This window comes from Felis catus, chromosome F1, assembly GCF_018350175.1.
Source record: "Felis catus isolate Fca126 chromosome F1, F.catus_Fca126_mat1.0, whole genome shotgun sequence".
NCBI classification, from domain to species: domain Eukaryota; kingdom Metazoa; phylum Chordata; class Mammalia; order Carnivora; family Felidae; genus Felis; species Felis catus.
In genome coordinates, this window is record NC_058384.1 from 2485217 (window position 1) to 2623854 (window position 138638).

The 138638-nt window shown below is 57.5% G+C and overlaps 1 protein-coding gene across 1 annotated transcript; it reads right to left on the reverse strand.

The window, feature by feature from the left end:
* Window positions 1-9135: 9135 nt before the first annotated feature.
* On the reverse strand, window positions 9136-98580 carry ITPKB (inositol-trisphosphate 3-kinase B). Its single transcript, XM_023247925.2, is given in 9 exon segments — window positions 9136-11744; window positions 13153-13224; window positions 14683-14784; window positions 16679-16883; window positions 21290-21503; window positions 22747-22846; window positions 95067-96427; window positions 96430-97153; window positions 98441-98580. Coding segments are annotated over 8 exon segments (2802 nt in total). The 5' UTR covers window positions 96962-97153; window positions 98441-98580; the 3' UTR covers window positions 9136-11528.
* Between the last annotated feature and the right edge of the window lie 40058 nt (window positions 98581-138638).

Sequence of the window (138638 nt, forward strand, 5' to 3'; positions counted from 1 at the left end):
CCGGGATTGCCAGGAATAAGGTACAGACGGGATTCATCCCTATAGACGCCTGGTGGGGGAAATGTGTGTGACGTAGACGTTCGGGGGTGGGTTCGGAAGCGGTTAGGAGCACTTCTAATGAGCTGTTCAGCCCTAACAAGGGACCGGTTGAACTACTTGGGAGGAAGGGCAGGGCACGGTCCAGGGCCCCGCCAGCATTTTCTTCACCGACGGGGTCAAGGCCTGGAGAGCTTATCGAGTTTGTGGACGAAGAGGAGCAAGTGGACGAACAAACCGGGATTCAGAAAGCCCCTGACGGGCAGGCCCCAGATCTGCGAGCTGATGCTAAGGGCTCAGCGACAGAGCTGTCCTGGGGAGCGAGCGCCCCTCGCCGTCCCTCACGCCGTGAGTCAGGTGCACTAGGAGCAGGAGGGGGTTCTGGAATGCCTCGTCTGTAGAGTCGCAGGCAGCGCCCGGCACCGGGGAAGGCGAGTCTCCAGGTGTCGCGTGCTGGGGCTTCTCTGGCCTGTCGGCCGCAGTGCCCTTGAGTGTTTAGGACGGGACTGTTTCAAAGTCCCATCAGTCCGTGAGACTCCGGGCTCGAGCGGGGCGACCCTCCAAGGCCCCAGAAATAGGCCTCGGGTTGGCTCAGTCTCTGCTAAACCTGGTCCTAAGGCTGGCGATGACCCGAGATACACCCCAGGGAGCCTTTCCTGATCAGGTGCATCTTCCAAATACTCACTGGGCTCAGATCACGCCGGGAAGGCCCCGCGGAGCAGTGCAGCGTCAGAGGGACCCCCTTCCGGGCGTGGGGGGCACGTTAGGCCGCGTGAAGGCGTCTGTGCCCCAGAATGCCCCACATCCCCAGCCCCCAGGCTCTGGGAGAGGCCCGTCACAGAGAGGGACACACAGGGCCCGGGCACGAGAAGGGCCGCGCCGGGGTTTGTGGACCGGGCCTGGCCAGCCGGGTCGCTGAGACCTCACACAGTGACAGAAACCAGGAATTACTGAGGAGAAGGGGGGACGGGGCAGTGGCTGCTTGTTGAATGGGGCACACTTTGAGAGCCTCACGGGCAGCGGGACCTCCGGGGCCTGGGGGAGCTTGGGTGACCCGGTCCCGTCAAGACGCCGCGGCTCCGGGGTCCGTGTCCTTGCGGAGACGGGCGGCGTGAATGGCCCCTGGGTGGGCCATTCCTCTTCCCACTGACTAGGTTTGGGCCCCCAGAAGGGATCAGGCTCTGAGACGAGCGGTCAGAGCGGCACACGTTTTTCTTTTCACCAAAAATAGCCACGTTTAACACACACACACACGCACACACACCCCTCTAGAAAGCGAAGAAACTTTTAAAACTGGGGATGTCGTTGGCGGAGGAGGCAAGCACTTTGCAAACACTCAGAAGCTTCCCTCCACCCCCATCCAAATCCTCCCTGGCGCCCCAGGCCCAGCTCCAGAACTGTAACCACCGGGCGAGACCAGACTGGTCCTGTGGCCCTGCCCTCCACCCCTCTGCTCCCGGGCCAGCTGTCCCCCCCCCCCCACCACCCACGTGATGCAGGGGGAGACCGCCTGTCCCTCCACTCAGCCCACCCAGCCCTCCAGCTCAGCTAACCTGCAATGATCTAGGGTCTTTCCTGAGATCCTTGGGATCTTTCCTCCTTGGTCCTGAGGCTGTGTTTGCAAGCCTGAAGCCACATCGGGCCCGAGGCCGGACAAGACACCGGCACGCAGCGAGACGGAGGAGGGGGTCCCCAAGGCCGGTGCTAGCCTCGCCCCTCCCACCACGGCCACGGTGCTCCCGGCCCTTCCTGCCTCCCTCGGCGCTCCTTCCTTCCTGTCTGTGAACCGGCTCAAGTTGAGCTTCTCTCACTAATAACAAAAGGAGCCTTGGCCTTCACCGACCGCGCACGCATGTTCGCATGCACACGCTCCAGGCCCGGGCAGGTGATCGGCGAAGCCTTTGGCGCTGATGTAACACGGGCTTCCGTCCCCGCCGGCACCACCCACCTCCCGCTCCACCGTCCCCTCCTGTAAAGGGCACAATACATAAAGAAAAAGTTGGGGCGCCTGGGTGGCTCAGTCCGTTGAGCGACTTCGGCTCAGGTCATAATCTCACAGCTCGTGCGTTCGAGCCCCGCGTCGGGCTCTGTGCTGACAGCTCGGAGCCTGGAGCCTGCTTGGGATTCTGGGTCTCTGTCTCTCTCTCTCTCTGCCCGCCCCCCCCCGACTCAAGCTTTCTCTGTCTCTCTCCAAGTAAATAAACAAAAGCTCCAGAAAATGTTAAGCCACATGTACAAATCCTTTCTTTTCCCATCGAGCTGACGGCACGTGTGGATGCCCAGGCGGGTGAGGGCCAGGCAGGACATCTCAGCGGGCTGGGGGCACCGCCTGGTTAATGAGGGTCAGTTACAGCGTACAAAACCAGGGCTGGGGTCCCAGGACCAAGATCAGTGTCTCCTTTCTGAGCCCACGTGAAAAACCGCACCCAGAGGTTGGCGGTCTGAAGTCCTTGCATGAATTCTCCGCGATCCGGGATCCTCGGGGCGTCCAGCCGCCCAGACCTGCCGGACCGGCCGCACAGCAAGGCCCAAGTCCCTTGACAGAGGGAACCAGGTTTCTCAGACACGAGACGCCTCCCCCACATCGTGCGGGTCCTATTCTTTCTCTTGTGCCACCCGGGTCCCGTTCCAGGCAAACCTCTTCGCGCAGGAAGCGTGGAATTCGACGTGGTAAGCGGCTAACGGAGTGCACCTGCCCCCTCCTACCTAAAATGGAAACCGTTTTATGCAGTGAGTCCTCCGCACCCAGTGCAAGGCAGGATTTGTTTCCGTTGGCTTCCGGCCCGTCTGGAGGGTTGGTTGCTTAGCCGCGCAAAGAAGCCTGAGCCGACAGGCCTGCGGGCTCGAAGGATTTCAGATCGGAGAGAAGCCAGCCGGGCAGAAAGAGAGCAACGCTTGGAAAGATGAGCATCAAACCTCGGCAGGGGTGGCGGGACTTCGGAGGCTCGACGGGGTTCCAGAGCGCCTCGCGAGTTCCGTGAAAGCTTTTCACTTCCCGCTCAGCTCTGACTTCAAGAGGCGTTGTTTGGTGTGGCCACGCGGTGGCCCCCGAGTCCCGGGGCCCCACGTGGTTGGGGGGGGCAGGGCTGTGCCCGAGCCGCACCCCGCAGAGATGCCAGGACCATGAGGCGGGCCTCCCTGCCTCCTCGGCCTCCAGGTCCGGCCTGCAAAGGTTCCTCCCTCAACCGTGGTGAGGGACTCTGGCTGGCCTGCCCCGGCGGGGACCCCTGCCCCGAGCGTGCGGTCAATCTCAGGTTCTCTCTCCAGCCCACAGTAGTCTGGTCTGACGCGGTGGGGAGGGTCGCTGCCCTCCAGCCCCCCAGCTCGCTTTCCAGGCTCACTTCCCGCCAGTTCTGCGGCCGGTCTCCCCTGCTCAAGACCCCGGCGGCCCGTCTGGTTTTGTAGAATCTGATACAGTAAACTTGGGCTCCTTTTCACCGTGGGAGCCACATGTGTCCATTAAAACATTCTGGAAGATTCTGGGGCGCCCGGGGGGCTCAGTCAGTTAAGCGTCCGACTTGGGTTCAGGTCACGATCTCGCGGTTCATGGGTTCGAGCCCCGCATCGGGCTCTGCGCTGACAGCTCGGAGCCTGGGGCCTGCTCTGGATTCTGGGTCTCCCTCTCTTCTCTGCCCCTGCCCCCCCCCTCAAAAATAAAAATCATTTAAAATTTTTGAAAAACAAGTGTGTGTGTGGACTGAAAATCTCTTCCTAAACGGCTCTCCAGAGGAACCATGAAATCTCAAGGGCATGACGCCCTTCTCCGTGACCACCTCCACCGTCTCGCAGGTAAGTGGTCAGGAAGCTTCCATGTAACTCCTCCAGCGACCAGGACTCGCCGCCTCCTTCCTCTGCGGGACGCGAAGACCTGCTAGAGACGGGTTGGCTGGCGCGTGTGGAGGGGTGGGGTGTGGAGGGGTGCGATGTAGAGGGGTGGGGTGTGGAGGGGTGCGATGTAGAGGGGTGGGATGTGAAGGGGCACGTGTGGAGGGGTGCAGGGTGGAGGGGTGTGCGTGGAGGGGTGTGTATAGAGGGGTGTGTGTGGAGGGGCATGTGTGGAGGGGTGGGATGTAGAAGGTCGTGTGTGGAAGGGTGCAGCGTGGAGGGGTGGGATGTGGAGGGGTGTGTGTGGAGGGGCATTTGTGTAGGGGTGGGATGTGGAGGGGCACATGTGGAGGGGGTGCGATGTGGAGGGGTGTGTGTGTAGGGGGGTGTGGAGGTGTGGGATGTGGAAGGGGGTGTGTGGAGGGGTTCGGGGTGGAGGGGTGTGTGTGGAGGGGTGTGCATGGAGGGGTATGTGTGGAGGGGTGGGATGTGGAAGGTCGTGTGTGGAAGGTTGCAGCGTGGAGGGGTGGGATGTAGAGGGGTGTGTGTTGAGGGGCATGTGTGGAGGGGTGGGATGTGGAGGGGCGTGTGTGGAGGGGTGCCTGGTGGAGGGGTGTGTGTGGAAGGGTGTGCATGGAAGGGTGCAGCGTGGAGGGCTGGGATGTGGAGGGGTGTGGAGGGGTGCAGCGTGGAAGGGTGTGCATGGAGGGGTGTGTGTGGAGGGGCCTGTGTGGGGGAACATGTGTGGAGGGGTGTGGCCACAGGCCAGCCTGTTTCAGCAGGAAGGTTCTGGAAGCCAGAAGATGCTCAGGATGAGCAGGGGGCCTGAGAGGGCTCCCCGAGCGGACTTTGGAGGGGGCAGGAGGGGAGGAGCGCATCTCCGATCCCGACAACGCGCATGTGCGGAACGTGGTCAGACCGCGCTGGATAAACAGGAAACTGTCAGGAAGGAAAACAAACGGCTCGCGTGAACTCGGCTTTTGTCAGCGAGTGGGATCCCGCGAGCAGCGCCCTACTCCGGGCTCTGGGGGACTCGCTGGGGGACTCCAGGCCGTGTTCCCATGGGGGTGTCCCCCCTCCCCCGGCACCTCTCACTCGGGGCCCAGGGAGGGGAACGGAGCTGCTCTGCATCCCATCCCCCACCAGCCCACAGCTGCTCAGCGGGGCACCCCGTGTGTCCCCCCCACCCCCACACAGCCACAGCCACCACGGAGGGGCGCCCAGCTCGCCAGTCCCACCCCCACCTGGGCCCCACACGGAGCTCCCCCCGCCGCCTGGAGCCACCGTATCCCCAGCCTGATCCCGGGCCTCAGTGTCTTTGCACGTGCTTCCCTCCCCGCCCCGCCCCCCTCAGACCCTCTGGAGAATTCTGGATGACCTGACCCCTGACCTCGGGTGGCACCGCCTCTGCAGAGCCCCCCTCAAGCGACCTCGTCACCCTCCCGGGTCAGGCGCCCTGCTCTGTGCCCCCTCCGACCCCCACAGGACATTCGCACGGTGCACTGCCCTTGCCCGCTTACCTGTCCGCCCCCACGCCCGCCTTGCCCCTGGGTTCCGGTCCTGACTTCGGTCCTGCCCTCACTTTTCCTAACCTACACAGCACAGGTGATCCACGGACATGCCTGCCCCCCCCATCCCCCCGTTTGGTTGTTGCAGGGGTAAGGTGGTGCGGGCCACCAACCCAAATGGACGGCCGCCACGGCCCCTGCGTCCCCTCAGGACGGAGATGCAGCGAGCTGGGGCGCCTGCGTGGCTCATGGGACGCCTGGGTGGCTCCGTGAGCGTCCGACCCCTGATTTGGGCTCAGGTCGTGATCTCAGTTTGTAAGATCGAGCCCCGGGTCCAGCTCTGCACTGACAGTGTGGAGCCTGCTTGGGATTCTCTCTTTCCCCGTCTCTGCAACCCCCCTTCACCGTGCTCTCTCTCTCTCTAAATAAATAAATAAGTAAACTTAAAAAAAAAAAAGATGCAGCTAGGCTGGGAGAAGCCAGGAGGGGAAGGGATCTGAGGCACGGGCATTTGGGGGCGCCTGTCCTGCCCAGCACCGGCCAGAGGGGGGCGGCCTCCCCTGCGGGCGGGCAGCAGGCGTGGGCGGCGGTAGCAGGACTAAAATTGGGCGCCTCTTTTCCACCGCAGGTAAACAGGGCTGCTGTGTCGCCAGCAGGTTGCCCCGGTGAGACACTGATTGCCCAGGACTTGCAGAAACTATTTTTAAAAGCACCCAAATGCGTGTTGCCTCATCGAAACCCACAGAACTTAGCGTGGCCCTCCCCCCCCCCTCCGCCCCCCCGCGCCGCACCCCAAAACCGCTCTAACTCATTCAGGAGTTTGGGAGGTGCAGGACGGGAGGTGGAGCGGGAAACAGCCTGTGATGTTAGCAACGGGGCTGGGGACCGACGTGTGTGTCCCCCAAAATCACACGTGGGAGCCCCAACCCTCCTCGCGACTGTATTTGGAGCAGCGCGGGCAAGAACCCCTCGCAGGCTAAGGGGGCAGGGGGCACGGCGGCGGGCCCCGCGCGGGCAGGTGGTGGCCCTGCCTGAGCGCCACGTGAGGCCAGTGAGGTCGGCGAGGTCGGCCCGGGGCTCTCCCCGGAGACCAACCCGCGGGCACCTTGATCTTGGGCCGTCCAGCCTCCGGAACCACGAGAAAATAAACGTCTACTGGGGAAGCAATTCCGGTGCTTGTATTTTGTTAGTATGTCTTGCTTGAAAAAAAAAAAAAAAAAAAGAAAAGCCCCCAGACAGCCGCCAGCGCTCACACCCAGCCGAGGTGCGACAGCTCCCACCTCGCTGCTCAGGGCTGTCTGTGCCCCGTGCACTCACGGCCGGGGGTGGGGGCGGGGCACAGCTGTCCCCGTAAAGGGAGAAGGATGACGCACACATGTGTCTTGGTGCCTGTGAAAACGAGGATGCGTTTTCTGTCTTTGTGGAGGCGCGTGTGAGCCAGCGTGTGAGCCAGCCCGTGACCTGCCAGGTCAATGGGGACGATGACGTCTGTCTGTCTGACGTCTGGGTCTCTGGGGGAAGGAGGCTGCAGGGGCGCGTGGAGCCCAGCACACGGTGCCTCCCCGACTGATCCAGGCTGATCCAGGCTGCCCAGCTCCCCCTGGGCTCGCGGGGTTCTGCGGCCCAGCCGGCACCCCCAGGAGAGGGCCACGCTTGGGACCGACACCTGCAGCGCCTAATCCACACGCCCAGCGAACCCCCCCGGCTCGGAAGGTAGACTGAGTCGCGCAGCGTCACGGAAATAGCTTGAGCTGTGGTTCAAAGCCGGGGTCCGAGTTGCTTACCAGCTGCGCGATCTCGAATAAGTCGCTCACCCCCTCTGCGCCCCTGCTTTCTCAGGTACAAAATGGGGGTGAACGGAGCTCATCCCGCAGGGTTTTCGTAAGGATTGTCCTGCTTAGTCGTCAACCACCTTGCATGGTGCCTGGCAGGTGGTAACTCTTCCTCAGTGGCCCCTGTTCCTTTGAGGCAGGGACTGGCGGACTTTTCTGTAAAGGGACAGATAGTATTTTAGGCTTTGCAGCCCCTGCAGCACAAAGGGCTGTGATCGGAGGAGGGACGGCCGCAGAGGGCGCAGGACCCAGGGGCCAGGGAGCCCACGCCACCTGTGAGTCATTCTCCTGCCTGAGGACGAGCGTTCGTGCACCCGACGGCCGTGGTCACCGAGGGCGCTCGGGGACCGTCGGCACATGTCCGCTAAGCACCTGTCACGTGCCTGGCGCCGCTAGGGGGTGAGGAAACAGCAATGAACAGGGTCAAGCCCCCGCCTTCGAGGTGACATCCCAATGGAGCGGACAGAGCCCAAGTCCTAACCCTAAACCCCGTCGGTGGCCGCGAACACGGAGGCGGTGTGGTTAGGACGGTCGCTGGGAGACGGGGCCTGGGGGAGCCTCGCCTTCACCCAGCGTCCACACACCTTTCCGAGGGGCCGACCCTGGAGCCAACTCGGCTGGCGGTTCTTCTGTTCAGACTCTCTGGGAAACAGCCTGACGTTCTGGGAGACGGTGCAGCCCCAGCCTGCGGAAGCGGGGGGCCGAGGCCAGGAAGCGCCAGGCCCCCTGTTTCCGGCAGGGGACCCCGGGAAGACAGGACAAGGCCCTCCGCCCGCAGGTGCTCCCCGGGGAGGAGGAGGACCACACTGGATCTGAAACCGGGCAAAGCCTGCTCTCCGAATCTCTGCTCCCCATTTCCCAGGTCACAATGGATCCAAGCCTCAACTTCTCCGTCTCTAAAACGGAGACCACAGAGCCCTGTTTGTGGAGGCGTCTGGGGACAAATGGGGGGCACAGAGGCGAGCAGCCCGCACCCGACCTTGCACAGAGCTGCGCTCCATACGTGAGGACCTCACGGAGCTGCCCCAGATCCAGGGGTGTGGGACAAGCACTTTGTGGCTGGTCTACACTCCTGAACTGCTACGTAAACATTTTGTGGAGAAGGTTGAAAGGCTTGGTGTTTGTTTGTTTGTTTTAATTTTTAAATGTTTATTTTTGAGAGAGAGAGAGAGACAGAATCGGAAGCAGGCTCCAGGCTCCGAGCTGTCAGCACAGAGCCCCGATGCAGGGCTCGAACCCACAAACAGTGAGATCATGACCTGAGCCGAAGTCGGACGCTTCACCGACTGAGAGCCCCCAGGCGGCTCTGAAGTGCCTAGTTTTGAAGGGTGTCTTCAGTCCTTTGCAGATCGAAACATTATCCAATCTGACCCCCACCCCGGGGACCCCCGCAGTCCCAGCGCAACGCCCCGGTTCCCAAAGAGCGCCAGGACCACCCACCCCGAGGCGGAAGGACCACACTGCAGACGGCACGGTGGTCTCCAGGGCCTTTATTCGGGAAGGTACAGAGCATTGCAGTCTGTTCGACAGGCACTGTGCAAGGGGGGGGGGGGAGTCTGTAACAGTTCAGTTTCCTCCAAGGTGTCGCGGCGAAAGGGGTGCAGAGAGAGGGGGAGCCCTCTGGGGGGGGGTCCTGTCCTCCGGAGGAAAGGCAACAGCAGAGAGCCTCTTCCCGAGCCAGGGGCCTGGGTTGTATACACACGGGGGTGGACGGGATGCAGGAGAAACTCAAAGCTCGATACAGCTCACAGAGGCAAGAGTCCGTGGGGGGGGGGGGGGGGGGGGGCAGGGGGGCGGGGAGGGGGGGCAGGGCTGTGTCCAGGCTCTTTCCGCCAAGTGGGAAAGGGAATTCAGAAAGAAGGCACAGCTTTTAAGGACACACAGAATCCCCAGCCTCCCAGTCTTAGTGTTTTGTGCAATTAAAAAACCGGAAAAAATAAATATAACTTAAAAACTTCTTACATGGCGCTAAAGGCAAGTCTTTGGGCAAGCAGTTGAGCAACTTGCCTTGAACGCTAAGCACGCTGACCACCGAGGAACCCACCCCCCCCCCCCGGGGGGCCCGGCAAGGACGGGGCGGGAAAGGACGTGGCTTGTCCCGCCGTCCCGGCACCTGCAGCCCGAGGAGTCCCTCAGAAGGGTTCCGGTTCGGGATCCACCTAGCCCTCCAGGATGGGGGGGAGGGGACAGGGAAGAGGGGAGGGAAGGTTGCGAGAGCAGGTGCAGGAGAGGAGAGCTAGCGAGTAAATACAACCCCCCCCCCAACCCCTAAGAAAAAAATGACACTTTATACCACCTTCGCAGACAGAATGTCACCCCAAGCAACCGGTCGCCAGGAAGAGGCCCCACGGACCTCCTCTAATAAACACGTCGCTTTGCCTTTTTTTTAGCACGCTGTCTGCAGACAACGGGTGCCTGTTTAAAGTGCTTGGAAAATGTGTTCTCTTAGGAGACCAAGCTGGTCCCCTGCACTTTCTTGTTCAGAGCGTTCATTTGCTTTAGCAAATTTCCTTCATCGATGGAGTGAGGGTGACCTGTGGTCCACCCACGGCGGTGGAATCGGGACGTCCAACTGAGCAACGTCCCCTCCCCGCGGACTGCTGATGCCCCGGTCCCTCCTGAGCCACCCAGCGCTGGCTTTGGTGCTCCCGCCTTTACAGGGTCACATGCCGTCACGAGGTCTCTCGCGCTCGGCCGGGACGGGGTGTGACCTTTGGCGAGAGCCCCCCACACAAGCTCCCCACTGTTTTGAACCAGAGCCAGGAAGTTTCAGACTGCTTTCCTCTTCTAAAATCTGTACTCAGATAGCCTCATGCGTCCCACCCTCCGCCCCCACCGACTGTCACTCACCCAGCACGAAAGGGGAAATGCCGGGGTCACGTGCTGGGGTCGGAGGTCTCCCAGAGTCCCCGGGGCGATGGGGGGGGAAGGAAGGGGGGAGCCCCGGAAACCCTGCTTCTTGGATCGGCCCCTCTGGGCTCACGCTCCGGGGTACACGGACCTCCACCATGTCCCCGACCCGGCTGTCTGCGGATCGCTACCCCGTCAGAGCTCGGCTCTGGGCACCCGTGCGCCTCTAACAGCCCCAAAGGGCCACGGAGCCGAGAGGTTTGTTCTCGAAAAGTCATGCTGGTTTCACATTCTTCCCCATAATATAGACTTGCCTTGCTTTAAAATGAGAACACGCCCTACTTGGTTCCCCAGCCATCTTCGAGCAACTTAGAGGCCCCAGGACTCTTCCCCCTGCCGGGAGCACCCCTCCTCACACCCGGCACCCACCCCCCGCCCTGGGAGCTGCCCACACCGCATCCGGGGAATGTGGGTCCAAGCCCTTTGGGCTGGAAGAGTTACTTCCGGGGAGAAAAATGAGGCCAGGAAGGCCAGCAATCTGCTTCATCCCTGCCCAGCGCTGCCCCCCCGAACGTGCTGGGGACTTGACCTCGTGAAACAAGCCCAGGGATGTGGGGGGTGGGGGTGAAGGGACGTGAGACAACCGATCTTCCTCCGGGGGCCGGCTGTGCCCCGGGCCGCCCCACCCAGGGCCGCGGACCTGGTCCCAACAGGGTTGGCAGCCGGAGGCACAGGTGGTTCTGGGGGTGGGGGTGGGGGCGGGGCCTCCCCCAAGGTCAGGTTTGCAGAGCGTCCCTCTGAATTCCTGGGTGATAATCAGATGGAAGAGGGGGGCTCCCGCCTGCCCCCTCCCGGGAAGGTCGAGGTCAGAGAGCACAGCCAGTGGACTCCAGCATTCTCCTGGCTCCTGGGTCCGGCCCCCAGCTGGAGGGTCTCACTGCCAGCTGGGTGGGGTCCCTGCTTTCGCAGGCCACCACACGTCTGTGGGAGCCCCCGGGCCGCTAGGCGGAGAATGCTTTACTCGTGGCCAGCGTGCACTTGCCAGTGGCTTTGTGCCCCAACCCGGAGATGCTCCAGGCCGGAAGGATGGGGCCAAGGCAGGCTGAGCTCGGTGGCGGCCACCAGGGGGCAGCAGGCCCCCACTGGAAGGCTGGGGCCGGCTCCCGCGTTGGGGACCTCCCTGCCACCTGAGCCTGGCTCCCCCCCCCCCACCACTCCTCTTCTGCCAGCAGATCCTATTTATAAAGAGAAGTGGAAGCCCGGCAAGCTCTCCTCTTCTCTCCTCTCCCTCCCCTCCCCTCCCCTCCTCTCCTCTCCTCTCCTCTCCTCTCCTCTCCGATCTCCACCTGGTCTCTTACAAAGTGTCTCATAGTGCAGTTCGGGAGGGTCGGCTCTGGGGCGGCACCAAGGGGAAATTCAGAAGGAGAAAGGGAGGGGGCGGCAGGGAGGAGGTGGGGGGGGCGAGGCGGGCCGGCCCTCAGGCCAGCGGGGCGGCCTGGCACATCTCCGTCAGGATGTCGATGAGGTTGTTCAGGCCCGAGAGGTAGCCGTCCTCCCGGTTCCCCTCCTGCCAGGGGACGTTGTGCTGCAGGGTCTGGCCCTCGGGCAGGGGCGTGGTTTTCCCAAAGTCGATCATCCACACCTTGGCCTGCTCCTTCTGGTCGTGGATGAAGAGAAGAGAGCTGCCGATGACCTGAAGGGGAGGGGGCAGCTGAGGAGGGGGACTGCCGGGGGGTGGGGGGTGGGGTAGGCCCGTCCCAGGGCGGCCACCCAGGGGACAGAGGACACCGGCCACCAGGGCAGCAACTGCCTTCGGGGAGGGAGGCTTGACCTCCCCGAGGCCGACCCCTGGCCGCTGCGGCTGCACACTGTCTTCTAGTTCGGGCCACGGCTGAACCTCAGGGCCTCTCCCTCCACCCTCCTCCCCTCCCCCCTCCCCCCCACCACACTCCACCCTGACTTCTCCTGTCCAGGAGCCCACACTGTACCCGTGGGGCAGAGGAAAGGACCTCCCCAAATGCGCACACGGCACCCCAGCGGGGTGGCAGCGAGGCCCAGACCGGCCTCGTTCCAGCAGCAGGACCCTGGGCAGACATCCCAGGCAGGACAGGAAAGACCCTGGAAATTACCCCTGGGAAACACGGAGCCCACACAGGGGCTCCCTCTGCCCGGGCGGAAAATACCAGAAGCCCCAGCTAATCTGGCCTCTTTCTAGGCCTGAAGCTTCTTGAGCGAGACTCCAGAAAGAGTATGGCAAAACCAATTTTCCAGAAATAACAGCAAAGCCTGGGTGCTGACGGGGGTGATGGGGTCCTTCCGCCTGGTGCGGCAGGTCCTGGGGCTCGAGGCCCCCAGCCCTTCCGGGCTCGGCCTGCAGGATCACAGCCCCGTCCTCTGGAGCAAGGAGGCTGGGGGGGAAGGGAGGCTCCAGCAGGCTGCACCAAGACCTTTTATCAAGCTGAGAACACACCCTGGGCCTGCACACCCTGGGCCCCACGGAGGTGACCGAGGAAAGAACATCCTGAGAGACCTGGGTGCCACTGCTCAGGGCAGAGACCACCCAGTCTGCCCTCTGGGCACCCCAGTCCCTCCTCATGGGCGGTCCTGGGGTCAGAGCCACCACGTGTGGTGGGACAGGTGCCCCCGGGCCGAGGGGCAAGTCGGGGAGAAAATCCAAGGGCAAGCTGGGCTGCCTGCCTGGAGGAAGGGCCAGCCAGGTCACCTGCACAAAGATGCTGTGAGGTTCAGCAGGGCCTGGCCCACCTCCCTTTTGGGGCACTCCCTCTGCCCGGAGCCCCGGGACCACCTGTCTCCTGTTCCTCGCGCTGGACCCCCAGTCCTCTCTGTGGGCAGGGCTCGGGCTGAGGCTCCCTCCACACAAGACCTCGAGAGGGGCTGCCTTCGGGACAGAGCTTCAGGCTTGCAGGGGGCGGGGTCCTGATCGGAGGGGTCTGCCCCCCGGCTGCACCATGCTAAAAACGCCGCTCCGGCTTCCAGAACAGGCAGGTCTACCGGCGTGGGAGGCCAGCAGGCCCGAGGGTCACGGCTGACCACACAGAGCGTGGCTCTCTGCCCCAAGAGGACAAAAGCCCAGTATGTACCTCGTGGCATTTGAAGAAGGGAGAAACTTCCAGGGTGGCCCGAATGTCCTTCAGCCGGTCCCGGTAGGCGATCTGGGAACAGAAAAAGACCAGAGCTGTAAAGACGTGGGGGGCGAGGTGGTCTTTAAGCCCCGTGTGGCCCAGACTCTTCAGGTGTCAGAGCGGAAGGGAGGCTACACCCTGGGCATATATTCCAACCTCCTCCTCTCGACACGAAGGAGCGGAGAGGCCCAGACGGGGCTGTGCGCACCTGCCCTCCTTCGAGAGCGGGAGGCGCCGGAGGGCAGCCCCTCGGGGCTCCCCCCGAGGGTGGCGGGGCTTCTGGGACGCCGGCGCAAGTGCGGGGATAGCAGCGGAGCGGGCCCGTTGCCACGGTGGCCTCCGGAACACAAACCTCCGTGCCCCTGACCTTGCGACGGGCAGAGTAAGCGGGGGAGCCGCCAGCATCTCTCCAGAGGCCTCTCCGCGGACCAGGGGTGAGCTGTGCCGGCTCTGGGGGTGCCTGCCGTCCCCAGGGGCCCCGGGGTCGCTCGACACCATCCCGCGGCCACACGGTGGCCTGGGGCTCAGCACCTCGAACAGGCCCGTGCCGGCACGGGTGTGCGAACTCCGTGGCGGGCCCGGCTAAGGAGCAGGTGACCGGAAAGCAGAGGGCTCGGGCCGTGGAGAACTCGGGTGTGCGCCCCACGACCAAAGCCTCCTTGCCAGGGGCTAAGGGAAGCCCAGCCCAGCCTGAAAAGGAGGGAGGGAGACTCAGGGCCAGCGAGGAGTCTGCCCAGAGAAAAGGCGGTCCGGGTCCACCCTTCCCTGCTCCACACGCCGGGAGGCTGTTCGCAAGGCACCTTTCCCTTGGGCTCCAGGACCCATGTCCCCAGGGCCCCTGGGTCCGTCCCAGGGTGCCTTTCCCTAGGGACCTAGAGGCTCAGCACACCCTACCTCCGCCTGGGGGTGGGGGGGCCCTCAAGGTCCTGACCCCACAGGTCAGGTGTCTGTCCAACCTGTCTACCGTCGCAGTGGCAAACGTGAAGTCACTTTGTCACCAACTTGTGACACTCACAGCCCCGGGCTCGGAGAGGCTCCGACCCCCGCCCCAGGCACTTCCCTCGGGAGGCCTCAGCGCCTGGGAGAGGCCCGGGAGGCCTGCGTGTGAGGTCCGGCTCTGTCCCTGCTGTGTCCTTGACCCCTCAGTGTCTCACCTGGAAAGTGGCACCAAGAGCCTACCCACCCCAGAGGGCTGCCTGCGGATCTGATGAGCACACCATTCTCGACGGGCAGCGAGGCTACAGAAATCCACCGAGGGAACCGTCCTCAGTGTGGAGAGGCAGGTGGCCAGGGAGAGGGAGGGCAAGCCCACCGAGTGTCCCCACATATCCAGTTGGAGGCTGGCCACCAACTCCCGCTTCATCTTTTGGGGCCGGCGTTTTCCGTGCGGGCAGCGTGGCCCAGCGTGGTCCCGGGCTGGACAAGAATGTCTGCAGGGCACAGGTGTCCCTGCGCGGCCGGCCCCTTCCAGGGGGCGCCCTGACTCACCAGGATGTTGCGGTTTCCTTTAGTGAACTCTCTGAAGGCCTCGGTGACCTGCTCCCTCGTTTTGGTCTTCTTGAAGTCTCGGTTCACGGAGCCGTCTTCTTTCTGAGAACGATATGCGCCCCGGAGGGGTCAGGCACGGACCCCGCCCGCCAGCAGCTCTCGGGGGCAGCGGAGGCACCACGGTGCCCGCGGGCAGTCCGAGGAGACCCGCGTCTGCACCGCCAGGCACAGGGTGTAGTCGGGGGGGGGGGGGCACCGTGGAGCCCGTCCTGAGCCCCGACTGAGAACAAGGAGGGTGGCCTCAGTGTACCAGGCAGAGGAAGGTGGTCAGGGAAGGCCTGGGGGGTGCGGGCCAGGACTGGAGGAGGGGGCTTCGGGCAGCAGGGGCTGGAGGAGACACATATGTCTCGGCTTCCCTCGGGGCCTGGCCCTGGGAACCCCCGTGAGTGCCCCACGGGTCCCTGCCATCTGGGGGCGACCTCCCTCGTCAGACAGAAGAGAGGTGCTCCCACCGCAAGTTCAATGAGGTTCCTTTTGTAGCTTAAGATCTTTTACCGTATGTTCCCTGAACATAGCCAAGATGTCACTGCCTGCCCATCTCTGCTCCCTGGCCCGCCTGGTGCAAGAGACTACTCATCTTCTTAGCCTGGCGCTGTGTCTGTTCCAGGCTGTTCCCGGAAAGCACATAGAGCTTAGCTCCCCCAGGAGGACATCTGTTCTTTTTTTTTGATTTTTTTTTCAAGTTTTATTTATTTTCAAGAGAGAGAGCATGAGTTGGGGAGAGGCAGAGAGAGAGAGGGAGGCAGAGAATCCGAAGCAGGCTCCAGGCTCTGAGCTGTCGGCCCAGAGCCCGATGCGGGGCTCGAACTCACGGACCGTGAGATCATGACCTGAGCTGAAGTCGGATGCTTAACCGACTGAGCCACCCAGGCGCCCCGAGATCTGTTCTTCGTTAAGGACAAAGGGTGAGGAAGCAGGGCTCCACGAGGAGCCCCCAGACTTGGGTCTGTGCATCACCAGGCCGGAGACGAGGTAACGCAATGTGGCTGCCTCTTGAGGACGGACCCCGGGGCGGAGGGGGAACTTGCCCACGGGGGCTCGTCGCGCGGCGTTTGCCCAGAGCAGGGGAGGGGGGACGGGCTGCTGGCTGTTCCTGCAGCCGGGCAACGAACGGAGGCTAGGGCACCCAGCCTGAGAGGGAGAGGTAAGGGGAAAGCGGACTGTTTCGGAGACATGAAGGAAAACGAGCATTATGAGAGGGAAGCGTGAAACTTGCAACCCGCACGAGGGCTGGACGCAAAAAAGGAAGAAAAACTGGTTTCAGATGACAGGGGAGGGACACGTGGCTTTCTCAGCCCAGAGCTCACAAAGCAGTGCTGGGGAGGGGCGGATGCCCGGAGCGCCACCCTCTGCTCAAACCCAGACGCTAGGGCTGTTCGGTGACGGCCCGGAGCAGGCAGAGGACAGAAACCCAGGAAGGCCGCAGGGACCGCTGTCTGCCCGGCCGGCCGGCACCTCGCGGGCCGCTCCCCGGGGTGAAGTGCGAGCCCGCACCTGCTCATCATATCCAGGGCGGGGACACTCGGGGACGCGGAGGAGGGGCGTTTGGTCCGGCTGCCCGGGCAGAGGGAGGGTCACCGCAGCCGGCTCGTCCCCACCCCTGCATCTCGTGGCCCATCCCCAGCTCTCAGGCCACGGGCAGAGTGAGCGGCCCCTGCACTGGCACACGGGCTCCTAGGTGGGCTCCCGGTCAGGGCTGGGCACGGTCAGGGCTAAGCGTAGGGTCCTCGGCAGAGGGCTGACCCTGGGGCCGGCTAGAAGCCACCCTGCTCCGGGGCCCCGGCCCTGAATGAGGAGCAGGCGGATTTCCCCAAACACGCTGGGCCTGTGAGGAAGGAGGCTCGCGGCCTCGGAAGGCCCTGCGGGCCGCCGCCACCCCCGGGGCGGATATGGGAGCCTCCGTCCCTTCCTTCCCCAGGCACCTGGCGGGCCTCACCTTGATGCCCTCGATCCTGAAGCCGAGGGTGGCGGTGGAACTGATGGTCTCCCTCCACTGCATGTACCGAGGCTTGGTCACAGCCCGCTGGGCTTTCTCCTCCTCGGTCGGGGCCTCGGGGTCCACCTCGATCATCTTCTGGTACATGTCCTTCCGGAGGCTGGGCTTCTTCCGGGCCTTGGTGAGCTCCTCCTCCAGGTAGGTCCTGCGTGGGAAGGGGGGCGGTGATGAGGGCCGCAGGCCGCTTACGCGGGATGCGCACACGCTCTGCTGGGGGGGGGGCGGCCCTGCGCATGGGGCGACCTCGTGCCAACACCAAGCACCAAGGCTGAGCCAGAAGGTGGCCTTGGAAGGGGAAGCCTGTGCCTGGGGTGGGGGGGAAGCCCGAGGGGGGCCACACGGCCTGCCCCGCCCAGCCCGTGCCTCCTCACACCTGCCCCCCAGCCCAAAGGCCCGAGAAGGCACAGCCAGTGGAAGTAGCTCACTGTCCCGCCGTGGAACCGGCAGGGGTCCCCCGGAAACCGGAGCAGGGGCGGCACGGGACTTCAGCAGCCCGGGGCTGAATCCCCGGGCCCGCGATGCCTCCCCCACCCCCATCGCCAAACAGAGATGGGGCGTCACCGCTGCCACACACACGGGCATCCTGCACGTTGCAGACGCACCCCTGCTCCCCAGTGAACCCCCCTCTTCTCCCCTGACCCCGGGCCCCACCGCTGCCCCGGACCGTTCCTGAAACAAATCACAGGACAGAGCTGTAGTGGGAGGAAGATTTCTGCGCTGGCCCATCGTGGGTGGTGGCCGTGACGGCGGCCCGGCCCCACCCTCCCCTCACACCTGCTGCTTGGGGACCCAGGACAGACTGCGCGTCAACTCATGACGCCTTCAGAGGCCGAGTTTTCACAAACCACCGTGTCAAATATAAGGAAACGACAAGTCCTGGGTTGTGAACGTGGGCCTGGTCATTTAGAACCTCCCGCAGCCCTCGCCTGTACCAGTGCACACCTCCTCCACGGGCGTGCGCACCTCCCACGCACATGTGCACGCACACAGCCATGCACACACCCACACACACGCACGTGCAGGTACACCCCCATGCACGTGTGCACACAGCCATGTACACCCCCACCCCCCACGTGCACACCCCCACACAAGTGCGTGCACACAGCCATGTACACCCACATACCTACACGTGCACACACACATGCACGTGTGTGCACACAGAGCCATGCACACCCCTAAGCACAACTATTCACACCCACAACGGGCACTCATGCACACGCGTGCACTTATGCACATGCGCAGTGCACGCAAACCATGCATGCACACGTTCATACCCCATGCACACGTACACCCACACACCCATGCACACCCCATGCACACACTCATGCACATACACCCCACACGCACGCACATCCATGCACCCCCCACACAACATGCACACACAGCCATGTACACCCCCACACGTGCACACCCCCACATGCACGTGCACACCCCCATGCACGTGCATGCACACACAGCTATGCACACTGCTACGCACACACATTCACACCCACACTGTGCACTCATGCACACGCGTGCACTCATGCACGTACGCAGTGTATGCGAGCCATGCACGCACACGTGCACACCCGTGCACACGTACACCCACACCCATGCACACCCCATGGACACACTCATGCACACACCCCACACGCACGCACACCCATGCACCCCCACACACACATGCACACACAGCCATGTACACCCCCACACATGCACACTTGCACACCCCCACGCGCACACACACGCACGTGCACCCACACCCCCACGCACACCCCCATGCACACACCCCACACGCACACACCCCCACGCACACGTGCACGCACACTCATGCATGCACACAGCCACGCACACACCCTCCCACACACACGCGCACACACCACGGTGCCCGCCGAGCCAGGTCAGGGGTGGCAGGAGCTTCAAGGCAGAGGCCGAGGGGCAGGATGCTTGTGCGTGGAGTCGCGTCGGGCCGGCCCGGGTGCGGCTGTGTGTGCGTGCCACGTGGCCGGGGGTGGGCTGGCCGCCCCACATGCTCCGGGGCCCACTGTGGGGGCCTGCGGGGCGGGTGGGCGGCCGCACTTCCGCAGAGAGCTTTCAGTTGCTCCTTAAACAGGAAGCAGGCCTGGGGCTTTTTCCAGGAAGGGCCCCCGCAGCCAGTCTGGGTGGGGTCGCTCACCCTCCGCCCGGGGCACCGGTCAGCGGCGACACGGTGGGGCCTGAGCTCCCCAGTGCTGGCCTGGCCGGGCTCCCCGCCTCCGTCCGACAGCGGGATGGGGGAGCAGAGGCCTCTGCGGGGGACGGGGGTGGGGGGACGGCCACTCGGGGCGAAGGGTGGGTAGGCGGCAAGCCTGTGGGCGCCCACAGCTCGCGCGCCAAAGCTGGGGACGGTCCTTGTCTCCACCCCCAGCCCCGACATCAGGAAGACTCGTGTGACACACAGCACACAGGCTTACGGGGGAGAATCTAAGAAAAGTCCCTGGGACCTGAGCATACATCCACGTGGAAACGCCGTCCCCGATGCCCCCGACTTAGGACACTACAGGTGCCCACGTCACCTTTTCCTGAGCGCCCCCCACCCCTCCCCCCAGCTTGTGGCCGAAGCTGGCTTGGCTGGTCAGCCCGTCTACTGCTTCCCCGTGACAGGTCTCAACCCCTCATGCCTGGGACTCAGTGATGGTGGTGGCCCTGGGCTCCGGCCTCCTCCCTCTGGCAAGCGCTGGGCGTGGCCATGGACTGCTGGTCTTAGGACGGGTTCTGTCTGGGGTTAAGGATTCCGGATCGACGCAGCATGGACCCGGGGCCCCACGGAGCCCCCTCGGGGCATGGTCCGCGGCTGGAAGCCCGGCACGGACCCGGGGCCCTGCCGAGTCCGAGTCCCCGCACCTCTGTGTTTGATGTCCCCCTGCTCGGACTGGACCACGCAGGACCCATGTCTCCCGGTGGCAGTGAGGAGCGGAGGAGGGCCCATCCCTTGCGTTGTGAAGCGGAGGAGAAACTGAGCAGGACCAGTTCTGGGGAGACCTCCCCTCCCCTCCACACAGACCTCGCTCTCACCCCACAGCCTCGGCCTCGAGGCCCCGCTCCCAAGCGAGCTAACGCTGTCCCAGCCTCGCCGGTCACTCCGGGGCGCAGTGGGACAGAAGCTGAGGACACAGGCAGGGCCCAGGGGGCGCCAGTCCCCACAAGCCTCCCAGGGAACAGACAGCTACACGGGGCGGCCTCGTGGGACGGACTTTCCACACATCCCTCCCGCAGCGCGTGCTTTTTTGGGCCACGGTCTGAGTGAACGCTAATCGGAATATTTCTGTGTCTTCCCTTGAGAGGGCCCATCCTGGTGCACCGGGGAGGGCCTTCCGGGGACAGAAATAAGACTCTGGGGAAGGGCAGCGGCCAAGCGGTGGCTGGAGGGACATTCTGTTTCCTCCCTGTGGGCTGGAGCGGAGGGAGGGAGGAAGGGTGCGGGGGAGGGAGGTCAAGGACAGCCAGAGAGCAAATAGAAGGGCCTGTACTTCCCCATCTCCGGTCCCTGCCTGGGGGCCTCGCGACGAACACGGCCTGCAGGGTCTGACTTGAGGACACAGTCCCAGGAGTGAGGAGGGAAGGAAGGGGGCTGTCGGGCCCTCTTCTCTCCTGGCCCCTGCCTGTCTTGCACACGTGTAAGCATGCACACACACACACACACATATACACACTTCTTTCTCATTCTCGTAAGAATAAAAACCATCCAAAGCAAACCCAGGCCCCAGCTCTGAGCCGCTCCCTGGAGCCCGGTCTCCCCAGCGAGCCGCGGGCGGATGGACGAGCCGGGCGTCTGGCTGTGCAGCCTGGGGGGCTTCCCCCCGAGGGGAGCACGGCACCCCTACACCACGTGGCCAACAGCCCGGGAGGACTTCACGAGCGCAGCAGGAGAGAGGGAGCCGCTCGGTGACTCCTTGGGACGGAGCGGCCCAAGGCCGAGAGGGAGGAGAAAACCACGCCGCCAGAGCAGGGCCCAGAGCTGCGGACGGAGGGGTCCCGGGTCCCCTCGGCTCTGCGCATCACCCGGTCTCCTCCCCTCCGAGTCCTCTCCAAGCTCGGGCTTCTCTCCCGGGGCAGGCGCCAGGGGTCGGATCCGAGTCCGTGCACAGGCCCGAGCACCCCCTTCCGGCCTCTGTGCCCTCTCCGGGGCCCCTGGAGCACCCCGACCCGTCCCCCGGGAAAGCAGCTCCCGGGCTCCCCCTCCACCGCACTCGTAGGGCAGGGGCGAACCTTCGTGGGCACCCCAACATATTCCACTGACCAGCTCCCCCTTCCCACGGGTGGGGGCGCGGGGGGGCGCTAAGACCCTCTACCCCCGTCTCCCCACGCGGCCACCACCTTGCTGCCCGGCAATCCCACCCGCCCAGAAAGGCAGTTCTCTCTGCCCCACCCCTCCCAGGGAGGCTCAGCACGGAGCCCCTCTTCCGGCCCCACAGCTACTGGCTATGGAAAAGCGGGGAGGCCGTGAGGGGCAACGCCGGGGTCCCGTCCCCTCTGCGGGATGGCGTCCCCCACGCCCCGAGCCCGCCCCGCCGCACCCCAGGCCCAGCTCACCTGACGCCCATTTTGCAGTCCATCACGCAGGGCGAGTCGAAGGCGGCCAGCAGGTCGTCCATCTGGTTGTAGCGCTCGCCGTCTTTCACCACGTCGCCGTGGTAGGCGGGGACAAAGGGCTTCAGCACGTCGGCCATCAGCCGGTCGAGGCAGCGCTGCTCCGACTCACAGTGCTTCTTCAGGATCCTGCCGTTGGCAGCCGCCTTGAAACTCCCTGCAGAGCAAGGTCGGGGGAGACCCTGGGTCCGTGTCCGAGACCCTCCCTGCTCTCACCTCCCCCCACCTGCCCGCCAGCCCCCGCGGTAGGTCTCCCGGGACCGCTCGCCCAATAAGCATTGGGGCTGAAGGTGCCCCGGGTCCCCACTCGTGGACCGAGCCCTGTAAGGGGAGTGGAGGCAAGTCCTGGCTGCAAACCGGGCTGGGTCCCCAGCTTCCCTGACCCCGGGCTCTTCTTCTGCAGATGGAGGGGCACCAGCGCTCACGGCAGGGTTCACACACGCGAGACCCAGCCACTCCTCTTCCTGTGTCACTGTCACCACCCCCACCCCCTCATCAGTCCAGTCCTCGGGCAGTGACGGTGCCTCCGGTCTCAGGGCAGAAGCTCTGATGGGACAGGTTCAGTCCCAGGGCAGGGACGCTGGCTGAGAAGCGGGGGTCCGAGGCCCGGCACAGGCCACCCGCGACGTGACCCTGAGTCACGCCGTCGGGGACGTATTTATTTAGGAAGAGTGTCCACCCAAGTGCCTTGGGCCCACGTGCGGGGGATATAAAAGAGGTGTCGGACCCTGGGCCGGTCTGTGGTCGTGAAGGTCAAGTCCGGGGCAGCCACGGAAACCTCCCAGGGGATGAGGCCCACCAAGGGGCCCCCGCACGTGGACCAGCCAGCGCTCAGGCTCTGGCTACAGATGTCCCCTCGTCCCCCGCGGGCGACGGGCGCCCTGGCCGCCTGCACCCAGGACTCTACACTGTCCTTCGCTTGTGGGGTGATCTGCCTGCACCTTCTACCTCCTACAAGCTCCGTCGGGGTAGACCCCTGCATCTCCACGAATGCCGTGACCCCTAAGACCGTGGTGATGGGGGGATACAGTGGGCGCCCAATGGCACGCTGAGCCTTGCCTCTTTATCCAAGATGGCAGATGGCGGGCGAGCTGGAAGATGATGATTTCGCGTATTTTGCTGAGGTGAGGTGGGAGAGAGACAGAAGGGGGAGACGGAGACACCGAAAGAGACAGAGACGAGGAAGGGGGGCTGCGTGTGCGTCTGGGGACGGGACAGGCTCCGGAGGGGGTGCTGTCCTCCCGTGTTCTCAGGGCAGTGCTCGGGCCGCATCTGGGGAGCACGCCGCTGTCTCCGAGAGATCCCGTTCCAGATGCTTCCACCTCCGGGAGCATCGGGGGCCAGGCCCTCCCCGGAGAGCAGAGGGTCCCGGGGGAACTTCCGCGAGGGCCTGCAGCTACCTGCGTGTCCTGCCAGCTGGATCCAGGGGTATTTCTTCTTGAAGGACATGACGAAGGGAGACCAGTGCACCATGTTTTTTATTTTCCGCCATGATTTGCTCTAGAAACAAGCGAATGAGAAAACTCTCCGTTAGCAAGGAAACCACGGGGCGCCCGGGCGGCTCAGTCGGTTGAGCGTCCGACTCTTGGTTTCGGCTCAGATCACGATCTCGCGGTTTGTGGGATCGAGCCCCGGGTCGGGCTCCGCGCTGACAGGGCGGAGCCTGCTTGAGATTCTCTCTCTTCCTGTCTCTCCACCCCTCCCCCACTCACATGCCCAATTTTCTCCCCACCCCCCCACATAAATAAATACACATTTTAAGAAAGGGAACGACTGCTTTCTGGTTAGGACAAATCCACAGCCAACAGACTCGCTGCCTGTGGCCCCAGGATGACAAGTGTCAAGCCCACGGGGCTCCAAGGACGTCACCTCCGTCATCTACGCAGCAGACGGCCAGCGAGAGCTCGACAAAGCGCCCAGATGCAAGGGGACCTTCGGGGGGACGAGGGTCTGGCAGGTGCACGTGACCCCATCCCGGGCCACTGCCCCGTCAGGGAACAACAAACGCACGCTCCCCTTCTACACGCCCCTCTCGGGCCTCAGTTTCCTCCTCTGCCTCGTGAGGGAGGGACAGCTGGGCCACCGGGCTCCTCGGACTGACTGCTGGACCCTCAGGGGCCCGGGGACACGCATCCCAACTGCAAAGCCCCTCGGAGGAAGACTAGAGCTGTCACCCGGCTGCGGTGTGTCACCTCACGCTGTGTCTGCAGACGTTGCTGCACAGAGGCCCTTTTGCCTGCGGGCGGTTTGAAGAGAGACCTTGCAGGGAGTTCCCCGGGGACAGCACCCTCCACCCCGCGGCTCGGGTGCACACAGAAAGGAGAACAGACACTTATTTCGCACCCGACTTTATCGTCCCAACAGGCACACGGGACAGTCGCCGTCCCGTCGGCGGGGAGAGCCCGAGCCTCAGGGACACGAGCGACGGAGACGGTTCTGGAACCTTCACCCACACCGCTGCTTTACAAAAATCCCCTCCTCCCCCGGCAGTCAACGTTTCTGCAGAAGCACACAGGCCCGAGAACCCGAGCTGCAAGTCAGAGCCAGGGGACCACCACCGGTTCCTGAGAAGGCGGGTCCCTGGCTGGCAAAACACAGAGCAAAGCCACGAGGCTCGGCGCCGGGAGAAGGGGCTAGAAGCTGTGCGGGGGGGGGGGGGGGGGGGGGGGGGCGTGAGGAGGGACCCGCTTCGACCGGGGACCCCGAAGATCCGGGGGGCTCGCTCCCTGCCCCACGGCCGCGTCGCTGCGGAGGCTGCGGGTGCCCAAGGTGAAACCAAGGTCACATCAGCCGCCGCTGTCACCCGGCTCTCAAGTGAAAATCTGTTTAAGGAGAAGCATCTGCTGGAACCTGGCAATCCTCCTCCGGTGCCAGAAACCCTCACCCCGCCACCGAGACCTGGTCTATTCTCGCACGAGGCCAGCCCTCGCCAGCCCACGTGACGGGAGGGCCGGGCCTCTGCTGGCAAGGTTGTTTTTCTAGATCCTTCCGATGGAGATCACCAAAGAAGGCTAAGGAAGGCCGAGGAGTTTCTTATCTAAGCCCCCAGAAGGGCGCACAAACAATGCAGGGGGAGGCACAACGGGAAAACCTCACTGCACGAGATGAGCCGGGAGGGGGGAGTGGGGAGACGTCAAGGTGGGTCCAGAGGAAACGTGCACAGCTGGCCACCACTTGCCAGCCACGTCCCGCCAGCAGAGCTCGGGGTGGGGGGGGACAAGGGTCTGGCAGGTGCACGTGACCCCATCCCGGGCCACTCCCTGTCAGGGAACAATAAACCCACGCTCCCCTTCTACACGCCCCTCTCGGGCCTCAGTTTCCTCCTCTGCCTCATGAGGGAGGGACAGCTGGGCCACCGGGCTCCTCGGACTGACTGCTGGACCCTCAGGGGCCCGGGGACACACATCCCAACTGCAAAGCCCCTCGGAGGAAGACTAGAGCTGTCACCCGGCTGCGGTGTGTGACCTCACACTGTGTCTGCAGACGCGGTGGTCCCTCGGCCAGGGAGGGGCGTGCAAAGACAGGGGAATGCTGGGAAGGAAGGCCTTCGTGTTGGCTGCGTCCGGCAGAGGCAGGGTGGGGGCAGGGGGAAGACTGTCACAGGCAGGGGCCTGTGTGACAGAGCCCCGGCCTGCGTCTGGAACGGCTGGGTCCAGGCCTGCTGGGAAGGGCAGCTGGAGGCGGTGGGGGACGAGGGTGAGCAGGTGAGGCCAGGAGGCCCGGGGCAGGGCAGCAAACGCAGTGGGGAAGAGGCGGGTCGGCCTGGGCTGGAGTCCTGGCTCCGGCCCCTCCTCGCCGACTGACCCTGGACAGGCTCCTGACCCTCCCTTGGTCCCCCCCGCCCCGATCCCAGGAGGTAAAGCCATTCAGCGATCACGGGGTACGTGGGGGAGGGTCTCAGCTCTGCGTTCAGGGAAGGGGTGTCTCTGAAGTTACCCCGGGGAGCAGCCCGTCTGGAGCTAAGCGCAGGCGTTGCCGTGGTTACTGAGGAGTAAAGACCACCGAGCCCGGGGCTGGTCAGACCCACTCGGTGTGGTCGCTGCCCCCAGTTATCCCATTCTCCGCTCCCGCCCACAGGCGCCGGCAGGTCCCGGCTCACCCCGGGGACCGGGGCCCAATCCTACAGCGGCTGCGCCTGACGCCGGGCGAGGGCCCTGACCCACGGTCTCCGCCAGCCCTGAGGACGCCACGCCAGGTAACGGCAGACGGGCTGGGAAGGCCAACAAGAGGTTTCTTCGAGGCGGGTCCCTTGGGCAGTGGGGCTGGCAGCCTGCTCTGGGGAGTCTCCTGAATGCCCCTTTAGCAGCAGGGTCCTGAGCCCTTGGGAGACGCTCCGAGGCCGGCCACCAAAACCCCGAAAGGTCCCACCTTGGGGCTGGGCAGGGGCAACTACAGGATCACACAGGCCTCTCCCAGCAGGCAGATCTGCCCGTGGCTGGAGTCGTGCACTTGGGATGTTCTCGGGAGCACGTCAAGGGGAAGGAAAGGACCAGAAGCCAGCAGGATGGACAGGTGAGCGGCCTGGAGATGCCGGATGTTTGGAAACCGCTCCAGGCAGCCCCCGCCCCTGACCTGACAGGAGCGGAGAGAATGTGGGCAGGGCTGTAGGGGGAGAACACCACCTGGCCACAAGCCCCGACCCTCCTCGAGGGGACAGAAGAATCTCGGTGGGACGGGCAAACCCCAGACTGGGCTTCTCCGGCCTCGGCCAGCCAGTGACGCTCCCGAACCTGCCAGCAGGGACCGGAGGCTCAGGACACAGCACCTTCTGGCTCCCCTTTGCCTCTTCAGTCTAGAGGTGCCCGGCCTCACAGCAGAAGCGACTCTGGGGGGCCAGGACCCGTGTAGGGCGGACGCCTTCACTCAACGCCCGGAACCTCGGAGCGCACGGCTCCGGCCTGTGGTTCTCGGCCGCATCTCTCATCTTGGGCTCAGAGATGCCAGAGCCCCTGAGAGCCCGGGTGGAAAGTATTCACTGGCCAGCGGGCTGCAGGGCCCAGGCTGAGCCCCAGGGAGGGGGCCCGGGGGGTGTCCGATTCTGTGTGTGTGTGTGTGTGTGTGTGTGTGTGTGTGTGTTTTAAAGGTTTTATTTATTTTTGAGAGAGAGAGAGAATAAGCAGGGGAGGGGCAGAGAGAGGGAGACACAGAATCCCAAGCAGGCTCCAGGCTCCGAGCTGTCAGCACAGAGCCCGACGCGGGGCTCGAACTCATGAACCGTGAGACCCTGACCTGAGCTGAAGTCTGACGCTCAACCGACTGAGCCCCCCGGGCCCCCATCTGTGTGTTTTTCTAAACCAGACCCCAAGCCTCCCCGTGATGCTTGTGGCTCCTGGGAAAACGCCACCCTCCGCCTGGGTCCCCCAGACACCCCACGTCTGTTGCAGGGAAACCCCGCCTCCAACGAATGAAAGGGCTAATGACTAGGATCACCTCAGTTTTCCATAAACAGACAAGGAGAGTGGCGCGGGAAGGAGGGGGAGGAGGAGGAGGGGGAGGAGGGAATGGCGCAGGGAAGAGGGGAGGATGGTCACGAGTCAGCCCTCCCCTCGTTCACCTTCTGCCTGTTCCTTGGGTCTGGACTTGCTCTGTCTTCCCTGGTGGCCTCCTTCTTGCACACGGAGAGGACACCAGACCCCCAGGGGGGTGTCAGAGCCTAGTGCCCAGTCCCCGCCCCTGCAGGAGCTGCCCAGGGCCGGCACTCTCTCTCCTCAGCTCAGCCCTCAGGGCCCTCTGGGGTCTGCCTCCTGCCTTCTTTCCAGCCATCACCTGCCCCTCGCAGCCAATAAAAAGGGTAGTGATGCCGGGGACAGAGACCCCTCTGGTTCCGGGGCTGCCTCACGCACTATGGGACGTTTAGCCGCCTGGTGCCCCCCACCCGCATCCACAGGCGGCCGCGCGGCCGTTCACCAAACACGGTGTCCCGGGCCCGTGAGCCTGGCCCCACACACCTCCCCGCACCCACCCTGAGACACCTGCCAGGTGCCTGTCTCTGCCGTCAGGGATCTCTCCCCAGAACGGCTGCAGAGGACTTCGCTAACCCTGTGCGGCCCGGTGCCCCTTTCCCTGGAAGCCCTTCCTCTGTTTCAGCTGCCCCCTTCCCCCCGGGTGTTTCTAGAATGCTCTGGGCACAATACACCTGCATGCCAGTTCCTACCCGGGCAAGCGTGAGCCCCCTGAGAGCCGGGCCCCCAGGACCTGGCCCCACCGCGCACTCCCTTGCAGGGGGTCCCCGAGAGGCCACCACGGCCCTCCAGGCCTGCAGGCTGAGCACAGCCCCAGCGGTTCAGGAAGAGGGAGACCAAAGCCAAGAGGCATGCGAGGGAGGCTGCCTCTGCCCATTGGGACCCACTGGGAGCCTCCTGGCACAGGCTGAGGTTTCCGGACAGGTGCGGGCTCTTCGGGGCCCTGCACCCCCCCCCCCCTCCCATCGGCCACGGCACTGCCTGGACCGTCTGGAGAAGCAGGCCTCCTGAAGACAGCTACTCACGGCCCCGTGTTTACCCCAGCGCGGCCAGCCCCTTCCTCCAGCCTCCCTTCCCTCGACGTCGCCAGGCCTGGGCTGGAAAGGCTGGCCTTCATGCTGCACTTCGCTTCCGGAAGGCAGCACGATGAAACAGAGCGCGATCATGTTTGGGAGGCAGAGGGACCCCTTGGTCTACCTCCTCTCGGCTGCAGCTGCGAGCAAGCCTTTGCACCTGTCGGTCAGCGTTCGCATCTGTAAACTGGGCTCAAGAACATCGCACATGCCCGGCCCAGCCCATAGGGTCGTGGGGAGGACTGCGGAGGAAAGAATACCTATATACAGGGGCTCCGTACACGGTCACGGGGCAGGCGAACCTTAGGTGTTCAGTTTGCTCTAACTTCTGTGTCTTTTTTTTTTTTTTTTTCCTTTTTAGTTGCAACAGTTTTCACCTCCAACGCACGGGAGCCTGGCAAGGATCCATCTGGGCACTTCCAGAGGATCGGATCGTGGCTAAGTGGCAAGCAGATGAGCTCATTGTGTGGTCAGCCGCTTGCAAAGCCTCCCCGTGGGTGCTCATGCGGTGGGAGCCCGCGCAGCCCCTCCCGAGGCCCCAGATGCGGGGAGAGTCCGAGCCGGCCGGGCCAGGCCAGGCCAGGCACTGGCACCATTTTCGGGTTCAGAGAATCCGTAAAGCTGCCCAAGAGAGAAAAGTTTCCCAAATAGCCCCATCTGCCAGGCACCGCGGAACACGGCTATTTTGGGGGGCAAAGAGATTACGGAGCAGGTTTCATTTTATAAAGGGGATTTTACATCCTTTCCTTAACTTCTCCCCACCTAACTTTCCCCCCAATTTTCCACTTTTCCCTCCAGCACGTCCCTTTTCATCGAAATAGTCTGACCCTTGGCGACCTGGTCTTTGCAGAGAATCACAAGTCTCCTTTTTTTTTTCCTTTAAGTCTGAAAGAGACGAGGGCAAATCTCGAAGACATCAGAAAAGGGGAATTTTCTCTGGACCCCGCGACTCTCGGAAACACGCTGGGAGCCTGGGCTCCGCTGCTCCCGTGCGCGTACGCACGAGCGTGTGCGCGCGCTGGTGAGGGGCGGTGACTGGCTAGCGGGGGAGACGGGCGAAGACATCGCCCGTCGCACGTCTGGCGTGTTGCCGGGCATATCAGTAACACCTCACGGTCACCCTCACGCACGACGCTGCTTCTGCGAATGATGACACGCGTTCGGAGAGGTTAAGTCACTTGCCCGAGGTCACACAGCTTCCTGGTTCACACCATTTAACTCCGAGGATGTTGTTGTATTTCAGCCAACAGGGTAACTAGGCCCCCCCCACCCCATCCTCTCTCCCCGTGCTGGGGCGACCGGCCTCGCCCCCAGTTAAAAAACAGCCTCAGGCCAACAGCAAGGGCTTTGTCCAAAGAGTGACCTTTCAGATGGGGGAGGCCTCAGTAGAGGCCTGCCCTGCCTCCTTCCAAGTCCGCTCCCAGCATTGCCTCCCCAACACACCCTTAACAAAGCCCTGCAAGTCGATGGAAAAGGTCCCGGCCCCGCGGATGGCCCGCGCCGCGTCAGCGCCTTTGTTCCGATCTTGCAAAAGTCTGAACGCGACTCCTTGACTTGTCCATGTTTGGAAAAAACGCTTTTTTTCTTCCTTCTTCTTTCGGTCTAAAACAGCAGCAAGGGTTTCCCCGGTGATGGTTCTGTCTCCGGCGCTGGGGGAAAGCCTGCGTTTCTCTGAGGCCCGGCCCGGCCAACTTTGTTCATTGTGTTCCCCCTGGCAGAGCGCTCCCGTGGGGCCAGCTAGGCGAGCCCAGGCAGGTAGGGCTCCCCACCCACCCCCCCCAGGCCCAGCGGTTCCCTCCTGCAACCCCGGTTAGAAACCTGGCTGGGGCCAAAATCGAAACCCACCCCTGCCAACAGTGAGCTGTGAGCTTGGAGGTGGAGGGGGCGGGGGGGGGGGCGCGGGTGGGGAGGTGAGGGAAGGCCTTTCAAAACCGAGACCCCGAGGATCGGAAAAATTAAGCCCGAGGACTTGGCAGGGCAGGTGGCTGCGGCTAAGAACAAGAGCCTGGCTTTGGAGACTAACTGTCCTCCCCCCTGCTTTAACAAACAAGAACAGTCCCCTGAAAACCAAATGCAGAAACACTTTTTTTCAAGAAAGACCCGAGGAAGGTTTTTCTGTCATTCCCGCCTCCCCCGCGTGACGGCCCCAAAGCTGGAGGGGGTGGGGGGTTCAGAACACTTTCCACAGAGGTTAGGGCTGGGCGCGGGTCCCCCGCGTCGCCCCGCACCTGTCCTTTGGAGAGCCCAGCGACGGAGGGAGCTCCACTCTGGATCAACGGCTGGGCTAGGCCAGTGCGGCAAGGATGGGCCTTCCTCTCGAGCCTCTTGGCCACTGCGGGTGCGAGAGGCGGGCACTGCCCGGGGTCCTGGGCTTGGCGCTCTGTCCTCTCTCTCCGAAGAGGGCTGCTGCGCCCCAGGTCCCTGCTCACACAGGTGCAGGCGCCCTGCCTGCAGTGCCCCCTTCCTCCCTCCCGCTGATCTGAGTCCTATCTGCCTCCGAAGCTGGGACCCGCGAGCCGGCCCTTCTGCTCCGAGGGGTCTCGACACCAATCCAGCCACGCGCCCGGTTCCGGGGCCCTCCGCGAGGCAGGGGAAGGTGCGAGTGCTTCCTGACTGTGTGTTCGGTGCGTGTCTGCCCACGAAGGGTGAGCTCCTCCCGGCACCGCCGTGGGCCCCCCAGCTGCACACACAGTGGAGGACCGCCCGCCGGCCGTCCCAGGCCCCGCATACAGCAAGGGCTCGGGCCCTGCCACATCCCTCCTCCTGCACGACGAAATCCACCCAAGCTGGCTCACGCCTCCGTGGACTCACCTGCCGGGGCCCGGACTTTTCCAGAGACCTCTCCAGGGAGGCGGGGGGCAGTGGGGGGTGGCATATTCGCAGGAACTTCCTGCTCAGTCTGCCTGGTTCTCTACACCCACTAACCACCCACTGTGGTTCCTGGACAGTGGACAGCCTGGCTGGCCCCAGGGGTCTTTGACACACACGCGCGAGGGCTTGGCGGCCGCCCCCCCTCAGATTGGTCAACCGAGCAAAGAAAGCTCTCCTAGTCCTGCATACTCCAGACCTCCCCCCGCCCCAATTCCTAGCTTCACAGGAGCTGGCATCCGTGGACCCACAGTCTTGCCAAATCAGCCTTTGTTTGGCTCCCCAGGAACGGAGGGAGCCTTCACTCATGGAGATGTTCCCAACCCTCCCTACCAGGCGGGGCCCCACAAAGCTCGTCTCTGGTCTAGAAGGTCCCCAACTTGGCTCCTCCTTCCTCCTCCCTCCTGGGTTCCATCCTCTTAAGAACTAAAAATAATGGAAGGCTGGAGGAAACACAGAGGGGTGGGGGGAGGAGGGAGGGAGGGGGAGGGCAAGGAAAGCCAGAAAGAGGGGCACAGAGAGGGAGGGAGGGAGGGAGGGAAAAGCTGGTACAGGCAGAGGCCCAGTGTCTCTCCTTCCAGGAGCCACGGGGCCTCCAGGCTGTGCCCTGCAGGCTGGAATCAACAATAGGAGGAAACCGGGGAGAGGCCGGAGGCGGGAAGAGCTGGGGCTGGGGGAGGGCAGTCTCCAGCAGCTGACTTCCCAGTGGACAAAGCTCACGGGACAGAAGGGCCCGGCTCTTCCTCTGGGAAAGGGCACCCGGGGCTCTGCCCAGCTGGAGGGGGTGGTGGGAGGGGGGTCCACCCCTGCAACGCACACCAGGTCCCTTCCCACCCTTCCCCAGAGATCTTCTTTTCACTTTGGTAAGATGCAAAAAAAAAAAAAAAAAAAACCCAAAGCCGAGTTACAGAGGGTGGAAATTTACTGAAGGTCCTCACTGGTCAGCGGACACGGGTGCCAAAGGGCTGGGGCCACTCGGTGCCCCCAGCGCTCCCCACCCTGGCCAGTTCCTCAGGGGGCCAGCCCCGCCCCACACACCTGCTCCCCTAGCTTGGGGGAGGGGGCCGGAGGCGCTGGACCCCTCCTTCCCAGCTCCCGGACACTAAGGGTGAGGCCGCGCAGGCAGTGTGGTGACGCCGACAGCCCGTGGGCCGTGCCAGTCACAGAAGCACCTAACCCGTATGGACGACTAGAGCCAGACACGGTGCTTGGCTAAGTACTACGTGTCATGTAGGTGCCGCACGAGTGTCTCAGCCTACCCCGCGGGGGCTCTCACTGTCGCGCGTGGCAGATGGGGACACAGAGGCACAGAAGACTGGATCGCCGGCCCAAGGTTCGATAGCTGGTAAGTGGCAAAGGCAGGATTCGAACCCGGGCCGTTTGGCTCCAGGGGTGCAGACGCTTCGTCGCTCTGCTGGGCTGCCCCATTGTCATCTGTGGCAAATAAGCTCACGGCCAGATAAAAGCGGGTTTCGATCCTGTTACTCCTGGCTGGCGGTGTAGTCAAGTTAGCAGCCTGTCCGAGCCCCACCTTACTTGCATAAGGTGAATGCCACCCCACCGCCTACCCGGCAGGGACTGAATCCCCTTCCCGCAGCGCCTGCTGGCGGACAGAAGCATCCAGTGCGGTGAACACTGCATACCTCCTAGGGGTCCTGTCTTGCTCTGAGCCCCGAAGGGGGTGCCTCTTTGGGGGGTGAAACAATGGCAGAGGTTCCGCCTGTGTGGGCTCAGCAGATGTGAGCCGCAGGGTCTGGGGGCCCCCTCCTCTATCCCCGGGGCGCTGGCCTTGGGATCCCTCCTCCCGCTGAGGCAAGTGCAGGGGGTGAAGCCCACAGCCGTCAGGAAGCGTGTCCCCACGAGGGTCCCATTCCTCGCCATGAAATGAACCCCGGTGGAGCCTGGGCTCACCTTACAGAGTCTTTCTGGAAATCCAGAAGGCCCTGGAGCCGCGTTCAAGCGCAAGAGACAGCAGGTGAGAGGCAGAGGCAGCCTGGCACTCGGGCCACCGGCCCGTGTCACCAGCTGCCCGCACGACCTCCCTCCCACCCCCGTCCCGTCCTCCCCTGGGGACCTACGGTCTGAAAGGAGCCGTTCCCGGAGGCTCGACCAGGTGACGGGGCCGGGCCGGGCCGCGCACCTTGGCCCCACGCAGGGCCGTGACATTGACACCACCAGGAAAACGGAAGGCAGTTTTCTGCAAAACGGCTGAAGGATCTAAAACGTCACGGCAGAGCACAGCCCTGCTACCCAAACAAACTTCCGTGTTAGAGTTTTCACACCACCCCCCCCCCCCGCCCCATGTATTTCTCCCAAGATAGCCCGGGATGGAGAGTCTTGGGGTTGGTTATAAATCAGGAAGCTTAAGGACACGACTGCACACGGCAAAGGCTTCCTCGACCTCTAGCTTGCTGAAAGTTTACTTCTCCAGGCCAAGAGCGTCCACGGACACAGCCCCGCCTCCTAAGTGGCTTCTGAGAACCCAGAAAGTGCTCTTAAGACATTGGCCAAGGGGGTTGCTCTGGGCGAACTCCACAGCCAGATTTTTGGGAACTCCCACGTAAGGAATTTCCAACAAGGAAACTTTTCAGGAAGAGCCTTGCATACCCGCATGAGAACTTACAAGCAGGATCGACCACGGAGCTATATTTAGAAAATTATTTCCCAGCAAGATACGTTGGTGCAATTCGGACTTCTGACAGATTCCTCGGGCTCGCCCCTGGCTAGCTGGCACCGAGCAGAGGGCAGAGACGGTCAGAAACCCCAAGTTCGTTTCCAAAGAAGCGCCACAGCCCTGCCCCCGAGAGGCTGCCGATGCCCGGCTCTGGGTTTCGCCCGTGAGTCACCCGGCCTCCCTGTCCCAACCAGAGCCGCCCGGGACAGAGCCCGTCTCTGCTCACGTGCAGACGGCCGGGGGCACAGGAAACGGGCCGCTAAGAAGACACACCCGTGGTCCCCCAAGTAGGAGCGAGACTCGGCAGCTGTCCCCCGGGTCATCCTGACGTCTGCCTCCTCGGTAACGTGTGATTTTCATAAACAGATTGACTCATCGAGCTTCCCCCAAGCATCTCTGTCAACTGGGCCCTGAGTGCTTACTTAGCACTTTCCCACAGCTCACGAGCCTCTAGGCCAGGAGGCAGGCTCGCCTCGCCTCCCAGGGGAGCGAACAGGGGCGAAGGGACTCCCCATCAGAGGACAGGCGTGGGGGCCGCACCTCCACGTACCCCTGGCATCTGTGGGGGGGGGGGGAGGGAGGGGGCGTCCCCACCCACCGCAAGCAGAAACACCACACCTGTTGGCTTCACTTTTCGCTTTAGGCTACAATGAGTTCACACTCCGTTCATCCGGAGACCCCTTCCAGAGGCTCCCGGGATGGCTCCAGGCGGGGTGGGCTTCGACAAAGCAGCACCGGCCGTCCTTCCTTAGACGGGGCGCACAGGGGGCTCCACCCAGCCCCGCCCGTCTGCTCCCTCAGAATCACCGAGAAGCCGGCCAACGGACACGCATCTCCGTACGGCAGCCGGGCTTTCTGTCCACCTGAGACACAACGCCCTCTGCCCCGAAGCCTGAGCCCCACAAAAGTCCCCTGTCGCCTTCGCGGCCTGCCCACTTGTTCTCTCCGACTCCGTTCGCCTCCTTCCCACTGAGTGAAGGGAAATAAAACGCTAGTAAGAGACATGAGCGGGTTATCTGAAACATGGCAGAGGCTGAGGACCGGGCTTGATGACCTCGGGAAGTCCTCCCCGCCAAGGGCTTGGACCCTGGACGGAAGGAACTAGAGAGACACTGGGAGGTCGGGGCTGCTCCAGGCCGGCGGGCTCTCCCCACGCTCCAGCCTGCCTCCGGGCACAGGGAAGAGGCGATGACCGTCCACATGCCTCGAGCCGGGCAGTACACGTGTCCTGGAGGAAGTCACCCAGAGAGAGCCCCGAGGACGCGGTCCCGCAGAGAGGGATGCGGGATCTCACAGCGGCAGCAGCCCCCTCGCAGGCTCAGCCCCTCTGAGGCCTCTGGGGACGGCCCACATGTAGGAACTTTCTGACATCGCTTCTCGGGAACAGAAACAGCTGGCTGATTTATTCCCCTTAACTTTCAATGCTATTAGGGCACATCTGTCTCCGAGTGAAGTCACCAAAGAAAAACCCAACTGAAGAAAACATCTTCTTTTTTTTTTTACGTTTATTTTTGATAGAGAAAGACAGAGCACAAGCGGGGGAGGGGCAGACAGAGAAGGAGACACAGAATCGGGAGCGGGCTCCAGGCTCCGAGCTGTCAGCCCAGAGCCCGACGCGGGGCTCGAACCCACGACCCGCGAGATCGTGACCTGAGCCGAAGTCAGACGCTTAACCGACCGAGCCACCCAGGCGCCCCCGAAGAAAACATTTTCAAGCCGCTGTCATTTCAATTTTTCGAAAAGGAAGCAAGGCGATAAACCTCCAGGGACCCCCAGATTCCAGGCTGATGGAGGGAGATGGGAGCGTATTTGCCCCGGAACGCAGGCGGCCGACCGACTCACACAGCGCTTGGCCCCCAGGTCGTGACCCGACCGGCAGCTTCTCAGAGTTTCCTCTTCTCTGCCTCGAAGTAGGCTCTCTCCTTCCCCCTCCCAGCAAAGTCTGGTAAAGGTCCCCCTCGACGCTAAATCAGGCCCAGAGGAGGGCCACTTCGTGACAAGCGACCAGATAATTCAACGCACACACACGCCAGCCGGTGGCCAGCTGACTTGATTTTCTTTGTCAGAATGTTTTCTTTTTCTAAACCAGCGGCTGACGTTTACAAATCAGGACATTTACAAATCAGGGCCTCAGGACCTCTACTGGTCTTAAGTAGTCTACTCAACTGGCCACGTGAGCGTGGACAGACTTGTCACCCTTTTCTCGCAGATTCTCCATCTGCGCGTGGACGGCCCCGGCCCCGCCTCGAAGACCGGAGGAAAGATTACACGGGGAGACGAGGGGTGCTCTGAACACCTGACCGGATCACATGCCGCGCGCGACACCGGCCCTTCAGGTCTAAAGGAAAAAAATCTAATGCCCCAAGAAAGCTGGCCTCTCTGGTTAGATTCGCAGCCGGGCAGGGGGGCGCGGCGGGGGGGGGGCACAGCCGGGCATAGAACCTGAAATAGAACCTGGGACTTCTGAACCGCCCAACCGTGCGGCCGCGGCTGGCGCTCTGTTGTCTGCGCACCGGAGACGTGGGACAAGGCTCGGTCACGGCCGAGCAGACAGAGCTCAGCAGATTCTAGAACCGGGGCACCTGCTATGGGGCCGCTGCCAGCGGCGGCCCAGCCTGGGGGAGGGGACACGACGGCATCCGAGGTGGGCCCGGAGGAGGCCCGACACGGGTGCTAGGGGAAAGCCAGGGGACTTCAGAGCACAGCGGCCAAGTGCACCCTGGGTGCTGACCCACACCAGACCCAGAGGCCCCGGGCCGTCCCCTCCCCCCACAGCCTGCTGGGAATGAGAAAGGGATGGCAGGAACAGGCACAGAGGGTTCCTCACGGACAGGGACCCGCACAGGCCAGCAGGTCCTCCGGGGGAAACGCGGGAGGCACGGGCTCTGTGCGGGGCAGGCTGCAGGGAGGGGGCACTGGTGACGGCCTGGCACCCATGACCCCGGGGCTGGCGGGCAGGACGACTCAGGGTGGGGGGCTGCGAGTTACCAGCTGCCTCCCCCCCCCACCAGTCCCTCGGCCCAGCATCTCGGGTGGCGGGGGCCCCAGCGCTGGTCACCGCCCCCAGTCGCAGCCTCCCGGTGGCCCGAGGGCACCCACACCTGCGATCTGACGCCCTGCGGAGCTAATGCGGGTCACTGAGATCTCCCCGGGAGGGTGGGGGGGTGGGCGGGGGGCTCACTACCCATCAGCCTTTGCTCTTCCCTCTCCCGGGTGATGACAACCTTCCCCGCCTCCAGGCATGTCCTCGGCAGCCCCTCTACACCTCAGCCCGAGAACTTTCTAGAACGTAAATCTCAGCACGCCAACTCCAGGCACCTCCTTGCTTTCAAGTTTCGCAGACTTCCTGAAAGGCTTGGTGTGCTTTGTTTGTTTGTTTTTAATTTTAGAGAGAGTGAGTGTGAGCGGGGTACAGGCAGAGAGAGAATCCCAAGCGGGCTCCGCACTCAGCACGAAGATCAGGGCTCCCCACACACAGCCCCACGCTGGTCCCACCAAGAGGCCACCTCCTTTCATGAGCCCTCCCCTTCCAGAAGGGTCAGCCTTCGTGACAGTGCTCCCCCCCCATCCCCCTGGGTTTTCCGGGAAGAAACAGCCCCCACTGCTCCCTCTCCTGTCTACGAACCCGAAATCTAGTGGCAATGCTGACTATTTCCCCGTCCTCCTGGCCTTCCCCGGCTGGGACGATCGGTACCCCATCAAATCCAGCAACACGTACGGGTCTCCGTGCTGCCTCCTGGGGAGCCCACGGTCCATTAAGGAGGACGAGCATGGGGCGAAATAACATAAAAGGCGGCCGGAAACGTCAGCGAGTTTACGGAGGCACAGATACCGGGACACGGCGAGTTAGTTTCTACGGGAGGCGGGAAATAAATTCAGGGAGCCTCATGGCAAAGGTGCGTTTAAGCTACCCTGTGAAAAATGAGGAAGATGAGCTGTGTGTGCGTGCGTGTCTGTGCATGTGTGTGTGAACTGGGTAGGATTTCGGGCCTGGGGCGAAAGCGTGAGCAAACGCAGAGAAAAAAGGGCACAGATAGCTCAGCGCGGCACCCGGTGCTGGACAGTTTGTCTCAGAGGCAAGCGATTCAGAGGGCAAACTGAGGGGAGTTTAACGCAGTAGAAAAGGGATCAGCTTTCTCGTGGTGAGTCGGCAATTCTGATCGCACGCACACGCCCACCAGCTTCTGTCCAGGCCGCCGAGCCTCCTGCCTTTCTCTCTACACCTGCTGCCCTACGGCTTCCTTTTATCAATACGTGGAAGCTTCCAATTCCCGGATGTGTTAGCTATCTTTGATACGTAGCGCACCCCACACAGAAGGTGCTTCAGAGAACTCTCGGGTAGAAAGTCAGCCCTCCGAGATTCAGACCCAGGGGGGCCCGTGTCCCCAAGTCCTGTCCTTGAACTTCAAGAGCGGGCCAGAAACAAACGGTGGGAACGCAGAAAAAAGACAGAAGCCGGGCTGGGGCTGCTAACCTCCATCCGGTTCTAGGAGACTCCTTGCAGTTTTATTTCCGTTTAATCAATCCCGAAGAAATACAGGGAAAGACAGAGTTACAATTTTTGGATTTCCTGTGAAAGGGGAAATTTGTGAATTTCTGCCAAATTTATCTTTAAGATTTTTTTTTCCTGTTCGCATTTCTGTTGCTTTGGTTGAAAGAGACTTTTCGGGGCGCCTGGGTGGCTCAGTCGGGTAAGCGTTCGACTTCGGCTCAGGTCACGATCTCACCGTTCGTGGGGTCAAGCCCCGCGTCAGGCTCTGTGCTGACAGCTGGGAGCTTGGAGCCTGCTTCGGATTCTGTGTCTCCCTCTCTCTCTGCGCACCCCCCACCCCCAGGTGCGCTCTGTCTCTATCAAAAATGAATAAATACGAAAAAGATTTTAAAAAAGAGACTTCTCAAAATTAAAATAAGAAATACTCTGCAGGCCAACCAAAAAGGAAGAGAGCCAGCCAAATCTGGCTCAGCCCACGAATGTGAATAGGCAGGGACCAGTTTTTATGAAGTCTGACAAATTCATACAAGACTCAAAATAGAAACTATGATGTTATAATTCATTACCACCACCGGCAGATAGAGAAGTGTAATTTCCCCCCTTTCCCAAGCATGCATTAATGTATCCACAAGCATGACACTGGGTGACGTACAGAAGTGTTGAATCATTATATTTCATGCCAGAAAATAATATAACGCTGTGTGTTAAGTATACTGAAATTAAAATTGAGTTAAAAAAATACAAAGTATTAAATCCTTTACTAACCGCCCCCGCCCCCCCCCCGCGCACACACACACACACACACACACACACACACACCGTTTTTTTAAAAAAAAATTTTTTTCAACGTTTATTTATTTTTGGGACAGAGAGAGACAGAGCATGAACGGGGGAGGGGCAGAGAGAGAGGGAGACACAGAATCGGAAACAGGCTCCAGGCTCCGAGCCATCAGCCCAGAGCCTGACGCGGGGCTCGAACCCCCGGACCGCGAGATCGTGACCTGGCTGAAGTCGGACGCTTAACCGACTGCGCCACCCAGGCGCCCCAACACACACCGTTTTTTTATTGGCATGATCACATACACGAAGTTCAACAGGAGAAACTAAGTTTCACCATCTGCGATGATTTTCTGGCCATTTTCATTATTTGTTTTATTTCTTGATCATTACTGAAAATAATTTTTTCATACAGGAGAGAGGAGTGCTAGAAAAATCATCCACACCCAGTGCCTAGTTCGGCTTCCTGACGAGGGTTCAAGCGGGGAACAGAAGGTGAGGTTTCTGGAAAGGAGAACCAGGCAATGTCCCACGCTGACAGCAGGGCTAATGCCCTGGGGCCAGATCTCTAGGTAGGTGGGCAGACAGGGAGGACAGCACCAGAACTTTCTTGGACCCTCTAAAATGCAACACTATAAGGATCAAAGGCAAAGAAATCCCCAAACCCAAGGCTGGAGAAAGTATTTTATAAAATACATTATTGTGGAAGGGTTAATGAATTTAGTGCATAAAGAACTCAACAAACAGGTAAAAAAAACAAAACAAAAGAAAACTCTAAGCGTCTGACTCTTAATTTTGGCTCAGCTCATGATCTCATAAGATCGAGCCCCACAGAGGGCTCTGCTTAGGATTCTCTCTCTCTCTCTCTCTCTCTGCCCCTCTCCGACTCGCTCACGTGCTCTTTCTCTCCTCTCTCTCAAAATAAATAAATTAACATTAAAAAAAAAAAAAAAACCTCTCAGATGCCAACAGATAAACTTGGCACCGGGCATATAATTCAACGTACACGTAGTGAAAACAACAATGTGCTATTTCCCTGTGAAATTAGCGAAAAACCAGAAAGCCAGAAAAATACGAGCACAAGGGCTCATGGCGGGGAGGACCCAGAGGAACACCCAGCGACGTGGGCCTGGCGGTGCCCCAAAAGCACCCAACCCGTGGGGTGAGCAGCCCAGGGATATGTGTCAAGGGCCGTAAAAAACGTCTGAAACTTTCCTTAGTTACTTTACCTCTGGAAATCTACTTAAGGAAATATGGAAAAAGTTACCAGCCCAAAGATGTTAATGATGCCATTGTTTACTTAACAATAGCATTGAAAATAGCCTAACATCCAACAATAGAGGAATGATCAAGTAAATCAGAGGCACATCCTTAGGACTGATCATTAAGTCCTCAGCGGCAGAAAGACACATGGAACTTTCTGGATACTATGAAGTGGGGGGCGGGGGCGGGGAGGAAGCAGGATAGGCTGTAAAACACGTACATACTTTATTATCTTTTTTAATGTTTACTTTTGAGAGGGGGGTAGGGGCAGAGAAAGAGAGAGAGAAGGACAAATCCAAAGTGGGCTCTGGGCTGTCAGCACAGAGCCCGACGTGGGGCTCAAACTCACAAACCTGAGATCATGACCTGAGCCGAAGTCGGATGCTCAACGGACTGAACCACCCAGGCGCCCTGCCCTCCTCTTAGCTAGTTCTTACACTGCCCCGTACTGCGTGTCAGTTTCTAAGCACTCTCGAGTCCTTTCTGAAATCAGATGGAATGTCATTAGCCAGTTAACAACCAACAGAATCGTTAGGTTTAGTGACGATGACAGGGTTACGATGACATGCATCCTTGTCCTTTATTTTCAAAAGGTCTCTCATGTGGTCAGTTTGCCATTACAATTTAAAAAGTGTCCAGCTCTTGGGGAGCCTGGGTGGCGCAGTCGGTTGAGCGTCCGACTTCAGCCAGGTCACGATCTCGCGGTCCGGGAGTTCGAGCCCCGCGTCGGGCTCTGGGCTGATGGCTCGGAGCCTGGAGCCTGTTTCCGATTCTGTGTCTCCCTCTCTCTCTGCCCCTCCCCCATTCATGCTCTGTCTCTCTCTGTCCCAAAAATAAATAAATGTTGAAAAAAAAAATTTTAAAAAGTGTCCAGCTCCCCGCCACGCCAGGGAACGTGAATCCACCGCGGCCGTCTTTCACCCAGCACCTTCTCCCTACTTTTGATCTGAGAACACAGCCCCCTCCCTCCAAGATGTCCCCTCATCCGAGGGAGGAACAGGGCTTCCTTCCCCTTTGTGCACGTTCCGTGAGGTCAGGACTGGACACTGGTCCCTGAAGGGGGCCCCGTAGATGTCTAGGAGCCCGAGTAACAATCGGCTAGAATCTTCCGGTGCCGGGCCTCCCGCTATTTGAAAAGCACCCGCAGAACAGGAGCGATGAACGGGATGGGCAGAACCCTTCCGCCGAGAAGACAAAACCGAGCGCCCCCGGGACGGGGACTGTGGGATTCCTCTTTGTACCCTTGCTGCAAACACGACGCCCAAGCACAAGGTCTAGAAGCCCCCTGTGCTAACGGATTCCCGTATCCCTTCACTGCTGGACCGATGCTTCCGGGGCACCCACCGTGCGCCACTGTCCTGGGCTCAGAGGACGGAGCAGCGGACACAGCAAAGCCCCCGACGGTTCTACGCGGAGAGACGCGGACGATGAACAAACATACGGTCCATCCGGAGGCAGCAAGTGCTTCGAAGAAGCCTCCGCTCTTGCCTCGCAAGGAACCTTCCTGAACTCTCTGCGTGTGTGGACATCTCTGACGGGGCCTTCCAGAAGCTCCACACAGAGACACAGGGTGACACCTCATACACATCACATACATTAGGCACGGTGTATATTTCTATTTCTCGTTCTTTCGGCTGCGTTATCTCTCTCGGCACAAAGCAGGAGCCATGACGGGCCCGTGCAGAATTTTCGTTCCCGTCTCTGGGCTAGACAACTGTGCCAGAGTTTTACCTTTCGATTTCTTTAGGATCCCCGTTCGCTCCCTTTCCCTCCAGTCCCGCCCACCAAGCCGTGCTCTGCTCCCCCCCCCCCCCCGCCGCTTCCGGAACAACTGCAGGGTCTGCTGCTCATCGCTCCGGGTGACCCACCCAGTCCATGACTCTGCTGCTCACCCACACGCCTCTGGCTGACCCTGTGGTCCCCCCCACACTGAACGGCCTCGACAGTCCTACTGTGTGGACCCCAATCCAGTTGTCCCCAAAACGAAGCAGGAGACAGCATCTCAGTTTAAACTGCACCTGACCTAGGTGGGGGTTTTCTGTTCCCAGGGGAAAAGTAAACCGGAGGGACAGGAGACGGGTCCTTCAGAACCAGGCGTGTGTGTGTGTGTGTGTGTGTGTGTGTGTGTAGATGCGCGCAGAATTCAAGACAAAAAAAGAAAGAAAAAGAAAAAGGAACCCAGCGCGGCTCTCAGAAGGGAATACTCTGCTGTCACCGGTGTTTACCATGCGCCACTGGGTGCTGAGGAGGAAGTGGTTACTCTAACCCCAGGGGGGAAATGCTCGCTTGAAACAGGAAAATGGAACTCTTACAATTTTCCACTAGCGACGCGCACCGAGCCGCCACGCTTGGAAACCCTTGCACAAGCACTCTCCAGAGCTGAGTGGCTCAGACCCGGCGCTATTGCCCCAAACCCTATAAAAGCACAGATGGGGACCTAGATACAGGTCCGCTCGTGCCCAGGGGCATCTCAGCCCTGGAAAAATTCTCGTGGTTGCTTCCCTTACCCTGAGCAGGTGGACCGGCTGGGAGCCCCTGGGAGCTCGGGGGAGGGGGAAGGAAGGGTCCGCAGACCTCGGCTGGGGTCCCAGCCCCGCCATTTACTAGCTGTGGAAATTTGGGCAAATTACTCAACCTTCCTGCTTCTCGGTTTCTACTTCCTCTCTACGAACCGGCGATATTATTAACTGCTCTGCTCACATCCTTGCTTGTTGAGAGACTCGGGCGCCAGAAGGCCTCAGGCCGGAGGCTCCCGGGGAGCCCTAAAGCGCGTGCAAATGCAGGGGGTCACCCTCAAAGGTTGAAGTTCAGCAAGCTTTCTGCAGCGTCGACCCCCAGCGCTCCACCTGAGCACCCGAGGACGTACGTCCCCGCGCCACCCTTCTGAGCCTCAGTTATAACGCCGCCCCCAGTTCTGCAGAATCGTCCAATATCCCACGGGGTGTGCGGTCGGACCGGCTAGAAGCGGGGAGGAGTCCACGCCACGGGCTTCCCGCTCCCTCAGCGCCCGACCATCCAAAGACCCAGCCTTCGCCCTCGCTGACTAATTTGCCTGCTTGGAGGGCCAGGCTGGCTCCAGTTCTGAGTCATATTTTCCATGTATTAAAATGAACATCTGGCCGCCGCCTGACGCCTCCCGTGCACGGTCTCAACGCTCGCTCACTGAGGCCTACGGCAAGGCGGACGGAATCATCTCGGCCACCCCGTGCGTGCTGATCCGTGCCGCGTGGCCCGGCGCAGGAACCTCCAGGCAGCCACCTGGGTTGCAATCCCACGGGCCCATCCTAACGAAGAGAAGCCACGGCCTGCAGGAGCAGGCACACGCGTGGAGAACCGGAGAACCGCTCTCACCCCAGCGTTCCACGGGGGCTCGGGTCTCAGGAGTCACGTGCTGCGTCAGCTCAGGGCCGCACAGCACCCTCTCCGTCCCTGCTCCCGTCCCCGTGTGACCTTGAACCGCCCACCCACCCTTCCGGAACCCTGGCTTCCTCATCTGTGAAACCGGGATGAGAGCGGGACAGGCCCTGCCCAGCTCCCAAGGTCACTGTGACAAGCGCGAGTGGAGACGGCTGGGAAAGTGCTCTGGGAACCACCGACGTGGTCTGAGTGCAGGGTACCCGCCAGAGTGCCTTGAGAATAACCCTGAACCCGGAGATGTTTTATTCGAATCCATGAAGGGACGTAGGTCCTCCCTAGATTTGGAAAGAATTTCAGCTAGCCGCCCCGAGGCATTCACAAACGATTTCTAAGTTTATCCAAGCGAGTCGCAAAAACAACTCGCTGGAGTGGTAAGCCGGCTTTAGGTTTTGTGTGGTGGTTGTTTTACACGGGAGAACCACAATTCTCCCACTCTTCTTCCCTGGCTCTGACTTCAGCTGGAGAGCCGCGGAAAGGACAATCTTAGTGTATTGTGTTGCCTTGTGGCTACAGCTGGAACGAGGTCCCCTTGGACTCCACCCTCCGCCCTCTCTGTTCCAACCTCTTTGCCTGGAACACCTTGGCCGCTCCTGAGCCAAACCTACAAGCCCTCCCAGCCCGCCCCCCCCCCCACCCCCCAGGCTGGGTTGGAAGCCCAGAGCTAAGTTTTCCTAAGGTCTCCAGGCCAAAGGCAACCCCATCAGCCTTCCAGGAGGGTGTTAACCCGGGGGGGGGGGGGGGGCGGAGAACAGAAGTTTCCAGGACGCACAAAAGCTTATTCTGCTCACAAAGGATATTTACCAAGTCAGCCCCACTAGAGTTTGCCAGGATCCCGGCGAAAGAGCAGAACTGGGTCGGCCTTCTGATTCACTGCCTAGCAGAGCCACCCTAGTCTATTATTAGCACCCCAGGCAAGATGCCATGGGGCTGGGGAGACCTTTGTGTCAAGGTAGAGAAGGCAGGAAGAGGTGCGTGTGCAGGAGGCAAGCAGGAGTAGCTAGCTGTTTGAGGTTTCCTCCAGAGGGAGGAGGAGGGGGAGGAGGAGGGAGGGGGGAGAGAGAGCCAGAGAGAGGGAGGGGGGGAGAGGTGGGGCTTCAAACAGTCTCTCCTTCCTCCTTCCTTCTCTAACCTCATTTGACCCTCAGGCAAGCCCAGCCCCAGGATCAGAAGCCCTGGACCTCAGACCCACCTTGGCTGGGGCCCCAGGTGGCCGAGGCGTGTTCCCCCTGTGCCTTCGGGGCCTGGCCCGTCACCCAGCAGCGGGCCCGCTCACCCTGCTGGGCTCTGGGCTGTCCCCGAGTCTGCAAAATGGAGGCGCTCGGAGAAACGGAGCGGGAAAGTTCGAGAACCCCTCCGTCCAGAGCAAAACCTAACGTACTGCGGCCCCGACGCACAGGTGGCCTCCACGGAGCCACTGCCGTTTAAAGAGCAGCTCACAGGGGCGCCTGGGTGGCTCAGTCGGTTAAGCGTCCGACTTCAGCCCGGGTCACGATCTCGCAGTCCGTGAGTTCGAGCCCCGCGTCGGGCTCTGGGCTGATGGCTCAGAGCCTGGAGCCTGCTTCCGATTCTGTGTCTCCCTCTCTCTCTGTCCCTCCCCCATTCATGCTCTGCCTCTGTCTCAAAAATAAATAAATGTTAAAAAAAAAATTTAAAGAGCAGCTTACAGGTACACCGCCCTTGGTCCTTCATACAGGGGGGCATCATCCTTGCATTACAGATGAGACACCGGCCTTGGGGACGCTCAGCTGCCCAGGAGAGGAATGGAGCTAACGCAGGCTGAGAGGGGACAGGGCTGAGGCGATGGCGAGCGTCACCCTCATACATCCACGAATGCATCATTCCACGCGTGCAGGCATTTACTTGAAATGCTAGACCAAGCCTGTGCAGGCATTACTTCTTAAACACTTTGAAGAACATGAAAAATAATAATAATAATAATAATAATAATATGCGCTGCCAGTCACTGGTGGTGTCTGTGTTTGATCAGAGGGCTCCAATTCCAGAAGAGGCTCTCTGGCCACACCTCTACACTTGTCCCAACCCAAAGCGGGGCATGGAAGCTGACAAAGATGACTTTCCTCACATGACTCACACGAAAAATCCTTGCAAGAGCACCGACCGCTAAATGCCAGTTATTAAGAATGACATGGGGCGCCTGGGTGGCGCAGTCGGTTAAGCATCCGACTTCAGCCAGGTCACGATCTCGCGGTCCGTGAGTTCGAGCCCCGCGTCGGGCTCTGGGCTGATGGCTCAGAGCCTGGAGCCTGTTTCCGATTCTGTGTCTCCCTCTCTCTCTGCCCCTCCCCCGTTCATGCTCTGTCTCTCTCTGTCCCAAAAATAAAAAAAGAATGACAACGATGGCCAACGGAAAACAAAATGAAACGCCAGGCAGGGGCGCCGGAGTGGCTCTGTCGGTTAAGTGTCCTACTTCGGCTCAGGGCATGATCTCGCGGTCCGTGAGTTCGAGCTGACCGCACAGAGCCCGGAGCCTGTTTCGGATTCTGTGTCTCCCTTTCTCTCTCTGACCCTCCCCCATTCATGCTCTGTCTCTCTCTGTCTCAAAAATAAATAAACATTAAAAAAATAATAATAATAAAAATAAATGTCATCCAGACTTAGGGCAGCGCAGAGAAACCAACCCGGTGTTGTTGCAAGACCTCAGAACTCTCACTCAGAAGGGGAGAAAGGACAAGGCCGATGCGGATGGCTGGGGATGTCACAGCCCGCTGCCACAGGGCAAGGGCCGGGTCCCCGCGGGGAACCAGCTAGCCTCGCCGCCGCCTGGTTAGAAACACGGCGACTTCAGGTGATCTGGTCTGTGCCCCGTATGTCTCCCCATCTGTAAAGCGAGATGGGGACACATGCTTTCTAGATGTGCCTTTTTTTTTTTTAAATCAATTATCTGTCCCGGGCAGGGAGAAAAAGGAGGAGTTACCTATTCCAAAAGGAGCAAGGCTGGGCCGAGGCTTCGGTCAGGTTTTTACAAGGTCTGGACACCATAGATTTATTCCAGAAGGAGACGTCCCTGTGTGACGAGGGAGGCCTCCCGGGAAGTGACAACAAAGGAGTCAATGCTCCCAGCAAGAGAGAGAGGGCAGGTTCAGAGTGGGTGCTGGAAGGAGGCGCCTCCTCGGGGGCAGGTCCCAGGCAGGTGCCATTGACAGACCAAAAGCGAAAGGTGGCTGGCCAGACGGACAGGGCACGCAGCTGTCAGGACCCGGGGCTCCCAGAGTGTCTGGGCCCACCTCTGCAAGGGCTGCTCCATGCGTCCCAGAGAAGTGGGCGCCTCTCCAAGAGGCGCCTTGCTTTCTCCCAACGAGGGCAGCGTCCATTTAGAATTTTACAAGATGACGCTTTGTTTCCATTTGTAAGAAGAAAACAGAAGGAAATGCTCCCTTTCTAATGTAACTGCCTGTATCCTCTGCCCTCCTCGGCCTTTCTTATCAGAAGCCTCCACCCAGAAAGGCCTGTCCTAGTCAGCACTCCCGGAGTTTGGGGAGGAGCCCGACTCTGGACACAGAGCGCCGAGGGGCCTGCTGGGTCCCAGGTCCACGGCTAATTCCACCACCCTTGGCGGGTCAGGCCACTTCTGAGTGTCAGTCCACAAAACGGAAGGATTAACCACATAAGGGCAAAAATAATGGCTGGCCCTGACATCCCGTGGTTGGGGACAGTCTCAGAAAAGGCAGAATTGTGAGGACTGACCGGCCTGAACATTGTGCTTCCCTTTTGAAGTGGTTTTTAAGGGAGAAAGCACCTAAGAGAATGGAAGTTTTCTTCCTTCTCAGAACAACACAGAAGGGCATACTGAAAATTGCATTTTGACAACACGAAACAATTTTCGTCGGTGTTCAGGAAGGAGTGTCACAGGGTGCGAACAGGTGACTTTCTTGCCTTTGCAGTCTTCTGGGCGTATCCAACGGACGCACAACGGGCGTTAAATAATCAAGGGTTACTGTCTGCAGTTCTGTGTCGCGGGGCAGACGTTGAAGGGTCTCACTTCTGAAGTCCGGGTCTTCCCCAGTGTGACGCGACGCGGGAGGGGAGGAGGGAGGAGGGAGGAGGGAGGATGCGGGAAGCACCCCCCCCCCCCCCCCCCGACCCAGATGGATGCTTCCCACTCAGATTTGACACCTGGGCCCCGGGTCTGCGCCTGGGACGTGCTGGCGGGAACCAACCCCCTCCGGGCTCACACAGATGGCCGGGGCCGCAGGGACCGAGCCCCAGGCCGGGTCCCCAACAGCCAGCGCGGGCGCTGGGACCGAGCCTAGCGCAGGAGGGCGGAGGCGGAACCCAAGGGGGCGGGGAAATGGGCGCGGCTCAGGGCAAGGGGGCGGGGCAGGGGCGGGGCGGAGCGCAGGGGGCGGGGCGGAAGACTGGCCTAAAGGCGAAGGGCGGGGGACCCTGGGATCCTCGCACCCTTGCTCCGCCGTTTGGGCCCAGATCAGCTGAGACCCCCTGAGAGGCCGCTCCGCTTCTTGAGATCTAATTCGCATTTCTTATTTTTTTAATTAAAAAAATTTTTTTCAATGTTTATTTTTGAGACAGAGAGAGAGACAGCGTAAGCAGGGGAGGGGCAGAGAGAGAGGGAGACACAGAATCCGAAGCAGGCTCCGGTCCCCGAGCTGTCAGCACAGAGGCCGACGCGGGGCTCGAGCCCACAAAGTGTGAGATCAGGACCTGAGCCGAAGTCGGACGCTTAACCGACTGAGCCGCTCAGGGGCCCCAGCAGGCTCGGCTTTGTTGAGACGCAAGTCAGGCCCAAGAAAAGGCAGATGGAGGGAAGTACCGCCCAAGAGGCATCTTCCATGCCTTCCCTCACCTGAGGATTCATGCTGCCCTCTCACCTTGAAACCCACTGGGCACGAGAGCTAGCCTGTCCCTGGGAGAAACAATGTCGGGTGAATGCAAGGCCTCACCTCACCCCCAGCAGACAGAGAGACCGACACCCCTTGGGAGTAAGCCAAGTGCGCGTGCTCCTTCCTATCGCTACGAAAAAGTCCCCAAATAGAAAGTGTCTACCTGTGATTGAAGTCACGGCACCTGAGAGGCACGGCCCTCCGAAACCCAAATTCACCCAGGGTGGCCCAAACGACTCACGCCACGCCCACCCGACCCCCGGCAGCCTTTCAGATGAGCACCTTGGTCAGACAACTGACCATGGGCCTCCTGTCACCGTGTCACACGCAGTGGTCCAGCGAGAAGGTCTAATACCGGGCACGGCCCAGCCCAGTGGGCCATTGTCACTTCCCCCAGGGGGGAAGCCACATGGCTTTCTTTCCAGCCCGAGGATCACACTCTGGCCCAGACCCGCCCTGATGCTCTTTGGCAGTGTCAGCGTAGTCTCCCCGGGGCTGGCTGGCAAGGGGACCGTCACAGAGCAGACATGCCCATCTGTGAAATGGGGCAGAGAAGGAAGGGGAAAGAATTCACGAGTGCCAGGTGCACACGGGGTGCCGGCACGCTGCCGGAGCCCGTATCCGTCCTGGGTCCTCACCAGCCTTGCTGGCAAGAACGCGGAGTGGAAGTGGAGAAACTGATCCCAGCGAGGCCCAGAGACATCAGAGACATCAGGCGGCCGTCCCCTGACTGCCTGCGGGCGCACAGAGGACCGCCTACCTCAAGGTCAAAGAGTTGATTTCAAAATTACAGTCTTTTCTTTTAAAGGCCAATTTGCATAGTTTTGCATCGTGCAGATGTGGATCCGGGTTTTTATCCCTTGCCACCTGCAGCAATATTAAAGTGCCTCAATCCGGGCCCCCGAAAGGGGCAGACCATCCTCCTGGCGTCCCCCCCCCCAGAACACAGCTCTCCTGACCACACCTCACTTCCCCCTTCAAAACAAGCGTCTGTAGTCTAGCGTCTGTCCCCGAGAGGCCCGGGCTGGGAGTCCAGGTGCCGCTCGTGAGCCTCGAAGAATTTTAGGAAGGACGACACCATTATATAAACAGTTGGTAACCGATGTATCGGGGGGCCACCCAGAAGGCTGGCTGAAGAATTTCTCGGCCTCCTGAAGGATCCCGGCAGGTGCACGTAGCGGTCCTTGACCTCACTGTGAGCTTTGCCTGGGTTCCCCCCCCCCAGGGATGCTGACTTAATCGGCTTGGAGTGCACTCTAGCACAGGCCTGGCTACGACCCCCACGTTTCCACCCTCCCAAAGTTCCCACACGTTTCCTGGGCGAGCACCACGGGGCCGGTGCTGGGTCACGGTGGCCCGAAAGAACCAGGAAGAAGTGAGTAGCCACACTGAGCAAGCCACGCGGGGCTCGTGAGGACAGAGAAAGCCCCGAGGGACTTCTGTGTACTGGCGGTGACGGTGAAGGCGCGGTGACAAGGTAGAGCACAGGCTGGGATCCTGGCTCTGGCACTCAGGGTGTGACTGTGACTGAGGCCGAGCCACTCAGGGGTTCCGAGACGTAGTCTGCGGATCTGTACAATGGGGGCATTCAGACTTCCCTCACCGGACTGTCTTAAGAACTAGCCGTACTAGGACACGGCCTGGCCCACAGTAGCTCCTCAGCGGATGATGTCAATGACCATGAGCCACCCAACAGCACCGGGGCTTAGCCTGTTTGGTATGAAGAGAAGAGATGCCGTGGCCGACAGCACCCTTCGGAGGTCACCCCTGGCGAGAGTGACATTCACGCCTCCTCGGGGAGGCCCGGCACCAACAAGAAGACGCTGAACGCGGTGGTGTGGGAGACAGGCAGGACAGCGACAGTCTGCCCAACACTCCAGCGGTCATTCCCCACCTCCAGCCCGCTTCCTCCACCTTCTCCGCTTCCCAGTTCAGCCTCAGGGGGCAGGGCTATTTTCCGGGGAGAGCCTGGGCCGCAGGTCCGCCTCCCACAGTGGGTGGTAGTGAGACTGGATTGTGTCACCCCGGATTGTGTCACCCCAAGCAGCTCTGCCCGAGACAGGTCGGTCCGCTCCAGGACCCACGCCCGTGCGCTCCCTCCTCTGCGCCTGTCACCTGTTCTTTACAAACTTGGGCCAGCCTGGTGGGAGGGCTACACCGTGGGAATCTGTGTGACAGGTGTCCCCGGGCACAGAGCACGGGGGAGCCCAGCTCTGGAGCGACAGTCCCCCGGTTGTGCTCCAAGGAGCCCCTGGAGCCCAATTTCTCCTTTTTCCTTTCACATACAGTATTCTCACGATGCTCAAAACAGCCCGGTGAGGCAGGGGACAGCAGGGGCTGAGATGGCCCTGACTCACCAACGAGAAGACAGAGGCTCAGCAGATCCTAGGACTCGCTCAGAGTCCCAGAAGTCCTCAGAAGCAAGCCCAGGACTTGAATCCAGGTCTGGGCATCTTGCTCTCTGGGTGGTATCCAAACGGGAAATGGGGGCGTGGGGCTGGCTTCTCAGTTCTAAGACCGTGCACTTGGGCCACACATCACCCCCGTTTTTCTACGCCTCTCTTATCCTCATCTGAGAAGCGGCAGAGCCACCTGCCCGGGGCCACGGTAAAGAAAATCCCACCGTCACACACCCTGCAAAGTCTCTATCCCAGAGGACAGAGCTCCTCTTACATTCGTGCCGAGGCGTCTCTAAGTTGCTGGTCCAAAGTGGAAAATGTCCGATTCCAGCCAAAGAAGGCAGGTCTACCCTGCTAACGCCCTGGGGCACGGCCCGGGTGACTTGGGAGATTGCCCCGCCAGCCTGGGGACCCCACTGTCCTCTCTCCAAAACCTGCGTGGCCTCTGCCTACATTTGGACTCACAAAACAGTCTTTCTGTCCGCACGCAGGGGAGGGGAGAACAAGAGAGAGCTGGTTTGGGGTGGTTGTTTTGTTTTTTTTTTTTTCCTGAGCGGGGCACCCTGATTCGGCCCATACGAATCCAAAATCATTCCGGTCCCGGGACCGGGATCTCAAAGATCAAAGAGCCCACGTCCTTGGGCAGAAAGTCCCTCCCACCATGGAGGAGGCTGGCCAGCAAGCCCCTGGGAACATGTGAGGCTATCAGGCCTCCTGCTCTTCAAGTGACATCCACGGGCCCTTCGTGGGGACTCCCCACGGCAGGCGGTCGCGCACGTGTAACCAGGGATAAGAAGACCCAGGCACAGGGGGTCTAAAGGACTTGCGTGGGGACGCACAGGTGGGCTCAGAGTCCAGAGGCACCAGGGCCATCGCGCTGCCCAGCAGGGCACCCTGCCCCCCTCCCCCAACCCCAACCCTCCACAGGCAAAGGCCGGCATTGGTGGGGGCAGAAGACGGAGCTCAGGATCGGGCCGGTACGACAGGGTCAGGAAAAACTGATTTGTTTCCCTCTTGAAGCCTGAGCGGATACCGACACCGAGGCAGAGGATGAAGGGGGCTGCCTTCCACGCGGCAGGGGGGAAGCAGTCCCTGGATGGCACAACGCAGCTCGAGGCGTCCCCAGGTCCCCGTGCTCAGAGGTCCTACCTCTCTCCACCTGGCTTCGTTGATGCCCCTTTCGGAACCGGACGTGTCCTCCGGTCACCCCCGGGGTCTTTTTGTTCCCTGAGGGCGCGCACCCCCAAACCCAGCCCGCGCCGTGCTCCATATCCAGGACGCTCGGGACACGGGCCCCAGCGCCTCACCCCCTGCTCCCCGGGGGATCCCACTCACCATCTCCCGGTCCCGCCACATCGTCTCGGGTTTGGGCTGCGGGATCTTTCAACCCAGAATCTTTCCTCCCTCCCCGTCCCGCCACGGGAGCTCAACTGGGCGCTGACGATCTGGCCTGACCGTCCCCGCTTCTGGGAAGCCTTCCCAGCTCGTGCTGGGGAGCCTCCCCGCACGCCCAGGGCAGAGGACACCCCTCCCTGGCTGTGCCCCACTGCCCTGCCCCTGGCGCTCCCGGGCCCCGCCATCGGACGGCACGTCCCTGTGACCAGCTACCCCTCCTGCGGGGCAGGTCCTGGACGGTACCAAGCATCTGGTTCAGCGTCTCCAACACGAACTATGTAGCAGACGGAAAAAAAAAAAAAAATCCCTTTCTGGTCATGAGACTGCGGATCCGGGGAAGCCAGGGGCTCGCTTCGGAGCGTGAGGAGTGGGGGGAGAGGTTCTCCCCTGGGGCGCCAGGGAGCCGAGGACCGTGTGGGCAGCAGGCGCGGGGGGAAGATTAACCAGGCGGCTGCCGTGGGCGAGAGAACAGCCTGTCCGGCCTGCCGGGGAGGCCCACGCGCAGGGCCCAGCAGAGAACCTTGGGAGGACCCATGGGGAAGCCAAGCGAGCAGGCCTCCTAACCGGTCTGTCTGCCACGACAGGAGGCGGGGGAGGTGGGCGGGCAGGGGCCGGATCAGCAGCAAGGCTCTGACGGTGCCCCAACCTCCTAGGGAGCCTAATTTCATTTCTGGCCCGGACGGAAAGGAGGTGATGGTTAGTTACCAAAGGACGTGGAAAAATTCCTTTCGGTTCACGGAGACCCCACGTCCGGCCTCGGATCCCCCAGAGAGAGCATCTCCTAGGCCGGAGCCGGGGATCCGCTTCGGGCTTGGGGGAAATGAGGACACATTCTCAAGGATCGGGCCGTTGAAGCCTCCCGAGCTCCCGCCCTGCCCCTCCTTACCCTGAGAGGCCCGAAGCCCGTCCAGCTTGCCGTGTGATGTGCCCTCCACCCCAGCACTGACCGACACCAGCAGGAAACCTCATTAAAGCCACGGGCCGGTGTGCTCTCCAAACCCATTCGAGGCTGACGGGGGATCTCTAAGCGCGTACCTCCTAACTGGGATTCCTTTCCGGAAGGTACTATGTAGCTGTGCGCGGTGTTGGACAAGAGCTTGGGTGTGTGTCCGGCCCTCCTAAGGCTTGTCCTGGGTGAGAAGTGTGCACCTGCCAGGGTGTCCTGGGGGCTCCGGGCGGGGATGGTGACCGGAGGGGCACATAGGGCGACGCTTGGCTACTCCCCGAGGCCTGGCTGTGTGCAACAACCCAGCCCCCTGGGGCAGCCAGCCTCGGCCGGGGGGGCCCGGGTCCGAGCCTCCGGGGAGCCGCGACGGCCTGGACCGCACCTGCCTCGCCGATGTGAGGCGCGGGACACTTATCGCCTTGGGTTCCTAGCACTGCAGCCAGTGAGCAAACAGAATTAGCTAAAGAAGGGATCTCTCCACGGCGTCACTTACACCGGGGCTGAAGGGAGTTCAGCGCAGAGCAAACTGCCCTCTGGTCAAGCCGACAGGGCAGAAACGGGGCGGAATGCTGCCGAACCACAGGCCGTCTGCTCTTTCAGGGGCACGAGGCTACGGCTCCCATCCTTGGATGAAAACGAAAAATCTCACCCACCGCCCACACCGGGCTGTCCACGACGGGTCTAAAAGAGGGGGGCCGGCGGGGCCCGATGTCTCCTCTGCGGGATGCCACGGCCGCGTCGCCCCCAGACGCCGGGTGTCTGTTCTCCAGCTCAGGGGCCGGCCCGGGGTGCAGACCGCGTTGCGTTCCGGGAACGGCGTTCTGCACGGAGACAGGTGCACGAGGCGAGCTCAGATCTGCTCAGCGGGGGCCCGGCCTGGTGCAGAGATGGGGCCACAGTGGCCGCTCTGCTTCAAGGGCCCCCTGCGTGCGGCCCTCTGCTCAAGGCAACGCAGGCCGAGGTCACAAGACACCATCCTCCAGGACCTCACCAACTGCCACAGGCCTTTGGGGAGAGGGCAGAGCTGGTCCCGCGGGCCAGGAGTCTGCGGGGCCAGCAGGCGAGTTCCTGCAGCAACTTCTCCTCCCACAACAAGAAACAGGACAGAGCCCCCAAGCTCCCTCAGCCTTCCGTAAGTGGAAGCCGATACCAAGTCTGGCCCAAGTCCAAGTCTCAATGCTTCCGACGGTCTTAACCCTCCTGACAGGGCCGAGCTAGGATTCTGAGTCCGTCTGAGAATGACACATCGGGCTGGGGACGTTCCTATAAAAGAGATCCCTGCAGGCCTCCAGGGTCCCGGGAAAGACAAACACCCCTTTGGAAGCCACGAGGGGAAGAGAGGACGGTCTCCATGACAGGAGCAAGCCCTAGAGCGTCTCACTCAGCCCGTCCAACCCAGGGCAGAGCTTTTACGCAGGAACCTGTGTTTCTCCACCGGACGTGCGGAAACCCACCCACCACCCCTGTATCGGTCCTTCTCCCTGCCCGAGCCACAAACTACCCACGGAGGCTGCCTGGTAGGATTCACCGACCAGACCAAAGACGCACGCCCTCGGGTGGGGTGGGCATGGGGTCCAGAAGGAATGGCTCGAACGCTCTCTGCTCCCATGAGCAGCCCTTTGGTCCCCCCCCCCCACCACCACCCGATACACAAGTGCTCCCCACTCCACTGACAACCACATGCCAGGCCACCGGCTTGGGACCGGGTGAGTTCGCGCTCCGACCCCCTCGGGGTATTGTTTGGTGACTCGACCAAAACAGCCCTCTCTGAGATGTTCAGCTTTATGAAAATTCCTCAAGACATCGGGATATGCCTTCCTGCCAAGACAGCTGACAACTGGCCTATTTCTGAAGTCCCAACCAATAATCTTTTTAAAAGCACTCAACGCGCGGCCAAGGAGGCGATGACCAAAAAAGTAATGGGGCCGAAAATTAGGTTTGTGTTTCTCAAACAAGCCAGGGTCTACCCCTCCAAATAAATAATGGTCCCTTTAGAAGGTCCTGCTCTCAGTCCACGGTGCTGTGTTTGCTCAGAACGTTTCTAGAAAGTCCTGCTGTGGGACAGCCTTCGTTTCAGAGCGTTGAGGACAACGTTCGTAAGCATTCAGGTGGAAGCCTTACTGTGTGTGGGGTTCTGTTGAGGCCCTGGGGGCCCTCGAGGTAAGTCAAGCAAGATCCTTCCCGGCAAGGGGCTCAGGGTAGAGAAGGGAGGAGAATGGAAACCAAAGATTTTCTGAACACGCACCACAAGGCAGTACTGGGCCCACTGCATCGGAGAGATTGTCTTTATTTTTTAATGTTTATTTATTTTTGAGAGGCAGGGACAGTGTGCGAGCCGGGGAGGGGCAGGGAGAGAGGGAGACACAGAATCCGAACCCGGTTCCAGGCTACTAGCTGTCAGCACAGAGCCCGACACGGGGCTCGAACTCACGAACCGTGAGATCATGCCATGAGCCGAAGTCAGACGCTCAACTGACTGAGCCACCCAGGCGGCCCTGGGTTGTTGCCCTTAACACGCACAGAGAAATTCTTTAATTTTTTTAACATTTATTTTTGAGAGAGAGCGAGCAAGTGAGCACGAGTGGGGGAGGGGAGAGAGAGGGAGACACAGAATCCGAAGCAGGCTCCAGGCTCCGAGCTGTCAGCACGGAGCCCGAGGTGGGGCTCGAACTCACGGACCGCGAGATCATGACCCGAGCTGAAGCCCGACGCTTAACCGACTGAGCCACCCAGGGGCTCGGAGAAATTCTCTTAAACGCAAAGGGTGAGATTGAGGGAAGCCAGGTCCTAAGCCAATGTCAGCCAACCCCCGGCTGCCTGCGGGGAACGGCTCATCGCCGTGCAGAAGGCACTGGCTGAGGCTGGGGGGAGCAGCTGCCCCCAGTGGGGGAACTCCACCTGCGTCATCCGGGACCCGGGGCAGGAGCCCGCCACGCGTCTCTGAGACACCGAGTCCGGCCTCCGAGCACCTCTTGTTTACCCTTTCATCTAGAGTCTGTCACAAGCCAGGTGGCGGGGAGAGCTCGTCCAGATAGAAAACAGGACTTGTTCTGCCCCGTTTACGCAAACACAGACAGGCACTCAAACGCGCCCGCGCATACCACACTTAGTCATACGGAGGACGGGCAGTTCAACCTGTCGACCTCACGGGGAGGCAGGGGAAGCAGGACTTCATCTCAGCACGTCAAAACGAGCTTCTCAGGGGCGCCTGGGTGGCTGAGTCGCTGAGCGTCCAACTCTCGATTCCAGCTCAGGGCGAGGTCTTCCGGTTCATGAGTTCGAGCCCCGCGACGGGCTCTGCACTAATAGGAAGGAGCCTGCTTGGGTCTCTCTCTCTCTCTCTCTCTCTCTCTCTCTCAAAATAAACAAACTTAAAAAAATATGAGCTTCTTATAAGAGCTACAAGGTAGAAACAACCCAAGTGCCCGTGGATGGATGAACAGGTGAACAAAGATAGTGTATACACAGAGCGGAATATTACTCAGCCTTAAAAAGGAGGGACACAGGGACGCCTGCTACGTCACGGCCGAACCTTGCGGGCGCTGCGCTAGAAGACTCCGTGAAGAGGCGGGGGCTGTACGATTCCACCCACGGGAAGCGCGTCGAGCAGTCAGGGTCGTAGGGACAGGAAGCAGAACGGTGGCTACCAGGGCTGGGGGACGGCGGGGGCTCACGGGGACAGGGTTTCGGTTGGGGAAGATGAAACGAGGGTCACCCAACAGCGGTGCACAGAAACGCGGTTTCTAATGGTTACGGTGGTCAACTTTAGATTATGTGTATTTTACCACAAACTCAACACGAGCTTGCTCTCTTTCGGGGCCAGGACGCACGTTTTTTGCCCCACACTAACTGTAGACGCTTGGCTGAGATCAGCGTGTTCTCATCTCTTCCCGATCTCCGGCTGTAAGGCCTCGCACGCCAGTGGGGGGCCAGGCCGTAGTGCCGAGCAGGCCCGGGGAGGGCTCTGTGCTGACGGCTCCGAGCCTGGAGCCTGTTTCCGATTCTGTGTCTCCCTCTCTCTCTGCCCCTCCCCCGCTCGTGCTCTGTCTCTGTCAAAAATAAACATTAAAAAAAAAGAAAAGAAAAGAAAACTTGGTTCTCTGACCCGTTTCAGCCTTCCCGACACGTAATAATGTTGTAAGGCCAAGCATCCGTGGACGTTGCCTCCCTCTCTCCCCTCACGTCATTGTACTGGACAGGTTCAAGTTTAAAGGCCCCCAAACCAAAACCCAAGCCCTGGAGAGTGCTGGAATAGCACTAGATTTAACGGACCCTCATCCTGAAGGCTGGCGTGCCCAGGTCCCTGGAGGCCTCCCCGCCCCCTCCGGGCCCACCTGGCGTGCACAGCACCCTTTGTTCTGGGCTCCCGGGTACCTGTCGAAATCCCGATGGGTGATCTACCAAGAGCCAGTGATGGAAAACAAGTCTCAGGAAGACAAAGATACAAGGCCTGGGAGCATCTGTCAAGGGCCTACTGTGCACAAGGGGCTAAGGGCCTACTATGCGCAAGGGGCCATGCCTTCGTTTTTCACTGAGCTTTCGCAATCCTGTAATTATCGTGTTTTTTAAAGAATTTTTTAATGTTTATTTTATTTCTGAGAGAGAGAGAGAGAGACAGAGCATAAGCAGGGGAGGGGCAGAGAGAGAGGGAGACACGATCCGAAGCAGGCTCCAGGCTCTGGAGCTGTCAGCACAGAGCACGACATGGGGCTCGAACCCACAAACTGTGAGATCATGCCCTGAGCCGATGTCGGATACCTAACTGAGGCACCCAGGCAGCCCTGTCACGGTTTTAAGAAGAAATTCAGCAATATGACCAAGGAGAGAGCTATAATCCCATCATGAGTCACCTGACCCAAAGTTTACACTCTTTCTATCACACTGGACTGCCTCTCAGAATGAGGTGTGTTGTGTTTTTGTTTTGTTGTTTTGTTTGTTTGGGTTTTCTGGTGGGGGGAGGGGAATCCCGCCTGCCTGGCTTCCAAAGTTCTTCGTGTTTTCCGTAGGCCCTGGCCCAGCCCAATTTTCCATTTGGGTAAAAAGAGCCTCGTCCCAGTGCTCGTCCCAAGTCACGTGAAGTGGCGGGAAGAGACTTGATAAACACAAGCCCCAAAGCCTCTTTAAATAAATAAGAAAGTGGAAATCACTTTTACAGGGTGAGCTTCCCCAGAAAGCACTCCTGTTCTGCAGCCCTGGAATCCTTAACATAAACCAGGGCCGCTCCTCCCCCGCCCTGCACAGAGCAGCTGAGGCTGAACTTGGCCTCCTAGGCCTCCTTCCTCCTTCAGAGAGCCTGGGGGTCCGGGCAGTACCTGGGCAGGCCCCGGTCAGGCAGAGCCACATCAAACCACCATGGGCCCTGCTGTCGGGAAGAGAGCCTGAGGGTGCGTGTCCTTTGAGGGATTTACCCTTCGAATGCAGAATTAGTAACGCCCAAAGTAGAAATATTGATCATCGAGCTTGAGGAGGATGCCAACTTCTTTAACATGAAAGGGGAGGGAGGGAGGGAGGAAGGGAGGAGAGAGAGGGAGGGAGGAGGGAGGCAGGAGTGAGGGAGGGAGGAAGGGAGGAGAGAGAGAGGGAGGGAGGAAGGGAGGAGAGACAGAGGGAGGGAGGGAGGAAGGGAGGAGGAGAAGGAGAGGAAGGAGGGAGGAAGGAAGGGAGGAAGGAGGGAAGGAGGAAGAAGGGAGGTAGGGAGGAGGGGAGGAGGGAGGGAGGGAAGGAGAGAGGGAGAAGGGGTGGAAGGGAGGAAGGAGGGAGGGAGGGAGGGAGAAAGAAGAAGAAAGAAAGAAAGAAAGAAAGAAAGAAAGAAAGAAAGAGAAAGAAAGAAAGAAAAAAGAAAGAAAGAAAGAAAGAAAGAAAGAAAGAAAGAAAGAAAGAAAGAAAGAAAGAAAGCGAAACAGAGAGGGAGGGAGGAAGAAAGGAAGGAGAAATGGAGGAGGAAGGAAGGAGGAAGGGAGGAGGGAGGAAGGGAGAAGGGAGGGAGGAGGGAAGGGGGGTGGGAGGGAGGGGGGAAGGGAGGTGGGAGGGAGACAGTCCCCACACAACACTGTTCCATGTAAGTATTTTTACCAAGGCGAACACTCGTTCATTCCTCCTTTTCCTCTTTTCCTGACAAGCACCAACAACAAGCAGACGACACAATCTCAACATGTGGCTCCTGAGTCCTTGGCCGTGGCCCAGTCCTGGACCTGAGGGCGCGGGCCTCGGCTGAAATCCCTGACAAGCAGACGTCTGGTCCCCGTGTGCGCGCCGCTCTCGTCCAGGGACCCAGGAGCCCCCCGAGGCAGCAGCACAGGGACAGACTCTTCTGGTGAACTCCTGCGAGCAGACGGCACCGGGCCGGCTTCTCAGAAGGATGGAGGCGGCTGCTGGGAGGGGGAGGGGGGAGGGCAGGAGCCTCTCCCCTCCCCCCAGCAGAGCTGGGGAGCCCCCGAGCCTCTGGAGGTGCGCAGGCCCCTGCAACAACCCCTCCCTGGCTGGTCTAAGCTGACCACCTGCCAGGCAAGGCCGACAGCCCGTCACACGCAGAGATCACACAGGCTGACAGGGTGGCGGGAGAGCTTATTCTAGACCCTAGACTCACTTCCTACGTGGGTCCAGAGACCACCGCCGGCTCCCACCCAGCCTTGTCCTGTGACCCCTTGGAAGCAATCACATTTGCAGCGTGCCCCGTACATTCCTCTCTCTCTCTCTCTCACGCACCACTGGTAACAGAACTTACACTGCTTTGAGCGATGCCCTCGGAGAGGTGTTTTCTCCTCTAACTCATTAAAACTGACTGGCTGTGACCTCGACCCCCACTGGAGGTGGTTGTAAAACCACCGTGACTCCCGCAGCCAGCATCCTACCTTCCCGGGCGAACATCGTGGGCTGACGTCATAGGTCAGGCAGAAATTCTACACCAGGGGCTTGGTTTCTGTCTCATTGCCCTTTTCTGGAAATTTCCCCGTAGAGCCCCGAGCCGGTGCTCTGAACAGAATTCAGATAAGCCCACGGCCCCGCCCCCGAGGGTTCTCAAGGCACACCTTGCTTGCTTTCCTGGCCTTTCCAAGGAGAATCCTGTAAGACCCCCACTCCACCTTTAAGACAGCACGGAGAATGGGAGAAGGGTCAGAAGACTAAAGACGGGTAAATATTTGTCTAACGTTTTTGCCAAATTGGACTCTGGAGGCTTCTGACTGGCCGGGGGACAGAACAAGTGATTTGTGAACATTTACAGGGAAAAGCAGAAATCACTAACCGTCTAACTGGGTTCAGTAAGAAAAAAAATCTCAACAAACCAACCTCATTTCTTCTTCTGGCGTGGGCTATAAAACCCAAAAGAGTGCCACAGAGAATACGTTTGGATCTCCTTGAGTGGCATGAAAAAAAAAACCCACAAAAAACAAACAGAAATAAATCTGCTTCGGGGAGGGGGTGGACAGTTTTGGAGGCTACCGATAACAGACCCTAGGAACGCTGAGGAATGCTTCCAGGAAGACCCAAGTCTCCAGAGTCTGGGGACTCAGACTGGTCGAGCTGGCCGTCAACGACTTCTCTAATCTGCGAACCAACGGTAATAGCATGGCATGCCTTTGATCGTAACTGATAAATGCATGAACCGGCCCCACACCTAGAACTTCACAGTTTTACCAAGTACGTTCACATGCCTTACCTCATTCAGGCCTCTCAAGGCAGAGGGCCAGGCATCATCAGGCTCGGCCGTCGGGGTTTCTCAAGCCCGGCCGTGCGGACACTTTGGGCGGATGGCCTCCCTGCAAGGATGCCAGGAGCACTCCCCCTACAGTGGTGATGGAAAAACGTCTCCAGACCTTGTCACACGTCTCCCGGGGACCGAAATCACCCTGGTTGAAGCCCACTGGCTTAAGTGGCTCGATCACGGTCCAGAATTAAGAGGGTGCTGGGTCGGCATTTGCCTTCAAGTCTCCTCAATTCAATTCCTCCTACGCTCTCCGAAAGCTGGGAGGGAGAGCGGAGATGATGGATGGTGGAGACCAAGAACCAGAACTATCCTGACTGGAGTGCTAGGCCGAAATCAATACTAGAGGAGCCCAAAGGTCCGTAATCTGGCTTTAAAGGGGTCCGTCTTTGTTCCTCCTCTGCTCCTCCCGCTCCTCACCCAGGGCGCCTGCCGACCCCCAATACCCACCCACGAACGCCCCCATCTGGGAGTCTTGGGGATCCAGTACATTTGGTTAAAATCCTGGCTCTACCCATTAGTGTGATTGGGGGCCAATTACTCAATGTCTCGGAGCCCCCCGGTTTCCGTCGCTAGGAAAGGATTACTAATATCAGCCTCCTGGTTTTGCTTCTGGGATTCAGAGAGAATCCACTCGGCACACGGCAAGTTCGCTGGGAGCCGCCGTCAGTGATGGCCGGTCAACAGGCAAACAGCGAGCATGTCTTATACCCCGAACGTCAGCCCCCACCTCGGACAAGGTGAAGGTCAGAGAAGAAACGACAGCAGGCCTGGGCCTGGACTTTCTCTCCCATTTCCTGAGAACACCGTCTTGTCCTCGGAGCGTCAACGGCTACCGTTTCTCAGGGTCCCTCTGGTGACAAAGTGACCACGAAGAGGACGGACTCTCTCCAGAGAGTCCAGAGAATTCTCCAGAGAATTCGCTGCTGGCTTCGGCAACGAGAAAGGCCAACAACGCAAAGGTTAACATGCGGTGAGGGCTCTGGATAGTTTCTAAGTGTTTCATCACACTTACTAAGGTCACAGGCTCTCAGAGCTGAGATACGGCAGAGGTGGTGTGGTCCGGGCCTCCCCGGCGAGGCCGGAGTGCCGCCTGCAGCCCCCTACCAGCTTCAGGGGGGCCGGTCACCACCCGTCCCCCACTCCCAGGAAAATATCTGGGCCCAGATCACCCTCAGGGATGCCAGCTCCCTACAGGGAGGACAGGCACAATATCCCGCATTAAAAAGAGGGCATATCCTGATGTTCACTCGTCCAGGCCTCCCGGGAACAAACCATACCAGCACCCACTGAGCAAACTGGCTCAATCGAATTTGGAGGTGTTATCATCTGAGAGTAACAAAATACAGTTCATTGAACCAGAACACGTGCGCAAGCATCAACGAAAAGCCGGTAGGTCCAGGAAGAAATCCACGGATTCAGGCTACGTGCCTGTCACAACTCGGTTAACCTTCTGGAATCTGTTTCCTCGTCTGAAAGGTGACGGAAATGGACGTGAGGCGTGATGCGTTCAAGGGCACGGTACAGCGTTTGGCTAACAGTCAACAAACGTTAAGTTCCTTTCCCCTTCCTGCGCCAACAGGCGGATCTGAGACTATCACAAACACGCAGTGCAGAAAGTACAAGAAACAGAATTTCCCCCTTTCAGACAAGCAAGCGTCGCCAAGTCGAGCCTGGGCACAAGCAATGGGGTGGGGGGTGGGGGCCTTGTTTCCTCCTCTCGTCACCCCTGTCGTCTGAAGTCACGTGAGGGAATCTCTCTGCATCCGAGTCTCCAACTCAGCAAACTGTGGCTGGAGCACTCTGAGGGAGAAGCTGAGATCGAACACTGGGTTTGCGGGGGGAGAGCTGGGCTTTCTGCAGTGGCCAGTGCGCGGATCGGCGCGTCACAGAGACAGAGTCAGAGAGGGGAGGCGGCGGGAGTCAGAGAGGGGAGGCGGCGGGAGTCAGAGAGGGGAGGCGGCGGGAGTCAGAGAGGGGAGGCGGTGGGAGTCAGGGAGCGGAGATGGCGGGAGTCAGGGGAGTGGTGGGTGTCTCCTGGGAGACCTCGCACACATGGGTGCAGGTCTGTGGGGCAACAGGCTCCGGAGCCTTCCCTCCCCACGCTGAGCGCACAACGGGGAGAGTAACGGCCAAAGCCCAGTCCTAAAGGGAAGGCGGAATTTGGCAATGCGGCCAGTCCCCTGCTACACAGTACCCCCCCAAAGGGCTTTTTGCACACCCATGAGAGCCAAATCGTCTCTTCAGAGATCACTCCGGGAGGGTGAACAAGAACAGCAGGCAAAACGGGTGCCTTCACCCCTGCGCGGGAAGGGGTCTCAGAGAGGAGCTCACACCCTCTTGGGGCAGCCCCGGTCACAGCCACCAGACCCGAAGGCAGGGTCTCGTGCAGACACGGGGAGCACGATGCCACCCCCGGGCAGGCCAGCACTGTGGGCTGGAAGGCGGCTCCGGGTTTGCCTGTCTGCCCGACCGGTTCAAACCTTGTTTTCTGTCCCCTAAATGTCACGGGTGTAACTGTCAAGGAGCCAGAGGGCTCGCCCACATTGGACAGTTCCTTTAAGGGCAGAAGCTTGGCTGGATTTCTGTTTCCACAGCACGCAGCGAGGTGCCTGGCATAGGGCGGATGCCTGGGAAATAAATGTCGCATGAAAATTTCCTCCGGGGCCCTCAAGGGGCAGGTGCAGGGCACGGGGCTCCAGGGCGGGCCTGGATGCTGAGGCACAGGGGACAGGTGCCCATGACCGCCAGGCTGGAAAGCGTGTACCCTTCCCCTTCCTTTTGCCTCTCCTGGACGCAGAGTGGGGCCTAGCTCAACCACACCTGGAAAAGACAGAGAGGCCCAGGGGACAGGCAGTGTTCACTCACAAGTGAACGGGTCACGACCCAACCCACCAGCAGCTGGAGGATGGAAAGGAAACTCTTCTCCTGGGCGGCCAATCCCGAAGCGAAGGCGCTGACGACTGAGATCAGAGCAGGAAGAGGGAAGGCATCATCCGCAGGAGGTTCTGGAAGGCAGCAACCCCCCCCCCCCCCCCCCCCCGACGAGGTAACCTCTCCCCGCTCAGCTCGGGCCCTGGCTTCTCCTCCTGCTGACTCAGGACTCACTCAGATGCCGACGGGTCTCCAGCGAGAGCCCTGAGAGGCGCCGGCTCTGTCACCCTGCTCGGATCTCAGGCTGCGGCACGGATGCGCTTAAAATTAAGAAGTCCGACCTTGGCGCCAATCTGGAGTCGGCTGCACCCTGTGACAACCGCCGGGGAGGGCTCAGGGAAGAGCTGAAGGAAAGGAAGAGTGCCCTCAATCCTCCTCGAGCTTCTCTCCCTCCTCCCCCCCCCCCACCGTGAAGACCGGCCTTGACTTTCTAACAAGCAGATGATAAGGGCCCATCAGGCCTGGAGGGCGGGAAGGTCTCAGCCGAAAGGAAAGCACTCGGCCCATCTGCCCAGAAGGAAATCTAACAGCTTGCACGGAGAGGGCCCAGATGCCCGCCGGGCTGCCTGCATCCACGTCCTGGAATTTTCTCTGACGCCTGAGAAGTTACGCAGCCGCTCGGGGCCTCAGTTGACCCGCCTGCAGAAGAGCCACATTAACGGAGCTTCCCTCAGAGCCAGCCCGTAACAGAGTTCAACAGTTAGCCATTAACATCGTCACTGCCGGGGGGTGGGGGGGCTCTCGGAGTGCCGCCCTTGCTGGGATCCTCCCCCCCGCAGCCCCCCGCCACCGCCCAGCCTCAGTAACTGAAAATCAAAACAATCGGTAGCACTTACTGTGCAGAACGGGGGGGGGGGGGGGGGCCCAGACGACAGTCAAGCGAGGAGAGGAAGAGAGCGACAGAGGGAAAAACTGGAGATGTCAGAAGCCATTCACTATCTTGTAGAGATCCGTGTCTCGTCTCCTGGATCTCGGTTGGCCATCACCTAACGGCTTTTCCTTGGCCTCTGGGTGTTTAGATTACACGGGGCATTCATTGCACGGTAGCACATAGCGCCTTGGGGTAAGAAACCGAGGCGGGCAGTGTGGAAACAGGCTGTGTGGACGCAGATGGGGACAAGAGCTCTCGACAAGACCCAGCTGCTCAATCACACGGATTCTCCATGGAAATGCGGATCCTGCACGAATTTCACGTGCTCCTAATAACCCTCTTGCTCCGAAGCCAGTCACGCGGGGTCTGGGAGCTGCAGGCGAGGCGCCCTGTTAGATAAGCCCGAGCTCCTGCTTTTGGAGGAACAGAACAGAATGCACAGACCCAAGAGGAGAATTCCTACAGGAACTATGCAGTCTCACACGTCTTACTGACAACGGCTCTGCTTCAAGAAGTTGATTTTCGGGGCGCCTGGGTGGCTCAGTCGGTTAAGCGGCCGACTTCGGCTCAGGTCATGACCTCGCGGTCTGTGAGTTCGAGCCCCGCTTCGGGCTCTGTGCTGACAGCTCGGAGCCTGGAGCCTGCTTCGGATTCTGTGTCTCCCTCTCTCTCTCTCTCTCTCTCTCTCTCTCTCTCTCTCTCTCTCTCTCTCTCTCTCTTCCCCTCCCCCACCTGCACCCTGTCTCTTTCTCAAGAAAAGTAAATAAAGAAAAATTTTAAATAGGAGGTAGGGGGAGCCTTCCCCAAGCCTGCTGCTGATTGGGCCCGGAATGAACACACCTCAGGGGGGTCCTCCTAACCCACCCGTCGGGATGACAGGGCTCAGTGTCACCACCACCCACTGAACAGCTTCGGCACCGAAACACTCCCCAGTTCTGCAGACCGGTCAGTACCAAGAGCCATTGCGCTCACCGACTGCTCCTTTATCAGAAACCCTCCTCTACCACTCCCTGCACACAGGGAGAGTCAGAAAAGGCAGCAAATGCTTCCCCAAACCCAGAGGACACGGACAGACAAGAACGGTGCATCAGGTATGCGGGACAGCGCAACTCCTTCCCCCACAGAAAGATCCACGCACCGCCCCGCTGTTTCACCCTGGCGAGGCCCCTCCAAGGACCACCTTCTGCTGGCCGCCCGTGTGCTTCCCGGGGCCTCGCTGGATCCGCCTGTCCGGGTCCCGGAGCCCAGCGGCGCTGGCTACACTCGCACCGAGAACACAAGACACTCATGAACCCACGCGCGCGCCCGGCAGGCGGTTGCAAAGACCCCGGAGCCGGGCCCCGCTCTCTGAGCCTGGACGAGACGGGCCCGGACGGGGAAGGTCGGTCCCAGCGGCCGCTGCGGCACTTTGCTGGGACTGTCCCTGACCCCAGCCAGCCTCAAGGAATGCTTTTACTCCTTCCGAATCTCACACCTCCCCCTCCGGTGCACGATCCACACGGATGCTGTCGAGGGAAACACCTCAGCTGGTGCCCCTGCGGGAGGTGACTTATTTTTACAGCAGTTAAGATACCGCAGCCAAACATGCCCTGTGTTTCTGCGAGAAGAGACAGAGAGAGGTCCGGGCAAGGGAGGGAGGCAGGTGCGCGCACTGCGCGAGGACGCGCTGCGCGCGGAGCCTGAACTGTGCGCCGGGTCCCCAGCCCCACAGCGGCGGCCCTCAGCCCTCCCGGTGGCCGGGAACTGCAGGTCCGGGACCGCCGGCGCCCAGAAGGGCCTCTTCCCCGCGGGGCCACCGCCCGCGCCCACGCGTCTTAGACCCGCGCGCGGGGGGCCGCCTCCCGGCATGCTCGGCGGCGGAGCGCGCGCCCGCGCGGTCACGTGACGCGCGGCGGGGGCGGGGCGGTCACGTGACGGGGCGGGCCGCCACCGCCCGCCCGGAGGGGTCCCCGCGCCTCAGCCCCGGGCTGTGCACCCGGCGGCGCGGCTCCCCGCCGGGGGCTCACCGAGGGCGCGCGACGGGGGTGGTGGCCGGCGGCGAGCGGCCCCGCGTGTCACCCCGCCACGTGGGCTGCCCGCCTGGGGCCCAGGGCTGACTTCTCAACCCGTCAGCTTCGGGGTCTTTCTCGGACCCCGCGGCTGCAGGCGCTGCCGCACCCTCGCGTACGGCCCGATGCGCGCGCGAACCCCAGTGCCTGGTCCCTTCGGCTCGCACTGCCCTGCAGAGGGAGCCGGGTCTGCGCCCCAGTGTCAGGCTGCAGACCCGGAGGGGCCCAGGCCCCATGCTGTCTGTCCAGATCCCAGGCTGCAGACGGTCTGTCCAGACCCCAGACTGCAGACCATGGAAGGGCCAGGCCCCATACTGTCTGTCCAGACCCCAGGCTGCAAAACTGCGGGAGGGCCAAGCCCTAGGCTGTCTGTCCAGACTCAGTGCTGCACTCTGTCCGTCTAGATCCCAGACTGCAGACCACGGGAGGCCCAGGCCCGCAGGCGGTCTGTCCAGACCCCAGGCTGCAGACCCAGGGAGGGCTAGGCCACATGCTGTCTGTCCAGACCCTGCTGTCTGTCCAGACTCCTGGCTGCAGACTGTGGGAAGGCCAGACTCCAGTGCTGTCTGTCCAGATCCCTGGGAACCCGAATGTCTGATAATTCAGGCTTAGCCTGAAGTCAGCATTGTTTGCAGTATAATAAAAAGGGCGTGTTCAATGAATGAGTAGAAAAAACATGAACAGGGGCACCTGGGTGCCTCAGTTGGCTGAGTGTCTGACTCTTGATTTCAGCTCAGGTTACGATCTCAGTTGGTGGGACTGAACCCCAAGTTGGGCTCTGGGCTCACAGCATGGAGCCCGCTTGGGATTCTCTCTTCCTCTCTCTCTCGGTGCCCTTCCCCTGCTCACGTGTGCCCGTGCACACGTGTGCACTCTCTCTCTCTGAAAATAAACATTTTTAAAAAGCGTCTCATGTTGTGAGAAACAGAACAGCTCCAGTGACTCCGGTAAAATCAGACCCAGAGGTTCCCTGCGCTCAGGTCACTGTCCACACAGCAGAATCATCCCAGAATCTCATAGAAGATTGAGGAGCTAATTCATTGATCGCTCACTCACCTCACATTTTCCAGAAACACTCTGGCGGCGAGAAGGAGGGAAGAGATTGGGGAGACATAAAACTGGGGTTCACAACGCTGGTTCTCTCCCTCCCGCCTCCCATGTCCTGTCAACTTCCTGGGTCACGTCGCTATTCAGAAGCACCTGAGTGCACATGGGCACCCATTCCTTCAGCCGCCAACTAGAAGGACTTGGGTCTGTGACGGCCTCCACCCCATCCCACGAGGCTGGGCTGTACTTGACGCTCGAGGCTGCGGGCATCTCCCCACCAGCTACCGTGAAACCACGCCGGGAGCGTTCTCCTGCCCCTGAGAACAGATCTTGGAGCAGCTCCCTCTCAAACAGGTCACTTGAGGCTTTGAGGCACACCTGGGGGGCTCAGTCGAGCGTCTGACTCTTGATTTCGGCTCAGGACGTGATCTCGCAGTTCATGGGATCGAGTCCCGCGTCGGGCTCTGCACTGATGGCACAGAGACTGCTTGGGATTCGCTCTCTCTCTTCACTCTCTGCCCCTCCCCAGCTTGTGCACACATGCTCTCTATCTCTCTCTCTCTCAGAATAAATAAACATTAAAAAACAAAACAAAACACTGGGTCATTTGAGGAATTTGAAAAGTCCCTGGGACTGAAGCAAATCATCTTAAGCAAGCGCAGAGGTGCTGGGAAGGCACTGTGATCAAGCAGAAGAGATCTTCCGCCCTGTCTCCCAACCCCAGGAGCCCACCGACTTGCAAAACATCACCCCACCAGCCCACTCTCTCTCCTTCGAAGCTGCAGAGGGCTAAGGGTGCCACCCGCGGGGAGTTGCCGGGAACATCTGGGCAGATGGTCCCCCTTGCCCTTCCTGGGCTGTGAAGGTCAAATGCATTCAGAAGCCCCCCACCCCACCAACCAGAAAGATTTCAAGAGTTTCAGGTAGAGGCAAGTACAAATATTTTTTAGCTTTATTTCCAGAGAGAGAGAGAGAGACAGAATCCCAAGCAGGCTCTGTGCCACCAGCCCAGAGCCTGATGCGGGGCTCGAACTCATGAACCGTGAGATCATGACCTGAGCCCCGAAGCTGGATGGTCAACCAGCTGAGCCCCCCAGGTGCCCCAAGGCAGTATAAAATTTCTACCGAGTCAGGTGAAGGGGACGAACAGGGTGTCCGGAAGTTGAACTCAACCCCGCAAAATAACAAATAATAGAAAACAAGTAACAAATACCTGACAGTGAACCATTTGGGGCTGGACAGCTGTTTCCTCCGAGTAACTACACACGCAGCTTCCTTTCGCAGCTCCCTTTCGCCTACTTCCATCCCCAGCTTCCTTGACGGGGAACTTTCTAGAACTTGCTGAAAGGGAGCTCAGGAGATCAACAAGTCTTTGGGTTCTAAACCTCCAGACTGAAGCTGAGGCTGGCTTCCAGCCATGGATGTCCTAAAGAGGCGTGCACGAGGGTTTGGGAAGTATGCATTTCCCCAGCGGGGAAGGAACACCGCTTTCGACCGCTTTCCAAAATGACACGAGACCCCAAAGGGGTGAAAATCCACCCATCTGGCCTAGCTCACAGAGGAGCCCCAGAAAACTCAACTGAGTGCTCCAGGTGACAGAGCAAATTATATGTCACCTTCTAAAGCTGGTTGGGGTCCGTGGGAGGAGGAAGGCACCACATGAGCTAACAGGCCTTTTCCCTTACTAATTACAAGGATTCCGTGAAGTTTCCAGCCGCCACTCTGTCTGGCTTTCTGGGTCTGGGTGTGTCGGTCGCCACTCTGTTGCCAAGGTGAGCAGATGGCCAGGAGACTGGGGGTGGCTGGGTCTGGCCAGGGGCCAGCTAGCTAACACCCAGGCACCTGCTCTCAGCCGAATGCTATCTGGGAATTCAAAAATGGGTTTAAAAAAAACCCCTTCTGGGGCGCCTGGGTGGCTCAGTCGGTTGAGCATCTGACTTCAGCTCAGGTCACAATCTCGCGGTCCGTGAGTTCGAGCCCCACGTCGGGCTCTGGGCTGATGGCTCGGAGCCTGGAGCCTGCTTCCGATTCTGTGTCTCCCTCTCTCTCTGCCCCTCCCCCGTTCATGCTCTGTCTCTCTCTGTCTCAAAAATAAATAAACGTTAAAAAAAAAAAAACACCCCTTCTTAGGGCGAGGCACAGTTCAGTCCTCTAAGAACCCATCACAAAGGTCGGCCGCATAAGAAAAATTAGTGAAAAACCATCTCCCGCGAGGACCGGCTTGTCCCCGTGTTCCGGCCAGGATGATTACGAACAATCTCAAAAAGGGGAAAAGGAAAATTCTACCAGGATACGTCAGAAGGGCAGCATGGCTGCAAATAAAGTCGGATTTGAAGAGCAAACCACAGAAGAGAAAAATATTTGTAAATAGCCACTGAGAGCTCACCATATAAAAACGCTATCAACACGGGCCATCACTTCTGCAGGGCATTTATACACTTGCTCCGTGGGGATAAAGCAGGAGTTTACAGAGGAGTAATTAAAGGCCATCATCACAAGGAAACACGGAGAGCCCCACTTGAAAACTAAAGGATCACAAATTTCAAACTTTAAGGCACGAGCCGTACCAAAAACAAAGCAAACCCAGTGGCGGCGGAGACACCAAAGCACTCAGACTTTGCGGGTGGCTCTGTAATGGGTTCTGCACACGCTCCTGGACCCCCGTCCGCCTCATCTGAAGAGGGATTGCTCAGCCCGAAGAGAAATCATTCCCAGAAAACACCCAGAGCTGTGCCCGGTTCAGTGAGCGGCTATTACTATCACGTAATACTGTACCCACTGAAAATCACAAGCAGAGGACCTAGGTCAACGCACGAAACAGAATATGTGAGAGGTCATTACCACGATAAAATCAAAAGATAAAAACGAGCACGATCGGATTGCAGTTAATACGAAACAAAATGACGCAGCTTATCAAAGACCCGAGTACACTTGGAATGAGTTAAATCGTCCCCTTGGCCGCGGGTATCGTTAGATTCTTTCTCAGTAATATTTAAGTTTACGTTAAAAAAAAAAATCACAAAGAACAGGGGCGCCTGGGAGGCTCAGTCGGTTAAGCGTCCGACTCCGGCTCAGGTCGTGATCTCACGGTTCGTGAGTTCGAGCCCCGCGTGGGGCTGTGGGTCGACGGCGCGAGCCTGCTTGGGATTCTCTCTCAGTTTCCCATTTTGTGCAGCCGAGGGCTCCTTAACTAACGAGGCAAGGGTCCCAGGCAGGCCCCTCGGGTCTCTGAGCCTTATGGGTTGTGCCAGGACGTGTCACCGTGTCCCAGCCGTGGAGAGAGCCCAGGGGCGGGGGCACAGGCCTAAGGACGGCTCCAGGTGACACGGCGAGCCGGTGACAGCACTGGGCAGCAGGGCGCCAGACGTCTGGCCCCTTAATAGGGGACCTCCTGGCCACCAGCACTCCCATTTCCAGAGTGCCACGTCTCACAAAGGCTGTGACAGAACTGCCCTCTGGAGCAGGCTTCCAGAAGAGGTACAGGACAGCAGGCTCAGTTTGAGTTGCAGATAAACAACGAGTCACGTTTTGGTATAAACATATCCCATACGGGAGGCTTTCTGTGCTTCTGGTCCAGCTGTCTCTCCTCTCTGCCAGGTACCAGACCAGGGACAAGGGCCTCTCTGCCCCCTCGGCATCTGGGCTGCCCTGGGTGTGTCTGGCTCCACGAGGTCTCCGAGGATTCTGGAAAGGTCTAGCAAGAGTTTTACAGCCATAAACAGGACGTGGCCGATACTGGAAATGCAGAGGGGGAGTGGGCATCCCTGGGGCCCTGGGAGGGTTGGGAACGATTCACGGTGGCCCTGACATCCAACGTCCCCCAAGGAATGTCTCAGATGAAGCAGAGGATATGATGTCTACCCTGTCTCGGAATGAAACCCCCAAGACCGTCAACAAGCCACAGAAAGCAGCAGTGAGGGAGGGGCCCTAGCCCTCGTCTGTCCACCGTCTACAGCCACCTTATGTGAGGCCACGCTGGGCTCAGTCTTCCTCCAGCAGGCCACGCGTGGTCCCCCAGACCGAGACCAAGGCCAAGGCCAAGTCCAAGGCCAAGGTCTGTTGAAGATGCTTGGTGTGGCACCATCCACCTGCTCACAAACAACCCCTTAGTGAGCTTGGCCCGTGATACGGGTCTCATTTCCTGGAAATGTCCCCGTCTGCTGTCCCTCCAGTGTCCTGCCCAGAACTGGTCCCTGTGAAGAAACAGCTCACCGACCGTGGAAGATTCATGACCGACCGGCCACAACCTTCAGCCAAGTCCCAGCGAAAGACAGACTTCCCTCCCCTGGCCCCCTCTCACCCCCCGTCTGCTGCCTCCTGTCAAAGGTGCTGTGCTAACAGGTGATGCTTGGGTTGGGTGGGGGTAGGGGGGTGGGCTGGCGACCTCGACCCCTGGGAGGACCGCAGGGAGGGGACACGCAGAACCTCCGATGGCGGCTGTGATCCCTTTTGGTCAGTTGCCTTTGTTCTTTGCAGAGACGCGGAGAAAACTAACCAGAAGCGGCAGGAAAGAAAGAAGCCAGCAGAGCCCACGACACGCTCCACGGGGCTTTGTGTGAAAGCGACACAGTGCGGCACCCCAGAAAGGAGGGGGAAAACAAGGCGAGAGGGCCACGAAAGGTAATGAAATATAAATCTCTCTTCTGCAGTCGCTCTCCCGACCTGATCTACTCGCTTCTTTACTCTCTGATGTCTCCGGGGGAATCAGACCCTCCGGGGGACCCAGGGGCCTCCTCCCCGCGACTCTGGCCAGGGGCGGACTCTGGCCAGGGGCGGGGCGTCTCCCCTTTCCCTCTCAGAACCGGCTCATTGTGTGGCTCCGCCAGCCTGGGGTGTGGACGGAAGTCACATCCCGGCTGGGGACACCAGCACACCAGCAGCAGGGACTCTGGGCCCACGTGAGTAGTTGCTGGGGGGCAGGGAGAGGGAGGCCGGCTGGGGCCTGAGCCCCCGGGGGACTCAGGCTCCCTTGTGTCACTGGGCTTCATCTACAAAACACACACTCAAAGAGAGAATGATTAAGAATTTCAAGAGGGGAGGGTGGGGGGAGCCTGGGTGGCTCAGTAGGTTAAGCATCTGACTTGGGCTCAGGTCATGATCTCCTGGCTCATGAGTTCGAGCCCCGCACGGGTCTCAGTGCTGACAGCTCAGAGCCTGGAGCCTGCCTCCGATCCGCTGTCCCCCTCTCTCACTGCCCCTCCTCTGCTCATTCAATCTCTCTCTCTCTCTCTCTCTCTCTCTCAAAAATAAACATTAAAAAAAGAATTTCAAGACCATGGTTTCAGAGCATTAAATCCCAAGGGCACGACTGTGGGAGCGAAGGGCCCCGGGCTGTGCTGGTCACACGCCCAGGACACAGTCCTGAGGTAACTAACAGTGCTCATTAAGAGAGAAGGAGGAATGAAAAGAAAAAAAAAACGCACAAAAGTTCCTCCTGTTAAGTGAGGGTGCCCGGGGGCTCATTAACATAGGATGAAATATTTAACTTTTGTCACTTAAAAAAATTAGGCCCAGGGGCGCCTGGGTGGCTCAGTCGGTTAAAGCGTCCGACTTCAGCTCAGGTCACAATCTCTTGCGGTCCGTGAGTTCGAGCCCCGCGTCGGGCTCTGGGCTGATGGCTCAGAGCCTGGAGCCTGCTTCCGATTCTGTGTCTCCCTCTCTCTCTCTGCCCCTGCCCCGTTCATGCTCTGTCTCTCTCTGTCTCAAAAATAAATAAAACGTTAAAAAAAAATTTAAAAAAAAAATTAGGCCCACACTCTCTCCGAGCTGACAAGACAGTTCCCAGTTGGACATCCACCGTCTGCCCCCCCAGTACCCCCCCCCCAGAATCCCTGAACTCGACTTGACATCCTCTCGAGATTCTGCCAAAGTAAAACATTTCTCGCAGCGGTTCCCCAACCGGAAACAGTCACCTGCTCGGACCCTGGAGTGTGTCTGGAAGTGGGGGGAGGGGGCACACAGTGGCGGCGGGGGGGTGGGGTGGGGGGAGGGGTTCCCACTGGCAAAGGGCACCCCGGGGCCAGAGAGGCTGAATGATCTGAGGGCACTGGGCAGCCCCAAATAAAGAAGGTAAAGCCCCAAATGCCAATCATGCCCCACTTGGAAAAACTGCACAGCGAAGTTACCAGTAACGAGATTAAATGGAAACCTACCATCTAGACCCACTCTCACTTGTCACGTCCCCGAACAACAGAAATCCCTCGTGACTGCTGTCCGTGGTCCCTTCGAGGTCTGAGCCGAACCTACTAGAGTGTCTGCCCCACCACCATTTCCCCCTCACCCAGAGGCGAGAAGGGGAAGGAGGGGCTTTCCCTGCAGTCTGGGACCCCGCTGTTCCCCCCACCGTCAGTTAGGGGGACCCCACTTGTGGGAGGGCGATGTCTGTCGAGACATCCTTATTTCTCCTCCCTCTGCCCAAGCAGGCCCACAACAGGCCTTCCTGCGGGGGGGGGGGGGGGGGGGGGGAGGGGATGTTCAGTCTCCCACAGAGAGGCGTCGTCTCCCCCCCCCCCCCCCCGGCCTGGCCCCAGGGGTCTGGGAGGAGGGCTCCAGGAAATCTCACGGTGGCATGCAGTGAAGCCACCAGGGTGGAAACTTAGCAAGAGTGAGATAATGGCCTTGGTTTTATATATAGCACCTGTGTCTTCCGGAGACCTCAGAGCACAGGGTAAGAGCAGGGTGAACCTTCTACCGCCCCAGAGGGGTAGGCCGCCCTTCTCGGAGCCCGGGGCCTCTTGCGGGGAACTGTCCGGTCGCGGTGAGGTCCACACCAGACCGGAGTCCCGCCCTCCCGGCCACCGTGGGCACGGACCCGAAGCCGGGGCGAGCGAGGGGGAAGCAGGTGTTTAGGGCAGCCCCACGCTCGGGGTGCGGTGGGGAAAGGCAGTGGAGAGGGCCCAGCCACAATGCCACCGCTGGGGCCTCCTTTACCGAAACAAATTCCCAGAGCGGGCACATGTGCGAGGCCTCCCGCTCAGCTGAATGCAGCATGCCCATTCTGCAGCTGAGACAGTAAAGGTGTTGCCGGCACCGGGGTCACGGTCGACGGAGCGCTGGGCTGGGGGGAAGGGCAGCTGGCCCTGCCCTGGCCCCGCGTCCAGCAGCCTGACCTTCAGGTCCAGCCCTCCGTTCAGGCTCCCCTTCCGGTCTTACGTGCGCTGGTCCTGCACGGCCTGCCGAAGCTTCTAGAAGGACTACATCGCTTTGCTGCCCTCAGAGTGAGAAGAGAACAATGGAACGGGCTGGGGGGGTGGCGGTGAAAAATGTTAGAGAGCCACCGGTGCATCACAGGTGCCCCTGAGAACCCGACGGAGGAGGCGGACATACACACAACCGGCTGAGGCACCCGGCAGCAAACCGCGGGCTGCTGGTGACACTCCCCTGTCTGCACACCCTTCGGCGGCAGCCCCCCCCGGGGGGGGGGCACATGCGTGCACACTCCACCCACCACACGTATGCACACACTCACACACGTGCATGCACACTCATGCACATGACCACGCACACACCCATGCACACCTACACCCACACCTGTGCACACTCATACACACGCACGTGCACACACGAATGCACACGCCCACACCCATACACACATGCACACACTCATACACATGTGTGCACACCCCATACACATGCGGATGCACACACCTATACCCACCCACCCATGTGCACATATTCATACATCTGTGCATGCACACACATGTGTGCACGTACACACACCCACACATGCACATGCACACTCACACACATGGGCGCACACATCTACACCCACTCATACATGCACACACACAAATGCACACCATGCACACACTCATACACACATACACCCATGCACACGCACACACCTACACCCACACACATGCATACGTTCATACACACGTGCATGCACACACACATGAACGCACACACCTGCACACCCTCATACACATGCGGATACACACACCTACACCCACCCATCCCATGTGCACACATTCATACACATGTACATGTACACACACACATACACACCCACACATGCATGCACACTCATACACACGTGTGCACACACGCATGAGTGCGGACATGTGCACGCTCACACCCACATCTACACCCATACACAGACCCACACACACCCACACCCACGTGTGCACACACTCATACACATGTGCGCACACACTTACACCCACGTACATGCAGGCATACGCCTACACCCACACCCATACACACGCGTGTGTGCTCCAGCAAGACCCCAGGGGTGATGGGACTCTGGACTTAGCCGGCTGTCCTGGGCTCTTCCCGTCTCTGGAATGCCCCCTACCTCCCCGTTCCCAGACGGTGACTAATCTCGTCTCCCTTTGAGTCCACCTGTACCCTCCCCCCGACACACACTTCTCTCCACCTCACTTGCCCCGGCTCCCTACACACCAGGGTGAAAAACAATTCAGAAATAGAGTGGAAACCAGGTTTGGAGAGAGCACGTCACCGGGGAGGGACGTGGCCACCGGCTGCTATTTTTATTTCTATTTTTCCAAGACCTCTGTGCCCCCTGTCGAGGGGTGACAAGGGCTGAATCCTCCCCACAGGTTTCCGGTTTTCTCCCAGTTTAGAGTCACCGCAGCCAGGCTCTGTCTCTATCTCCCCGCTCCAGGGCCTGGGACACAGTCGCGGTCTGAATGAGTTCCTAACAAGGAAAACACTCCTGGTTTTATAGAGAATTTGTTCAGGCTTTTGGAGAGCATCCGGGATGCCCTCGGTCAGGACTGCTCACACCCAGCGTGATCACACTCTTCCATCTCAAAAATCTATGGTTCGCAAAGGCTGCCACCTTGCTCGACACTTGACTTGGGCTCTAAAGCTGTTCTGTTTCCTCCAGTAACGGTGGGAGAAAGCCTCCCGGGGTCCAGATAAACACCCGTATCCTGATCAACCACTCCCCCCTCATGGACGCTAGCCCCTGGATCCAGGTCGTGTCGACACGAACGCTTTCTCCCACGCCCAACATTGTAACTCTAAAAATGAGGGCCCGGGACCCAATCCTAACCCGATGAGGGCCTCTTTGACTTTTTCGGGGAACTAACATTTTGTGGAATCCCGATGGTCTAATTCTCTCTTTTCGTTCAGTCGCTCACTGAGCTTGGCAATAGGCCATTCCCTGAAGCCAAGCTAGGAGGCCGTCAGAGACACGGCAAGGTGCCCACGCTCACACGGCCCAGGTACCCGCCTTGGACATCAGCGCCGTCCCCCAGGTCTTTCCAGTTCTTGTCCTGGACACGTGGTAGGACTCGATGCCCTGCCCCCTTCACATTACGGGAGGACACCACACTTGCTTGGCCAACGAAGTATGAGCAGAAGTGACGCGTGCTACTGCTCTGAGCCAGAACGTCACTCGCCATAGTCTCGTTCTCTCCGCCGCGGTGACCGGCCACGCTCCGGAGAGTGGCTGCGCCATCGGCCTGGGGCTCAGAGTGAGGACACCACGCAGCAGAGCCCACGGCTGACCCAGACCGGGTGTGCAGGAGGCACAAGAAAGAAACCTTGGCGGTTTCACGCTGCAGCTTGTGGGGCTCTTTGTTACGCCCGCAGAGCCTCACCCGTCCTGACCGATGCAAACCGGTGCTTGAGAACGTTCCATAGCTGCTGTGAACCTGCTTGCTGCTTGAAAGGAAGGAACGAGAAAACAGCAAGAGGGACGGAAGCGGAGGGTCCACAGCAAACTAACTGTCTGTCTGTCATTCCTTAAATCTGCATTGTCTTCTCACGCTCTCCTGCTTGTAAGCCTGTGTCCTTCTGCTCTGGAGATGGTTGCCTTTCTCTGCCTGGGTGAACTCCCTCAAACTGCCACCAAATCCCAGAGCACCGTCTCTGGGGGTTCTCCTCCCGACAACCTCTGCTTCCAGCAGGACTGTGGATGGACTCGCCCTCCGCGCACAAGGACACAGTAAGGCAGCACGTAGCGTCGGGAAGGCGGCTCGGAGGACAACCTCCAGGGCACCGACTTTCCCCCCCGATGGAGCACATCCGTCAGATGCGCAGAACAGCTCCCCCCAAACCAAAACTTATCGGGCCCCAGACAGCAGGGGTGCCGCATCTGAGACACCCTTTTCCACAGCTCGAAGGCCTGGCTTCACGTCCTGAGGCTTCCGTGACTGTGATCTGGGGCACGTCACGTGACCCCTCGTTCAATGCGTAGCCGTAGCAAATACAGGCCCCAGCCGCTGCCACTTAACTAAGGTTCCCAGAAGGTAGGATCTACGCTTGACGTACACACAGATCCCTACCTGTCAGCACAACGTGGATGCACTCAGCACCCAGTAAATGTCTGTGGGCTGTGTCAGGAAAGAGCGGACCCTTTCCGGAAACCACCAGTTTGTAAGTAGTGGACACAGCCCTCTGCCTGGTCCCCCAAGGACCGGGGTCTGTGCGTGTAGCCGACCTTCGCGGGTTTGTGCGTCGGGTATCCTATCACTTCCAGTTGACCTCAAAGTACGAGCGCCATTACGGTAACTCTCAGTTAACCAGACTATTTCAGCAACGAGACCAACGCGCAGCACCCTGGAAGAATGCGGGTTCACGGGAAATAAATGTTATGACCGCGACGCTATCTGGAGAAGCGACTTGAAGCCGAATGAACCAGTCACCGATGGCCATAACACATTTTATTTATTCAACCTCAACCCGAGCACAGATAGCAAGTTTTAACTGGAACCAGGAATGTAACAAGAGGGTTCCCCCCCCTCTTTCCTCGCCTCTATTGAACAAGTTTCAAACGGGAATCAAACCTATTGGTTTATTTTAAGTTTATTTATTTAATTTTGAAAGAGAGAGAGGCGAGGAGGGGCAGAGAGAGAGGGGGAGAGAGAAGCCCAAGCAGGCTCTGCACCGTCAGCGCAGAGCCCTCCGCGGGGCTCGAACTCACGAACCGTGAGATCGTGACCCGGGCCGAAATCCAGAGGTGGGCGCTCGACCAACTGAGCCACCCGGGAGCCCACCCCCACCCCCCTCAAACGGAGGCTTTGAAAAAGTACCAAACCAGAAAAATATTCTGAACCAAACCGTCATGTGATTCAGCGACCTCTTTGATCTTGGGCCCCATCAAATGACGGCTGAGAGGGGCCGGAATATTCTAGTAGGGCCACAGGGACTGTGTGGAAAGCCTGCAATCGTCTACCCCCATGACACTATGTCCACTAGCCGGCTCAGGGGACTCCCGTCAAAATGCTCCGTTCATTCTCCGAGAACCCCCTGAGCCACACAGAAAACAATCCCTTCTTTGTGGGAGACTGTTTGTACAAATTCACCAAAGGAGGTTTGGCAAATATTATACTTCATTCTACCGAGGAAGAAACAGTCACGCCTTTTCATTTCTTATGACTCACTGAAACAGACGAAGGATGCGTACTTCACACGCACTGTGAAGTCCCAGGTACATCACGAGGCGGAGAAACAAAAGTAAACACATTCTTAAGCGGAGGACATCCGCGGGACCTCACCCCATTAACACCCAAGGCCACTTCCTGCTGCCCCTCCTGGGACAGGAGGCAAGAGGCAAAAAGCCATCAACAACGCTGCCCACCGGCCCGCCATGCGAGGTGCGACCTCAGTGCTGGTTTTCGAGAGAAACAAAGGACCCCGGTCACCACTGCTTCGAGCAGTTTTAAATGCTACACCCGCTTTTTCTTTCGTGTGTAATCAACACAAAAAGGGAAGCGTTTCTGGGACCTTCAGCACGACCCTGTTGCAAAACTAAACCCCAGAGCGCAGGCCGGGCTGAAGAGGTGCAAAGGGAAGCCAGCTGGGGGGCCTGCTCCTTAGCCGGGGTCCTCAGGGAGGCCCGGAGGGAGGCCCACTGAGGGGCCAAGGAGACAATCCGGGCTCGTGCCTTCGGTTTTCTCCTTATTTCCGGGCCCAACAATCAATAGACAACTTGCCTTAACTACAGCCCCCCCCCCCCCCACCGTGTGAGTCAGCCTCGATGGGATCCCGCGGCCACAGACGGGTGGGTGATGGTGTGGGTGGGGGCCACGTCAGCGGGGAGGCTGCTCTGGGTCATGGTCACCACTCTATTTGGGAGTCAGAGAAGGTAGGGGCAGGACGGGACCTCAGGGGTGACCAAGTACCCCCCCCGGAGCGCAGAGAGGCACAGCCCCGCGATGGGACACACGGCGGGTGGGGGGACCAATGCACAAGGCTTTTGACACCCTGCCCGCATCTTCCAGCACCCCTGGGGAATGTTTTTTTAAAGCCAGATCAGGGGCGCCTGGGTGGCCCAGTGGGTTAAGCGTCCAACTTCGGCTCAGGTCATGATCTCACTGTCTGTGAGTTCAAGCCCCGTGTTGGGCTCTGTGCTGACGGCTCAGAGCCTGGAGCCTGCTTCGGAGTCTGTGTCCCCTCTCTCTCTTCTCCTCCCTGCCCGTGCTCTGTCTCTCTCTCTCTCTCTCTCTCTCTCTCTCTCTGTGTCTCTCAAAAAATAAACATTACAAAAAAATTTTAAGCCAGATCACTTCACCAAAAAGGATATACCGATGGCCAAGAAGCACGTGAAAAGATGTCGAACGCCATGAGCCATTCGGGAAAAAGAGATTCGAACCGCAGTGAGCCAACCCCGCACAGCTAGAGAGTGGCCAACGTAAAAAACAGTATCCACGCCACAGGCTGGCAAGGATGCGGAAAAACCGGACCACTCACACACCGCTGGTGCGGTCACTCTGGAAGACGGCGTGGCAACTTCTCAAAAACCGACACGAGCGTGGGCCTCCCCTAGGACCCGGCACGGGCCCGGGGCGCTTCTCACAGACAAGGGAAAGCTCCCGGGCACACAGCAAAAACCTGTACTTGAGTGTTCACGGCAGCTTCCTTCGTCACGGCCTAACGCTGCCCACGCGGATGTCCCCTTCCTCGAGGGACAGTGCAGTCGCATCTCAGAGGGAGGCGAGGCCAGGCCGAGGAGGCCCTCGTCCTCGCGTGGAACGAACCCTCTCCCTTGACCGTGCGTGGTCTCCTAACTCAACCCAAGTCTGCAGGAGGCAGTGCGATACGATGCGTGCGATTCTGGCTTCGGCCCACCCTGTACGTCTGAAAACACAGACGCACGACAGGTTTCCACCCGTGTCACCGGACAGGATCCGCAACGTCTGGGTGCTGCGCCCGACAGCCAGCGAGCCCCGGGACACGCGTGGACGCGATCTCCGAACGGGTGAAGTGGTCCCTGCAGGAGGCGGCGGGCTGGGTCCCTGGGGAGCAGGCCCGTCGGGGATGCGTTCCCCGTCCTCACAGTCCGGGGCTCACTGCCCGGCCCCGTGGGCGGCGGCGAGGGGCTCCGACTTCTCTGCTTCCCTCCTCACCGGGCCTGGGAGCTTCGACGCCGCGCTGACAGCTCCCTTTTTGCTGCGGCTGTACCGACTGAGTCTGTGCGTTCGTACAAAGGCCCATTCGTTTCCAGGGGAAAGAATCCTCTCCCGGGTGCACCTCGGAGAGTCGAAAATTGATCTCGAACCAGACTGAAGCGTGACTCCAGGGCAAGTAGAGGATAGGCGACTCTCCGGCCCCCCACCCCGACCCCCAGATGATAGAGTACGTCCAAGGCACGGCGACCCGGATGCCCTCGGCCATCTGTCTCCACGGCTTCTGCTCAGACCCCTTGGCCAGCAAACCCCTTTCTCACCGCCCTCAGTACAGCCAGCCCCCAGCCCCCTGAAGCCCAGGGCCCAGAACTGAAGCCAGCGCTCCCTGCGCACAGAGGACCACCTTCCTCCCAGGTGACATGCTGCGGACGGCCGTTTACAGGCTGTGCGGCTGGACGACACCCCCGTCCATCAGATCCTCAGTCCGTTTGCTGTGGAAGCAGGAAACTACACACCTCGCAAAAGTTAAAACGAAGTCGTTCAGAGAACGCGCCTGGCACACAACAGACACGCCAGAAATCGTAGCTGCTTTTGTTTCGTTATTGCTGTTTATTGTTTATTGCTATTGCTGCACCCCACGGTTAACTCGTGCTGAATTTTTAGGCACGTAACCCCCGGGGAATGTCAGAAGAAGCACTGATGAGCCAGGTCCTCTCCATCCTATCCTCCGTGCCCCTGCGTGTTCGAAACCTCTATTTAGGACTCACGTTCTTTTCTAGAATACCGGGTCGTGCGGTCACAGTGAACTGTTTCCTTTTTTTTTTTTTTTATCATTTTTTTTTTAACTTATTTTGAGAGAGAAGGCGTGCACGCGATCGGGGGAGAAGCAGAGAGAGGGAGAGAGAGAATCCCAAGCAGGCTCCGTGCTGTCAGCGCAGAACCCGACGCGGGGCTCAAACTCACGAACCGTGAGATCCTGACCCGAGCTGAAACCAAGACTCGAGACGCGCAGGCCGACTGAGCCACCCGGGGCCCCGCACGGTGAACTGTTTCCTGAAGTTCTTGAAATCTTCTTTCCGAAGTCGGTGTCACATGTCCCCAAAGTACAGTGGGGGGCCAGGCTGACAGTCCCCAGTGACGCGCCATCTGGGACGCTCAGGTCCCTTCCCATCGGCCCCAGGGCTCCCGGCCGCTGCAGCTCCTGGGTGACACTCTCCTGGGGATGTGGTATCTGAGGCCCGTGGCTGAAAATGGGAAACCCAGGCCAGGCCAGAAGGGACGCCACGGGGAGCCCCGGGACCTGCAGGACGGTGTTCAGCTTCTCCATGCGGACCGGCAGCCTTCAGTGAGGCGGGAGCGGCTCTCCCCGGGGAGCAGGATGATTTTTGAATGTATAGTGTGATACCGCAAGGCAAACAGGGTCCCAGACGCTGCTCCTATGGCTTTGGCCTGGGCTCGAAATTAATTACGGCGCTGTGTGTATTTCCAGACTGGGGCAAAATAAGGCAGCCTCTGTCCAGCTCGGCCTCTCACACCGCCCCTGAGGTCAAGGCTGCCACAGACTAACGAGCTCTTTTAGTGGTTTCGTTCCTCCCAGACGCCAGCCTCTGGGTCCCTGCAAAGGGCAGGAGTCTGGGGCTCGGGGAAGACGTACCCCCCAGGCCGGGCCGGGGACACATCTCTCCGGAAAGGGGCACGGCCCACAAATGTCAGGCGAAGGAGCCGACCGTTCAGGGCCTGGACACTCTGCCCAGAGGTCTCGCCGCCGTCCTGGGACACACATGGGCTCATGTGGACCAGCCGCAGGCAGGAAAGGTGGGGAGCCCGAGGGTTAAGGCAGCAGGCCGCCCGCCCCACTTTACAGCCAGGAGGAAAGAAGGGTTTCTACACCCGTGTTAAAGGGGTGGTGATGCAGACGCCGGGATTCGGCAGGCGGGGGCCCAGGGCTATGCCGACGTCAGCCCTGGTGGGGACCGGTCACCCCACAGCTCCAGCTCCTGCCGGCGTCTGCACAGGGTCCCACGGGCCTTGCTGGGGCTCCGACGCTCACCATCCACCTGACTGGGTCTTCCCTTCACACCCCCGGTGACCACCCCGGCCCTGAGGAACAGTCCAGCAGCCAGGTCTGGACAATGGCAAAGAGCAGCCATGCGACCAGGAGGTGCTGGGAAGGCTCCCCTCTGCTTGCGTCGGAGGAGGAGCCGGGGGGAGGGGAGGGCGTGCGAAGCGGCCCGCGGAGACCCCCCAGCCTGGTCCCCAAGGCCTCGGTGGGGCCTGCAGTGAAAGCAAGCATCTCTTGAAGAGGAGAAAGAGCCTGCTTTAGTAAGCATGCGCCCAGCCCGCCAGCAGCTAGGGCCCAGGGAAGGCCAATGAAGTCACACATCCGAGACGTCCCTGGTCCCGGATGATCCCCAGCTAGACAAAGTGGTGGGGTTTCTTAGATGCACGTATGTACCCCTCCTGTCTCCCGTGAGCCGCGCTGAGCAAGCAGGGCAGCGGGGGGGAGGGGCGAAAAGGGATGGGGCCTTCCACCCCTCTGCCTGGATGACCCGGGCCGGTTTCCACCTCCAAAACATTATGAGGAGGGACTGGTCTCAGGTGAGTAACCAGACACCCCCTGGCCGGCAGCTGAATACAGCGCATTGTTTTTGACACTTCAGGGCTGTGCCCTGGTACCAGAGTGAGGCCCTCTCCTGCAACAGAGAAACCTCTTGGAGAAAGTCAGTCCTCCCCTGGTTTGCCATCCTGGGCCACGAGCTGCACTTGGCATGGGGACCTCTCCCCACGCCCGTCCTGGGCTGCACGGCTCACTTCGTCTCCCCAGCGGCCCAGGAGGGCGAGACGAGGAAACAGAGGCACAGAGGAGTGAAGTCCCCGCAAGGGACAGACTCCGGGACAGAATGTGGGTGCGAATTCGGGCCCGAAGGCCTGAGCCCCCACTCTCGAGCGCCTGTCTGTCTTCCGTGCTCCCCGGGAGCAGCACAGCCCCTCCTCCAAAGCCCCTGTGCCTCCTTCCAGGGGAAGAAGGGTCCCTCGGGAACCCGCTTCTCACCCAAGCAGACAACGATGACCGGGGACCCCACGGCCACGTCCAAGGCACGTGGTTACTGTCTGCTGTGCATTTCGAGAGCACGAGCCGCTCCAGACCCGGTACGAGGCACCGCAAAATGGACGAGGCCTCACCTAAGGCCCGCGACCTGAAGGCGGAGTTATCAGTCCCATTTGACAGATGTTGAAACGGAGGGGCGCCTGGGTGGCTCAGCCAGTTGAGCTTCATGATCTCTCGACTTCGACTTCGACTCATGATCTCGCGGTCTGTGAGTTCGAGCCCCGCGTCGGGCTCTGTGCTGACAGCTGTGAGCCCGGAGGCTGCTTCGTATTCCGTGTCTCCCTCTCTCCACGCCCCCCGCCCCCGCCCCGCTGCCCCAGGGCCCTTACTCAGCAAACGCTTACTGAACAGAAGTCCATCCCAGCTTTCCTGACCACGTTCCTCTGGTCAACTGGGGTGGGGGTGGGGGGGGGATCTCCCGAGGCCCCGTTTTGGCCTCTCGGGAGCACATTTACATGCACCGCTCACTCACGGCATCTTTTGTCAGCTGACCGTCGATCTGCACGGAGTCCGGTGCGTGGCATTAAGGCGAGAGGAGGGGGCGCAGGGGACGAGCTGTGCTGCCCCCTTTCTTTCCAGCCTCCTGGAGCCTTCAGATCCAGAACAGTCCCTCTGGCTTGGCCACCTCTAGCAGAAGTAGCAACCTCAAGGCCTCACCCAGACTCCCTTCCCAGGGGCCAGGGCCCAAATTCAGCCCCGCGTCACCCTGTTTGTTGTTCTACAACACCCACTGGGGCTGCCTGTGTTTCGCCGCCAACTCGTTACTTATTAGCTCCCGTCTAAGGAGCATGCTTGTCCTCACAGCCACACAACCTGTTCTTGAGTTTCGCAAATCTCAAGTATGTCTGTTGGCATCAGCTCTGCCTTCAGAGGGCAGATGTCCAAGGACGGGCATCAGTTAAGACGTTGTCTTCCGCACAGGTATCTGCAGACACGGCCGGCAGGTACACGCCAGCTGTCTGGGCAGCCACTGGGCCGCAACGTCCGCCCGTCACCGTGGGCGGCCACCAGACGGGAGGTCCAGCTCTGTGCCGAGGTTTCCGGGTCCAGCCCAGGGCCCAGACACGCTTAGGAAGTGCCCGGTTGATAGCTGCTGCATGTAACGTCCGCTCTAAACATTCCAGACCTTGCTGGATTCTCCTCTTGCACTGTGCGGGACCCAGGAGAGAAAATCACGACGTGGTATTGGAAAATTCAATGCTCCCATTAGATATCCTCAAACCCTAGACGGAGCACGGTCTCCTTCTCAATTATTCCCGAGCCCACAGGCCTGTTCCAGGAACACCGGACCCCTGCCTCGTGGCCCCCTCCTCGCCCTTCGCAGCTGCCCGAATGTCCATCACATCTGCTTCCCGACCTATGCACAGAGGCAGCAAAGCACAGGGCAGGAAGCTTCGCCCACGGTCCACACAGGCCGAGGGAGGGGGTGGCTCAGGCAGGGGGTGGCTGTACCGACAGCAGGATGCGGACCCCAGAATCGCCTACTCACCACCGCTCCCTGCCCGCGCGGCAATGTCCCCAGCAGGAGCTGCTCTGCTGTGAGTAAAGCTTTCAAAGCAGTGTCACGGTGCTCGTAAATAAGACTAGTTTAGGCAGGTGCCTGGGTGGCTCAGTGGGTTAAGCGTCTGACTCCGGCTCAGGTTATGATTTCGCAATTTGTGGGTTCGAGCCCCACATCGGGCTCTCTGCTGTCAGCAGACCTTGGGATTCTCTGTCTCCCTCTCTCTCTCTGCCCCTCCCCTGCTTTTGTGCTGGTGCTCTCTCTCTCTCTCTCAAAAATAAATAAACATTAAAAAAAAAAAACCTAGTGGGGCGCCTGAGTGGCTCAGTTGGTTGGGTGACCGACTTCAACTCAGGGCATGATCTCGCAGTTTGTGAGTTCGAGCCCCGCGTCGGGCTCTGTGCTGATTGCTCACAGCCTGGAGCCCGCTTCGGATTCTACCTCTCTCTACCCCTCCCCTGCTCACGCTCTGTGTCTCTCTGTCTCTCAATAATAAATAAATGTTTAAAAAAAAAACTAGTTTAGGCAGGAAAGACTCACACTCTCTCAAAAGGACTCTACAGACGCGATCTCACTAGAGACTCACAAAGACCACACGAAGTAGAAAGGCTTTATCAATATACCCATTTCACAGATGAGGATCCCACGGCCCAAAGATGCCAGGTGCGGATCCGAGAGGCACTGGCCTTTCCAGCACACTGCACTCTGGGGGTCCGCCCAGCAGAGTCCCCAGAGGACTCCTAAATGACTTGAAAATAGCAAGATGCTCCGTGCTAATGAGTCCTTAATGCTGGAGCCACAGTGATGATGGCCGGGCGACAGGGCAGGGCCAAGAGGTTTCCAAGAACCTCATTTAGACTCAAATATCCACTACAAGGCGTGTGAAATGCCCCCCGCCCCCCCCCCATTAGCCGATTCTGCATCTGTAAGGATTTTTCAGCACTTTCTCAGACCCAGACAGTGTCTCCCAACCTCCCAGCTTGAACACTCAGCAACCTGGAATTTGTCGCCCCTACAAAACGTCCCAGCCATTTCTTACGCTACTGGCTGCGGCTGGATTTTCCACTTGACATTGTTAAGAGATTCAACTGTTTATGTCATTGTCATACACAGGCCTCTTCAGTTTCCTGCTGCCAGATTCAGGTTAGATAAGGATGACAGAAGTGATACACTCCCAAGTTCGCCTCGACACCCCAGCCGGTACGAGCTCCCCGGAGTGGAGAGGCGAACCGTATTATGTATCGCATCTACCCTTCAGGTCCCTCACTTGTAAAAAGCAGTACGCACCCCTGCACCGCGGGGGACTAGACACACACCAGCTCCTATATTAACTCTGGAAGCAGCCCTCGCAGGAGATTATGCAGAATCATACACTTTATGACCCAGTCATCAATTGCCATAGAGAAGAGGAAAACAAATTGAGCTGAGCCTGGAAAGAATGTCAGGGAAATTGGAAAAACACGTGCTGGAAACGGCCTGGGGGCGCAGTGACCTCCCCTGTAACCACCCAGGCCCCGCCAGCTTGCAGCATACCAAGAGAGATTGCAGACTGAGCTGGTGGATGGCCCGTCCCCAAATCCCTCCGTCCCGCGGAGTCAAGCCTGGTAATATACAACCTATTACAGCTTCTTCTTGCAAAACAGTCCAGTTTATTCGTTCTGATTACATGGAGGGGGGGGCGCGGGACGCAGAGGCCCCTTGAGCCAGGTGTCTGTGTTCTCAGTGCCCCAAAAGCCCAAGGCCAAAGCCCCTCATTCCTGCCCTCGGATGCCCGCAAGGTCGCTTTGTGACGGGGGCCAAGAAAGGGTTCCTTCGGGGAGAGCCTGGCGGGGGGGAGGTGGGAGGAAACTCGGCCGGCATCAGCACCTTCTGAGTTAGGCAAACCCGAATCGAATCGTTACCACAAAAGTGCAAAATGCTGGATTCACAGGATGAACCGTGAACTTCATGAGGGAGGATCTTCTTTAGATGAAAAGTCACCACCACCCCCCTGCCCCGCCCCAAGGTGGAGTGAGAATTTTTCCTGCTTATTCCGAGGTGGGGAGTAAAAACGTATCTCCCCAATGACATTATACGTGAATATGAACGGCAGAGACAGTCTGCTCGCTTACCGGCTGTATGAAGCTCCTGCTTTTTGGTTAACTCGTAAAACTGAGCTAAAACTGAGCCGGTTTGGTGCAAAAGAGAAGTAAAAATTCCTGGGGGAGGGGCGGGGAGGGAGTATTGACTGCAAAGTTACCTTCCATTGAATGGGTTTCCATTAAGTGATAACAAGTCAATAAAATGCCCAAGTAAAGCTCAACGGAGGGGAAAGATCTGATTTCTAACAGGGAATTCTTAATGCAGTTGAGAAACACGCCGGACCAGTTAGTCAAAGCCGGCGTGTTGACTTAGCCCAAGCCACTCCTCACCAGAGAAGGCCTGCAAGGTCCCGCCAGCACACCAGCGTGGTCGCCCCGTACGCACTCTGCCCCGAGGGTCTCCTGGACGCCCCGTCCCAACGGAATCCCATCCCCGAGACCACACAAAAGGAAACCACTCTAGGAAACCGGCGACAGAAGGGCCGGCCGGCCTTGCGTCCCGCGACCACCGCTGCACGAAACGCCTGTGTTTCCACGACGGCCTGCGAACTGTGGTCTCTGAGAAATTCATTTCATCCCAGCCCTTGTGGCGGAGGGAGATTCACCACAAGGAAACGCCATCCCAGGATTGCCACAGGGCATTTCTTGCAAGGGGCCCAAGGAATTTTCCAGATGCGGCCCCGATACTCAGAATGTCTCCCGACCCCACCTCGACTGACACCCGCTGGAGCCTCTCCTGCGAGCCAGGCGCGGCGCTAGGCACTCTCACAAACCCACCTTCACTCAGCTCGCAGCAGCCCGGGGGGTCACCCCTGCTCTCGCCATGTTCCACAGGGCCAGGGGCACACTGGGATCTCACCAAGTCGCCTACACCCCAGTCGGGCACCCTGAACCATGTGGCCGTAAGGTCACAGAAGAAGAAGTGAGCTGGTCTTCATTGTTCTTTTTCCCCTTTCATCGTTCTCCATCTTCTAGAAGATTCTATATTTCCTTCATGCACAGATAACACAGCAGAGATACTGTCTCTCATTCATTCATTCATTCATTCCCCCAACCGTTTCACAAAGGTTTTGAAAACATGCACTATATTTAAAGCCAAGGAGGATCTCCCAGGGGGAGTAAGGAGCTTATCCAATAGCCACGTTTTTAAAGCAAAAAGAAGAATGTAAAGGTGGGTCTGGCCACTGTACTGAATATTCTTCGGCTTTGCTGTTCTCACCGGTAAAATGTGGGTATTGGAGGAATCGAGCTCTAGGATTTATATTATGCTAACTACATACGCTATAGTAAAGTTCTTCTTCTTCTTATTTTTTTTTTAATGTTTATTTATTTTTGAGAGAGAGACAGAGCGCGAGCAGGGGAGGGGCAGAGAGAGCCGGAGACACAGAATCCGAAGCAGGCTCCAGGCTCTGAGCTGTCAGCACAGAGCCCGATGCAGGGCTCGAACTCATGAGCTGTGAGAGCATGACCTGAGCCACAATCAAGAGTCGGACGCTTAACCGATGGAGCCACCCAGGCGCCCCAGTGTGGTTGCTAGTTTTTTAATATCAAGAACAGAGGCTCAACATCCTCGTGAGATCAAACACATTTAGGGTGCCTTCCAGCCACGGAGACCCGCACCGTCTTTAAAATAATAGCTCCCTCCTGGAAAAATGAACCACCAGATGTCTGGCAGGACCGCAGTGAGACTCAGGCTGGTGGCAGAACCCCCGCAAGCTGACTGTGACTGCAGGGTCACGGGACCAGGACTGTAGGTTCCTCCAGACCTCCACGGTGGCCTCCACGGCCAGGTGCGCTGGACCCACCGGTCGGAGGGAACGCCACAATACTGGGTGTTCCTGCTCCAGGTGTTGAGACCGCCTATAGCGCCGATGACCTCGAGTCACGAAGCTCACAGCATGCGGGCCGTCACAGGAAGGGCGCACGGTCTCGGGAGAATCAGACATACAAAATCCCAAACATCCACATGTTAAAATGGCAGTCGGGCAGGTGCCTGGGCGGCTCAGTCAGTGAAGCGTCCGACTCTTGATTTCGGCTCAGGTCATGATCTCACGGTTCGTGAGTTCGAGCCCCGCATGGGGCTCTGCGCCGACAGTGCGGAGCCTGCTTGGGATTCTCTCTCTCCCCCTGTCTGCCCCTCCCCCCATCGCACGCGCACGCACGCTCTCTCTCTCTCTCTCTCTCTCGCTCACTCTCAAAATAAATATGCTTTACAAAAATGGCAGTTGGCCCTCTAAATGGCTTTTCATATTATGAAAGAGTCCACATTTGCATTTGGTTTGATTTCCTAAAGCGTGCTCCCGGATTTGTGAAAAAGCCATCTTTTCCATTGTCAATTCTACCTGGTCAGGAGAAAAAAAATATCACTGCAAATCATGGATGTGAGGGCCTGGAGTGCAGAACTTCGTTGCCCCTCAAAACCCGTAGCACTTTCCACGCTGGCGGTGCGACGACGACACCACGCAGGACGTCCCGAATTAATCCCGAGTCACCGGCGGAGGACCCGAAAGTCTTTTCTACCAAGATAGAAAATTCTTCCCATTAAGTACTTTCACATTCTGCCTTCGGGTAAGTGAGTCGCAACCCGGCAGAATAGAATAAGCCTCGGCAATGTTACCAATCCTCCGAGGAGCTCGCACAGAACTACATCGAATCTGTAACTACACTTGGCAGGCGTGTGCCAACAAAAATCAGAAAAGTGACGGCAGCACGTAAAGAACAAAAGTTCTGGAAATGATTCACGGGACACCTGAAAGGCCTTTCTCTAAAAGCAGCAACTGAAGTGCAATACGTTTTTCTTGTCAAACCTGAAGGCCAAGTACGGCTTGAGCTGCGTTTCTGCAACGCCTCACCGTTCGGCTCGCTTTTTCTCGATACCTCGTCGCCTCTGGTAACACGATCGTCGGAAGGGATGTTCTGGCTCTGTGCAGTCCAAGTCTGTTTCCAAACGTAAATATCTGCGGGAGTCAAAGCCCTCGGATAACAGAATGTCTCTTTGACTTCTCAGGTTCACGTTCTGGCCTCCGATCAGAACTGCCTCTAAATAGCAGTCTGATTATTAATGAGAATCTTGGGTATGGTACTGACGTGCGACGCTTTTTCAATGCGATATTACAAAGAACCAGTCTTCCGGGAAAGAGAGGAAGAGGCGCGGATCAACTGATGGGTCTTCAGCAAAAGCACGAAATTAAACGTGCCCGGTTTGGGCCTCGGCATCCGCATTCTTCGCCTACGCCAGGTTTGATGCAAAAGTCTAGAATTATATCGTCACGGAGACAGCCCTAGACGGAGATCGAGTATCTCCACGAGAGCATCTTCACACGATACGTACATTTCAAAAGGAGGAAACTGAGTCAGGGAGGTGGACCTTGGGCCTCCTTCTCTCTCTGAGTCTCGGTTTCCTCATCCCTAAACAGATCAGGCTAACACCTGAGCTTTTCTACCTGGTAGAAAAGCCTGAGTACATAAATGACTCGGGGTGCTGAGGCCTCACCAGAAAGATCTTCCCTGAGAGAAAAAAGGGGGGCCCCATCTCCAGAAAATAGCATATGCAGCCTGGACCCCGAACCCCACAGATCTGAGCCTTCAGTATTCTCATCCAGAAAAGAATTTTCTCTCTAAGAGTACTCACCATTAGATCGACTTTTTTCTAAGTACCCCTGGAAACGTTTCTAAATTTTAACTTGACTTACCCAAAATAAAGGTTTTACATTTTTCAAAACCACATAAAACCATTTTAAACTGTTTGAATTTTTACCGCAGGTCAGAGTTAGTTTTTTCACTAAAACGAAAACAAAAACACAGAACTACTCAATATTAAAAAAGAAAAAGAAATTTCCAGTGGCCCTTAAAAAACAGTAAGCACAAAGAACGCAAGGATTTTGGAAGGATTTTAGAAGATACTTCTTTATGTATTCCCCGGATCCGTAGCCAGTGTTTTGTTTTGTTTTGTTTCAGGCACACGTCACTGATAATACAATTTTGGAATAAATCAATAAAATCCACTTTTTAAAGTCAGCCGCGTGCATGTTTTTTTTTTTTTAATTTTTAAAAAATCTTTGTTGATTTTTGAGAGAGAGACAGAGTGTGAGCCGGGGAGGAGCAGAGAGAGAGAGGGAGACACAGAATCCGAAGCAGGCTCCAGGCCCCGAGCTGTCAGCACAGAGCCTGACGCGGGGCTCGAACCCACAAACCGCGAGATCATGACCTGAGCCGAAGTTGGATGCTCAACCGCCTGAGCCACCCAGGCGCCCCAAGCTGCATGCATATTTTAACATACCCTTTAAGCCTGGCGTTTCACTGGCCCAGATACTTTTAATGGAAAGACAGAGGAAAGTAAGGAACTGCTGATTAATTTGTAGTCGTCTCACAGGACAAAAGCAAGGACGCCATCCTCGCTGGTGCAATTCGCTTCCCTTCAGATGGCAGAGAACAGTAGTGGGGATGGGCCTGAATGCAAGCCCTCGGAACACGAGGCAGGCGATGCTGTCACTTCTGAGCACATTTCAAGCCTCTGATCTTTCACGAACAGACAGGCAGGTGCAAAACCTTGGAACCTTCCAGGGCAGGGGCAGGCACCTGTCAGGCTCATCAGAAGCAAAGCCCACGCTGCAGGAAAGGCCTGAGGCACTCTGCACGTTTCTGAGGATGTCTGCGCAGCTCCCACCCCCAGAAGCAAAGGGGAGACCGGCCTGCTGCCCACATTCCCTTCCAGTAAAAAGGCCTCTGCCCTCGTGCGTCATCTGAATGGCCACGCAACTTTCAGAGCGCGTTTCCCAACAACCTGCTCTTCGCTTTGTTTTGAACCACAGGGAGGGCTCGTGGATTTCGTGCACTGGCCCCAGGGTGGCGGGAGACCCGGCGGGAGCTAACAAAGTCACCAGCTTCAGCATCCCCCCCCCCCCGCCCCGCCACCCGCCCGCACAGCGTCACAAACCCACTCCTCCGCACGAGTAAGGCACCTGCTGCACGAGGCAGAAAAGGCTTCACTCCGGGGAGAAGGCAGAGCAGCATAAAACATTCTCAGTGTGGGTCCGAGGGCCAGGCTGAACGTGCAATTTCAAGCCTGTGTGTATGGGTGGCTGTGAGCGAGCAGGTGTGAGGGTGTGTGTGAGGATGAACATGAGAGGGCAAGGGTGAGCATGCGTGGGTGTGAGCAGGGGTGAGTGTGAACGTGCGAGGGTGTGTGCACCGGTGGGGCAGGGCAGCCCTACAGACAGGAGCGGCGGAGCCGGGAGGGGAGAGAGGACCCCGGTCCTTGGCCCCTCAGAAGACGGCGACACCCAGGTTTCCCCGCAAAGCCCTGAGGGCCCCGCCAGAAGGCCCAGCCCATCAAGCCGTCTGGCCTCCCGTGGACAAAATACCAATCTCGGATAATCAAGTGATGTTTGACCCAAGAAGGTGTTTTGGGGCCCCAGATGAGGCTCCACCAAAAGTCTGTACAAGAGAAAGAAAACTTGGCTTAGCGCGCAAGCACTCAACCAGAAGGTGAAAAGTCCCTAGGATCCCATAATTTCCAGTCGGTTACCCGCCCTGCCCCCTCCCCCACGCACGCCCCGTCGGCCTCACGTGACTCAGAGTGAAGCCGGCAGGGGATTTCTCCCTGGCTCCGCTCCGTGGGTGTCCGAAAACCTTGCAGAGGTGGGAGGCAGGCTGGCCCACCCAACCCTAACCCACCCGCAGGCCTCGCTCCCGCCTCTGGACCTGTGAGCTCACGCAACGCCACTCAAACGTCCGCTCCCTCGGTTGGCAAATGAACAAGAAGAGTCAGCACCTGTCGTGCCTCATCTCGCCTTTAACTCGCTTCCCGGACGAGAGTGCTCCGCAGACACTGGGACACGGAGGCTGTTTTGAGAACTAGCCAACAGGAGCCGCTAATCCATCACGAGAGAGGCCGAATGCGAGGCTGGAGAAGAAGTCGAAGCAGCTCTGGCCGCGCGGGGTTGGGGGGGGGTGGTGGGGGTTGAAATGCAAATGGCAAAAGAGCCGAGGACCAAGGACCGTCTCTCCTCCACCAGGCCTGCGACTGTGGGCAGGAAGGCAGAGAAATGCGAACTGCGCCCGCAGTGAGAGGCAGTCCCTTCAACCCGCCAGTCTCTCTCCTTCCAGGCATACCATGCCTCCTCCAAGATGGTATGCGTGTGTCCCGTGCCCGCAGCCCCGTCCTGCCACAAAACGCCAGGCTGATCGGGGCCAGACTTTGCACAGACGTTTGCCCCCGCCTCATCAGCAGAAAGCGGAGCTTCAAGAAAAGAAATGCCCACAACTGATGTCTCCAGGGGGAGTCACAGAGGAACCTGCGTTAAGGTCCAAAATGCCTTAGAGAAGGACGCGAGGTGCAAATCCACGGTTCTCGGTGGCTGTGGCTGAAGTGAACTGCGGTACAATGAACGGTCCATGGTATTTAAAATGAAATCAGAAAGCTACCTGCTACAAGAAAATGCAGACTTCCTCCCCCCCCCACACCCCGGGGTTGCACAAGACCTAGGAAATTCCCCATACTCTGGAAAAGCTAAGAGAAAGTCCAGACCTTTTCAGAAGTGCTAGCGTCGACTCGTAACGTCTTCCGTGAGATGCTCTGATCCTAAGAGTGAAAACAGCCTTAGGCCTGAGATTGACTATGTTATAGAAATAAAACTCCCGTCTGTCCACCGCCACAGCCAGAACAGGATGTCAGTATGATGAAACGCAGTTGAAAACGGATCTGAAATGCACCTACACCAGCCACCAGGCACATCTATTAGGAGTTATCAACCCCAGAGGTAACACCCAGTGCCTGTCTCGGGCAGTTCAACCGAACATAACATTCTGGTATTTTAAAAACTGTCTGCTTAGCGCAAAGCATGGTTTTGTTTTTAATTCACACACCAAACCTGTATCTCAGTTGCACTGGTCCCACAAACACTGCAGTGTCCTGACTTTACTACCTGAGGCTAGGTCGTTCTGCACCCAACAGACCGGTCACAAGCACACCCACAGCTTTTGGGGCCCCAGCAGAGAATCCTATTGCTCATTTGCCTTGGTCTGTCCCTAGAAGCTGGGTTAATTCCATGACCTGCTCAGTCTCCCTCCACCTAAAGGTATCGCAGAATTAAGTGTTTCACCTCATCAGACGAAAAAGCTAGTCAGCAGCTCTGTTTATGATCTTTGGGGATTAATCAGGCAGTTTTTGGTAATACTCATGAATATTATCTCCCCAAGAAGTGAATGGCGACCTACCAGAGAGGCACGTTAAAAAATTGTTTTTTAACACGTACGTGGAAATAGCGATCGAAGTGACTCGATTCACTGTCCAAGCTGCAAAATGCACAGTCAGTACCTAGCACTCCCTGCCCCCCCCCCCCCAGCAAATGCACCTGCAGAGGATTGTAAGTTGTGACTGCCCCAGGGCATGGATCAAGAGTCTCCAAGAGAGACTCGGTAGAAAGGAAGAAAAACAGGGGGGTAAAAACTAGTTAAAGGAAAATCTCTGAACAAGACTTACCACTCTGGGCTTCTGCTGGTCCAGGGTATGCAGGAAGGCGGAGTTGGGGTCCAGGCAGCGCTCAGGGTCACTGGAGATGTCCTCTTCCGAGTCCTCATAGGAAGAGGAGAAGCCAGTGGAGGAGGCAGACGAAGAGGACAGTTTCCTCAGGGGCAAGGTGCCCCGGGGACTTCCCTGCACCTCCTCCACGGTCTGGTCCTCCTGGGCACCCATGTCGGTAATGATGACGGCAGGTATATTGCTGGGGCTGCGGGCCTCTCTCGGGGAGGGCTTGTCCTTCGGATCCGGGGACAGCAGCTCTGGGCTGGGATGGGCGTCTCCATCAGGCGGCTGGCTTCCCCAAGTCCCCTGTGGCTGTATTCCTGTGCCACACGTCCAGGCCCGGGCTTCCTCCATGGGGCCCAGCCAAGCCCTGGAGCTCCCAGGCTGCACACCCACCCAGTCTCCAGGAAGGCACTGAGGTTTCTTCAGATCTTTCGCGGCTGTCCAGCAGGGCAAAGGCTCCAGCATCGCGCCACAGGGAATTCCTGCCTCCTCCTCCCGGGTCGCTGGCTGGGCTGAGCGGCTGCCCCCAAACAGGCCCGGCGTCAGAGACCCTTCATCCACTCCGCTGGAGCGCCGCCGAGGCTCCCCGACCACTGGGGCCCCACCCTGGGTCGCCGCAGGGCCTACTGAACCCAGGTCTGGAGATGGCTTGACCCGGCTGGGGGATTCAGAAAGCTCCGAGCTTTGCGCGTTCACAGTCCTGTCCTCCGGCCTCCGGGGTTCAGGCGCCCCGGAGCCCCGCACGCCGCCACCGGGCGGATCTCCGTCCTCCACCTTCCCAGGGGGCTCTGAGCTGCAGGGCCCACCCCTCTCTGGGGCTGGGCTCTTCTCTCCGCTCAGAGGCTGCCGGAGACATTGGGCCAGAGACCCCCGGGGGCGCACACCCCCAAGCTCGCGGGGCCTCTCAGCCGGCTCAGTGAGGCCAGGGTCGTGTGGCTGGTGGGGCCCACTGGATGTGGTTCTCGCTGCCACTTCTGTGGACGTCACCACGTTCACGCGGATGAGCCCCGCCGGGGGAACTTGGCCGCTGTGCGCTCCCAAAGGCGGAGAGATGCTCTGGTCAGTTTGCATAGCTCTGGGTGAGCCACAGTGGGGTCTGGCAGGGATCCCCTTCTCCACCGCAAAAGCCGCTGGGCCCTGAGCCCCTGATCCTGGGGGGACGGCCGGGCCGGGGAAGGGCGCCACCCCCTCCTCGCCCTCGGAGAGGCACTGGCCCGGCGCCCTTCCTCTCCGGCCGGAGCCGGCCTCCGCCGTCTCTGGACATTGCTCCCCCAACGACTTTGTCCTCCGTTCCTCGCTCTGAGCCGGCACCCTTCCGGGGGCTGGCTGCTGCTGCGGAAGGGGCACGGCGAGGGCGAGCGAGCCCTGCCCAAACGCGGGCTGCGGGGCGCTTGACCGGCGGAGCTCTGCGCCTGGATGTGCGCCTCGAACAGGCCCACTTTCTGGTTCACCTGCACGTTCTGCAACTCGCGCTGCAGGATTCGCGGCTTCCTCTTGGCCTCCTCCGGCCCGGGAGGGGAGAGGGAGCCGGCGCTCACCACCTGCCGCCCGTCCCCTCTGGGGCGGCCCGCCCAACTCGGGCTGCCCACGCCGCCGCCGCCGCCGCTCAGCCTGCGCCGGCCGCCCCGCCAGCCCCCGGGGCTCCCGGGCTCCTCGGGCGACAGCGGCTCGGCTGGGGGGAAGAGGAAGGAGGCGCCTCTCCCGGGGCTGAAGACGCTGCCGGGGCTCAGCGCCGCCCTGCCCGGCGGCGGGGGCGTCTCGCTGCTGCTGGGCCCGGGGCCGCCGCTCTTCACCTGGTCGGCGCTATTCATGATCACCAGGCTGTTGAGTGCATAGCAGTACACAGCCATAGTACTGGGGCCGCCGCGGCTCCGGCCCGGGCTCCGCCGCCGGCGCCTCCTCCTCGCGCGGCCCCCGGCTCAGCCCCGCAGGCCCGGCGGCCGCGGCTCGGCGCGCGCAGGCGGGGGCATGACCCGGGCTGCGGGCGGGGGGCAACACCGAGGGCTCAGCCCCCGCCCAGAGCTCCATACACGACCGCGCCGCTGTGGAGACACAAGGAAGAGAGTCAGGACCCCGGAGGGCAGGGGCCGGGGGAGGGGGAGGGGGGTCGCGATCGCCACCGCGGAAGCCCAGTCTGTCGGGGATGGGGTGCCACCGGACGTGTCAGCTCCCGGGAGTGCGCGGCGCGGCGCCGACTAGAGCCCGGGCGTGGGTCTCCCGAGGGCGCTTCCACCCCTCCCCCCCCCCCCCCAGGCTGCGACGCGCTCGGGGGTCGCTACAAATTCCACCTTCTAAGATTCCTCCCCGGAGCCACGCGGACGGGCGGCCACTGGGTCCCCAAGTGAGCTGCGAGCGGGGCGCGGCTGGCTCGGATCTCCCCGAGGGTGCGGACGCCCCGTCCGCGTCCGCGGGGCTCCTCGCCCCCAGCAAACGCGACTCAGGTCGGGTGGAAGGGAAGCCCGCCCCTGGGCTGCAGCCTCCGCCGCTCCACCCTCTCTGGCCTCGGGGACCCGCTCGGGAGGGAACCTGCCTCCCCAGCCGCTACCTGCTCGGGGCTCGGGGTGGGGGTGGGGGGAACTCCCGCGCGCCGGCCGCTCACCTCCCGGACCCCGGGCTTGGGGCCGGATCCCTCGGCCTACGAAGGCCCGGGCGCGCGGCGGGGCCGCAGCCGAGGCATTTTCCAGCACCGGCCTTGTCGCCGGTCCCCCAAACAAGTGTGTTTTGTGAGTGTGGGCGCGCCTGCGCGCGCCCGGGGCCGAGGCGCTGCCGGTCCCCTGTACCGGAACCACTACTCGCCGCCCCCTGTCGTCGCCCCCTGCGGAGGGGTGTGTGTGTGTGTGTGTGTGTGTGTGTGTGTGTGTGTGTGTGCAGCCCTCCGCACGCCCTGTGCCGCAGGACGCGGCTACCTCTGCGGCTCCGGGACCCGCGCCCACTCGGAGGAATCCCGGGGCCCGCGCGCCTGCAGCCCGGAGGGAGCCCCGGCTCCGCTCCCCACGCCGCGCCGCGCGGCCGAGGGCCGGGCTCGTCCGCATCCTGGGCAGCCGCGCCCGGCGCCGGCCCAGCGGCCCGGCCGCCCAGTGCCGAGGACGCCCCGAGCGCGCGGGGAGGGCGGCGAGGGACCAAGCGGCCCGGAAGGCGAGCGCGAGACACGGCCCGACCCCGTCCCGCCTCCCCTGCCCGCGCCCCTGCCCCCGCCGCCCTCCCAGTCCGCGCCCCCCGCAGCCCATCTCTGCGCTCTTCTTCCAGAACGCCCGGGCTCGCTCGCTCCGGGGCAGGGGAGGGGAGAGAGGGCTCGGAGGCGAGAGCCGGGAAAAAGCCGCCAAACTTACCTGCGATTCCTCAGCTGCCCGGGCCCGTGCGGACGGTATGGCCCAGGGACGCAGACCTCGTAGGAACAAGATGGCTCGAAAAGTGAAAAAGTTGAGGATCGACGTCCGCGGCTGGCTACGGAAGACAAACACGGGGAGCCCGAGCGCGGGGAGAGAGAGCTCCCGGGCAGGGGCCGGCGATGGCGCGGAGGATCCGCCGGGCCGGCCCCGCACGCCCTTCTCGGCCGTGCAGATACTAGCCCTGTCAGTGTTTGCTAGGCTACTTCAGTGTTTGTTCAATGTGCGATTTAAAAAAAAAAAAAATGTGGGGGGGAGTGGGGAGGAGGCAGGGAGGAGGAGGGAGGGGGAGGAGGGAGAAAGGCGGGGGCTTGGGGGAGGAAAGCAGGAAGGAAGTTGTGAGCCCGTCTGGGGTTGAACTCAGCGGAACAAGTTTTTCTTTTCTTCTTTTTTTTTTTTTTTTTTCTATTGCTTGGCAAGACCGAGGGAGGGAAACACTTAAAAAAAAAAAAAGTTTCCATTGTTAGCTGACAACAAAAAAAATAAAAGCCTTTTAACTTCTGCGGGTTAAAGATATACGATCCATTTTCCACCCCTCCACCGAGCCTTACTGATGTCTTGCTTATTTTTGAAAAATGTTTTTAATAAAGTTTTGAGTGTGCATTTAAGCAAAGCAACTCAGGGGGACCTTTTGAGCATTTAAAACTAGCTCAGATCCTCTATCAACGGTGTGTGTTCTCTACACAAATATGCAAATTCAAAGAAGGTACTTTGTGGGCGCCTCCTTGCAAAGCTGCAGATCTTTTAAATGCATCGCATCGTGTTTTGGAAGATTGTTGGGCTGTGAGCTGTTCATGGTTTTGCAGAGCACTTGCTGGCTGTATAAACATGCCTGGACGCTGCACACTTATCTGTCACAGTAGATGTGACATGGGCATAGTTTTGCACTTCGTTCTCAAAGTTATTTTAAGAAAAAGGATAGTCCTGAAAGGAAGAAACCTGAGACCCCCCCCCCCCCCCCTTGCTCGGGCTCTCCTAGCTGGATCATTTTCAGGATCTCTTTCCCCCCCACCATCAGCAAAAAAAAAAAAAAAAAAAAAAAAAAAGGTGTGGATGCAACAGTCCATACCCCCCACCCCCACCCCCCGGGTGGAGAATCCTACCCCATTTGAGTTCTGGTGCTGCAAGAGATTTTGGTTTTTTGGTGTTTTGGTGTTGGTTTGTTTTTTGTTTTTTTTGTTTTTTTTTTTGTTTTTCCATAATTCCCTAAATCCTAAACGACAGCATTTAGTAGAAAGAATGAAAACACAGCTGCCAGGCTGGGGAGATTTAAAAATTGAAAGCCTGAATGAATCAGTCCTTCTATTCCTATTAGCTACCATTTTGATGGAAATTTTGACTCTGTTTGTCGCAAATACATCTCTTGCTTGTTTATGGAACAATACTGTTCAAGTGAACAGAGCAGTCCGTTGGCTCCGCCAGGAAGACGCTCACGTTAAATCTGAAACCAAGAGATCCTTTAGCTAAGAATTTCTGGGAATCAGACACTTTGGGTCCTTTCTAATTTTTTTTTTTTTCCTTCCAAATATGCCATGAAAGGATTGAGCCTAGTCAGTCTCCCACCCACAACGGAGCTAAATAAAAAGGGCCCAGACTTTATTGAGGTGTTGAGTCCGGATCTGGGCAGTCACTAAGGCCTATCCTTGACCCTAATTCGGTTCCCTAGTGGCGAAAAAGGGGAACTGCCCGTTCCCGGGCGACCCATTCTGTGGACTTTCCGGCTCTTCTAGGAGATGCAAAGACCCATGTCAGATGTCACGGCGAAAGCAACTGGAAGGCGCAGCAATGCATACGGTGAACGTGGAAATTTCGCTCGCTAGTCCCTGGGAAATCTCACTGTCACCTCATGAAAAGACATCACCGGCCTTTCCCAGAACGGAGGCATTCCGGCTTCTGCAATGGACAATTAGGCTGAAGAATTTTTGCTCGGAAGGCAGCCAGCAGCTGGTCAGGGGTGGGCATTAAGAAAAAATTTCTGGGGCGCCTGGGTGGCTCAGTCGGGTGAGCGTCCGACTTCGGCTCAGGTCATGATCTCACGGTTGGTGGGTTCGAGCCCCGCATCGGGCTCTGTGCTGACAGCTCAGAGCCCGGAGCCGGATTCGGATTCTGTGTCTCCGGCTCTCTCTGCCCCTCCCCCACTCCTGCTCTGTCTCAAAATTAAATAAACATTAAAAAAAATTTTGAACATCATAGCTATGAAACTAAGAACAGAAAGGGAGTTTCCTCAACTCGACAAAGGGCATTTATGAGAAAAACTACAGCTAACTTCATACTTACTGGTGAAGCGCTGAATATCCGCCCCCTTAGGTCAGGAGCAGGTAAGGCTGTCTCTTACTGCTCCCACTCGATACGGTACTGGGAGTCCTGGGCAGAGGAGTTAGATGACGAACATACATAAAAGGTGTCCAGATTGGAAAGAAAGAAGTAAAACTATATTTACAGTCAATATGATTTTCTCTGTGGGGGCGCCTGGGTGGCTCAGTCGGTTGAGCGTCTGACTTCGGCTCGGGTCATGATCCCACGATTCGTGAGTTCGAGTCCCGCTTCCGGCTCTGTGCCGACAGCTCGGAGCCTGGAGCCTGCTTCGGGTTCTGTGTCTCCCTCTCTCTCTGCCCCGCCTCTGCTCACGCTCTCTCTCTCTCAAAAATAAATAGACGTTAAAAAATAATAATAAAATAAAGAATAATCATTTCTAATAGCATCACAAACTATGAACTACATAGGAATGGACGTGACAGAAAGTGTGTAAGACGATAGATACCATGGAAACTTCCGAGCACTACTGATGGAATTTGAAGGCCTAGGTATAAGGACAGAAGATCCTCGGCGTGCACAAACTGGAAAACTCGCTATTGTTCAGATGTCCGGTCTCCGCAATTCCGATCGATGTCCCAGAAAGTTTTTACTTTTGTAGACACTGACAAGCTGATTGTAAGCTTCACAGGGAAATACAAAGGATCTGGAATCATGGGAAGAGCTTTGAAAAAGGGACAAAGTAAAAGGACCACCAGTCTCTGAGTTCCGGGCTTATTGTACATTTTTGTTTAAGTTTTTTATTTTATTTTTTAGAGAGAGACAGAGTGTGAGCAGGGCAGGGGCAGAGAGAGAGAGGGAGACACAGAATCCGAAGCAGGCTCCAGGCTCCGAGCTGTCGGCACAGAGCCCGACGCGGGGTTTAAACCCGCGAACCGGGAGATCATCACCTGAGCCGAAGTCGGATGCTCAACTGACTGAGCCCCCCAGGCACCCCAGGACTTATTTTAAAGCTATAACTACCAAGGCATAACGGTATTGGCATAAAGTTAAGACAAATAGACGATCATGACGGAATAGAGTCCAGAAATAGACCAGTACGTATGGAGACAACTGATTTTTGACACGGTGCAGAAGAGTGGGGAAAGACTTCTTTTGACAAATAACGAAGAAACAACTGGATATTCATATATATATATAAAAAAAAGAACTTCAATCCACATCATGTACCATATACAAAAATTAACTCAAAATGACTCACAAACCGGGGTGCCTGCGTGGCTCAGTTGGTTAAGCGTCTGACTCGATTTCGGCTCAGGTCATGATCCCAGAGTCACGGGACCAAGTCCTGTGTTGGCTCTGTGCTGGGCATGGGGCCTGCTTAAGAATCTCAATTTCTCTCTCTCTGTCTCTCTCTCTCTCTCACCTTAAAAGAAAAGACTCATACATCTACGTGTAAAACCTAACCACAAAACTTTTAGAAGGAAACATAAGAAAAAATCTTTTGGACCTTCAGTTGAGCGAACATTTGTTAGACATGACACCAAAAGCATGATCCGCAAAATAAATAAAATTCACAAATTGGGCTACAGTAAAATTAAATGCTCTTCTTAAAAAAATGAAAAGACAAGGTACAGACTGAGATAAAATGTAGGTAAAGTGTGTATATATTTTTAAATGTTTATTTATTTATTTTGAGAGAGAGAGAGAGAGAGAGAGAGAGAGAGAGAGCCTGTGCAGGAGCAGTTGCGGAGCAAAGAGAGAGAGAGAGAGAGAGAGAGAGAGAATCCCAAGCAGGCTCCAGACGACAGTGCAGAGTCCCATGTGGGGCCTGAGCTCACAAACCATGAGATCACAACCTGAGCCCAAATCAAGAGTCATGGATGCTTAACCGACTGAGCCACCTAGGCTCCCCACACAGTGTATATTTGATTAAAGACTTGTATCTAGGGCTGCCTGGGTGACTCAGTCGGTTAAGCATCCGACTTCAGCTCAGGTCATGATCTCGCGGTTTGTGAGTTCGAGCCCCGCGTCGGGCTCTGGGCTGATGACTCAGAGCTTGGAGCCTGCTTCCGATTCTGTGTCTCCCTATCTCTCTGCCCCTGCCCTGTTCATGCTCTGTCTCTCTCTGTCCCAAAAATAAATAAATGTTAAAAAAAAAAATTAAAAAAAAAAAGACTTGTATCTAGAATACATAAAGAACTCTCACAACTCAATAATCAGAGAACATAAAAACCCGCGAAAATCTGGGCTGACACCTCATCCAAGGAGTCACGCAAGTGGCGAAGACGCATTGAAAAGATTCTCGACATCAGCAGTCCACAGGGAAACGTGAGTTGAACCACAGTGAAACACAATTTTCAAAGCGTACTTGGCGAGGACGTGGCGGGAGTCAGCTCTCGCGCACCGCCAGTGGGAACATCAGTGAGCTGACCACTTTGGAAAACAGTTTGACAGTTTCTTAAAAAGCTAAACATACACCATTCCACTCGTAGGTGTTGGCCCAAGACAAACGAAAGCAGATGTCCGTATGAAGATTTGTACACAAATGTGCATAGCAGCTTTATCTGAATTGACCACAAAATGAGAGACAGTCCAAATACCCTTCAACACGCGAATGGATAAAGAGATCGCAGTCTATCTATGCAGTGGAATATCGCCCATCAACGAAAAGAAATAAACTATTGATAAACACACAGCACAGATGCCTCTCAACGGGATTATACCGAGTGAAAGAGGCCAGACAGGGCAGAGTACCCACTGTATAATTCCATTTGTAGAAAATTCTAGAACACTGGCAAGTCTGTAACAGAAAGCTGATTGTTGGCTGCCGGAATACGGAGGGCGGTAGGGAGGGGCAGGAGACAGGGAAGACAAAACGGCACGGGGACACTTTGGGACGTGATGGATCTGTTCACCGCCTTGATTGAGGGGCTGACTTCACAAGTGAAAACAGACCAATGTATAAAGTGTCAAATATATGCACTTTACTGCATACGGACTATAAGTCCGTATAAATGTGGTTTTTAAAAAACACGGGTGCCTTGGGGCGCCTGGGTGGCTCAGTTGGTTAAGCGTCCAACTCTTGATTTCGGCTCAGGTCAAGATCTCTTGGTTCATGGGTTTGAGCCCCACATCACGCTCTGCGCTGACAGTGAGGATCCTGCTTGAGATTCTCTCTCTCTGTCCTTCTCTCTCTTCCTTTTCCCCCGCTCTCTCACTCTAAATAAGTAAATAAACAAACTTTAAAAAAATGTTTGAAAAAACAAGGGCGCCTGGGTGGCTCAGTCGGTTAAGTGTCTGACCCATGATCTCAGCTCTGGTCATGATCTCCCGGTTCATGAGTTTGAGCTCCGCATCGGGCTCTGCACGGACAGCACAGAGCCTGCTTGGGATTCTGTGTCTCTCCCTCTCTCTCTGCCCCTTTCCTGCTTGCACTTTCTCTCTCTCTCTCTCTCAAAATAAATAAACTTCAAAAAAAATTTTTTAAGTGTTTATTTATTTTTGAGAGAGAGAGACAGACAGACAGAATCCCAAGCAGGCTCCAGGCTCTGAGCTGTCAGCACAGAGCCCAATGTGGGGCTCAAACTCGTGAGCCGTGAGATCACGAACCGAGCCAAAGTCGATGGTTTAACCAACTGAGCCACCCAGGTGCCCCAGAATAATTTTTTAAATAAATAAAAAAAATAGGGGCGCCTGGGTGGCGCAGTCAGTTAAGCGTCCGACTTCAGCCAGGTCATGATCTCGCGGTCTGTGAGTTCGAGCCCTGCGTCAGGCTCTGGGCTGATGGCTCGGAGCCTGGAGCCTGTTTCCGATTCTGTGTCTCCCTCTCTCTCTGCCCCTCCCCCATTCATGCTCTGTCTCTCTCTGTCCCAAAAATAAATAAAAAACGTTGAAAAAAAAATTAAAAATAAATAAATAAATAAATAAATAAATAAATAAATAGCTGTGGATGGATGACGATGTTACGGGCCCCGTCCTACGGCAAAGCCCAGTGCCCGACACCGAACATCCCTTTGGGTAGAATATTAAGTCCTTCCTGGGTGAGGCACTCGTGTATATTTCATGGAATGACTCTGTGTTCCGCTTTCCCGCCATCTCTAACTCTAGAAAGTTATTTGATGCCATATGTGGTAATCTTCAGTCTCCCTGCCTTTCTTTGTTCCCTACTGGATAGTGAGCTCTTCAAGGAGAGGGTCCCCCGATCTATAGATTTCTCCCGCTTTTGGTGTTAGCCCCCCCCACAGTATATCTATCTGTACATGTGTATTAAATCAAAACAATGGATGAGTCAAACAACCTCATCACTGGGGGGGGAAGTAAAGAGGACTGGGCACCACCAGGAAAGTTGCCCCCTCCCATGTTCCAGACAGCAGGAGGGCGGAGCTTGGCTGGGGGGAGCGGGCGGGGGAGGGATTGGATGAGGCTTCCATCATTCTTCCCTTTGCCTCTACTCCTGGAGTGAAATAAATCTTCCTTCCAAAGTTCCCCAAACACCAACAGCCGGAGGCACGGCTGAGGCCGAGTTGGGTCCCTAAGGGAAGTTACCGCACCTTCTCCCATCCGGCTCGGACCAAGGCTGCAAACAAGGAAGGATCTTCATACTGCCTTTCACCTCTGCCCTGGCCTTCTGGAAACTTCTTCACTTGTCCCTCACCTTCCCCTTGATCTGGGTAATGCAGCAGACCATTCATTTGTTTCTTCATGTCCTGGGCTGTTGGGTGTGAACTGGGCATCAGGCCGGTGGGGGCTCCCAGGGTAGGAGCCGAGGCCCGTGTGCCCATCAGGAACATTGTGTGGTCCCAAGGCAAGTAACTGAAACTCTCTGAGCCTCAGTTTTGAGCTCCGGAAAATGGGAAGGATTATAACACCGGGTCCTGGAAAGGGGCAGCCGGGCTGATTGGGAATGTTCCGTAGCAGAGCATGACATCCATCCACGTATCTACTCCATCGCGGACCCCGAGACAACCCTCTGCTTTCAAACTGACTCCTCAACCACTCGAGTAACTGATTTCCGCACGGTTGGGCTGGCCCTGACCCAAGGACAGAGACCCAAAAGCCATGGATTGGCCGTTATCTGAACCAGTGGTTTTTGCACATATGTGTATATTTTTTTTTGCTGTCTGGAATCAGCCGTGCCCTGATAAGAGTCAGATTGAAAAGATGTACCCCTGACTCTCATATCTGCCTGTGAACTTGGCCGAGGTAAACCTTCATGTTGAAATGTGGTGTCAGCGCTTCATTTACATCTAAACTGAGTCATTTGCTGCTGGTTCCAGATATTGGCTCTATGGTTTTGTAGGTCGTACGCCCCCTCTCCAGGGAGCCCCTCCAGCGCACAGGGCCTGTCTGTGCCCCAGCCTCTCCGCTCCTGTGACAAAAATCAGTGCTGAGAAAAGGCATCCAGGGTGTGAAAGTTCTCTGCATAATTGTTTTAAGATTTTAGTTTTGGGGCACCCGGGGGGGGGGGGCTCAGTGGGTTAAGCATCCGACTCCGGCTCAGGTCACAATCTCGCAGTCTGTGAGTTCGAGCCCCGCGTCGGGCTCTGTGCCGACAGCTCGGAGCCTGGAGCCTGCTGCGGATTCTGTGTCTCCCTCTCTCTCTGTCCCTCCCCCACTCACCTCTCTCTCTTTCTCTCTCTCTCTCTCTCTCAAAAAATAAATACACATTAAGAAAAATTTTTTATAGATTTTAGTTTTAAGTAATCTCTACACTCAACGTGGAGCTCAAACTCACGACCCTGAGATCAAGAATCACACATTCCCCCAAAGGAGCCAGCGGGGCACCCCCCTGCCATGAAATTTATAAGACAATTTTCTTTTCTCTTTGCGGTTTGGATATCAGCGGCCACAATCAGCAAGCCCAGGAGAGCCCGGGAGAGTCTTCGAGTGAAGCCTTCCCATCATTTGATACTTTAGGAACAGGGAGGAAGTTTAGTTTACACACTGGGGCTTGAAGAACCACTTCTCGGGACAGGTCACCCTGTAATGTTCTAACACAAAATCGGCGGCCATCTCCAGCAGAAAGAGGAAGTCCTTGGGCCCTGCTTATCCCCCACAGTGAAGGGACAGTACCAGCGACACGAGATTCTATCTCTAGTGCTTGCGGACGTCCCTCGGTCAATGCTCCACGTGTCTCTGGAGCTTGTCCTTCGCCACCGCCACCGCAGCCAACTTAGCCCTCCTCTGACCCGCGCATGGCTCGTTTCAGCCTTGGCCGCTGCTGGGAATGCCATTCATATACCCAGCGAGCCACTTGTGCATTTTCCAGGCAGGAGGAGGGGGAGACGAGGACATGAAGGAGTATAGAGGGGTAGCAAGTTCAGCGGAGAGAACTGAGACTCAGAAGGGAGCCGAGCCTTGGAATGATTACAGTTCAGGGGCGCCTGGGTGGCTCAGTGGGTTAAGCGTCCGACTTCAGCTCAGGTCATGATCTCGCGGTTCGTGAGTTCGAGCCTCGCGTCGGGGTCTGTGCTGATAGCTGGAAGCCTGGAGCCTGCTTTGGATTCTGTGTCTCCCTCTCTCTGCCCCTACCCTGCTCGTGCTCTGTCTCTCAAAAATGAATAAACATTAAAAAAATTTTTTTTAAATGCTAGGGAGTCGGAGCACCTGTTGGTTCAGTCGGTTATGCATCATGAGATCGAGCCCTGCGTCGGGCTCTGGCTGACAGCTCGGAGCCTGCTTGGGATTCTCTCTCTCTCCCTCTCTCTCTGCCCCTCCCCGACTCACACATTCTCACTCTCTCAAAATCAATAAACTTAAAAAAAAAAAAACCCACCGATTTGTCATCTGACACTTGATGTGAGTCTCAGTGTGGCCTCTCACAGACACACCCAACATCGAGGCTGCCTCGGTGGTACCAGCAGGACGCCCCCGCCTCTCCATGGTGTGGACACTCCAGGACCGGGCTCTGGGGCCACACCCTCCTCCAGAAGGTCCGCCAGGCCCCGAAAACAGGCTGGTCCCCTCCAGATCCAGTGTTCACTCGACAGTTCACGCACGGTGCTGGGCACCGGGGGGACGTGAAGCCTCGTTCCCCATGGTTGACATCTCAAGTCCAACCCAGCGGACTCAGAGGTGGTGATTCCTCCCGAGGTCATTCCCTGACCCCTGACTTGACCCTCCGTCCATACGTCTCTCACTTATTCTGTCGTCCCTCGGGCCGAGAGCTTCCTGTCCAGAGTCCGTCTCCCTGTGGTGAAAACGCCACCAGCCTGGATGGCTCACATCACGTGGAGGCCGGAGACCCGTCGGAAGGAGGCGCCTGAATGTCCAGATGCACAATCGCGTCTGGAACAGACACCTTCTCCAAAGAGCAGGGACGCTGTGAAAAACCCAAAGGTGACACATTTCCCGCTGTGGGTTCTGGGGACGCCGGCCTGCTCCCGTCAAGGGAGATGCTGAGAGGCCAAGGTTTTGGCGAGCCCGTCGCTTGTCCCGTGGCTCCCCGCCCAGCTGGCCCTGCACACCCCCACGTGCCGCGGGTGCTGGGGCTCCTGGCAGTGAGTGCCGAGCCTCAGAGCCCAGTACTGGTCGGGGCTCCCGGTGGCAGGCAGCAGAAAGTGGGGCAGGACACGGGGACGCTCCTGAGCCCAAGCGGTCTGGTTCCATCCACGCCTGGGCCCTGGAGGCTGGTCGTGGCCACCGCTGCAGCCGCCTCCCCTCCCCCCTGCCATCACCACCGATGTTCTCTGTGGCCCGCACGTCCGCGACCGTGCACGTATCCAGTCGGCTTTTTGTATGTCGATTACAACTCGATAAAGTGGTTTTTCTTTTCAGTGCTTTTTTTTTTTTTTTTTTTTTTTTTAATTTGAGAGAGAAAGACAGAGTGCAAGTGGGAGAGGAACAGAGAGAGAGGGAGACCCAGAATCCGAGGCAGGCTCCAGGCTCTGAGTAAGCGGTCAGCACAGAGCCCGACGCAGGGCTCGAACCCACGAACCGGGAGATCGTGACCTGAGCCGAAGTCAGACGCTTCACCGACGGAGCCACCCAGGCGCCCCAAGGGTGTAAGAGTAATTTTACTACTAGAACCCGAAGTTTACCAGCTCATTATCCCATTTTTTAAGGGAAAAGAGTTCTCAAATACCTCTAAGTGCTGACAGCCTTTTTTTAGTATAAAGTTCCTTAGATGTGTGCACACATAAAATTGTGTGTAAACCCCGCATCGTTAAAGTCTTACATCACTAGAACACCAAACGAATTTTGAAATCAAACGCCCCCTCCGCTACCACTTTCCGCTGCCTTAGACAAGCGGCTTTCAAACCATTTTTAATGGGCAGCCAGCAAGAGATACATTTTACCCAAGGAATAAATAGCGAACGTGTTTCCTCAGAAATTAAATGCCGATGATAACAACGTGTACTCCAGGAGTTGTCATGAAGAGGGGGTGAGATCACATGTAGAAAGAAGTTAGTCTATCACAGGGACGCCTGGTGGCTCTGTCCGTTGAGCGAATGACTTCGGCTCAGGTCATGATCTCGCGGTTCATGGGTTCGAGCCCCGCGTCGGGCTCTGGGCTGACAGCTCGGAGCCCGGAGCCTGCTTCGGATTCTGTGTCTCCCCCTCTCTCTCTGTCTCTCCCCTGCTTGTGCTCTGTGTGTGTGTGTCTCTCTCTCAAAAATTAAACCTTTTTTTTAAAAAAGAAAACTTGGTATTAGTTTAGCAGTAACTAGCTATCCTTGTTCCTGGTGATGATAATTGTAATTTCCTTGACAATTAATTTCCTCTGAAGCCTTGGCTAGCTGACTGGAGAAGGCTAAGGATTCCTAAAGCAGGAACGCGCACCCAATGCTTTCTGGTTCAGATCTGCACGTGGCAATTCGGTACCAAAAGGCCCTCTGGGTCCAACCAACTCCACTTGGACCCGAATCCCCAGTGTCCCCTTCCCGTGATGACACCTAGGATGCAAAGGTCACACGCCCCCCCCCCCAGGGTGGGGGAGGGCAGCTCACAGACTGGATTCAGATTTAGGATGAAATCGTCAACCCAGCCCTGAAATAAGTCCCAGGCTGTAGGACAAAGGGAGTGGGGTGGGGGGCGGGGGGCTGGGAGATTCTGGGAAGTGTCCCCACGCTGGGTCTCTGTCCCCAGCAACAAGAGAGCTGGCTCGGTCTCAGAGTCACAAATTGTGCTGACGTCACTGTTTCCAGAGCCTGAATTGTAAGCCTTCCCGGGATCTTCCCCTGTCTGACACTCAGCATTTCCTGCTTGGTGTTCATCTACCGACACCTCCCTTCACTTCACCAAGTAGGGTATTGAAATGCCTCGTTCCTGCTGAATTTTCAGAACTTCAGATGACTCATACTGTGCACTCGAGAGTATGCAAAAAGAATCGAACCATCCCTGTTGTTAAAGGCGGTGGTTTCACATTTTTGAGATTGTATAAATCTGCATTTTCTTCTTGTACTTTGGAAACCCTTGCGGGGGCGGGGGGTGATGGCAGAATCAGGAAGGAGGTGGACCTGGAGGAAGTCAAACCGGACACAAATGTGACGTTCGTCTGCATGGCCGCTTTTTCTATTTCTGGAAACATTTTCTGGGACCTGGAGCTTGATGGAATCCGATTTCTTTGCCTCTGATCCATCCCTCACCTTAAATGCAGGTAAGTCGTTCATTCCTCTGCCCCACTGTCTTGTCTAACCCCAGAGCCTTCACCTTCACCCTTGCTGATGACGCCACAGATTCTGTCCAGCCCCGTTCTTTCCTGAACATCGGCCCCATGTCCAAGGCAGTCCGGTGATATCAGACCCAGAAAGTTCAAGGTGAACAACCCAGCATCTTCTGCAATATTTGTGTTCCTTCTTTGCATTAAGAACCTAATGACACCACGCATTCATCTAAGCTGGAAACCCTAGGGTCTTCAGTTTCCCTTGAGGAGCAGCCTGGGCTTCTGATTCACTGCCCCTCACCCACCTGTATCTACTACAGTTTCAGTATCTCTCAAATCCACCCCCTCCTCCCCATTTCTGCTGCCATCATTCAGGCTCACAGCATCTTTGTGTGAAGCTATGGTGATGGCCTTCTAATTGATTTCCCTGTTTCTCCATCCAACCATCCACCCATCCAACCATCCATCCAACCATCCATCCATCCATCCGTCTGTCCATCCAACCATCCATCTATCCAACCATCCACCCATCCAACCATCCATCCATCCATCCATCCAACCATCCATCTATCCATCCATCCATCCATCCATCCATCCATCCATCCAACCATCCATCCATCCAACCATCCATCCATCCATCCATCCATCCATCCATCCATCCGTCTGTCCATCCATCCATCCATCCATCCATCCGTCCATCCATCCAACCATCCATCCGTCCGTCCGTCTACCCAACCATCCATCTATCCATCCATCCGTCCATCCATCCAACCATCCGTCCATCCATCCAACCATCCGTCCATCCAACCATCCATCCATCCATTCAACCATCCACCCATCCAACCATCCATCTGTCCATCCATCCATCCGTCCGTCCATCCATCCATCCATCCGTCCATCCAACGATCTGTCCATCCGACCATCCGTCCATCCATCCAATCGTCCATCCATCCAACCATCCATCCATCCTTCCATCCATCTGTCCGTCCATCCATCCATCCATCCAACCATCCGTCCATCCATCCAACCATCCGTCCATCCAACCATCCAACCATCCATCCATCTGTCCATCCAACCATCCATCCATCCATCCAACCATCCATCCGTCCATCCAACCATCCATCTATCCAACCATCCGTCCATTTATCCAACCATCCGTCCATCCATCCGTCCATCCATCCATCCATCCATCCAACCATCCATCTATCCTACAAATATTTATTGAGCCCCTACTATACATCAAGCACTGTTGTAGGACTCAGGGATACAGATAAACCAAATAAGATTCCTGCCTTTATGGAACTTACATTCTCGTGGTGTAGCCAGATAACGTGCAACAAATAAAGGACTTCTGGATGGGACAGTAGATTGGAACTTTCCTGTAGAGTCTTGTGCTGCCGATGCCTCAAAAAAGTAAAGGATATGCAGGGTGCCTGGGTGCTTGGGTGGCTCAGTTGGTTAAGCATCTGACTTCGGCTCAGGTCATGATCTCGCTATTTGTGAGTTCGAGCCCCACGTCAGGCTCTGTGCTGACAGCTCAGAGCCTGGAGTCTGCTTCGGATTCTGTCTCTCTGTCTCTCTGTCTCTCTTTCTGCCACTCCCTAACTTGTGCTCTGTCTCCCTTTCTCTCTCAAAAATAATAACAGTTTAAAAATTTCTTAAAAGAATAAGCAAAAAAATTTCATCAACAACAATCATATCAGGAATGAGGGATAGCTAGGACAATAAACTTCAAAAGCTGTTAATTGAGACAAGAAACAAGATGCTGGGTGGATTAGGGAAGCTGGAGAGGGCTGGTTGTTGACTCCTAGCCTTGGTCCCTGCTCCCCTGGAAACTGCAGAGAGAATCTACAAGGTCCTGAGGATTCGAATGCCCCCAAAGCCCAGAGAGGCTGAGCATGTAGGTATCCGTATGCATTTACTCCACTAAGAAGTAGAAGAAAGGGCCGCTGGGGAGAAAGGGGTACAATGTGGGGAGTGGGCAGCAGGACTGATTCTGACCAAAGAGAAGGTTCCAGGGCAACCAGCTGAGCCTGGCGACAATGAAAGCTTTCTGAGTTCTGCCTGGCGGGGAGGAGATTCTGACTCCACGATCTCACAGAGGGAGCAGAACCCCGGCTTTCTACCGCCAACACTCCATCCACTGAGCTCCCTGCGCCCCCAGATCCCCCGACCCCCACAATGACATGCAGAGAGAGAGAGGCAAACCAGTCACAGTGACAAGAGGGAAGAGTCAAGGAGTCAGCCGCAGCCCATCAGAGCAAATAAAACCAACGGATGCACTTCCAAGAGCAGGAGCAGGATGGGGAGAACATTGCAGCTATGAAAGCAGGAGACGGAGGGAGGGGGGAAATGTAGCAGGCAAAAGTCAGGCCCGCATGAGAAGAAGTCAGAACGCAGACAACAGAAGAAAGTTCCAGAAGACGGGAATCTCTTCCTGTTCTGCAGCTTGACGAGACAATGAATCCAGCGGAACAAGGACTCAAAGATGAGACGGTAAAACAGGAACCAGAGAAGGGAGATTTCAGATTTAAGGGAACGAATAAATTAAGGGCCACGTCATTATAGAATTAAAGTATGAACTAGAAATGAGAAGAGGGGCCCCTGGTGGGGGGGGGGCTCAGTCGGCTGAGTGTCCGACTTTGGCTCAGGTCGCGATCTCACGGTTTGTGGGTTCGAGGCCTGCGTGACCGAGGATATAATAGCCAGACCAGATGCTGCTTCAGGAGGAAGACAAAAGGCAGATGTTCACAAAGAGGTCAAGGAATAGAGCGTCCAAAGTCTTTCTTGAAAACGAAACAAAACAAAACAAAAAACCCACTGCTTGTTATAAAATCAAACCTGAAGGGGAACGAATCGAATGAAGAACGCAAGAATGGAGATATCATTGCCAAACAAAAGACGTGGGGAGGATATTGAATCCATTTAAACACAGAATTGTTGCTGAAATAAAAAGGGGGGGGTGGGTAGAGGGTGGAATCATGGCCACCAGCCAGAACATACACCGTATAAACCTGGACCGTGTGTAGCAGCAATACTAGAAGACTTCCGCGGCCACCAGGGAAGGGCTGTCACATCTGGTCGTGTTGGAGTGACAGGTACTGGATGTAGTTTCCCGTGAAACCACGACTTAAGTGGGCAGAGGAGACACCTATATCCGGGAACCGGGCCGCCCGCCGCGCAGGGCTGAGGTCCTGCAATACCGATGTCAAAGGCGTAACGTAAATCAGGGCAAGGAGACAAAAACGCTTTCATCACTAGAGAGGAAATACGGCTCGAGGGTGGATTTGGATGCCCTCTGGGTGGCCCACGCCGTGTCTTTTTCCTCCTCTGGAATATGTGTCGTGAGAGATGAGGTCTATCCTTTAGGGCAATTAGTGCTTTTCTCTGTTTGAGTGGCTCGTGTTTGCTATTTCGTATTAATTTTCCGCCCTTTTGATGTGTTTTATTCAAATGTCTACATCAGGGACAGCTGTTTTCCATTGTTGAAATCTACAATCTAAGGGGCGCCCGGGTGGTTCACTCGGTTGAGCGTGCGACTTCGGCTCAGGTCACGATGTCACGGTTCGTGAGTTCGAGCCCCGCGTCGGGGTCTGTGCTGACGGCTCGGAGCCTGGAGCCTGCTTCCGATTCTGTGTCTCCCTCTCTCTCAGCCCCTCCCCTGCTCACACTCTGTCTCTCTCTGCCTCTCAAAAATGAATAAACGTTAAAAAAAATTTTTTTAGAAATATATAACCTACGAGCACTACATATTTCCTCATAACAACAATAAACTGTACATTTGTTATTATATCTTATTTTAAAATCAGGAAGCCTCTGAAACATCTACTATATAACCCTACTACAGAAACACGACTCGTTGTCTGTTCTTATGTCATTAGCACTTAAGAACAAGAATTGTAAGGGGGCGCCTGGGTGGCGCAGTCGGTTAAGCGTCCGACTTCAGCCAGGTCACGATCTCGCGGTCCGTGAGTTCGAGCCCCGCGTCGGGCTCTGGGCTGATGGCTCAGAGCCTGGAGCCTGTTTCTGATTCTGTGTCTCCCTCTCTCTCTGCCCCTCCCCCGTTCATGCTCTGTCTCTCTCTGTCCCAAAAATAAATAAACGTTGAAAAAAAAATTAAAAAAAAAAAAAAAAAAAAAAGAACAAGAATTGTAAGAGGTGCTTGGATGGCTCAATCGGTTAAGTGTCCAACCCTTGATTTAGGCTCAGGTCTTGATCTCATGGTTCATGGGTTCGAGCCCCGCGTCGGACTCTGCACCATCACCATGGACCCTGCTTGGGATTCTTTCTCTGCCCCTACACTGTGCTCGCACGTCTGCTCTCCCTCAGTCTCTCTCTCAAAAATAAATAAATAAATAAACATTAAAAAAAAGAAAAAGAAAAAGTGTCATACAAATACAGAATATGATTTTGGGGAAATCCCAAGAATTCCTGGGAAGTATGATTTGTGCCTGGATCCCAAGGATTAATGTTACTTTGTTACCGGATAAAATCTGCATGTTCCTCAAATTTCAGCTCACACGTTCCCTCTTCTTTAAAATATCCTGTGTTTAAAATAAGCCCCAAACGGCTGTATTAGCCAAGGCTGATTACTGGAAATGTCTTAAATCCAATATAATCTAGTCTAGGCAAAGGAATGCTTTACTGGCTGATGTAGCTGGGCGTGGTTGTGGCTTGAGGCACAGCTGGATCCAGGAGTTTATTTATTTAAAAACATTTCTTAAATGTTTTTTTACGTATTTTTGAGACAGAGAGACACAGAGCATGAGCAGGGGAGGGGCAGAGAGAGAGGGAGACACAGAATCCGAAGCAGGCTCCAGGTTCCGAGCTGTCAGCACGGAGCCCGACGCGGGGCTCGAACTCACGAACCGCGAGGTCGTGACCTGAGCCGAAGTCAGACGCTCAACCGACTGAGCCACCCAGGTGCCCCGTGGATCCAGGAGTTTAGAATGCCATGATTCTTCTCTCTGTCTCTCTCCCTCCCTCCCAGCTTTTCCTCTGACGTAGGGGTAGTTTCTCTCCACATACAGTTAAAGATACCAGACATGCATTTTCCGTAAAACTCATGACCCTAGCCCAAGAGAGAGCGGATGCTTTTCTAGTAGGTTTGATGAAAGTCCTCAGTAGCGTTCTGAGTGTCCCCGTGAGCACACACGCTCATCCCTGCACCTGGCGATTGGCATCCAGGATGTGGATATTCTGATTGACCAGACTTGGGTCACCTGCCCTCATCTGGGATCAGCCCTACCTGAGTACGTGGAAGGGATACAGCTGGGTGTGCGGGAGCCACGGATGCCACCAGACCTCCATTCTTCTCTCCTGCCCCAGTGGGGATCAGTACCTCTCTGTCTACACCGCCATAACTGCTATTTCTTCCCGTGTTGCGTTACCCCCCACAGGGTGCTCTTGCCTGTCTCCCCCCTGCCACCTGTCCCCGTGTGCTTCCCAAGAGTCTCCCCTTCCTCTTTGTGGCATTTCAGCGACCAGCACGTGCCTGGCACATAGTAGGTACTCAATAGCTGAAGTGTATTGGCATTTTTTACGTGTTAGACACTGTCCGAAGTTCCGTAGGAACCTGTTTTCACAGCCATACTATGAGGCAGGTGGTATTATCCCCCATTTCGATATTTATGGAACAAGTTAATAAGAATAAGTCATGGCTGTAAGAAGGTGTCAACGGAACCCCATCATACAACCCAAGGGCCGTCTGTCTCAGCGGACCACACCTGGTGCCATCAAAGGCAGCTCTTGTCTTGTGGGCGCTTCCCCAAAGGGAGCTGGTCTGACCACAGAAAAGGCTGGAGGTCACCTCCAGCAGAGAGGCTGGGTCGGTGCCAATGACGTCACCTCTGCTCCCCTGAACATCGTAAGATATCTGGGCTCCCCCCGAGGCCGACAAACAAAAGAACAACTGCCTTTTGGAGTAAGTAATCCTGATGCTGGACGTAGTCTGAGACACACAGAAGGAATCCCTCTGGCGGATCAGTCGTGGGCTACAAAGCAGGAGGGACCTTAAAAATCATCCGAGACTCTGCTTTTGTTCTCAAGATGAGGAAACAGAGGCCCGGAGAGGTTAAAGAAATCGCCCAAGGTCGCACCGCGAGTGAGAAACGAGAACCTAGAAGGAGATCCCGGGTCCCTTTCTGTGTCTCCCGCGCCCCAAGGAGTCACAGACCCTAAATTTTTACTCAGAGGTTCATGGCCCTAGCTTCAAGCCGTCACTATCGGGCAGGTGGCCTCCACGCGCTGTCCTTAGTTTCTTGTACACACACTCTGGAGGCGCCTTGGTTTGGGGAAGTCAGAGGTGGGAGCCCCAGGACACAACGCTGTTGCCTAGAACCTTCCGTGCTTAGAGTGGTAGAACAGTGCTGCCACGACCTGGATGCCAGGATGTCGGGAGGTCTGTCTCGTGTCCTCGGGGGTGGGACGGCGGAGGCCGTGCTTTTAATGATCGGATCGGCCGAGCGAAGACCCTCTGATCCCGCCAGCCTCCCGCAACCCTCTCCCTGCCACGGCCATCACCTCAGGGCGCCCTACATCTCCTAACGCCTCCACGGCCGCTCCCAGCCCAAGCCGGGGTAGCTTTTTCTAGCCCTGGGACGACACGCGGCACGATCACTGGGCTTTCTCACTTGATTCGATGCTGTTATCGACGTGTCTCCTGGGCTGGCCACTGCTCTTCATGGATGCAGAGTCCGGAACACCCCAAAACCCTCAGTCTCCCCAGTAACAGACCCGCACCCAATACGTGCGGACCCCAGGGCAAGGATGCAAGTGAGGCCCCGCACGCCGCCCATCTAAATAGCGAGATGGGATACGTCACACCTGAAAACTGCCCCCACTCCTGATAAATCCGTTTTTTATAGCAGCGAAATTTTAAGATATATATAAAGCGATGAGTTTCATGTGACTACAAGTCAGTGGAATAACACAGACACACATAATCCGCATGTTATCAGGAGATTTGTTCCGTGTAAGTTGTCTTCATTTTCGCAATGTTATATTCATCATAATAGTTATTAGGTATTCGCATAATTTGTTTTCCAAAGAGTAATGATCTACAAAGTAAATAATAAGGGCGCCTGGGTGGCTCAGTCACTTAAGCGTCCGACTTCGGCTCAGGTCATGATCTCACGGTCGGTGAGTTTGAGCCCCGCGTGGGGCTTTGTGCCGACGGCCCGGAGCCCGGAGCCTGCTTCGGATTCTGTGTCTCCCTCTCTCTCTGTCCCTTCCCCCACTTGTGTTCTGTCTCTCAAAAATGAAAAACACTAAAAATAATTATTTTTTAAAGTAGTGTCTGATCTCACTCCGGTTACATGGGGATCGCATACATAAACTCACGACTCTGTGTTTACGCATTCGCCTCTTTGCTGAAATTTTTTGTAACCCAAGATCAATGCTTGTGGCACTTACCGGGTCATTGCAGACATACCCAGGGTGCAGAACACTTTGAGCCGCCTGACGCACGCGTTCCAAGCTGAGGCTGAACAGGGCGAAGCTCTGCCTCCTGTGTTCACCTGTCCTATCGTGAAAACAAGTGTCTTTTCTGCCGTCCATTTAGTACCACAGATCTCACATTTCTGTGCTTCTTGGGGGTGAATTTGCTGTTTTGAATGGCCTCCAAGGCTTTCCTGTGTTCCTGAGCCCAAGAAGACTGAGAGGTGCCTTACGGAGCGAGTACGTGTTCAGACGTGAGTTATGTGCTTTCAGCCGTGAGTTCGATGTTAATGAATCAACAATATCTATTGAATAAGGCGTCTTTTTAAAAAAAAATTTTTTTTTTAATGTTTATTTATTTTTGAGAGAGAGAGGGAGAGAGAATGTAAACGGGGGAGGGACAGAGAGAGGAGGAGACGCAGAATCGGAAGCAGGCTCCAGGCTCTGAGCCGTCAGCACAGAGCCTGACACAGGGCTCGAACCCACGAACCGCGAGATCGTGACCTGAGCCGAAGTCAGACGTTTAACCGACTGAGCCACCCAGGCGCCCCAAATTCTGTATTGAAACAGAAGCACCCGTAAAGCAAGATTATGTGTGGATCCGATGACAAAAATGCTGTCACCGGAGGCACACAGGAAACTGATCCCATATCTCGGTTCAGTGTTCACTAACCCAGTGCTGGTGGTGATTTCATAGGCCGTGATCACTGCAGAGAATGAGAATGGATATATACGAATGTGAGAGTTGAGTTTAAGATTGCAAAACACTCCACGGCAGGCTTGTGTGGCTATGGCCAGTCCCGCTCCCCGAGGGCCTCCAGAACCCCACACGGGAACCCCCCGAGGAACGAGAAGGTAGACGCTGGCATCGTCCCCCTGAGCCCCTCACAGCCATGCTGAGAAGAGGGCTTGGCCAGTTACCCAATTGGTCTTTTTTACCTGCACCCTTCCACTCTTCCGACGGGTCCGCGCTCTGAAAACAGCGCCCGTCCCCGGTGTTGGCAGTGACCCAGCCCACAGACTCATGGCGTCCAGACGTAGTCACCTTGCGTTTTGAAAACACAGGGCGAGAAGAGTGGAGAGAGGCCCTTCTCTGGGGCCCGACCCCTGTTAGTCAACAGAACGGAAGTCTGGGGTTGCAGACCCCACAGTGCCATCACTGAGCCCCGGAGCCCAGCGACAAAGCCTTCCGCGTGTTATCTGATGCATCACACTTTGTGTGCACACACGTGTTCGAGGGCCAGAGCGGGGTGCGGTCTGAGGACGGTCCTCCGAGGCTGCCCGGGGAGGCATCCAGACCAGATATCGTACCGACGTGGGTCTTCAAGAGGATTTGGCTCAAGAATTTCACTGAACCTCTTTTACCACAGCCCAGCGTCACTGGCTCTGAGGCTCCAGCAAGAGAGTGAGACGATGCCCGTGAGTTTTTCCGGAATAGTGTGTTTGTGTTACGTCATCATTGCGATCTCCTTCTGGTGAGAGGACATTTTGTTTATGGTTTTGGAGAAGGGACAGCAGATAGTTCTGTCCGGTCACCCAGGCTGTGCGTGTGTTTTATTTATTTATTTATTTTATTTTAATTTTTTTAATGTGTATTTTTGAGAGAGAAAGAGAGAGACAGAGTGCGAGCGTGGGGGAGGGGCAGAGAGCGAGGGAGACACAGAATCCGAAGCGGGCTCCAGGCTCCGAGCTGTCAGCACAGAGCCCGACGCGGGGCTCGAACCCATGAGTGATGAGATCATGACCTGAGCCAAAGTCAGACATTTAACTGACTGAGCCCCCAGAGGCCCCGTGTTTCTTTTTTTCTTTCTTTCTTTCTTTCTTTCTTTCTTTCTTTCTTTCTTTCTTTCTTTCTTTCTTTCTTTCTTTTTGAAGAAAATGTGCCTTGCTTGGTTCACAGTCCCTCGAACTTAGCGCTTTGCCCCAGATTCTAGCTCAGGATTGTCAGGAAACCTAACTTTCTCCCGCGAGGTGTTACTCTGTCGCTGTATGTCATTTTCTCCTTGTCCCCTCGTCGGCCTTTTTGCTTATTTCCATCTGTCGGGGCTTAGCATCCAAGGCTGCTGGTCGCTAGCTGCGTGACCTTTGCAAAGTCCCTCGGTGCCTCCGTTCTGCATTTACAGCGTGGGGATGCTTGCACCCACCACGTGGCTCTGTGACAGTGACACCTTCTCTTGTCCCCCGTCGATGAGGGCCGAGCCGAGCACAGACTAGTACCTTCTCGGCACACATCCGGGCGGGGCCCCTGTGGCAGAAAGACTTAACTATTCTGTTTTCCTCTGCCACAAGGATTTCACTGAACCTAGAGCCTTCCCAGGGTCACACAGCAAGGGATCACTGAAGGCGAAGGCTGCTTTGGTAGGACCCCAGGGAGGCCTGGGCAGAGCAGGAAGAAACCAAATCCTTGACAGCGAGGGCTGGCAGGGCTCCTGCCGACCTAAGAGAACAAGCGCGCATTACATGGGGTGTTAACGCAGTAGAGATGAAACCCCGAGCAGGTGAACAAAGGGATCTTGGTGTTGACCTAGTAGCTTCTCCAGGGTCGGGACCAGCCTCGCTCAAATCCCAACAAGGGGATTCCGTCTGGGGCGCCCGGGTCCCCTCACACCAGAGGAGGGGCGGTTTGCCTGCTCATAGCCTGAGAGCGAGGGCAGCGTCCTGGGGCCACCAGGACTTGGGGGGGGGGTGAGGGAGAGGCCTAGACTGATGAGGGCGGGGCAGGAGGGGGGGCGGAGCCAGGTGGATCCCATGGAGGGGGGCGGGAGGAGGGAGGTTGAGGTTTGGTGGGAGCAACGGGGAAGAAGGAAGCTGTTGGGGGGGCTGGGGATTCACAGACGGGTAGGCGGGCTCGGACCAGCCGGGAGGAGCGGCCACCGCGGCCGTCATCACCGTGCCCGGTGGCGATGTCTCCGCAGACCCTGACACCCACCCACCTCCTCCAGGAAGCCGGCAGCCCACCACCACGCCAGCGGCTGCTGATCCGTCTTCTCTGACTGACCTGTGACTTGGGGGCCCCCGCCCCCGCCCCTAAGTCCCGAGGAAGACCCCGCGGATCCCAAGTAGGCCCAGCTTTCCCGCAAACTGACAGAAATCATTAGCGCATCTAAATTAAAAGTCACCAGTCGGAAGGGCGTGGTAAGTCTCGGAAGCACGGGAAAGAGGCGATCGCAAGGCAAGCATTGGCTCCTTTTCAGGCCCGGCTTTATCAAAGCTTTGCTGAGATCCTACTCCTACCAAGGGACAGACAGGTCACAGCTCCTGCTCTCAAGAAGCTCGCTTTCAGGGGCACCTGGGTGGCTCAGTCGGTTAAGGGTCTGACTCTTGATTTCGGCTCAGGTCCGGGCCCTGCGTCAGGCTCTGCGCTGACAGCTGGAAGCTTGGAGCCTGCTTGGGATTCTGTGTCTCCCTCTCTCTCTCTGCCCCTCCCCTGCTCGTTCCCTGTCTCTCTCCCCAAAAGAAATAAATAAACATTAAAAAAGGCAAAGCAAAAAGTGGGGGATACCTTTATATATATATATAGGTACATATGGGTACATATAGGTATATATCTGTATATACCTATATATACCTTTATATCTGAAGGCCTGAGAGGCAGGAGAGCCTATGGTATATGTTTCAGTGAGAATCCAAATCCAAAGGCAGCAGAAGACCAATGCCCCAGCTCAAAGACAGAGAGAGCTGGACACAACCAACTCAGCCTTTTATTCTATTTGGGTTTTCCACTGATTAGATGAGACCCACCCACCCGGGGGAGAGCAATCTGCTTTATGCAGTCTACCGATTCCAACGTCGGTCTCATCCAGAAGCACCTTCACAGACACGCCTAGAACCATGTTTAGCCAAATAGCTGGGTTCTCGGTGGCCCAGTCAACTGACATATAAAATTTGCCATCGAATTCTCTCTGCTTCTTAAAATCGCCTCCTAAATAAGCCACACGTAAGCCTGCATGTTGAGCTCGGCTTTGGGGGCAGTCCAAACTAAAACGAAAGGATTTCCAGCAGCACTGATGTCAAATGAGACGTACGTAAGTCTTGCAAGTAAGGCAAACATGCAGAGAGATCTCTGCCGTGCAAAAAGGTCTGCACGGGACAGAATATCCATCGTTCCTAGCACCTGCAAACTAAACGCCAGGAACATGCACCATCCCCAGTCACTGTGACAACCAAAAGGGCCCCATGCATTTCCAGAATGCCCCAAGGAGCAGTACCACCCAAGCTATCCCCTGGATCGGAAACCATTTGTCTGGAGGAAGCGAGCTTCAGGCACGGCTTAATCAGGGCTCCACTCCTCAGCCTGCCCTTCCTTTTGCGGGCAAGTCGGCTGCAGCTGTTTTAGGAGCGTATCCGCATACGACAGAGGCCAGAAGTGGGAGCAGTCTGTGCCCACGTTTCCAGCAAGATTCCTGAGACCCACCCTAACGGGGTCAGACAAAGTCTCGTGTCTGCCTCTACGGATGGCTTACCCGGAGCGTGGAATTTTCTGTGGGTTTTGGGGAGCCAATCACGGTCCGGTCTGCTGGAGGAGGTGGGGGTGGGGTCACTTTCTCCGAAGCCCTTGGCGTCCGGTGGCCGATGCCTGGATAAAAGCCTGAGCATTGTCAGGAGGGAGAGGATGCCGGATGGAGAGCCACTGACTATGCAGGACAGAGAATGGAAACCACGCTGCCTGTGCGTCTGTGGTGTGGGGGACAGGGGTGAGCCCATACGAGACTCCTTCATTTAATGGATTTCGCGGGTTCCCCTTGCTCCTCAGCCACGGTCCCAGTGACACGTTCGTGTCCCACACCACTCAGCATCGACAGGAACGTCTGACCGGTCCTTCCAGGGACTGTTTCCCGTTCTGAATCAACAATGGGGCACTCTGGTCTATACATCAGTCTCCGCGAGACAGGTTAGTGTTAATCGGCCCCTGGAAAAATGGGCCCCCTCGTGGCGAGCGACATTACATTCCTGAGCCTGCATGACGGAACCTGACCTGTGACCAATTTGCCCGGTTGGCTGTGACCTCAGGAGGCCTCGCGCCCACTGCCCAGCTCCACACGGCCGTGCTCCACCAGGCACCCGCCTTGGGCAGAGTTCTTAGTCCGATCTTGCAAATGAAGAAACTGAGCCTCAGAGAGGCTACGTGATTGGCCCGGGGCCCCCGGCCAGTAGGCGAGCAGCCAAGAGTGGGACCCAAGCGCCCCTGACCACACGGCGCCCGCCTCGCCTCCCATTAGCGACCTCTAACGGGCTGAAGTCGGTCCGAGGCTGCAAAGTTCCCTCCTCGTCCAGGAAATAGTCAACTATGTTCACGCAAGCGACCGCGCGCTTCATAAGACTTAATAAGACCAGGGTGCGCGCCTTTGCCCTCTCATTGGAGTCGTTCGTCCCTCCGGCAAGGCCCCCTGGTGCCCTTCTGTCCCTCAAGTGCCAGCACCATAGGGCTCTGACTCAGCGGGGAAGTAGCCTCTTGCAAAGACCAAATAAGGGGCGGATGCCAAGAACAGCAATAAACCCCACAAGGTGTTGGGAATTTAAACAAAGTGTAATCCGGGGTAGGGAGGGTGTCTGTGCCCGGCTGGAGCCCGTGTGACTCCCAAAGGAAAGCTGCCCACCTCCGATGGTCGGGAAGGCGCTCCCCGACCGGGCCGCATCTCCTTAATAGGGAAGAGCCTGCGGCCTCTCGGGGAGCTTTTATTCCTGGGGCCGGAAAAGAGCCAACGGTGTTTCTTTGCTCTGCAACGTGTCCAACTCGGACTGGGCTTTTCGTTCCCTTCTCCCGTCCCCCCGCCCCACCCCCAGCTCCCGTGTGAACATTTCTCTTGGGTTTTGACACCTGCTGAGACGACACTCGGTCTCTCCCTGGGGCCACGGGAGCAGGGAGCCGCAGGGATCCGAATCGAAACGTCCGCTGTCTGGGCAGCTGGACTTCGGGAGAACAAAATGGAGAAATCTGGCCCTTGTTTTGTGGGCGCCCGAGGCCTGGAGGGGCTCTGCTGCGGGGGTCAGCGCGCAGGCCGCCCGGGAGCTGGAGGCAGGGAGGCCACCCAGGGAGGCTCTTATTGTGGGGAGGCTCAGAGATCTGAGAGCACGGGTTCTGGCTTAGCTGAAGGGTTCCCTGCAGGTGGCTGTGACGGGCACGGATGCCGTTTGACGAAGACTGGATCCTCTCGGGCCGGCTTGCGCCGTGTGGTCAGGGCTGGGTCAGCCTCCCCCTCCTCCCCACCAGGAGGGGGCTGGGTGGTGTGCGTGTGTGTATGTGTGTGTGTGTGTTCGGGGAAGCACTAGCAACCTCCCTGACGTCAGGCTGGAAGTTTATGTAAATCCCTGTATTGTCGGAAACTTTTTAAATGTTTTTATTTATTTTTGAGAGAGACAGAACACAAGCGGGTGAGGGGCACAGAAAGGGACACAGAATCCGAAGCAGGCCCCGGGCTCCGAGCCGTCAGCACAGAGCCCGACGCGGGGCTCCAACTCATGAACCCCGAGATCGTGACCTGAGCCGAAGTCGGATGTGTCAACGGACTGAGCCCCCCAGGCGCCCCCAGGAGAAGGATTTAAACACCTGTGTTCTCAAGCCACCGACATCTTGGGGTCCCTTTGCTATAGCAAAGGTCTGGTCACCACCCCGCTAATGCGCAGAAACCCTGCCCCCCCTCCCTCTCCTAGAGGAGGGTGCGAGGCACAGGCTGGGAGCCGTGGAAAGCCGCTGTTTGGTAGAGATTTTCACTTTTGTTTTCAGCGCAGACAGTATGAGCTGCTTGGCAGGGAAGGTTGCAAAGGATTCAAAAGCGTCTGAACCGCGTCCCATTCATTCATTCCTTCATCCCACAAACGTGGCCTAAACACCGTTCTGTGACAGGCAGCGGGCGGCCAGCCTCCTATTCCCAACTTTCTCCGCCCTCCCTACGCCCACCACGTCCAGGAACCCGCCCGGGCCTTCAGGAAGGGAGCCCGCAGACACGCGCTGTGGATTCCCGGTCAGATGCTTTGTTGCGTGGGCAGTACACGGACGACGAGGGTGGCGTGCTTGGGTCAAGAAAAATATTCTCGGTCCTTGGGGCCCGGTCTCATTCCAGCTCTCACAGACTTGTCATTGTTCGTTTCCATCTATTCGTCACCAGATTTATTCCTGACACACAAATCTCCCTCCTCCCCGGCCCCTGCCCTGCCCTGTGGCTGTTGTCCCTGGTAAGTGTTTAAAGGAGGTGGGGGCCAGATTTGGGCCGAAGGCCCGGCTCGCGCCCCGACTCTTACTGCTTGCCAGCCGGACCACCTGACTTTTAAGTCTCTGGCATCCAGGTTCCTCATCTACAAAACGGGGATAAGCTTTTCCGTCCTGATTGTAGCACGTAGTTGCTATAAAGTTGACGGGCCAAGGGGGAGTGTCATTGCGAGGTTTTCCAAATCCTGCCATGTGTGGTCCCCGGGGCAAGGCGTGGGGGCGGAGTGTGCTCTCAAACCGAGGGTGACGTGGGCTGACGCGGTGACCCCAAATGAACCCTCTGCCCCTATCTGTGAGACCCACCTGTAAATTTCCAGATGGTCAAATATTTCCTTTCATAGGGACCTTGCTAGGGGCGTCTGGGTGGCTCAGTCAGTTAAGCGTCCGACTTCGGCTCAGGTCATGATCTTGTGGTTTGTGGGTTCGAGCCCTGCATCGGGCTCTGTGCTGACAGCTTGGAGCCTGGAGCCTGCTTTGGATTCCAGGTCTCCCTCTCTCTCTACCCCTCCCTCCCCCCTCAAAAATAAATAAACTTTAAAATACATTTTTTTTTTAATATAGGGACCTTGTTAAAAGCAAAGGGCCCAGCCCAAAGGTCCATCAACAACAGATGACTGGATAAACAAATTGTGTCACGTACACAGGATGGAATATTTTTCAGCCATATGACGGAGTTACTGATACACATGACCATGTGGGTGAAACTCTAACTCATTATGGTAAGTGGAGGAGACCAAACACAAAAGGTCACATGTTGTTTAATTCCATTTATGTAAAATATTCAGAAGAGATAAATCCAAACACGCATCACACAGATTGGTGATTGCCAGGGGCGGGGGTGGGGGAGAAGAAATGCGGAAAGGCTGCTTAATGGGTTTGGAGATTCACCTTGGCGTGATGGAAATATTCTGGAACGAGAGAGAGGAGTGGTGGTTGCACGGCATCATGAATACACTAAACGCCACTGAATCAGTCACCTTCAAATGGCTAATTTTACACTGCGTGAATTTCACCTTAATAATTTTTTTTTTAATTTTTTTTTCAACGTTTATTTATTTTTGGGACAGAGAGAGACAGAGCATGAACGGGGGAGGGGCAGAGAGAGAGGGAGACACAGAATCCGAAGCAGGCTCCAGGCTCCGAGCCATCAGCCCAGAGCCCGACGCGGGGCTCGAACTCACGGACCGCGAGATCGTGACCTGGCTGAAGTCGGACGCTTAACCGACTGCGCCACCCAGGCGCCCCAGCCAATAATTTTTTTTAATGAAGAGAGCGAATGAATCGAATTGGTAATGTTTCACGATGAAACTTCAGTAATGGCTGCCTACGAACCTTGGGATGAGTTATTATTTTTTTTTAATGTGTATTTATTTATTTATTTTTTTATTTTTTAATTTTTTTTTCAACGTTTATTTATTTTTGGGACAGAGAGAGACAGAGCATGAACGGGGGAGGGGCAGAGAGAGAGGGAGACACAGAATCCGAAACAGCCTCCAGGCTCTGAGCCATCAGCCCAGAGCCTGACGCGGGGCTCGAACTCAGGGACCGTGAGATCGTGACCTGGCTGAAGTCGGACGCTTAACCGACTGCGCCACCCAGGCGCCCCAATGTGTATTTATTTTTGAGGAAGGGAGGAGCAGAGAGAGAGGGAGACCCAGAATCCGAAGCAGGCTCCAGGCTCCGAGCTGTCAGCACAGAGCCTGACGCGAGACTTGAACTCATGAGCCGTGAGACCGTGACCTGAGCCAAAGTCGGACGCTTAACCGACTGAGCCACCCAGGCGTCCGGAATGAGTTATTCTTTAAGCTCTCGGAGGACGTGTCTTTGGTTCTCTCCACTCAGAACCCTTCAGGCGCCAGGAACCCACAAAATAATCTTGTGGGTACCATTCTCTCACGCAGCCGAAGCCTGTACCGGGGTCTGGCTAACTTCACCAAGTGGCTTCTGGCTCAGCTTCTGGGTCTCTGCTCAGGGCAGCTTCAATCAGATATTCTGAAATTTATATTTATTCCTTACCTCCTACAAATACTGGGACAGCCGTTCGAGAGAAATTAGACCCAAGTTTCTGGGCCAGATCAAGAAAGCGAAGCCTGTGCGTGTGACCGTGTGAGAATATACACTGAAATGTGAGCAGTGGTTATGTCTGATCTTTGGATGGGGGGGTAAGGAATGGGAAATTCCTTTTTTCTTAACGTTTACCTAGGTATTTTATTTTATTTATTTATGTATTTTTATTTTTTGAGAGAGATAGAGAGAAGTGTGAGACAGGGAGGGGCAGAGGGGGAGAGAGAGAGAGAGAGAGAGAGAGAGAGAGAGAGAGAATCTTAAGTAGGCTCCAGGGCCGAGCCCAGCGCAGGGCTTGATCTCAGGATGGTGGGATCATGCCCTGAGCCGAGGTCGAGTTAGATGCTTAACTGAGCCCCCCAGGCACCCCTACCTAGGTATTTTAAAATGAGCCTACAATAAACATGATTTGTTTATGTAATTTTAAAGAAAACGTTAGGTGGGGATGGTCCATTGAAAGATGTAATGGTGCCCGGGTGGCTCAGTCGGTTAAGCGCCCGACTTCAGTTCAGGTCATGATCTCACGGCTCGAGAGTTTGAGCCTCGCGTCGGGCTCTGTGCTGTCAGCTCGGAGCCTGGAGCCTGCTTTGGATTCTGTGTCTCCTTCTCTCTCTGCCCCTCCCCGACTTGCTCGCGCACGCGCGTGTGCTCTCCTCTCAAAAATAAACAAACACTAAAAAAATTTACAAAAAAAGATGTAGTACATACACTGGTAAGAAAGTATACTCATTCACGAGAACTTTAGAAGCCCGTGTAGGTGTGGTGCTTATAAAAATGAGGATGCCCCTTCCCCGAGAAGGCTCACGGCGACAATCACCCTCCTGTGATATTAGAGGGCTTCACAGAGCTACGTGGAGACACAGCTCCGTGGAAAGTAGGCGGATTCTACCCGGAGGACAAGGCGTTGGCACTAGACTTTGTTCCAGCCAACTGGTCTACCCATTTCCTTCATATCACCGGTCCTTGTTATCCCCTTTTTTCTCTTTTATCAGAATGGTGCCCTCCTTCTGAGGACTGTCCTTGCTCCCTCTTCAGAGTCACCTTATCCCTTGCCGATGGCACCGTTCTTGTGACACCTGTTGCATGCTGCCCACCTTTTCCTGTCTATTGCCCCAATTACATCATCGCCTTTCCTGAGGACACGCTCAACTATTCTTACCGTTCAGTAACCCCAGCATCCTAAAAAAAATAAAAAAAGTGCGAGAGTTGTGGAGAGTTGTGATATGGTGCATATATTCTGACTCCATCAAGAATACAATGGATGAACCAGAAGAGTCTTCATGGTTCGGTGTTAAAGGTTCTGAGGACACAACTGGGACTGTCATAAATTAGGAGTCGGTGAGCACAAAGCCAGGCTGCTCGTAAACGCTCTTGGAGGGAGACCAAAGAAGTCTGCAAAATTAGTTTCAGAGGCAATCAATTTAGTATGCTGTGTCAAAAGCGGAAACTCTGAATACAGTGTGTTTCCACGGTTGCCATCTTGTTCAAATACCCGATGTAAGATTAGGTGCCGAAAGAGTCATCGCCGGGGCCTGAAATGATTCTGCCTCTGGAACGAGAGTGACTTCTGAAAACGCCTCAGATAAACGACGCCGTGGTCGATGTATTGTCAGAAAGCCTTGCTTCGTTAGTTTGGTGGAGGCCTGGCGGCGAGTACCCGAAGCCTAGAGTCACAGCGGCTTCTGTAAATCCAGAAGCTCGCTCCTTTCTCACGTTGTGAAGGCTGGAGGTAGTCAGCGTGGGGCTGGTGCAGCCCTCCCCGCTGTCACTGTCAGGGAGCCAGGCCTCCCATTTTGCTGTGCAGCTATCTGTGCCTCCCATTCTCAAGGCCCAACATGGCCGCTGGAACTCCAGCCATCACATCTGCAATCCCGGAGGCGGAAAGAAGGAAAGAGAAAGAAAGATAGATTCCCACCTTTTGAGGGTTCTTGGCAAACACCAGCTCTTTTTTTTATTTTATTTTTTTTACAATTTTTTTAATGTTTGTTTATTTTTGAGACGGGGGGGAGGGGCAGAGAAAGGGAGACAGAATCTGAAACACATCTGAGCTGTCAGCACAGAGCCTGATGCGGGCTCACACTCACAAGCAGTGAGATCATGACCGGAGCTGAAGTCGGACGCTTAACCCACTGAGCCACCCGGGCGCCCCCGGAATAATGTTTTTAAATGAATAAAATAAAATATGAAAGATTACAGATTTATCCAGTTACTTATATACGGTCCCAGGGACAAACTCTGAGGTCTGTAGCCCCCGAGACGAGGATGTCTTCCACAACAGAGAAGAAGGGAGCCGGTGGTCCGCCCCCGACGCCCAGTGCAGACAACTATGGAATGGCTTCATTCGCTCCGTCGCCAATCTCCAAGGCCCCAGGTTGAGCCTCGTATTGTGTCGTAGAGTGGGACGCACACAGAGAAGGTTTGAGTCCTTCTCTTAGTCATGCCCTAACTCATCGTGCCAACACCTGCCTCCTGGAAGCGTTCGTCCTCCCAGAGCGGGGAGTCGCGTGGGCCAGGTTTTACGGATCAGCATTAAGGGGTTCAAAGTAGGGGGAAAATCACGTAGCATCGGCTTGGGGGAGGGAAGAAAGACCAGCACGAGGTGTGTTCTGAAAGGGAGAGGCAGTGTGTTTGGGGGCGGGGGGGGGGGTGCGGGCAGAGGGTCGATGGGAGACCAGGAGGGCCCTGAGAGGCTCTGGAGAAAATCACGCAGGGGAAGAGCTTGGCCAGGGGTGGGGGGACTTGGGTCTGAGCTGATAGAAGCAGAGAATCGCTATTAGTTCTCAGAACCAAAGGGATTAAAAGGAATCGAGAAATGTCTCTGTGTGTAGGTTGTGTGTAAAAATACCTAAAATGGTCTTCACATTTCTTTTCCTTTTTCATTTTTTTTAAACATGTATTTATTATTGACAGAAAGAGACAGAACACGAGCAGGGGAGGCGCAGAGAGAGAGGGGGAGACACAGAATCCGAAGCAGGCTCCGGGCTCTGAGCTGTCAGCACAGAGCCCAACGCGGGGCTTGAACCCACGAATCGTGAGATCATGTCCTGAGCCAAAGTCCGACGCTCAGCCATCCAGGCGCCCCGGTCTTCACATTTCTGACGGTGGTTGTCGCTTCTGGGGGGTCGAATGGGCGATAGTTTAAGGGACTGAAGTTTTGTGTGTAATATTTTCTGTCTTTAAAAATAAAAAGAGGCTGGAGGGCCGCCGGGGTGGCTCTCAGTTAAGCGCCCAACTCTTGATTTCAGCTCGGGTCATGATCTCAGGGGTCGTGAGATCAAGCCACGCATGCAGCTCTATTTTGACATCTCAGAGCCTGCTTGGGATTCTCTCTCTCTCAAAATAAATAAATAAACGTTAGAAAAATAAAGATAAAAAGAGGCTGGAGTCAAATAGGACAAAATGGAAACAATTGAGGGTAAGTTTGTCTTACTTCATTCTTTGCGTTTTTTCCCCCATCTCTGTGTTTTTAAGCATTTCACTGGTTCTTAAATGTACGTTTACTCTGATCTAGATGCGATTGAACTGACTCACTACGTTCTGGCCACACCTGCTGGAAAGTTCTATACTTACTGCGTCCGGGCTGCTTTCTCCACATCCCCCCCGAGCGTGCCATGGTGGTGACTTCCTCAGGTTGTTTCCACAGTCTGGAGCCTGCCCTGGTGTCCTCCCCGCCCAGCCGTTGTCCCACTTCCTTCAGAACCTTCCAGCCCATTTTCTTTCTCCCTCCTGGGAATTCCGGTAATATCAGTCACGTTAGCCTCTACCGCTGGACTCCGACTCTAACTCTCAGGGCAGACAGAGCTAATCAATACATCACTTTTTCCCACTGAGCGTGGACGCGGCCTAAAATTCCCACAAAGTAGTCGAGTTGTGGGGCGCCTGGGCGGCTCAGTCGGCTGAGCGTCCAACTTAGGCTCAGGTCACGATCTCGCGGTTTGTGAGTTTGAGCCCCGTGTCAGGCTCCCGGCAGTCAGCGCAGAGCCCCCCTCAGATCCTCTGTCCCCCTCTCTCTCTGCCCCTCCCCTCCCCTTGCACACTCTCAAAAATAAATAAAAACATTTAAAAAAAGGAAAAAAAAAGTCAGGTTGTGAACGTTGGGCCCGCAGACAAAACCCCTTTCCGTGCCTGCCTACGCATCTCTTTAGAGGTTCCAAAGTGCCTGAACTGTTCCCAGGGGAGACTCAGAAGGAACCAGCAGCCTCCGAGGACCCGGAAATTCTAGAAACTTTAGGCGAGTGGTTTTGAAGAAACCTCCTATCTCGCTTTGGCGATACACCGGTAGCTGATTCAGCGGTTTAGATGCGTCAAGGCCCGGTCCGGAAGGGCCTCGGCCAAGCTGGGAAGGGATACTAGGGCAAGAGGCGAACAGAGCCCCAGACCCCTGTACCCGGCCGACCAGGACCTCTTGGCCGCCAGGCTGCGGGTGACAAGCTCCGGCCCAACGATGTGCCATCGTGCCCGCTCCTGAGCGACACGAAAAGCCCACCCAGAGCTCTGGAAGGCCTCGGAAAGCCCTCGGACAAGGGGAGGGGACGAGCGAGGATAGAGGAATGGGTCCTCGGTGAGTCTGAGAGAGGCCTGTAAGTCAGACAGCAGGGACACGGGCCTGAGAACAAGGCCCTTGAAATCTGCTCTCGGAGACACCAGAGCCCTGAAGAAAATATGCCAACGAGCTGTGTTGAACCCTTTTCACGATGAGGTCTTGAGTTATTTATTTTTTTTCCCCAGCTTCTTTAGGCTTCTTTGCCTACTTTTCTTTTAAAGTTTATTTTTATTTTTGAGAGCAAGAGAGACAGAGCACAAGCTGGGGAGGGAGGCAGAGAGAGAGGGAAACACAGAATCCGAAGCAGGCTCCGGGCTCTGGGCTGTCGGCACAGAGCCCCACGTGGGGCTCGAACCCACGAACTGTGAGACTGTGACCTGAGCCCAAGTCAGATGCCTAACAGATTGAGCCACCCAGGCGCCCCTTCTTTTCCTACTTTTTAAAACTCCTGTGGGGGCATCTCAGTGGCTCAGTGGGTTGAGTCGACTGACTTCAGTTCAGATCATGATCCAAGGGTCATGAGATCAAGCCCTTGCTGGGCTCTGTGCTGACAGCACGGAGCCTGCTTGGGATTATCTTTCTCCTTCTGCCCCTCCCCTGCTTTCTCTCTCTAATGATAATGGTAATAATAATTAAAATTCCTGTAATGACCATGTTTATTTCCATGGTTAGAAACTGAAAGAGAGAGAGAGAGAGAGAAAGGAAAGAAAGAAAACAAGAAAGAAAAGAAAAGAAAGAAGGAAAGAAAGAAGGGGGGAAAAAAAGCCTAGAGGAACATGGGTCTTTTTTTAGAGTAGTGCTAAGCTGATCTTTGGAATCAGAGGAGAAAAGTGTATCGTTTCTCCCAAGAAAGTGGGGATTGGAAAACTGGAAGCAAACAGAAAACCGCTCTCTCAAAGTGCCGGGTGTGCTGACCGGCCATCCTCTCGTCTATGAGTTGTTCATTCGCTCACTCATTTGTTCAGTCATCATTCGCGGGGAGGCCTCCAAGAGCTGGGGACACAGGACAGAGGTAGACACACCCTCACCCTCCTGGCGAGGTTGGGGCTGGGCTGGGGGTCACAGACCTTCATCAAGGGCCCTGTAAGTGGCCCTGCCCAGGTGCATGACAGCCGGGTGGGGGTGAGGGAACCCCGTGGTCAGCTAGCTCCTCCTCAGCCAGTTCCTGCAGGCCCGTGGGCGGTGACAGGCCCTCCTCCCGGCCTCTCCCTGCCCAGGCCCTGCCGGAGCACCGCCCAATGCCACGCCCCCACGACATGAGCACCGCCCACTGCCCCGCCCCTGCAGCCAGAGCACCGCCCCCACGGCCGGAGCACCTCCCGCTGCCCAGCCCCATGGCCAGAGCACCGCCTACTTCCCCGCCCCCATGGCCTGAGCACCTCCCATTGCCCCGCCCCCACGGCCTGAGCACCTCCCACTGCCCCGCCCCCACGGCCTGCCTTTGGTACCCAGGAGCTCCCCAACAGACTGTCCCCATTTCCAGCTGTCTCAACGTTAGGGAACTCAGTCCAGCTTGCCTGGTCCTGGGGACGCTCACCTCCCAGGGTCTCTCCACTCACCCACATGTCACCCACATGACACCAGCTTTAAGAGGTGGCTCTTCTGACCCCTCCCAGGGCACACAGCTTGCACAGCAGAGCTCAGGTGACGGTTCGGTCCCCAGTCTGCTTTCCTGTGTTATCTCTACAGGCAGACCACATACCTCTTTTTTTTTTTTTTTCTTAATATTTATTTATTTTGGGGAGCGCACAAGTAGGGGAGGGGCACAGAGAGGGAGACGGAGGATCCCAAGTGGGGCTGTGCACGGGCAGTCTGACGGTAGTGAACCCCACGCGGGGGCTCGAACGCACAAACTGTGAGATCGTGACCTGGGCTGAAGCCGGACGCCCAACCGACTGAGCCCCTCAGGCACCCCGAGCCCACATGCCCCTTGAGCAGGCGTTTTAAGCTTTTTGTTTGTTAACTGGCACGGAGCCGGCGCCGGGCTGGGCACTGGGTACACCACCTTGTGGGGGCTCGATCGGATTGACAGATTGAGTCTTGGGTCACAGGAACGCGTGGGCTAACCGTGGTTAGCCTCCTAATTTGCTGTATGATGTTGGAAAGAGTCCTTCCTTTCCGAAGGCCCCCATTGCCTCATCCGCAAAATGGGACAGCCGGGCACTCGATGCACCTGGCGGGACCTTCCTTCCTTGATCTTCAGGAGACCTGAGAAGCAGTTGGGGCCTGCTGCTCTGCGGAGAGTGCCTCTCACAAGGGCGGCTTTTTTTTTTTTTTTTTTTTTTTAAGAGCCACCTCCTTCCTGGGCCCCAGCCACCTGTGGTTAACTGAAGCTCGCAAATGAAGTTTGACCCAACCGCACACCCCCAAGCTGAACACCACAAGCGGTACTGGATTTTCCAGGGCAGCCCTGATTTCGAATCGTTTGTGTCACTGTCAACATAGGACATGCCTGACCCCCATGCTGCAGTTTGGGGCTCAAAACCTGATCAGTTGCAGATCGGGGGGGGGGGGCCAAGGTGGAAGGTTAAAGTGGAGGCTTGCGCGCCCGTCGCCCTCTGTGCCCTGCAGCCGCACGGGGCCACCCTGCCTGCCGACCCCCCCCTTTCCTTAGCTCCGCCTCGGTGCCAGCGGCCTGGCTTTAGGTCAAACCATCCCAAGAGTCATCTGGCCACCGTGCTAATGGCGGGTGCCCCGGGGGCTCTGGACACCAGGACCCTCACTGTCTCATTCCTTAGGGACTCTGGCAGGGGGATCTTCGGGTCTTGGCCAACTGCGGGGAAGCAGAGCTGGGGGGGGCGGTTTTGGGGGTTGATGAATCTTTTGAGGGGTGCACTCAGGTCGTCAGGACGGGGGCTGAGAGCAGGCAGAAGTCAGGAGAAGCCCCTTTCCTTCCGATTGTGCGTGGGCGAACAGAGGCAGGAAGAAGAGGTGTGACAGGTTTGGGGACACCAGCTGCCTGCACTCTGATGGCTCTTCCCAGGGCTCTTTTCTCATCTCTGAAAGAGGCTGGCAGCTGACCAGGTTACGGTGCAGAGTAGCAGCTGGCCACGACCGACATCGACAGCCCCTGGCCCTTCCTGAGCTCTGGTGGCCGGGTCTGCATGCGACACCCTCCCCCCCCCACCACCACCACCGGGCCTGGGAGCCTTGTCCCTGCAAGGCAGCCCCTGTAGTCAGGGTGGCCCCGCAGAAGGGCCGAGGTCGCTGCACCAGAGATGGTGGGAGGGGCCTCCAGGGCTGGCCTCCGCATTGAGGTTGGGGGGGGCGGGGCGCAGAGAGAGGTGTGTGCAGGGGATGGGGCCTGGAGGGGCAAGAGATATAGCCACAGGCACAGCAGAGTCACCCCAGGAGGGACCGAGCATGTGCACACCCGCCACTGTGTGATCCTGAACAACACCCATATTCCCCTCGAGGCCCTGACGTCCAACACCGCAGACCCTGGGTTTCTTTATCTCTGGCCTCCCTGGCCAGGGGCAAACAGCATTTGTCTCTACCCCTCACAATCTGGAAAAGTCGAAGCAAGGGCCCACTTTGCAGGATTATTATGGGAATCGATCAAAACCGTACACAGAAAACGGCCTGTGAGCGGCCGTGTACGAGGCAGGTGGTCGGCCAAGGGCAACCCAGGCCCCTGCGGTGCGCATAGACCGACCCCACGGCCCCGAGCAAAGCACGGTTACTCACCAGCGATGAGCCATGTGGACCCCGGAGACGTCCCAGCTTTACCCACCGTGCTTCAGGAACGAAATATGGACTTATGCCGGAGCAGGTGGCACTGTGCCCATCCCAGCATGCGGGGCAGTGTCCGGCCCTGAGAGGCCGTCACGTCGGATTTGTTGGCCCTTTTGAGGAGGACGTGTGCAGAGAATATTTGAAAAGAAATTAGGGCAGTCCTGAAGTCCCCAACACACACAGCATACAGTCGTGACCTTGGCCTCCCTGAGGAGGATGGATGCGGTGGGAAGAAGGGACAGCCGTGGCCCAGGGGGACCAGGACCGTGCAGGTGGATGAAGGACTGCATTGACGGCCGGTCGTCTCGAGGCCAGACGGATTCCCCGTGTCCCTTTCTGTCCAGCAGATTTTCACAGCAGCCCCGTTCCCGTGCTGAACATCTGCCACTGTCTCTTCCGACCCTAAAAAAGTCAACCCAGGGCTCGGAGGTTCAGCTCAACCGGACGGAGGAGCAAACAGGGTCAGGATGAGCCGTAGGCACAGGGGGCCGGGTTCAAATTCGGATCTGCTTGATTCTGCCCCACCACGCCCAGACACGACTGCTGGAAGAATGTGACAGCGACCCGGGGCAGAGGGGAGTCCCAGGCACGACCCGATTTGCCCATCACCCAGACTGCCTTTGATCCTGAAGGTGGAAAATGGAAAAACGCCAAATTGGTTTGGGAAGAGGTGGGGAGAGGAAGCGGGGAAGGGGGGGGGCGGAGGGGGTGTCAGGTTGAAAATATTCTCTGCTGCGTCATTAGGAGAAAGGAAAGGGGTGAGCCTCTCGTCTTTCTCAACAAAAGCAACACAGGAAGAAAACAGTTCATGAAGACGCTGCATACTTGAGCAAGTGAGCGGAGACACTTTACTGCAGTTCTCGAGAAGAAATCTTTGCAAAGGAAAGAAAAAGAGAGTCAATAGCCCTTTTTTTTTTTTTTTAAAGAAATCCTAAATGCGCTCCGATGAGCGGAAGCACGTTTGGGGGACTTTGTTTTACCGGGGACCGTCCTCCAAAGTGCCCATAATAAGTTGTCAGCTTCTCGGGGCCGAGGCTTTGTGGGTGCATACACGGATCCCACTGCCCCGGGGAGGGCTCGGCATACAGTGGGTGTACAATACGTGCTCGGTGCGCAAAAAGTGCCATCTGATTACCCACCGGGCCCCACCCACTTGTAGGGGCATCGAGGTCACAAAAAGATAAACCCAGTGTCCCCTGGCCCAAAAGCCCCTCTCCAAGGCTAGCAGTCCTGGAAACGACCCGGCTCAGAATGGTCTTAAAATAGGCCTCAGGGGTACCCAGTGAGGAGGGACATAACATGGTGGGGGGGGGGGGTCTTTATTTTTTTTTTTTTTAATTTTTTTTTTCAACGTTTATTTATTTTTGGGACAGAGAGAGACAGAGCATGAACGGGGGAGGGGCAGAGAGAGAGGGAGACACAGAATCGGAAACAGGCTCCAGGCTCCGAGCCATCAGCCCAGAGCCCGACGCGGGGCTCGAACTCACGGACCGCGAGATCGTGACCTGGCTGAAGTCGGCCGCTTAACCGACTGCGCCACCCAGGCGCCCCGGGGGGGGGGGGGTCTTTAAAGGGCCTCATGACCCTTTCTGCCCTCCGTGTCTCTAGCTGGCTCTATTCTTGCCCATCTTTCTTGGGTAGGACCTCCGACCTAAGGGACCCGTTTCAGTGGTTAGATGTCAAAGGTGAGAGGCAGACCCGTTTTCACTCACCTTTCGAAATTGGGTCCCACTGCCTCCTCCTCCAGGAAGTCTTCCTTGACGCTCTGTCTCCTCCCCCAGCTCTTGCCATTCTGGATTTAATCCACGTCCTCTGTGTCCCCAGCTGTCCCTGTATCCCCATCCTGGTATTCATCGTGCCAGGTTACGATACTCGAGTCACTTATCGCTGTACAATCAGGTCCTCCAGGACTTCATATCCCTAACGCTTAGCCAAGGGCCTGGCATATAGTAAGTGCTCAGTAAATTTTATTTCATGGCTACAAGGAAGGGAAGCAGGGAGAGAGAATACTCTGGGAAATATGAAAGTTTCTTTTCGAATCTCCTCTCGTAATTACCTGCCCAGTACTTGGCCACCAGGGGCATTTAAAGTCCGGGTTCTCTTTTCCGCAAAAGGCTGGGCGCCTCTGCTCTCCACGGGTGTCGTTGACACCCGAGGCAGGAGGAACTTGGGGTGGATTCAGAGGTATCTGGGAGCACGGGTGTCCAAGCAGTACGTGTGTCCTAACACAGCCGTGAACTAAATGCATGGCTCGGGGCCACGTGCAGAGGCGCACAGCCACGTTTTGTCCACCTGGAACGTCGTGGCTCAACAATGTCACCTTTCAGACCACAGACGCCGCTAGTAAGCAAGCTGGGGGTGGGCGGGCAGGGAACGTGCTGTCGAGTTCGAGGTTGCAGCCACGTTGCAGGGCGGAGGGCTGGCAGTCGGTAGGTGCTCCAGAGATGTCTGTGGAATGATTGTACCAGCAAGTAAAGGACGGAAGGGCAGCTTCAATGGCACACAAATTACCGCAAATATCCTGAACTTCTCTCACAGCAAAGCCCCTTCGATTCTCACTCCAGTCCCAACGACACCTCCTTTACAAACAGTTCCGCCGGCCTTCATGATCTTGTTCGACACCCGCTCCAGGCTAAAACCTGGGAGGGAAGAATGTTCATTCTACATTTTCTTTACCATCAGGGGAGAGGTAAGAAAAGTAGGCGCCAGACTTCAAAACACGCAGCCGATTGGGACCCGCTGGGTAGCTGTGGATGGCTTTCCACGGCGTCGCGGTGCCCGAGGGCATCCCCGAACGTCACGGAACGTGGCCAGTGCTCAAAGTGATAACTGAGTCGTGACACGTGGGTAAAATTAATTCCAACGCAGCCTTCTAACAAGACAGGCGATCGAATAACACCTTTGTAAAAGATCTCTCTTCCTTTGGGGGCCACCGAAAGAAGTGAAGGAATCCCAGAGCATCGTCATTACCTGAGACATCGTGGACTCTTTGAAGTTTTCTGCATCTCCAGCCTGTCGCTGCTGTCCGTGGTCCCCGTCTGCGTGGGCGGTCACAGGGTGCCTCTGCCTCGCCCTCAGGGCCCCGCTTGTCCTGAGTGTGTGTGTCCTGGGCGCAGCCCTGCGGAGACCCCCAAGTTAGAGCCCGCGCTCTGAAGCTGTCCTTTAACAGACCCCTTCCTGGTTTTCTTGGGGGCGGGAGTAGGAACAGGGGTCTCTAGGAAGTGTGGGATACTATGCTGATTGAACAGAAATCTTGTTTAGAAGTAAAATTAGGGGTAGGGCTCCTGGCTGCCTC